The sequence below is a fragment of the Rhinoraja longicauda genome, chromosome 7 (genome assembly GCF_053455715.1).
Source record: "Rhinoraja longicauda isolate Sanriku21f chromosome 7, sRhiLon1.1, whole genome shotgun sequence".
In the NCBI taxonomy this organism is placed as follows: domain Eukaryota; kingdom Metazoa; phylum Chordata; class Chondrichthyes; order Rajiformes; family Arhynchobatidae; genus Rhinoraja; species Rhinoraja longicauda.
In genome coordinates this window covers 18,147,602-18,284,385 of record NC_135959.1, presented here as the reverse complement: position 1 = coordinate 18,284,385, position 136,784 = coordinate 18,147,602, and the positions used below count along the sequence as shown (strand labels likewise).

The 136,784-nt window shown below is 45.6% G+C and overlaps 3 protein-coding genes across 4 annotated transcripts; all 3 read right to left on the bottom strand.

The window, feature by feature from the left end:
• Positions 1 to 25,242: 25,242 nt before the first annotated feature.
• On the bottom strand, positions 25,243 to 36,649 carry LOC144595483 (putative defense protein Hdd11). 2 transcript variants are annotated; one of them, XM_078403007.1, is made up of 5 exons: positions 36,387 to 36,649; positions 33,506 to 33,618; positions 32,426 to 32,544; positions 29,839 to 29,897; positions 25,243 to 25,524 (listed from the first exon to the last, which is right to left on the bottom strand). In XM_078403007.1, exons 1-5 carry the CDS (start codon positions 36,583 to 36,585, stop codon positions 25,439 to 25,441), a joined length of 576 nt encoding a protein of 191 aa, XP_078259133.1. In that variant the 5' UTR covers positions 36,586 to 36,649; the 3' UTR covers positions 25,243 to 25,438. The 2 variants fall into 2 exon arrangements, with proteins under 2 accessions (XP_078259133.1, XP_078259134.1); XM_078403008.1 differs by lacking the exon at positions 36,387 to 36,649 and adding an exon at positions 34,212 to 34,290.
• A 13,656-nt stretch (positions 36,650 to 50,305) lies between these two features.
• cdc16 (cell division cycle 16 homolog (S. cerevisiae)) lies at positions 50,306 to 104,422 on the bottom strand. The gene is made up of 18 exons (XM_078402199.1): positions 104,294 to 104,422; positions 103,677 to 103,731; positions 101,775 to 101,872; positions 100,980 to 101,018; positions 98,184 to 98,324; positions 89,836 to 89,995; positions 86,906 to 87,000; positions 84,889 to 85,022; positions 84,395 to 84,474; positions 83,963 to 84,012; positions 83,041 to 83,114; positions 79,465 to 79,590; positions 78,173 to 78,325; positions 74,703 to 74,766; positions 64,389 to 64,450; positions 53,521 to 53,656; positions 51,706 to 51,796; positions 50,306 to 50,855 (listed from the first exon to the last, which is right to left on the bottom strand). Exons 1-18 carry the CDS (start codon positions 104,357 to 104,359, stop codon positions 50,566 to 50,568), a joined length of 1,914 nt encoding a protein of 637 aa, XP_078258325.1. The 5' UTR covers positions 104,360 to 104,422; the 3' UTR covers positions 50,306 to 50,565.
• A 13,741-nt stretch (positions 104,423 to 118,163) lies between these two features.
• On the bottom strand, positions 118,164 to 135,325 carry LOC144595123 (sperm axonemal maintenance protein CFAP97D1-like). Its single transcript, XM_078402200.1, has 5 exons — positions 135,154 to 135,325; positions 127,788 to 127,868; positions 123,234 to 123,352; positions 120,993 to 121,185; positions 118,164 to 118,609 (listed from the first exon to the last, which is right to left on the bottom strand). Exons 1-5 carry the CDS (start codon positions 135,244 to 135,246, stop codon positions 118,523 to 118,525), a joined length of 573 nt encoding a protein of 190 aa, XP_078258326.1. The 5' UTR covers positions 135,247 to 135,325; the 3' UTR covers positions 118,164 to 118,522.
• Between the last annotated feature and the right edge of the window lie 1,459 nt (positions 135,326 to 136,784).

Here is a 136,784-nt window from a genome sequence, read left to right as displayed (position 1 = left end):
GCCTAGCGGCCTGAGCAGCACTCACCAAGACCTGGGCGGGGGTTGTAGGTTAATTGCCCCTAGTGTGCAGGGTGGATGATAGTGTTGTAGGTTAATTGCATCCTGGGTGAACATCTAAAATTAGTACCTCGTTCCTACTTTTTCCTCATATCCCTTGATTCAGTTAGCCCTAAGAGCTAAATCTAACTATCTTGAGGCCTCCACTGCCTCTGGGTGAAAAAGTTTTTCTTATCTCCAGAGAAAAAGATTAGTAAAGGCAAATGTGGGTCCCTTGAAGGCAGAAACGGGTGAAATTATTATGGGAAACAAGGAAATGGCGGAAGAGTTGAACAGGTACTTCGGATCTATCTTTAGTAAGGCAGACACAAACAATCTCCCAGATGTACTAGTGGACAGAGGGAGACGGAGGAACTGAAAGAAATTAGCATTAGGCGAGAAATAAAATTGGGTAGACTGGTGGGACTGAAGGCTGATAAATCCACAGGGCCTAATGGTCTGCATCCCAGGATACTCAAGGAGGTGGCTCAAGAAATCGTGGACGCATTGGTGATCATTTTCTAATGATCTATAGATTCAAGATCATTTCCTGTGGATTGGAGGGTAGTTAATGTTATCCCACATTTCAAGAAAGGCGCAAAAGAGAAAACGGGGAATTATAGACCAGTTAGCCTGACGTTGGTGGTGGGGAAGATGCTGGAGTCAATTATTAAAGAGGTAATTACGGTGCATTTGGATAGCGGTAAAAGGATTGGTCCAAGTCAGCATGGATTTATGAAGGGGAAATCTTGACTAATCTTCGGGAATTTTTTGAGGATGTGACAAGTGAAAATGGATGGAGGAGAGCCAGTGGATGTGATGTATCTAGACTTTCAGAAAGCTTTTGATAAGGTGCCACATGGAAGGTTGGTGAGCAAAATTAGAGCACATGGTATTCGGGGTAGGGTAATGACATGGATAGAGAATTGGTTAGCAGACAGGAGGCAAAGACTAGGAATAAACGGGTCCTTTTCAGAATGGCAGGCAAGGCTCGGTGCTGGGGCCGCAACTATTTACAATATGTGTTAATGATTTGGATGATGGAATTAGAAGTAACACTAGCAAGTTTGCGGATGACACAAAGCTGGGTGACAGTGTGAACTGCAAAGAGGATGTTAGGAGGTTGCAGGGGGACTTGGACAGGTTGAATGAGTGGGCAGATGCATGGCAGATAATGTAAATAATTGTGAGGTTATCCATTTTGGCGGCAAAAATAAGGAGGCAGATTATTATTTCAATGGTGTCAGATTAGGTAAAGGGGAAGTATTGGAGTATTGTGTGCAGTTTTGATCTCCTAATTTGAGGAAGGACGACCTTGCTATTGAGGCAGTGCAGCATAGGTTCACAAGGTTAATCCCTGGGATATGCTTTATTCGCACTCACGGTCAGACCCGTAACTGGCGTCTGCAACCCCCCACCCTCCCCCAACGGCATGTGTTGAGATTTGTGTGTGAGAGAGGCGTGGGGAGAACGCGGGCAGCGAACACTCTAGCTCGAACGTGACCAGACCACAAATGACCAAGCACTGCTTTCGAAAATACGTCGAAACAGTTTGGGTGCTATCTGTGTCGTCAAATATTTTTTTAAAATATATAATTCCTTTTCCGTCTCCCAGAGAAGAGGTCAAAAGTGAGAGTTAGTTGAGGAGCCATTCAGAAAGGAAGACTAGCAGAGGCAGCAGCAGAGTGCTGCCCACCCCATCACCGTTATCCTCCTTAGACCTCAATGGCAATGAAGAACTTCCCACAGACAGGACCGATACATCTGATGCAGCAGAATAAGGTATGTCTTTGTATGGATCAATGATTTAAAAACAATTGAAGAAAAACACATTTGAGTCTTAAATTTTGTGTTTTATTCTTCAAAGTTATTAAATCTGGAACTTTGACAATCTTTTATTTCATTCAGTTCCTTGCCTATATCTATATACTAAACCTCTTGTTTGTTTATTCCTGAACTACAGCCAAATCGGTACAAGATAGCGTAACAATTTTAGACCCACCTTACTCACTGTCGTCCCTTTGGTGCTAATGGAAGAAGTTTCATTGAAATCGGTTATATTTTTTAAGTTATTCACATTTTAAAGTTTAAATCTATCTCCTAGGGAGGGGGGAGGGAGGGAGGGGGAGGAGGGAGGATAAGGGGGGTTGAGGGGGATGGAGTGGGGGAAAGGGAAGAGGAGGGGGAGGAGGAGGGGGAAGGGGAAGGGCGGAAGGAGGGGAGGAGAGGTTGCTGCACCAATACAGGAGAGGTTTGGGCCCAACGGGTCCACTTGGTCTAGTAATTATTATTTGTGTGTGAACAGTGACAGGGTGTTGGCAACTACCTGACTGAAGAGGGCAGCATTTCCATTGCGATGATGGAAACTGGAGGACTCAGAGAAAATGCACAAGATCCCAGGGAGAACGTGCAAACTCAGCACAGACAGCATCAGAGGTGAGGATTGAACCGGGGTCATTAGAGCAGTGAGATAGTGGCTTTAGAGTCATGCTGCCTGCCAGTTTACATCCTGTGTGGGAAGATGGATGATGGGGTGAAGGAAAGTTGGAAGGTAAAGGGGTAGAAAACTCCCTTCATTATTTTTTTTATGCAGTGATTAGCTATGATCTCAACCGTAACTCACTGCCCTAAGCAGTGGTGGAAATGGAGATAACCGGGTTATCAAAAGAAAATTAGATCAGCACTAGGAAGAAAGATTTGCAGAGAGACGAAGAAAGAACGGAGAAATGGGATGAGGTTACCCGACTTGAAGCAAGCAAGCACTCAATGGGCAAAATGGCCTATTTCTGCGCTGTAACACGTCTGTGAATTTGTAGGATACCAATTATGGATGTTAGCCACATTACCTAATCCAGAAGCAAAAGACTGCAATGAATGAATGAATGAATTAATTAATGAATGAATAAATAAATGAATACTTTATTATGAATGAATAATAACAGAAATGCAAAGGGACAGGGTTGGAAATGCTCAGCAGGTCGATCAGCATCTATAGAGGGAAGGACAGACTTAAAGTTTCAGGTCAATGACTCCCATTCAAATGGCACGGTGGCGCAGCGGTAGAGTTGCTGTCTTACAGCTCGGGTTCGATCCTGACTACGGGTGCTGTACTGTACGGCTTTTGTACGTTCTCCCCGTGATCTGCGTGGGTTTTCTCCGAGATCTTCGGTTTCCTCCCACACTCCAAAGACGTGCAGCTTTGTAGGTTAATTGGCTGGGCAAATGTAAAAATTGTCCCTTGTGGGTGTAGGATAGTGTTAATGTGCGGGGATCGCTGGGCGGCGCTGTCCCCGGTGGGCAAAAGGGCCTGTTTCTGCGCTGTATCTCTAAATCTAAATCTAAAAAAATCTTTAACTTTCTTTCTCTCCACATATGCTGCCCAATTTGCTGAGAACTTCCAGCATTTTCTATTTACAGTTGTGGTGTTATTTAAGCACTGCTGGTAATAATTTGAAGAGGGCACCAGATTTTGGTTAACAACTGGGCATTTCTACCAGAATCTCAGTCTCTTTATTCCAAAGTAGATAACCCGGGAAAGGGCAAGTCTGAGCAAGCAATCAATGGCACCATCTCCTGGGCCTTCTTGAAGCAACAAGTCTGCCATCGTGTACTGTATTACGAGAATGAACATTGCAAAGATGTTTAATACTTTTAGTTTAGTTCAGAGATACAGGACGGAACCAGACCCTTTGGTCCACCGGGTCTGCACCAATCAGTGATCCCCCAACACTAGCACTAAACTACACACTAGGCTCAACCATTGAAGAGCATCATAAATGCTTTAAGACCACTGATTGACCTCACTGTTCACCAATTGGAAAAGCACAATAGCCTCACAGCATTGGGGATCTAGCGCCTTTGCATATGAGTGATTTGCACTGGGAATATGAGGCAGATTTCTTTTGTACTCATTTTCATTTGTAACTAGACCAAGTGGACCTGTTGGGCCCAAACCTGTCCTGCTTTGGTGCTGCACCCTCTCCTCCCCCACTCCCCCCTTCCCCCCCACTCCATCCCCCTCAACCCCCCTTACCCTCTCACCACCTCCCTCCCTAGGAGATAGATTTAAACTTTAAAATGTGAATACCTTTAAAAATATAACACCGATTTCAATGAAATTTCTTCCATTAGCACCAAAGAGACGACGGTGAGTAAGGTGGGCCTAAAATTGTCGCGGTATCGTGTACCGTTTTGGCAGTAGTTCAGGAACAAACAAATAAACAACTGAGAGTTTTAATTTATAGATGACTGCAACCTTGTGTTGCACGACAACGATGAACTTCAGTGCCCAGTTATCCACAATATTAGGATTTACATTACAAAACAATATCATACTAAAAATCTGAATCACACTAGCAAACAAAACAAAAACTGTCTTCTTGCACAAGACCAACAAAATCTGTTCAGATTTAGCATTGGCCTGCCACACAAGGTGGCAGTCATTACAAATGAAAATGAGTACATAAGAAATTTGCCTCATATTCCCAGTGCAAATCACTCATATGCAAAGACTAGATCCTGAAGGCGATGAGGCTATTGTGCTTTTCCAATGGTGAACAATGAGGCCATTCAGTGGTCTTAAAGCATTTAGGATGCTCTTCAATGGTTGAGCATAAGATTACATTAATGTACATTTTTGGCTCTCCTTTCCCAATTAAAGTCCCCGTTTTTACCCTGCACATAGAATTGAGCAGAAGCTTCATTCTAAAATAAAGAAAAATATCGAAACTTGGCAATCTCAAAGCAGTAGGAGAAATAAGATGCACATACGAACTGCACAGAAAATGCATGTGAATTCAAACAAAATTCCCACTGGCAACCCTATATCAACCAATGAGTTGGATACTGAGCAATGCAAGTACTTGGGATAACAGTAAACAGTCGTTAACAATGTTAATTTACTCAAAGTAATTTAAAATTATAGTAATTTCACCCAATACAAGCAGTGTATTTTCACCAGAAATACGATAATACACACAGAAGTTATGCAGCTAAAAAATAATACCATGCACGGTGATTTATATATTATACATCAGTGATTTTTGTTAAAGAAAAGGTTCTTGAGGAACTCTTAAATGACTTTCTTTGATTCTGTGCAGCTGGAGGGAACCTCTTGCAGTGATCTCCAGGGCAAACTTTACATTAATAAAGTGTTCAACATGAATGCAGACAAGATGTTTCAGCTTCTCTTCACCGAATCTCACTTTCTACGGAAATTTGCAAATGCGAGAAAAATTATAGGTAACTGCAATTTTGGGTAAAGTTGGGACGGGTAACTGTTCCGACAAGTGTGAGATGATGTTTTGGGGAAGTCAAGTAGGCGTAGAACATATGCAGTGAATGTTGACAAACAGAGAGGTCCTGGGGTTCAAGTCCATAGCTCCCTTAAAGTTGCCACATTTGTTGACATGGTGGTGAAGAAGGCAGATAACATGCTTGCTATGTTGTTATTTTTAATATATAACATTAAGTTGCAACTTTACAGAATATAGACTTGTAATATTGTGTGCAGTTCTGCTTACCACACGAGAGGGAGGATTTGATTGTAGGATTTGATTGTCTCTCCAGCAGGATTTGACTGCTGGAGAGAGTGCAGAAGACATTTACCAGGATGTTGCTTGGATTGAAGAAGGGTCTCGACCCAAAATGTCACCCATTGCTTCTCCCCAGTATGCTGCCTGTCCCGCTGAATTACTCTATTGTCTATTTTTGGATTGGAAGATGTTAGTTATGGGAAGAGATTGGACTTGTTTTCCCTGAAGTGAAGGAGGCTGTGGGGTGACCTGATATTACTACATAAAATTAATATTGGCATAGATACAGTAGAGAGGTCGTTTTTTTTTCATCCCATGCGAGGGATATCAAAAACAAGAGGGCTGAGGGTTTAGGCGAGGGGAAGAAGTTTTAAAGGGGATTTAGGGTTACGTTTTTTCATTCGGAGAATGGTTGACATGTGGAATGCGATGCCAGAGAAAGTGGGAGAATCAGATAAAATCACTATATGAAATATTTAGACAGTCACAAATAGGCAAGATACTGAGGAGTGTGACCCACATGAGGCAAATGGATTGGTGTGGATAAAAAGTCAACATGGACATGGTGGGCTGAAGGGTCTGTCTCTGTGCTAAATAGGCTGAATCTATGACTAATTATATTTGGGAATCTCATTGTTAAGCATTGTGTATAGATATACGTTTTCAGTGTGGCTTTCAGGTCTGTTCACTCTGACTGTTAGGTAGCTAGATCATGTGTATGCATACTGGACATGGAATAAGCATAGATGTGCATAGTGAAGACTTGGCAAGCTGTGGGAGGTGATTAAGATTATACATGACGCTCAGCAAAAGCATAGCTCGGTAAAGAGGAATGATTCAAGAGAGCAGTGAACAAGACGGGTAATAAAAATCAGAGAATATAGAACACAACAGCACAGGATAGACACAGAATGCTGGAGTAACTTAGCAGGACAGGCAGCATCTCTAGAGAGAAAGAATGGGTGATGTTTCGGGTCGAGCACCTTCTTCTATGACTGAGCAAACGGAACAATTAAATTTTTACTTGCAGCAGCACAACAGATATGTAAATATGGTACTCCATTTGTAAATTATTAATAATGGAATAGTAGCTGAGTGACTACTTGTAATGGCAGTTTCTATACCTTCTCAAAGTCCAACTTCGATAGCCATTACTGCTCGGGGATGTGGTGGAGATATAACTTACGCACACACCGCACTCTGAGATAGCAAAAATTAATCTTTCAAACACTGTTTCTTGATTAATTGGTCATTATTAAAGTAGCACAAATCAAAAGAGTAATTCATAACATTGTTCTTATCAACTGCTTCTCTTCAAACAACACAGTCGTTACCATGTGGTCGTTACTGTGTGGTAAAAAACTGTATTCTCTCCATCCTCCGAGACCAAACTGACCCCCAATCTCTGTGACCACGCTAACCTCCTCAGATGTAGACACTCCCCATTGTAGGTGTGATTTGTATCAAATCACACCCACAAGCATGCAAAAAAAAAAAAAACTAGAAATATTAAACAAGGCCATAATATAATGACAGTAACTAATTTAAGCGTAAATGGCTCCTACACTACTAATATGAAAGAGAAACTAATCTTGTTCTCTTAGATCTTGTTGTTAGTCCAGGGGAGAAAGACATGAGTGGTTACCAGGCAAGGTCACTGAGATATGTGATAACTATCACAAACCCTCTAATCGGCAAGTTTTCAACAGCAACAGCAACTGTGAACCAGGTGCTGACAAAGGCAATGTTTTTTTATTGCACGGGTGTTGTCTGTACAACGTTCTCCCCGTGACCGCATGGGCTTTCTCCGGCTTCTCTGGTTTCCTCCCACAGTCCAAAGACGTACAGGCTTGTAGGTTAATTAGCTTCGGTAAAAGTTACAAATTGTCCATAGTGTGTAGGATAGTGCTAGTGTACGAGGATCACTGGTTGGCGCGGACTCGGTGGGCTTTCCACGCTGTATCTCTAAACTAAAGTAAACTAAGCTAAACTAAACTAAAGCCTATAGTTCAATAAATGTTTCATCAGGTGACCTTGGGTCATTCTAAGTGATAATTTTCAATACCAGTGCCTCGCAAGGCTGCATTCTCAGCCCCTTTACTATTCTACCTATAAACTCATTACGGTGTGGTCAAAATCTGCTCTCTCTCCATTTACATGTGACATCAGTATCGTAGGCATGATCTGATGAGACAGAGAACAGAAAGGAGATAAAGAATTTAGTTGCCTGGTGTCAAGTCAGCAACCGATCACTCAATGTCAGCAAAACAAAGGAGCTAATTATCGACTTCAGAAAGTGGAATGCAGTACACAACCCAGTCACTATCAATTGTGCTCAAGTTGCGAGCACAGATGCACCATAGAAAGCATTGTATCGGGTTGCATGACATCGACAGTTGGTATGGGAACTGCTCTGCCCAAGACCGCACTAAATAGCAGTGAGCTGTGACCAGTCCGTCACACAAACCAGGCTCCCTAATCCTCACCCTCCATCAACTCCCATTTATACTTCACATTGCCTTGTGAAAGCAGCAAATATATTCAAGGACCACTCACACATACCATGCCCATTCTTTCCTCTTCCCTCTCCCATCAGGCAGAAGACTCAAAATTTTGAAAGCATGTACCACCGGGGACGAGCTGTCTGTCCGTGGGCGTGGGGAAGAGAGTGGAAGTTTTGTTGCCTCCATCACAGTGAAGGAATGTTTGGAGTCACTGTGATGGATGTTTGTGTTGGGGTCATGTGTCTTGTGTTCTTTTTTTTTTTTTTTTGTGTGACTGCTGGATATGTAATTTTGTTCGGTACCTTGGTACTGAATGACAAATAAAGCTCTATTCTGTATTAAAGAACAGCTACTTCCCTGCTGTTATTAGACTCTTGGACCGACCTCTCTAATGCTAGCGATGAATTCCCAATCTTCCAATCTACTTTGTTATAGCTGTTGCATTTTTTTAATCTGCACTACCTCTAGCTATGACACTATTCTGCATTCTGTTTATTTTCTTTTACATTTTCTGATATAAGTGTGTGGTATGATTTGCCTGGATAGCGCACAAAACAAAGTTTTTTGCTATATCTCAGTATATGCAAGAACAAAAACCAATACAGCTTGCACCCCAGCGGTATATTAACTTCTCTAACTTCAAATAACGCTTGTTTTCCCTCTCTCCATCCCTCCCCCTTTCCAGTTCTCCAACCAGTCTGACTGTCCCCGATTACATTTTATCTGTTTGCTTTGTCATCTCCGAGCTATCAATTGTCTATTCTACATTTTCCTTGACTTCATCTCTTTTGATCTCTTACACTTACTTATCTCTGTAACTTCCTCTTCCCTGATGCTCAGTCTGAAGAAGTTTGTACATTCTGTCTGTACGGAGTTTGTACATTCTGTCTGTACGGAGTTTGTACATTCTGCCTGTGACCATGTGAGTTTTCTCCGGATGCTCTTGATTCCTCCCACACTCCAAAGAAGCACAGGTTTGTAGATTAATTGGCTTTGATAAAATTGTAAAAATAAAGTCCATAGTGTGTAGGACAGTGTTAGCGTATGGGGTGATCGCTGGTCGGAATGGACTCGGAGGGCCGAAGGGCCTGTTTCCACGCTGTATCTCTACAGTCTAAAGAAAAGACTGAAAAAGGGCAGTGGCACTTTTACAGAGAAAAATGGGCTGAAGAGTATAATTCCTAGTTTAGTTTATTTGTTGTCACGTGTACTGAGGTACAGTGAAAGGATTTTTGTAGCATGCTAACCAGTCAGCAGAAAGACAATCCATTTACTATGTATAGATACCTTAGTCTTAGGCCCCCTCGGTCATGGCTGACCATGGGTGATACATCCTAGTTGGCTGCTTGCTCCACAGCTTGGGTAGAGCATACACCTCGGCTATAGATACATGACAAGGGAATTTGTGGGTAAGATCAGAAGTGAAATATCATCTGGTTGTTGTAGCACAAGAGTATGTATAGTTTCCATTTTCCGTAAGTTGAATTCAAACCAACTCTTTCAGATAAAAGCCTGGCAGTATTCCGACAATTATATATCAGACCAAGCTCAGGTGGAGCTGCACACAAGCCAAGGTTGTTTTCTTATCTGAGGTTCCCCCAGAACGTCAGGCAGCATCCGCAGAAAGAGAAGAATGAATGTTTCAGGTTCAAGACTCCTCGTTCAAACCGGGAGGGCGAGAAGCGGGTCGGATTTAAAATGAAAAGTGGAGGGATCAGGGAGGACAAAGGAAATAGCTCTGAAGGGATGCAGTAGGTAGCCCAGGTGGTTCTGAAGTTTACAGAACTACCTGATTAACAGATTAGAGGGAGAAAACAAAGGGAAGTGTTACAGCTGTGAAATGCAGGTAGGAGCTGTTATAGTCAGAGTCATACAGCATAGAAACAGGCCCTTCGGTCCAACTTGCTCACACCATGCCCACATATGCCAAATGTCTTTTTGACCACCCTATTAACCTGTGATCCCACTTTCAACGATCTATGTACGTGTACTCCTAGATCCCTCTGCTCTACAAAACTCCCCATAGCCCTACCAGAGCCCTTCATGAAAGAAACCTTACGGGAATTTAAAAACTGACTGTAAAAGCTTCTTTAGATATGTGAAGAGGAAAAGATTAGTGAAGACAAACGTAGGTCCCTTACAGTCAGAAACTGGTGAATTTATAATGGGAAACAAGGAAATGTCAGACCAGTTAAACAAGTGCTTTGGTTCTGTCTTCACTAAGGAAGACACAAACAATCTCCCAGAACTACTAGGGGACCGAGGGTCTAATGGGAGGGAGGAACTGAAGGGAATCCACATTAATCAGATAATATTGTTAGATAAACTGTTGGGACTGAAGGCAGATAAATCCCCAGGGCCTGATGGTCTACACCCCAGAGTACTCAAGGAGGTGGCTCTAGAAATCGTGGATCAATGGTGATCATTTTCCAATGTTCTATAGACTCTGGATCAGTTCCTGTGGACTGGAGGGTAGCTAATGTAACCCCACTTTTTAAGAAAGGAGGGAGAGGAAAAACAGGGAATTATAGACCAGTTAGTCTTATATCAGTAGTGGGGAAGATGCTTGAGTCGATTATTAAAGATTAATAGCAGCACATTTGGAAAGCAGTGACAGGATCGGGCAAAGTCAGCATGGATTTATGAAGGGGAAATCATGCTTAACTAATCTTTTTGAGGTTATAACAAGGGAGAGCCAGTGGATGTGGTGTATCTGGACTTTCAAAAAGCTTTTGACAAGGTCTCACACAAGGAGCTAGAAATTCCATTCATCGCTTTACATTTTCAAAGTTTGTCAATAGCATAATATTCTCATCTGTGGAAATGTCAACATTCCAGTCACCTTGCTCCTTCAAGCCCACCAATAGTTTACTGACATCTCCCTCCATCTCATCTTCCTTCGCAAAAGAGACAATGAAAAGCTAATAAATCACTGCATTCCTACCTGAGTGGAGGGTCATAACTGAAAATCAATTGTTTCCGTCGTCAATATTATATATTAGTATTCAGTATTGTATATTAGTGTGCAAAATTAGAGCACATGGTATTGGAGGTCGGGTATTGACATGGATGGGGAACTGGCTGGCAGACAGGAAGCAAAGAGTAGGAATTAATGGGTCCGAGTGGGCAGATACATGGCAGGTGCAGTATAATGTGGATAAATGTGAGGTTATCCACTTTGGTGGCAAGAACAGGTAGGCAGATTATTATCTGAATGGTGTCAGATTAGGAAAAAAGGAGGTGCAACGAGACCTGGGTGTCCTTGTACATCAGTCACCAAAAGTAAGCATGCAGGTACAACAGGCAGTGAAGAAAGCTAATGGCATGTTGGCCTTCATTGCAAGAGGATTTGAGTTTTGGAGCAAGGGGTCCTACTGCTGTTGTACAGGGCCCTGGTGAGACCTGCGTCCTGGAGTATTGTGTGCAGTTTTGGTCTCCTAATTTGAGGAAGGACATTCTTGCTATTGAGGGAGTGCAGCATAGGTTCACCAGGTTAATTCCCAGGATAGCAGGACTGACATATGATGAAAGAATGGATTGACTGGGCATGAATTCACTGGAATTTAGAAGGATGAGAGGGGATCTTATAGAAACATATAAAATTCTTAAGGGATTAGACAGGCTAGATGCAGGAAAAATGTTCCCCATGTTGGGGGAGACCAGAACCAGAGGTCACAGTCTAAGAATAAGGGATAGACCATTTCTGGAAGGCGACTCCAGACTGTTAAAGCAGCCACAGCCAGACATAAAAACAGCTTTTTTTCCACGAGTGATAGTTCTACTCAATAACCAAAGTCAGTAAGTAGTCTCTTTTTTGCTCTGGTTTATTTACACCCACATGTTTAGACCGTAATATTGTATCCTTATTGTTTTGATGTGGCTATGCTTTATTCTTAATTGTTAACTGTATGTTTCTGTTGTCATTTGTGAGCGGAGCACCAAGGCACATTCCTTGTACATGCATACTTGGCCAATAAACTCATTCATTCATTCATTCATTCATTTAGAATTGTTGAGGGAAAAAGAAAACCCAGAGTTGTGAATCTGTGGAATTCTCTGCCACAGAAGGCAGTGGTGGCCAATTCACTTAATGTTTTCAAGAGAGTTAGATTTAGCTCTTGGGGCTAATGGAATCAAGGGATATGGGGCAAATATCCTGCACCTATTTTCTATATCTAAAAGCCTGCAAAGGGCAAACGTTTTATGGGGGAGTGAAAGTGAACTTGAATGAAAGTTTCTATCAACTTATCCAATACAGAACAAATGGTCTACTCCTGCACTTATCTAGAACATAGTTGGAACTTGGACACAAAATGCTGGAGTAACTCAGCAGGCCAGACAACATCTCTGGAGAAAAGGAATGGGTGAGGTTTCGGGTCAAGTTCCTTCTTTAGACAGAGTCAGGGCAGAGGGAAACTAAAGATATGAAAAGGATCAGAACAAATCAGAGCTGGCACCGATGACCAACGAAATGTGTAACCCCCAATAGACAATAGACAATAGGTGCAGGAGTAGGCCATTCAGCCCTTCGAGCCAGCACCGCCATTCAATGCGATCATGGCTGATCACTCTCAATCAGTACCCCGTTCCTGCCTTCTCCCCATACCCCCTCACTCCGCTATCCTTAAGAGCTCTATCCAGCTCTCTCTTGAAAGCATCCAACGAACTGGCCTCCACTGCCTTCTGAGGCAGAGAATTCCACACCTTCACCACCCTCTGACTGAAAAAGTTCTTCCTCATCTCCGTTCTAAATGGCCTACCCCTTATTCTTAAACTGTGGCCCCTTGTTCTGGACTCCCCCAACATTGGGAACATGTTATCTGCCTCTAATGTTGGGAGCCGCAGGACGACTAGGGGAGGAGAGGGCAGAGAGAGGGAATGCAGGAGCTACTTGAAATTAGAGAAATCAATATTCATACCACTGGGTTGTAAGCTGTTAGAGAAATCACCCTACTGGTTCCATTGTATATCCATATATCCCTCTGATATCACCTCTTCTACAGCAAACAATGGACCATTGTGGGTCCAACCTTTCCTTGGTCATTGGTGCCGGCTCTGAATTGTTCCGAATCTTTTCATACTTCTAGTTTCCCTCTCTCCTGACTCCCAGTCTGAAGAAGAGTCTCAACCCAAAACGTCACCTGTCCCTTTTCTCTGGAAATGCTGCCTGAGATGCTGAGTTACTCCAGCATTTTGTGTCTATGGTATTTGTGTCTACCAGCAGGATGACTAGGGTAGGAGAAGGCAGAGAGAGGGAATGCAGGAGCTACCTGAAATTAGAGAAATCAATATTCATACTGCTGGGTTGTCAGCTGTTAAGAGAAATCACCCTGCTGGCAGCACGTCATTTTCGGCTGCGCTGTCCTCCGCCCCCCTGGTGGAGGGGTAGACCTCACGACCCTCGACAACAGCACATTGCAGTAGCTACAGCGCCTGGAGGGCGTTACATAACTTCTGCTACCTCAAACGCAAGAAGAAGACGACCCTGCTGGTTCCACTGTTCACATCCATATATCCCTATTATCAACTCTTCCACACCCAACAATGGACCATTGTGGGTTCGATATTTCCTTGGTCATCGGTGCCGGCTCTGATTTGTTCCGAATCTTTTCACACCTCTAGTTTCCCTCTCCCCTGACTCAGTCTGAAGAAGGGTCTCGACCTAAAACGTCACCTATCCCTTTTCTCTAGAAATGCTGCCTGACATGCTGAGTTACTCCAGCATTTTGTGTCTAGCTTTGCTATAAACTAGCATCTGCAGTTCCTTCTGACACATGGTTGGACCAAATCATTTGAAACAGAACAAAGGAAAGCATGACTGGTTATCCTCGAGGTATATATAATGCGTTGAACCAGGAAGTAGACTAGAAACAAATTTAACAGATCTTGGCAGTTAGAAAAAGAAGCAATTTTACAAATCTTTCTGCAAATATATATTTGCTGTTTGCTACTCAATAGCTGGAATTGTTTCCCTGTCTTCTGTTTCTATCAGCAGAATTACCTTCAGGATGGGTCCCAGTCAATGCTAACAAGCCCTGTCAACCCTTCCCATAGGAGATGGAATATAACAGGTCTAATTATTAATGGTGCTACTTCTGTACTTGTAATGATTCTACACCTGTGTCACTTTACAATCTAGCCTGAAACTTGAGAGCAGAGGTGACCTGAGGGGCAACTTTATCTACAGAGGATGGGGGCTATGTGGAACGAGCTGCTGGCAGAAGTGGGAAGGTTGGAGAGAGGTAAACTTAATGTTTAAAAAAAAAAATACTTACATAGAAACATAGAAAATAGGTGCAGGAGTAGGCCATTCGGCCCTTCGAGCCTGCACCGCCATTCAATATGATCATGGCTGATCATCCAGCTCAGTAGCCTGTACCTGCCTTCTCTCCATACCCCCTGATCCCTTTAGCGGTCTCACCAAGGCCCTGTACAACTGCAGCAGAACCTCCCTGCTCCTAAACTCAAATCCTCTTGCTATGAATGCCAACATACCATTCACTTTCTTCCCTGCATGCTTGCTTTCAATGACTGGTGCACCATGACACCCAGGTCACGTTGCATCTCCCCTTCTCCCAATCGGTCACCATTCGGGTAATACTCTGCTTTCCTGTTCTTGCCGCCAAAGTGGATAACCTCACATTTATCCACATTATATTGCATCTGCCATGCATTTGCCCACTCGCCTAATCTATCCAAGTCACTCTGCAGCCTCCTAGCATCCTCCACGCAGCTAACACTGCCACCCAGCTTCGTGTCATCCGCAAACTTAGAGATGTTGCATTCAATTCCCTCGTCCAAATCATTAATATACACTGTAAATAACTGGGGTCCCAGCACTGAGCCTTGCGGTACCCCACTAGTCACTGCCTGCCATTCCGAAAAGGACCCGTTTATTCCTACTCTTTGCTTCCTGTCCAATTTTCTATGTTGCATTTGGACGAGTACTTGGATAAGAAAGGTTTGGAGGGAGATGGGCCAAACATAGACAAATGGGAATGGGTCAGGTTTATCTTTTGATCAGCCAGGGCAGGTATGGCCTGTGGTTGTGCTCTACCTATAATCAATTCTACCTTTGTTCTGCTTTATAGTCATACAGTGTGGCAACAGTCCCTCTGCCAACATGCCCCATTTAGACTGTCCCACCTGCGAGCATTTGGCCCATATCTCTAAAACTATCCCATGCATGGAACTGCCCTTGCTTTAAACATTCTGATGGTAAATCCACCTTTGCGATTTCACAAGGAGCAAGAGAGGCTATGTAACAAGAAATATGACAATTAACAGGAACAAAATAGGATGAACGCAAAATGTGTGGAAAGTTAATATTTCTGCTCAGTGAGCTTGCATTAGAACTAGAAAGCAATGGACCAAGTCTTTAAAAGTAGAAGCAAAAGATGGAACAGGAAAAAGTGGTTTGGAATAAAGCAGGTGTGGAGTTAATTCATTACCATTAAATTAAAAAGCAGGTGGGGAGGAAAAGCAACAATTAGGTGTAGGGTGAGAAATCTCAATCAGCACAGCACTGAAATCTGGAGGAATGGGGGCAGTAGCTACAGGGAAAGCCCCACTGTTCCAGTGAAGCCTTGGCTTGGGCAAGTGAGCAGTCAGTTTTCTTGCTTTACAACTCCTTCTACAGCCTGGGGTACACAGTCCTTCAGCCCACCAGGTTCCTGCCCACCTTGTATAGGGGCTCCCCTAGTCTGCTTCTCCATGCAGCCCTGGAACTTTCCACTCAAACCATCTCACCTCCAGGATATACCATGGGCTATTTACCTCAATGTCACACTAGTTCCTGGTGTCAATTTAAATCCAATTTAACTTTGATAATGTCTGGCCAGGAAAAGGGATTATCTACTTAATGAAAACAAAGCAGCTAAAGTATTAAATAGCCTACTTTTGTTCCTATTTGGAAACTCTGAACTGATCTGTGGTTAGTGATTTGTTAAAGGGGAACATTACAGATGATCCACAGATGAGAGTAGTGTAAGACACCACAGATTAGAAACATTTGATAGATATTGATGCAAAGTGTTTTTTCTCTTACAGCTTGATCCCAGGACTATACAGTATACTGCTTTATACTGGCCCCCATCTTTCCTAGCTTTGCTTAGAACTGTTACAGCAGTAGAGTTTCTGCCTTAAGCATCAGAGACCCGGGTTCGATCCTGACTACAGGTGCTGTCTGTACGGAATTTGTACGTTCACCCAGTGACCTGCGTGGCTTTTCTCCAGTTTCCTCCCACACTCCAAAGGTTTGCAGGTTAATTGGCTTGGTATAATTGTAAATTGTGCTAGTGTGTAGGATGGTGTTAGTGTTTGGGGATTGCTGGTCGGCGCAGACTCAGTGTGCCGAAAGGCCTGTTTAGCACAGTATCTCTAAACTAAACTCAGCTTCTAGTCCTACCAAATACACTGGGTTCAGTTTCCCTCCATGGCTGTCCCAAGAGCATTGCCAACATTTCTGTATCTACTACAATTTGCATGGCTACACATTTCCTGGTCAAAACAGAAGCTTTGGACAATGATGAAAGCTGCAGCTGCTGGGAATCTGAAATAGTAGAAAATGCCAGGAACACTAGGTCAGAGTAGAAACAGACACTTTGGCCCACTAACGATCACCCTGTAACATTAGCACTATCCTAAACACGAGGAACAATTTACAAATTTTACCGAAGCCAATTAACCTACAAATCTGTAGGTCTTTGGTGTGTGGGAGGAAATTGGAACACACAGAGAAAACCGACACGGTCACGGGGAGAACGTACAAACTCCGTAAAGAAATCACCTGTAATCAGGATGGAAACCAGGTCTCTGGCGCTGTGTGGCAGCAACTCTACTGCTGCACTACTTTGCTGCCCCAGGCGGCATCAGCCGAGACAGAAACCTTTAACGTTTCAAGTCTGAAATTTATTGCCCAGCATTTTCTCTATTATAATAGTGATTATGTTGAACTCAACCCTCTGGTTTGCTCAAGTGAACAAATGATTTTTGTTTTCTTTCAATCTCTTTTCCCGACACCCCTCCCCATTAAGAGTTTAAAGGTCTAACTGGAGCAGGATGGGCATCTAGAAATTCATTCCAGCATGTCCTTGAATGCAGTATATTTGATCAGCCACAACATTTCATAGCACATTTGAACTGCCTAGAAGCAGCAGTACAGTTACAAAAATCAATCTGCCAGATAAACTTGGCCGGTCAGGCAGTATCTGTGAGGGAAATGGCAAATTTCTTCTGCTGGCTGCTCTGAACGGCAATGTATCAATCAAACAATGGTTCATAGCAAAGAGCTTTTGTTATTAGCAAGGTACATACTGATTTAGACAATCAGTATTTACCATATAACCATATAACAACTACAGCACGGAAACAGGCCCGTTCGGCCCTTCCAGTCCACGCCGACCACTCTCCCTGACCTAGTCTCATCTACCTGCACTCAGACCATAACCCTCCAATCCCCTCCTATCCATATACCTATCCAATTTACTCTTAAATAATAAAATCGAGCCAGCCTCCACCACTTCCACCGGAAGCCCATTCCATACAGCCACCACCCTCTGAGTAAAGAAGTTACCCCTCATGTTACCCCTAAACTTTTGTCCCTCAATTCTGAAGCTATGTCCCCTTGTTGGAATCTTCCCCACTCTCAAAGGGAAAAGCCTACCCACGTCAACTCTGTCCGTCCCTCTCAAAATTTAAAAAACCTCTATCAAGTCCCCCCTCAACCTTCTACGCTCCAAAGAATAAAGACCCAACCTGTTCAACCTCTCTCTGTAGCTTAAGTGCTGAAACCCAGGCAACATTCTAGTAAATCTCCTCTGTACCCTCTCCATTTTGTCGATATCTTTCCTATAATTTGGCGACCACAACTGCACACCATACTCCAGATTCGGCCTCACCAATGCCCTGTACAATTTTAACATTACATCCCAACTTCTATACTCGATGCTCTGATTTATAAAGGCAAATATACCAAATGCCTTCTTCACCACCCTATCCACATGAGATTCCACCTTTAGGGAACAATGCACAGTTATTCCCAGATCCCTCTGTTCCACTGCATTCCTCAATTCCCTACCATTTACCCTGTACGTCCTACCAAAATGCAGCACCTCACAATACAATACAATACAATATATCTTTATTGTCATTGTACCCAGGGGTACAACGAGATTGGGAATGCGCCTCCCATACGATGCACTAATTTAGGTAATTTAGACAGCAGCAACCCAACGAAACGAACAGTTGTAACAGTTTTGGACAGGGTAAAGTGCAAGTTGATCTATGCGTTGTGGCCATCCGGCTCAGCAGGACCGGTTCATAGCAGCTATGGCCCTGGGGATGAAGCTGTTCCTGAGTCTGGAGGTGCGGGCATAGAAGGCCTTGTATCGTCTGCCCGATGGAAGGAGTTCGAACAGACTGTTGCAGGGGTGTGAAGAGTCTTTGTGGATGCTGGTGGCTTTTCTGAGGCATCGTGTGTTGTAGATGCCCTCCAAGTCTGGTAGCTGTGTTCCGATGGCCCTCTGAGCTCTATGGACTACCCGCTGTAGAGCTTTCCTTTCTGCCTCCGTGCAGCTGAGGTACCACACAGGGATTCCATGCGTTAGGATGCTCTCTATGGTGCAGCGGTAGAAGGTCGTCAGCAGCTGTTGGGGTAGACCAGACTTTTTCAGTGTTCTTAAGTAGAACAGTCTTTGTTGTGCCTTCTTGACCAGCGCAGCAGTGTTATTGGACCATGTTAGGTCCTCCGAAATGTGAGTGCCCAGAAACTTGAAGCTGGACACTCCACACTGACCCCATTGATAGAGATCGGGGCATATTCCCCGTTATGTGACCTACGGAAGTTGATGATCAGCTCCTTGGTCTTGGTGGTATTTAGGGACAGGTTGTTATCCGAGCACCAGTCCGCCAGGTTCTGCACCTCCGCTCTATAGTTTGTTTCATCCCCGTTGGTGATCAGCCCGATCACCGTTGTGTCATCTGCAAACTTGACAATGGTGTTGGTGTCGAATGCAGGAACACAGTCGTGTGTGAAGAGGGAGTAGAGCATGGGGCTCAGAACACAGCCCTGTGGTGTGCCGGTACTCAGGGTGATAGTGGAGGACAGGTGCGGGCCCATTCTCACTGCCTGCGGTCGTTCCAGCAGGAAGTCCAGGATCCAGTCACATAATGACGAGCTAAGGCCTAGCTGGTGGAGTTTGGTGATGAGCTTGGTGGGGATGACCGTGTTGAAGGCGGAGCTATAGTCTATGAATAGCATCCTCACGTACGTGCCCTGTCTCTCTAGGTGAGTCAGGACAGTGTGAAGAGCCAGAGAGATGGCGTCCTCTGTAGATCTATTTGCCCTGTATGCAAATTGATGTGGGTCCAGTGAGTCAGGGATGCTGGATTTGATGTGTGAGAGGACTAGCCTCTCAAAGCACTTCATGACAATCGGCGTTAGGGCAACCGGGCGGTAGTCGTTCAGGTTGGAGATCTTTGCTTTTTTCGGCACCGGAACTATGATAGCCGACTTCAGGCACTTGGGGACCGTAGCCAGAGATAATGACAGGTTAAAGATCCTGGTGAATACCTCAGCCAGCTGTTCAGCACAGTCCTTCAGTACCCTTCCTTGAACACCATCCGGTCCTGCAGCCTTGCGTGGGTTGACCCTTTGCAGAGCGCGTTGTACCTCCTGTGTGCTCAGTTGCAAGACCTGTCCCACCGCCTCGGCTGGGGTTCTTTCACTCAAGGTGGTTTTGCCAGTTTCAAAGCGGGCAAAGAAGGTGTTAAGCTCGTTGGTCAATGCCATATCGCTGTGGGGGCAGGCAGGGCTGCTCTTGTAGCCAGTGATGTCCCTGACACCCTGCCACATGCTTCTGGTGTCCGTGGTGTTGAAGTGGTCTTCCACCCGTTGCCTATGGGTGTCTTTGGCCCTTTTAATACCTTTGCTTAGGTGTGATCTGGCAACACTGTATGCTGAAGTGTCACCAGATTTAAAGGCATTGTTGCGTGCCCTCAGCAGGTTCTGTACCTCCTTGTTCATCCAGGGTTTCCGGTTTGGGAACATCTTTATCACCTTGTCCTCCGTGACATTCTCCACACAGCAGTTGATGTAGGAGAGCACAGTGGATGCGTATTCCTCCAAGTCTACCTCTATCTCTGAACCGTAGGTGGCCTGTTGTGCAAACAGGTCCCAGTCGGTGCGATCAAAGCAGTCCTGGAGTTGTAGGGTGGCATTCTCGGGCCATATTTTGACCGTCTTTATTGTGGGTTTGGTCTTGCGGATGAGGGGTTTGTATGCGGGCAGTAGAAACAGTGAGAGGTGATCGGATTGTCCCAGGGGTGGGCAGGGGAGAGCTCTGTAGGCGTCCTTTACATTGGTGTACACCTTGTCCAGTGTGTTTGAGCCCCTGGTAGGGCACTGCACATGCTGATGGAATTTGTGGAGCGAGGCTCGTAGGTCGACCTGATTGAAGTCCCCTGCAACAATGAAGGCACCGTTGGGGTGGGCATCCTGCTGCTTACTGATGGCCGAGTGCAGCTGTGCTAATGCTAGGTTAGCATTAGCCTGTGGGGGAATGTATACGGCCATGATGATGACCACCGTAAACTCCCGCGGCAGATAGAACGGCCTACATTTGAGCAGTAAGTACTCCAGGTCTGGGGAGCAGTAGCTCTCTATTGCAGTGTGGTTGGTGCACCAGTCATTGTTAATGTAGATGCAGAGCCCACCGCCCTTGCTCTTACCGGAGTCCTTTGTTCTATCAGCACGATGTAGTGAGCGGTTTGTTAGCTCCACAGCCCCGTCGGGGACCAGTGCGTTGAGCCACGTCTCCGTGAAGATCAGCGCGCAGCAGTTTTTCAGGGATCGCTGGGTGTTGATCCACAGCCTTACCTCATCCAGCTTGTTGGAGAGTGACCGGACATTGGCGAGAAAGATGCTTGGTAAGGATGGTCTTTGTGGGGCCCTCCTTAGCCTGGCCTGCACCCCCGCTCTCCGACCACGTTTTTGCTTCCTCTCCCTGCGCTGGCTCCGTCTCCAACTCCCCGGTGTGGTGGTCCAGGGGCCTGTTCTACCGAGCTCCGTTGGGACTTTGGTGAGGGTTTTGTGGTACTCACCAGCCAGTCTCTCGCAATCGTGTCCGATGTTGAGCAGCTCCATGCGGCTCCATGTGCGATCCGCCTTCCGGGAGCTGCGGTGCCTTGGGGGACACGCTGCTGCTGCCCTTGGACCTGAACCTGCTGCTGCTGCCGTTGGGCCTGCTGCTGTTGGACCTGGACCTGCTGCTGCCGTTGGGCCCGCTGCTGTTGGACCTGGACCTGCTGCTGCCGTTGGACCTGGACCTGCTGCTGCCGTTGGACCTGGACCTGCTGCTGCCGTTGGGCCTGCTGCTGCCGTTGGACCTGGACCTGCTGCTGCCGTTGGACCTGGACCTGCCGCTGCCGTTGGACCTGGACCTGCCGCTGCCGTTGGACCTGGACCTGCCGCTGCCGTTGGACCTGGACCTGCTGCTGCCGTTGGACCTGGACCTGCCGCTGCCGTTGGACCTGGACCTGCCGCTGCCGTTGGACCTGGACCTGCCGCTGCCGTTGGACCTGGACCTGCCGCTGCCGTTGGACCTGGACCTGCTGCTGCCGTTGGACCTGGACCTGCCGCTGCCGTTGGACCTGCCGCTGCCGTTGGACCTGGACCTGCTGCTGCCGTTGGACCTGCCGCTGCCGTTGGACCTGGACCTGCTGCTGCCGTTGGACCTGGACCTGCTGCTGCCGTTGGACCTGGACCTGCCGCTGCCGTTGGACCTGGACCTGCCGCTGCCGTTGGACCTGGACCTGCTGCTGCCGTTGGACCTGGACCTGCCGCTGCCGTTGGACCTGCCGCTGCCGTTGGACCTGCGGCTGCCGTTGGACCTGCTGCTGCCGTTGGGCCTGCTGCTGCCGTTGGGCCTGCTGCTGCCGTTGGACCTGGACCTGCCGCTGCCGTTGGACCTGGACCTGCCGCTGCCGTTGGGCCTGCTGCTGCCGTTGGGCCTGCTGCTGCCGTTGGGCCTGCTGCTGCCGTTGGGCCTGCTGCTGCCGTTGGACCTGGACCTGCTGCCGCTGCCGTTGGACCTGGACCTGCCGCTGCCGTTGGACCTGGACCTGCCGCTGCCGTTGGACCTGGACCTGCCGCTGCCGTTGGACCTGGACCTGCCGCTGCCGTTGGGTCTGTACTGACCGCCACGGGCTTCAACTGGATTCCGGTGCAGGTAGGGTTTTTCCCCCCGCTACTGGGCTGCTCCATGCGTGGTTTGCAGCGCTTTGAAGAGCGCGATGTTGCTGTGTGAGGACGTGCTGTCGCCCTGGAATTCTTCGTGGTGAAGGTAAGTACGTTGCGTTTTCTGGTTACACTTTTTCCTGTTTTCTCGCAGCCGCGTTTGGTGCTGGGCTGCTCCGGATTGCATCGAATGTGGGAGCGCAAAGCCGCTGCGTCTGGACGCGCCGCCAGCATTAAACTCCATCTGCCATCTTTCAGCCCACCCTTCCAAAAGGCCCAAGTCTCTCTGTAGACTTTGAAACTCTACTTCATTACTAACTACACCACCTATCTTAGTATCATCTGCATATTTACTAATCCAATTTGCCACACCATCATCCAGATCATTAATGTAAATGACAAACAACAGTGGACCCAACACAGATCCCTGGGGCACTCCTCTAGACACTAGCCTCCAACCTGACATACAATTGTCAACCATTACCCTCTGGTATCTCCCATTCAGCCATTGTTGAATCCATCTTGCAACCTCACTATTAATACCCAACGATTTAACCTTCTTAATCAACCTTCCATGTGGAACCTTGTCAAATGCCTTACTGAAGTCCATATAGACAACATCCACAGCCTTGCCCTTATCAATTTCCCTGGTAACCTCTTCAAAAAATTCAAGAAGATTAGTCAAACATGACCTTCCAGGCACAAATCCATGTTGACTGTTTCTAATCAGGCCTTGTTTGTCCAAATAATTATATATATTGTCCCCAAGTATCTTTTCCATTAATTTTCCCACCACAGACGTCAAACTAATAGGTCTATAATTGCTAGGTTTACTTTTAGAACCTTTTTTAAACAAAGGCACAACATGCGCAATGCGCCAATCTTCCGGCACCATCCCCGTTTCTAATGACGTTTGAAATATTTCCGTCATAGCCCCCGCTATTTCTGCACTAACTTCCCTCAATGTCCATGGGAATATCCTATCAGGACCTGGAGACTTATCCACTTTTATATTTTTCAAAAGTGTCCGTACCTCCTCTTCTTTAATCCTCATAATTTCCATCACCACTCTACTTGTTTCGCTTACCTCACATAATTCAATATCCTTCTCCTCGGTGAATACCGAAGAAAAGAAATTGTTTAATATCTCCCCCATTTCTTCCGGCTCAGCACATAGCTGTCCACTCTGACTCTCTAATGGACCAATTTTATCCCTCACTATCCTTTTGCTATTGACATATCTGTAGAACCCCTTGGGGTTTACTTTTACATTACTTGCCAAAGCAGCCTCATATCTTTTTTTCGCTTTTCTAATTTCCTTCTTAAGATTCCTTTTACATTCTTTATATTCCTCAAGAACCTTATTTACTCCCTGCCGCTTATATTTATTGTATATCTCCCTCTTTTTCCGAACCAAGTGTCCAATTTCCCTGGAAAACCACGGCTCTTTCAAATTATTATTCTTTCCTTTCCACCGAACAGGGACATAAAGACTCTGTACTCTCAAAATTTCACCTTTAAATATCCTCCATTTCTCTATTATATCCTTTTCATAAAACAAAAAGTTCCATTTCACTCCTTTTAAATCCTTTCTCATCTCCTCAAAATTAGCCTTTCTCCAATCCAAAATCTCAACCCTTGGTCCAGATTTGACCTTCTCCATAATGATATTGAAACTAATGGCATTGTGATCACTAGACCCAAAGTGCTCCTCAACACATACCTCCGTCACCTGACCCGTCTCATTTCCTAACAGGAGGTCCAACACTGCCCCTTCTCTGGTAGGCACCTCTACGTATTGCTGCAAAAAACTATCCTGCACACATTTTACAAATTTTGGAAGTCCTTTTTTTTTAAAACTCTCTTCCTAGCCCCCTAAATTCTCCTTTCAGGACCTCTTCCCTTATCCTACCTATATTGTTGGTACCTATATGTACCACGACCTCTGGCTCATCTCCCTCCCCTTTCAGGATATCCTGGACACGCTCAGACACATCCCGGACACCGGCACCAGGGAGGCAAACCACCACCCGGGTCTCCCGACTGCGTCCACAGAATCGCCTATCTGACCCCCTCACTATAGAGTCCCCTATTACTATCGCTCTCCTCTTCATTTCCCTACCCTTCTGAGCAACAGGGCCGGACTCCTTGCCAGAGGCCCGGGCACCGTCGCTGCCCCCAGGTAGGCTGTTCCCCCCAACAGTACTTAAACAGGAGTACTTATTTCCAAGGGGTACAGCCACCGGGGTACTCCCTAGTCCCTGCTCCTTGCCCCCCCTAACCGTGACCCACTTGTCTACCTCCCGTGGTCTTGGAGTGACCACCTCTCTGTAACTCCTATCTATAAACCTCCTCACTCTCCCTGACCAAACGGAGGTCATCAATCTGCCGCTCCAGGTTCCTAATACGGTCCCTTAGGAGCCCCATCTCGTCGCACCTGGCGCAGATGTGGATGTCTGGAAGACTATCAGACTCCCAGATTCCCCACATCCGACACCCAGAACAATAAACTGCCCTGGCACTCATACTCCCCAAACAAAGCCCCGTGCTCGGTTACTAAACCTACCGCCCGGCCGCTGCTCCAACCTCCCACCCAAAAGAACTGAGTGATCTCCTGGGAGAGGCGAAAAACCGGATAAAAAACCCAGGCCAATTTGGGGAAAAAAAAATCCGGGAAATTCCTCTCCGACCCCAAGCTAGGCGATCGAAACTTGTCCGGGAGGTCACACAGGTCTTACTCCTTACTATCCCCACACAATACTTCCCAAGCAACACAGCTTGGTGCGGAGAGAAAAAACAGCATGACTTTTCAAAACCCCATCTGTCATCTCTAATCAAGCGATTCTTATTTGAAGCACCCTTTTTAAACAATTACGCAGTACTTCTTCGACCAGCAATTCCATTTAAGAAAACGTCGCAAATATCACGAGAAGTTTATTTGACTAAATAATCTGAGACATTTACATAATTGTGAACCTCATTCTTTTAAACCTTCTGAATGGAGAAGCACGCGGGAGTTTAAAGTGCCGACTTTGAACTTGATAACTTGACCTTTAGCAGGTTTAAAAGTTTGATGAATGAAATCCATATCAATTACAAAACAACAATTGTTCGGTGTTTGCCACTGATCAGAATGCAGCTAGCCAGAGGAGGGTAGAGACCACAACCATGGCAAATCCCGCAAAGGTCCTCACTGCACCGGAGCAGGTCGTCACTGCAAAATAAAGAATCAGTTAATAAATATAAAAACGACATTATTCCTACAAAATGCAACTTCATTTTAGTACCACAGCAAATAAATTGGCAGCTTCCACAGCAGCTTAATACATTTGGATAGTAGTAACAGGATTGTTCCGAGTCAGCATGGATTAACGAAGGGGAAATCATGCTTGACTAATCTTCTGGAATTCTTTGAGGATGTAACTAGGAAAATTGACTGGGGAGAGCCGGTGGATGTGGTGTACCTTGACTTTCAGAAAGCCTTTGACAAGGTTCCACATAGGAGATTAGTGGCCAAAATTAGAGCACATGGTATTGGAGGTAGGGTACTGACATGGATAGAAAATTGGTCGACAGACAGAAAGCAAAGAGGGGATAAATGGGTCCCTTTCAGAATGGCAGGCAGTAACTAGTGGGGTATCGCAAGGCTCGGTGCTGGGACCGCAGCTATTTACAATATACATTAATGACTTGGATGAAGGGATTAAAAGTACCATTAGCAAATTTGCAGATGATACAAAGCTGGGTGGTAGTGTGAACTGTGAGGAAGATGCTACGAGGTTGCAGGGTGACTTGGACAGGTTGTGTGAGTGGGCGGATGCATGGCAGATGCAGTTTAATGTGGATAAGTGTGAGGTTATTCACTTTGGTGGTAAGAATACGAAGGCAGAGTATTATCTGAATGGTGTCAAGTTAGGAACAGGGGACGTACAACGAGATCTGGGTGTCCTAGTGCTTCAGTCATTGAAAGGAAGCATGCAGGTACAGCAGGCAGTGAAGAAAGCCAATGGAATGTTGGCCTTCATAACAAGAGGAGTTGAGTATAGGAGCAAAGAGGACCTTCTGCAGTTGTACAGGGCCCCAGTGAGACCGCACCTGGAGTACTGTGTGCAGTTTTGGTGTCCAAATTTGAGGAAAGATATTCTTGCTATTGAGGGCATGCAGCGTAGGTTTACTAGGTTAATTCCCGGAATGGCAGGACTATCATATGTTGAAAGACTGGAGCGACTAGGCTTGTATACACTGGAATTTAGAAGGATGAGAGGAGATCTTATCGAAACGTATAAGATTATTAAGGGGTTGGACACGTTAGAGGCGGGAAACATGTTCCCAATGTTGGGGGAGTCCAGAACAAGGGGCCACAGTTTAAGAATAAGGGGTAGGCCATTTAGAACTGAGATGAGGAAAAACCTTTTCAGTCAGAGTGAATCTGTGGAATTCTCTGCCTCAGAAGGCAGTGGAGGCCAATTCTCTGAATGCATTCAAGAGAGAGCTAGATAGAGCTCTTAAGGATAGCGGAGTCAGGGGGTATGGGGAGAAGGCAGGAACGGGGTACTGATTGAGAATGATCAGCCATGATCACATTGAATGGCAGTGCTGGCTCGAAGGGCCAAATGGCCTCCTCCTGCACCTATTGTCTATTAAAGCAACAAAGCTGCAGGGAAACAGCAGCCAATTCTACACAGGAGGGTTCCACAAAGAAAATGTATGATCGGATGTAGACACAAAATGCTGGAGTAACTTTGTGGGTCAGGCAGCATCTCGGGAGAGAAGGAATGGGTGAGGTTTCGGGTCAAGACCCTTCTGAAGAAGGGTCTTGACCCGAAATGTCACCCATTCCTTCTCTCCCGAGATGCTGCTTGATCCACTGAGTTACTACAGCATTTTGTGTCTACCTTTGATTTAAACCAGCATCTGCAGTTTTTTCCCAACACATGTGCGATCGGATAATCAATTTTAGATTTTGAGGATGATTTCCAGGAGAACTCCCTTGGTCTTCTTCCTTTAGTGGCCAAGAAAACAGAAGTGGCCTCTTTAACATCTCAGAGTGCAGCATTCTCCCAGCATTGTACTGGAGTGAAGTCTTGGCCAGATTCCACACGTGTGCTTTGATGGCAAAAATGTTTGATCTCTAGCCACAACTATCGGGCAAAGGAGGGATTTTCTATCCCAAGAGCAATGGGGAAACAATGTAAACACTTTCCAGAATTATACAGCATCTGAGGGGCAGAGCAGAGGTATTGTGGTGTAACTTCTATCCTAGTAGATTAAACAGTGGTTCTGAACACAAACAGGGCAATCAAAAGCAATCCCATGTTTATGGAGTGGTCTGCTGGAGCAGCAGCATCTCAGTGGCGGAAGGGAAGAGACTCGACAAGCTGGTCAGGAAGACCAACTCTGTCCTGGGTTGCCCCCTCGACTCAGTGCAGGTGGTGGGAGAGAGGAGGATGATGGCAAAGTTAACATCGCTGATGGCGCGCGTGTCCCTAGAGAGGGAACACGCGGTGTCCACGGGGACTCTGGAGGCCTTCCGTGGGCGCTGGTCACCGCGGGGGGTTGAGAGCATTGTAAATAATGAAGGCAACATTGTATTATAATGATTACTTGATGTTTTGTAACCTCTGAATGTGGTTTTGATGTGATGTATCATGTGTTTGTGCTGAATAAAGTCTTTGAAAAGGGAGAAAAAAAACCAAAAAAAAACATCGCTGCTGGACAACGACTCCCACCCCATGCAGGACACTGTCACTGCACTGAGTAGCTCGTTCAGTGACAGACTCCTTCACCCCAAGTGCATGTAGGAGATATAGGAGGTTCTTCCCGCTGCTGTGAGACTGCACAACCAGCACTGCACCCAGCAGACGAGTCAACAGTAACAGTTAAGGAATACACAGTAAACTGATGACAATTTATTCTTGTCTTTACTTTTATTTATAATGAATGATCTCGCTATCCACTTTGCTGCTGTAACACTAAATTTCCCCGGTGTGGGACGAATAAAGGAATATGTCAATGATTCCCCACATAGAGTGTTACAAAGAGTGCAAGATCTTCAAGAAATCTGGTTTAAAGTACCATGGAGGGCAAAAAAGTCAATGTTTCAGGCTGAAGATTTTTCAGATCTTTTAACTCCTGGTCTAGTCTCTGCAGGTGAATTCTTTAGTACTTTAAGGAACAAGGTGGACTCAGATTATCCTCTTTTCTACTCACCATTTTCACAAATTGCTTGATGTTATTTTGTGGACTATTCCATTTCAAGGAATTTGTTTCGTGAAACAAAAGTGGAAACCTAATCAAGATCACTTCTATGCAGGACAAGAGTGCAGAGTATAGAAGTTGGGAGATCATGTAGCATTTAGAAAAGACGTTGGTGAAGTCGCATTTAGAGTATTGTGTTCAGTTCTGGGCACCATGTTAGAGGAAAGATGTTGTTGAGTTGGAAAGGGCGCAGCCCGCAGAGAAGGATTACGTGGATGCTGCCAGGACAAGGATCTGAACTATAGGGAAAGGTTGAGCAGGCTGGGACTCTATTCCCTGGAGCGCAAGAGGATAAGAGGTAATCTTATAGAAGTGTATAAAATCATGAGAGGAATAGATCAAGTGGATTCACAGAGTTTCTTGCCCAGCGTGAGGGAAATTGAGAACAAAAGGGCATAGGTTTAAGATGAAGGGGGAAAGATTATATAGGAATCTGGGGTCACTTTTTCTATGCAAAAGATGGTGGATGTCGGGAATGAGCTGCCAGGGAGGTAGTTGAGGCAGGGACTATCGCAACATTTAAGAAGCAATTAGACAGGTACATGGATAGGACAGGTTTAGAGGGATACGAGAAAACTCAGGCAAATGGGACTAGTGTAGATGGGACACGTTGATCGGTGTGAGCCGATAGGCCCGTTTCCACACTGTATGACTCGAGGGCAAGTTGGGTTAAAGTAAGCCATAAAAAGCTTGTATTTCTGGATCAGATATTGAGTGAGTCTCAAACCCAGTTGGATGGAATATTACAATGACAATTGCATAAATAAATTTAAGATCCACCCAATCCACAAGAACACTGATCACCCAGGAACAGGTGGACAATAAAGATTGTTTAATTATTTCCTTCACCCCAAAAAGAGATTTTAGTAAATCTTTAGGGCGGCACAGTGGCGCAGCGGTAGAGTTGTTGCCTAACAGTGCTTGCAGCACCGGAGACCTGGGTTCGATCCTGACTACGCATGCTGTCTATATGGAGTTTGTACGTTTTCCCCGTGACCTGCTTGGGTTTTCTCCGAGATGTTTGGTATCCTCCCACACTCCAAAGACGTACAGGTTTGTAGGCTAATTGACTTGGTGAAAGTAAAAATTGTCTCTAGTGTGCAAGATAGTGTTAATATGCAGGTATCGCTGGTCAGCATGGACTCAGTGAGCTGAAGAGTCTGGGTTTTTTTTTAAACTGTTTTTCCAAACTAAAAGTGGAAATTTCTCTCACATACAAGAAATTAGGTTTGTTTTGTGTTGTGTTGAAGGATTAATAATAGATACTCACTGATTTGTCCAGACCTTAAACCAGTCCAGTACATTCCCCTGCTCTGGGCCACAGTGGCTCTGCAAAGAAAGCATCAGCTTAATTATTACAAACATTCTGCAAAAGCATTGGAGAAGAGGTTCACTAAACCAACCACTTTTTCATCATGATCACCGTATCAAGGATGAACACTGTGAAGTCATGCTATCTCTCCCAAAAATATTTCCCAGCCCAACCCTTCATAAATTTATCGGTTATTGGAGCTGAATCAGGCCATTCGGTCCATCGTCTACTCCACTATTTTTTGAACGGCTGATCTATCTTTCCCACTCAACCCCATTCTCCCCATAACCACTCCCCCAGCAGATAGTTTATCTCCCTCTTCCCGCCCCCTACTCCAAATATTACACAGGGTTACTCCGCTGCCCGTCTACTCACCCACACCCCGATCCGTGACCATATCACCCCCGTCCTTTACAAACTCCACTGGCTCCCCATCCCCCAGAGAATCCGGTACAAAATCCTCCATAACCTGGCCCCATCCTACCTGACCGACCTCCTCCACAGGCACACTCCCACCTGCACCCTCCGCTCTGCTGCTGCCAATCTCCTATCTCCCCACATCCGGACCAAACTCAGATCCTGGGGGGACAGGGCTTTCTCCATCGCTGCTCCCACCCTATGGAACTCACTACCCCAAACCGTTAGAGACTCCTCCACACTCACCACATTCAAAACATCACTGAAGTCTCACCTGTTCAGTACTGCCTTCAACCACTGAAGGTCACCTCACCTTCTGTCTCCTTTCTCTGTTCGTTTACTTATTTACTTATTTATCTATTTATTCATTTCCCTATGTTCTCTAAATCCCTGTAAAGCGTCTTTGAGTATATGAAAAGCGCTATATAAATGTAAAGCATTATTATTATTATTATAATATCACAACATGGTTTGGGAACAGCTCCATCCAAGACGGAAAGAAACTGCAGAGAATTGTGGATGTAGCCCATATCATCACACAAACCAACCTCCCTTTCATTGACTTCATTTCTACCTCTCGCTGCCTCAGCAAGGCCATCAGCATAATCAAGGACGAGGCACACCCTGGATATTCCCACCTCTTCCGTCTCAGTGTGCAGTTTTGGTCTAATTTGAATTGTGTGCAGTTTTGGTCTCCTAATTTGAATTGTGTGCAGTTTTGGTCTCCTAATTTGAGGAAGGACGTCCTTGCTATTGAGCCAGTGCAGCGTGGGTTCATGAGGTTAATCCCTGGGATGGTGGGACTGTTACATGAGGAAAGATTGGGCTTGTATTCACTTGAGTTTAGAAGGATGAGAGGGGATCTTGTAGAGACGTATAAAATTATAAAAGGACTGGACAAACTAGACACAGGAAAAATGTTCCCAATGTTTGGGGGAGTCCAGAACCAGGGGCCACAGTCTCAGAATAAAGGGGAGGCCATTTATAACTGAGGTGAGAAGAAAACTTTTCACCTAGAGATTTGTGAATTTGTGGAATTCTCTGCCACAGAAGACAGTGGAGGCTAATTCACTGGATGAATTTAAAAAGAGAGTTAGAGCTCTTAGGGCTAATGGAATCAAGGGATATGGGGAGAAGGCAAGCACAGGTTACTGATTGTAGATGATCAGCCATGATCACAATGAATGGCGGTGCTGGCTCAAAGGACCAAATGTCCTCCTCCTGCACCTATTTTCTATGTCTCCGATCAGGCAAAAGGTTTAGAACACCTCCAGATTTGGGGACAGTTTCTTCCCAGCTGTTATTATGGGAGATAATACGATATTATTTTATACATTAGACATTGTTGTTTAAGGTTTGTAACTACTTAGGCATTAGGCACATCTCTGTAACTAATTAAGGCGCTCTAGACATTCCTTACCCTTGACACGTGTCTGTAACTGCTACTCAGGAGGAGGAGAAACATTGATGGATGAACCAGGATAGAAGACAAGGGTGGCAGAATGGGAAGAGATACAGACATTCATCAATGAGTGGTGGGGTGATTACTTGAAAGTTTAATGGTGGCAGGGTGAAAGGTGACATGTGAAGAAATACAGACATTCATCAATGAGTGGGGTGATTACTTGAAAGTTTAATGGTGGCAGAGTGGAAGGCAACATGTGAAGAAATACAGACATTCATCAATGAGTGGGGTTTAATGGTGGCAGGGTAAACAGGGTGACTGCAAAGAGATGAATGACTGTAAAGAGGAGTATGAGGGCGAGATAAGGAAAAGAAGATAAGGCTGGAAGAATCTTATAAAAATAGGCTGCCCGGTGTACTAAGTGGGCAGTCAGATGGTTGACATCCTGATTGTTCCAGCCGTTGTTTGCAAATAAAGGCTTTTAACTTCTTGAAGAATTCTCCGTGTCATTATCAGTCAACTGAACCGTCCTACCAAAAACTAGAGCACAGTCCTGAACTACCATCTACCTCATTGAAGAACCTTAGACTATCTTTACGGGCTTTATCTTGCAATAAACGTTATTCATATTGTTCCTCTTATCATGTATCTGTACACTGGATAGCTTGATTGCAATCATGTATCGTCTTTGTGCAGGTTCAATCAGTTGTAAAATATACTTACACAAACTCAACATACTTGACAGAATCATTCATGGGGGGTGGATTCCAAGTGTAGACAGCATTGCCATCCTTTGCGTTAGTGTTTGCATGAGTGATTGCACTGTTTTGCCTATCGAAACACTGGTAATGGAGAGCAAGAAGTTAGACAATTCCTACATCTTTCAGCTTAAAACATTTTAAACGCAACAATAATTTGAATATAGAGCAAAAATATCATACTACAATTATACGAACTAAGGTCACACCTTGGGTACTGTAGAATTTGGGTCTCCTACCCGAAACAGGGTGCTATTTGCTGTACAGGGAATGCTGCAAACATGCCTGGTGTGGTCCCTTGTAAATTCTTAGCTTGCCCAACTCCCTATAGCTCAGGCTCTTCCTGGGAATATCCTCAAAGCTTCTCCACACTCCTTCCAGGTTTACAATATCCTTCCTACAGCAGAGTGACCAAAACTGAAACCAATACTCCAAATGTAGCCGCATCATAACTGTACAACTGTAACATAACATTCCAACTTTTATACCCAATACCGTGACTGATGAAGGCCAATGTAACAAGCCATCTTGACCAACCTATCTACCCGTGATGACACTCCTAGACCCTCTGCTCTACAAATTGCCCCAGGGCTCTGCCATTCACTGTGTTGGTTCTGCCCTGGTTTGACTTCCCAAGATTCTCATCTCATACTTAACTGCATTAAAATCTTAACTATTCCTCAGCCCACTGCCCAATGATCAAGACTCTGCTGAATTTTGACAACCATCTTCACTATCTACGATGCCACCCACAAAATTAATCATCATATCTTCTGTATTATTACCCAAATCATGGATACAAAAAAACCCAGCAATGAGCCTGGCACCGACCTCTGAGGCACACCACTATTCAGACCTCCAGTCCAAAAAAAAACAACCTTCCTTCCATGAAGCAAATCTCTATCCAGTCTGCCAGCTCTCCCTGCATCTCATACATTCTAACCTTCTGCAGCCTTGTACACGTCAAAGCAGAACAGTTTTTTTGCTTAATCTCCATTATTAATGGAGGTAAATAGATAGAATAGAGATCACAAGCAGCCCATACCGAAATGGTTTTTGTATTGGTGGGAGGAATGGTCCAGGTACCAACCGCAACATTCCCATTTGGTTCACGGCCTTGAAGTAGCAGACCACCGTAATTTGGCCCTGTTACCCGCACTGTAAAGGAATTAGATTTTTTGCATACAATTTATTTTCAATTCATAAAAACTTCAAGCAAGCAATTGGCTTTCTGCAAGTGCGTTCGGCAAGGGGTGAAGGTTGAAAGGTAAAGGTTGAAAACTCAGCAGACCAGATTCACAAATGTCATCAGATTCCTTAAGTTACCCAACCTCAGGGAAATGCAGAGACAACACTAGGAATGAAAGTCATAAAGCCAAAGCAGTCAAAGGCTACTTCACACAAGAAATAGTGGGTATCCTGACGATTAAAAAAAGGGGCTTGATAAAGGAGGTGAAGAAGCTCTTGTGGGGTTTAAGCACTAAAAGACCCAATGGGTCAAAAGCCCAATTCTGGAACATAGGTTAATTGGCTGGGTAAATGTAAAAATTGTCCCTAGTGGGTGTTGGATAGTGTTAATGTACGGGGATCGCTGGGCGGCACGGACTTGGTGGGCCGAAAAGGCCTGTTTCCGGCTGTATATATATGATATGATAGCATCTCTCACCAAGAATTCATAGAGTTAGAGTGATACAGTACATAAACAAACCCTTACGGCAACCACCACACCCATCAATACCAATCATACTTACCCTGCATTCATTCCATATCCTTTGAACGCCCTACTCATTAAAATCGGGCCTACCCCCACCAGACACTCCCCCATCCTCCTCCCCCACATCAGACCCACAACATACGTCTCACATCTCACCCCCCCCCCCACACACACACACACACACCATAACGCCACACGTCAGACCCCCTCCCCGACCAGACTACAAAACACCATACATTCCCACCATCGACACACCCTCCCACCACACCCCAGACCAGACCCACAACACACACCATTGTTGATATTCATCCCCCAACACAGAAAACCCACACCACACAGACAACCCCACCACAAATCCACAACGTACTCCCCACCAAAGATACTAGAGGAACAAGATAGACCACTCTGTCGTAAACGCCTATACTGAAGTGTTGTACGCAAAGGAGCCATTTTAGTAAGCAAAACCCGCCGTTCGCTATGCCTCTCGCAGCGTAATCAGTGTTTTGGGGGAACAGTATGTGTGATGATACCATTAAAATGCAGAATATGTCTCATCTATCAACTCAGATTTTTGTTATTTTTCTTTTTAAATATTTCTGCAAGTTTCTGCCTGCTAAAATGCCGTCATGACATACTACGGTTTTTAGGGTCGAGTGGTCTATCTTGTTCCTCTAGTATCTTTGCTTGACCCACCAGACACTCACCCCCCACCTGAATCCCTCCCCACACTTAACCCACGAACACCATACATCACTAACATTCATCCCTGCCCACAACTGATTCACGTACCATAACCCCACACCATTCACCATATAAACTCACCCCCTACACCACAAACACCTGCCATCTCCACCACAGATACTCAGTCCCACACACCCCTCCCCACACCTGAGCCACAAAATCATTGACTCTCACCCCCCCCCCACAAGACACTTATCCCCCACGCCAGACCCACAAAAGCCATACATCACTAACACTCATCCCTGCCCACAACTGTTTCACCTACCATAACCCCACACCATTCACCATCCACCATATAAACTCACCCCCTACACCCCAAACACCCACCACCACACCTGCCATCTCCACCAGATACTCAGTCCCACACACCCCTCCCCACACCTAAGCCACAAAATCATTGACTCTCACCCCCCCCACAAGACACATCCCCCACGCCAGACCCACAAACGCCATACATACCCAATGACACTCATCCCCACTCCAACCCAACTCACACCAGACCCACAACCCCTTTATTGACACTCACCCGCACACCACAACCCCTCTCTACCTGACCCACCAACAACACATACGCCCCAACACTGACACTCACTTTTCCACCACTGACATTTGCCGCTCCCCACACCATCGACACTCCCCGCCACAACCTGCCCCCACACCAGACCCTCAACAAATTCACACGACACTCACCCCCACACCACCCTCATCCCCGTCCCCGCACCTGACACTCACCCCCCGCATGACAGACACCTCCCCCCCGCATGACAGACCCCCCCCCCCGCATGACAGACATACCCCCCGCATGACAGACACCCCCCCCGCATGACAGACACCCCCCCCGCATGACAGACAGACATCCCGCATGACAGACATACCCCCGCATGACAGACACCCCCCCCCCCCTCGCACCACCCCCCTCCCCGCACCTGACACTCATCTCATCCCCCCCTCCCGGCACCACAGTGGCACAGACACCCACCCCTCTGCCCACTCTCCCCCCTCCCCACATCATCGACAATCCCCACCACCTCCCCCTACATCAGACCCTCAACAAATTCACACGACCCCCCGCACCACACACATCCCCCGCACCACACACTGATTCCCCTCCCCACACCCTTCCCCCCCTCCCCACACACTCTCCCTCCCTCCCCACACTCTCCCTCCCTCCCCACACTCTCCCTCCCCCCCTGACACACATTCCCCTCCCCACACACTCTCCCTCCCTCCCCACACACTCTCCCTCCCTCCCCACACACTCTCCCTCCCTCCCCACACACTCTCCCTCCCTCCCCACACTCTCCCTCCCCCCCCCGACACACATCCCCCTCCCCACACCAGACCCACATCATCGACACTCACTCCCCACCACAGCCCCCTCCCCACACCAGACCCTCAACAATTTCACACGACACTCTCCCCCCCTCCCCACACCTGATCCACAACAAACCACTCCCCCTCCCCCTCCCACCTTCGATGGTGCCGGTGGCGCTGATACAGATGGCAGTGATGGTGTGCGGCGAGGCGGAGGTCTGTGGGTTGACGCCGGAGTGGGAAGGCATGAGGCTGGAGCAGGCACGGAGAGGCGCGCCGCCGGGCAGCGCCAAGACCAGCGGGAGGCAGAGGGCGAACAGCGCGGGAAAAACCGCACACGACAGTGAAGCCGACATCGTGAAGCTTCAACTCGGGGTCTGAGCCCAAACCCGACCACTGCCGCTCTTATAGAGCAGGGAGGGTGCGGCCGAAGGAGGGGTGAATGGGGGCAGGCGGGGCCGAGCGGCCCATCACATGAGCAGCACTCACCAAGACCTGGGCGGGGGTTTGTAGGTTAATTGTCCCTAATGTGTGCAGGGAGTGGATGATAGTGTTGGAGGTTAATTGCCCCGAGTGTGTAGGGAGTGGATGATAGAGTTGTAGGTTAATTGCCCCTAGAGTGCGGGGTGGATGATTGTGTTGGAGGTTAGTTGCCCCTAGAGTGCGGGGTGGATGATAGTGTTGGAGGTTAGTTGCCCCTTGTGTGCGGGGAGTGGATGAGAAAGTGGGATAACATGGAATGAATGTGAAAGGGTGATCGACGGTCAGCATGGACTAGATGGGCCGAAGGGGCCTGTTGCCATGGTTTATTTGTAAACTATAAACACCCAAGCAGGTATTGCAGCTCTAATAATGAGGAACTGAGTGAGGGAACACTGAGCTGAGGGAGTGCCGCACTGTGGGAGGGGAAGTGCTGAGGGAGTGCCGCACTGCGAGAGGGACTGAACCAAGGAAGCATCGTACTTTGGAAGGGGTGGTGAAGAAGCACAACAATGTGGGGCAGACAAAATGTGTAAGGATCACACTGCGGGAGCGGCTGTACTGAGGGAGCACCATTGTGAAACGAGCAGTGCTGAGGGAGCACCGCACTGCCCTTGGAGACAGCTTCTCCTTATTTCCTGCATCAAAACCTTTATTGATTTTTCACATCTCTATTACATATACAGTCTTACCTATTTCAATCGTCATTTTGTCCAATATATTCAAATGCAGCAGTGTGAGTGTGTTGTTATGCTACTCTTTTTGACAATGCCTACAATAGTTTTGAGTATAGTGTGCATGAAAGCAGTTTTCGTGCTGCCTAAACTGTCGTATGTTCAAAGGCTGGAGCGATTGGGCTTGTATACACTGGAATTTAGAAGGATGAGGGGGGATCTTATTGAAACATATAAGATAATTAGGGGATTGGACACATTAGAGGCAGGAAACATGTTCCCAATGTTGGGGGAGTCCAGAACAAGGGGCCACAGTTTAAGAATAAGGGGTAGGCCATTTAGAACGGAGATGAGGAAGAACTTTTTCAGTCAGAGAGTGGTGAAGGTGTGGAATTCTCTGCCTCAGAAGGCAGTGGAGGCCAGTTCGTTGGATGCTTTCAAGAGAGAGCTGGATGGAGCTCTTAAGGATAGCGGAGTGAGGGGGTATGGGGAGAAGGCAGGAACGGGGTACTGATTGAGAGTGATCAGCCATGATCGCATTGAATGGCGGTGCTGGCTCGAAGGGCTGAATGGCCTACTCCTGCACCTATTGTCTATTGTCTATTGTCTAAAGTATGTACAATTAGTTCCTTCCAGACAAGGTGGGTGCTAGAAATTCCATTCATCGCTTTACATTTTCAAAGTTTGTCAATAGCATAATATTCTCATCTGTGGAAATGTCAACATTCCAGTCACCTTGCTCCTTCAAGCCCACCAGTAGTTTACTGACATCTCCCTCCATCCCATCTTCTTACGCAAAAGAGACAATGAAAAGCAAATAAATCACTGCATGAGTGGAGAGTCATAACTGAATCAATTGTTTCCATGTCGTCAATATTATATATTAGTGTTCAGTATTGTATATTAGTGTGTAAAATTAGAGCACATGGTATTGAAGGTATGGTATTGACATGGATGGGGAACTGGCTGGCAGAAAGGAATCAAAGAGTAGGAATTAAGGGTCCTTTTCAGAATGGCAGGCAGTGACTAGTGGGGTGCCGCAAGGTGTAGTGGGGGGTCCCCAATTATTTACAATATGTATTAATTATTTAGATAAAGGAATTAAATGTAACATCTCCAAGTTTGCGGATAACTCAAGCTGGGTGGCAGCATGAGCTGCGAGGAGGATGCTATGAGGCTGCAGTGTGATTTGGATATGTTGGGTGAGTGGGCAGATGTATGGCAGATGCAGTATAAATTGGATAAATGTGAGGTTATCCACTTTGGTGGCAAGAACAAGAAAGCAGATTATTATCTGAATGGTAGACCCAAAATGATGGAATAACTCAATGGGACAGGTAGCATCTCTGGAGAGAATGAATGGGTGACGTTTCGGGTTCTAGACCCTTCTTCAGACTGATGTCAGGGGAATTGGCGGGACAGAGATAGAATGTAGTAGGAGACAGTAAGTCTGATGGGAGAACTTGGAAGGGGGTGGGGATGGAGAGAGAGGGAAAGCAAGGGCTATTTGAAGTTAGAGAAGTCAATGTTCAGACCGCTGGGGTGTAAGCTACCCAAGTGAAATATGAGGTGCTGTTCCTCCAATTTGCGCTGGGCCTCACTCTGACAATGGAGGAGGCCCATGACAGAAAGGTCAGATTGGGAATGGGAAGGGGAGTTGAGCAACCGGGAGATCAGGTAGGTTAAAGCGGACTGAGCGTAGGTGTTCAGCGAAACTGATTATCTGTATGGTGTCAGATTAGAGAAAAGGGAGGTGCAATGAGACCTGGGTGTCCTTGTACATCAGTCACTGAAAGTAAGCATGCCGGTAGAGCTGGCAGTGAAGAAAGCAAATGATATGAGTATAGGAGCAAGGAGGTCCTACTACAGTTGTACAGGAGTATTGTGTGCAGTTTTGTTCTAATTTGAGGAAGGCCATTCGTGCTATTGAGGGAGTGCAGCGTAGGTTCACCAGCTTAATTCCCAGGATGGCGGGACTGACATATGATGAAAGAATGGATTGACTGTGCTTATTTTTACTGGAATTTAGATGCGAGGGGATCTTATAGAAACATATAAAATTATTAAGGGATTGGACAGGTTAGATGCAGGAAAATGTTCCCAATGTTGGGGGAGTCCAGAACCAGGGTCACAGTTTAAGGATAGGGGGTAGGCCATTTAGGGCTGAAATGAGGAAAAACGTTTTCACCTAGAGAGTTGTGAATCTATAATTCTCTGCCATAAAAGGCAGTGGAGGCCAATTCACTAGATATATTTAAGAGAGAGTTAGATATAGCTCTTAGGGCTAACGGAATCAAGAGGTATGGGACAAATCAGGAATGGGGTACTGATTTTGGATGATCAGCCATGATCATATTGAATGGCGGTGTTGGATCGAAGGGCCAAATGACCTACTCTTGCACCTATTTTCTATGTTTCTATGTTCCTAATATTCTTATAATAATAAAATAATAGTGTTGAGGGAAAATATAAAGTGTCCTGAAAATCAATATTTCAGTCCTGCGGACTCCGAAGTAAATGTTAATCTCGCAGTTTGTCAGTTCTCTTCTCATGGAGTCACCTTCATGCAAAGTATTGATCGGGGATCTAGCAGATAAGTTGGGGAGATCAACATTGGGGGAATTTGAGTCATGACTGGGCTTCAGGCTGGTAGTGTCTAAGGAGTGGGGGGATTGGGGTCATTCGTGGGTTTTGTAACTTCCTCCTGACCTACAATCATCTTTATACTCCCCCATTAGAGACCTTGCACTTTCTTAATTCCCTTCATTCAACGGTGGTGTGTGTCCTTCTGCAGTTCAGTTCCAAACTTAGAAATACCATCCACAAACCATTCCACCTCTTTCTACTCTTTAAGATGGATCAGGTTAGGGATGAAGGATTTATGAAGCAATGAGAGTGAATCCCATAAAACTGCTGGACGTTGCTGGAACTGCTGAAAATCCTGGAAGGGAAACCCTTGGGAAGCATCTGGACCTGATGGTGTGACTGGTCATGTTCTCCATAACTGCGTGGACCGAATGACTGGAGATTTGGCAGACATCTTCAACCTCTCATTACTGAGGTTTCACTTGCTTTGAAAGGTCATCAAGAAAACAGATGCCCAAGAAGAGGAAGGTGACTTGACTCAATTACTACCGACCTGTGGCACTAAAGTCCGTGGTGATAAAGTGCTTTGAGAGGTTGGCTATAGTACATATCAACTATGTTAGTAAAAACCTAGACCTACTACAATTTGCCTATCGCCAAAAAAATATCAACAGGTTATGCCATCTCACTGGCTCTTCACTCTGACTGGACCATTTGGACAATTAAAAACACACACGTCACACTGTTGGCCATCGGCCACAGATTAGTTTTCAACACCATCACCACCACTGGACACAGTTCTAATTCTATCTTTGAATTCGGTGAAGGGTCTGAATACTTATGTAAATGTGATATTTCAGGTTTTTTTAATTACTTTGCAAAAATTTCTAAACGCCTGTTTTTGCTTTTTTATTAAGGGGTATTGTATGTAGATTGATGATTAAAAAAATGAATTTAATCAATTTTAAAATACGACAATAATGCAGCAAAATGTGGAAAAAGTGAAGGGGTCTGAATACTTTCTGAATACACTAGGTATGGGCGTAGGAATAATTAAAGAGCTCCATCGAAAAAAAATCTTTGTGTTGTAACAGTAAGTGAGATTAAGTAAAATGAATAGACCTCGTTCTCTTGATGTTGGGACACCACTTCAACACTCTCATTTCACAATGAATGGGTTAGTCAATGCCTAAGTTTAATGGGTAGTTTGACTGTGTACCATCAATGGAACATTGATGGATAACAACAGAATTTATCTGATCCATTATGTAAAGAAACAGGTTGAACCCTGAGGGATAGTAACAGGCTCTGTTTATAAGTACAATGTGTTTTGTTAACTTTAACACTAATTGGCACCGGTTATATTTCCTAATTCTGAGAGACTATGTGGAGAAGGAAATGAATCAGACTGCAACATCTGTAGTTTCCTGTGTCTCGAGGCAATGAAACAAGGTGTGTCTTATTTTCTTGAGAGATAATTTCTGATTAAAATGGACTTAGAGAACCAGAAGTTATTACAGTTTACAGTTTATTGTCATGTGTAGAGAGGTACAGTGAAAATGTTTTTGTCGTGTGTTATCCAGTCAGTGGAAAGACAACACATGATTATAATCGAGCCATTTACAGTGCATAGATACAAGATGAGGAAATAACGTTTATTGCAAGGTAAAGCCAGCAAAGTCTGATCAAGGAAAGTCTGAGGGTCACCAATGAGATAGATAGTAGTTCAGGACTGGTTGTGGTAGAATGATTCAGTTGCCTGATAGCAGGTGGGAAGAACCTATCCCTGAATCTGGAGGTGTGCGTTTTCAGACTTCTGTACCTTTTGCCTGAAGGGAGAGGGGAGAAGAGGGAGATGGCCAGGGTGCGACTCATTCTTGATTATGCTGCAGGCCTTACAGAGGCAGTGTGAGGCATAAATGGAGTCAATGGAAGGGAGGTTGGTTTGTGTGATGGTCTGGGCTGTGTCCACAATTCGCTGCAATTTCTTGCGGTCTTTTAAAGGAGCTGTTCCCAAATCAAGCTGTGATGCATCCTGTAAAATGCTTTCCATGGTGCACCTGTAGAAATTGGTGAGAGTTGTAAGGGACACACCAAAGTGTCTCCACCACCACTCCAGCAGTGTTTTCCAGGCACCCACCTTAAAAAAAAAACGTACCCGCATTCATCTACTTTAAACATTCCCCTCTGACCTTACAACTATGCCCTCTAGTCTTTGTCATTTCCACCCTGGGGAAAAAGGTTCCGACTGTTTACACTAGCAACGTTTCTCATAATTTATCTACATTTCTCAACCTCCCATGCTCCATGAAAAACCAATCCTTGTTGAACCTTTCCTTCTAGCCTCTTATCCAGGCAACATTCTAATAAACCTATTCTACGCCCTCTCAAATGCCTTCACATCATTCCTGTAACAGGTCGACCAGAACTGCAGATACCCCTCCCAATGCAGCCTAAACCAAGTTTTATAAAGCTGCATCTTGACGTCTTGACTCTAATAGAAACATAGAAACATAGAAAATAGGTGCAGGAGGAGGCCATTTGGCCCTTCGAGCCTGCACCGCCATTCAATATGATCATGGCTGATCATCCAACTCAGTATCCCGTACCTGCCTTCTCTCCATACCCCCTGATCCCTTTAGCCACAAGGGCCACATCTAACTCCCTCTTAAATATAGCCAATGAACTGGCCTCAACTACCTTCTGTGGCAGAATTCCACAGATTCACCACTCTCTGTGTGAAAAAAAACGTTCTCATCTTGGTCCTAAAAGACTTCCCCCTTATCCTTAAACTGTGACCCCTTGTTCTGGACTTCCCCAACATCGGGAACAATCTTCCTGCATCTAGCCTGTCCAACCCCTTAAGAATTTTGTACATTTCTCATTTCTATAAGATCCCCCCTCAATCTTCTAAATTCCAGCGAGTACAAGCCGAGTCTGTCCAGTCTTTCTTCATATGAAAGTCCTGCCATCCCAGGAATCAATCTGGTGAACCTTCTCTGTACTCCCTCTATGGCAAGAATGTCTTTCCTCAGATTAGGAGACCAAAACTGTACGCAATACTCCAGGTGTGGTCTCACCAATGCCCTGTACAACTGCAGCAGAACCTCCCTGCTCCTATACTCAAATCCCCTCGCTATGAATGCCAACATACCATTCACTTTCTTCATTGCCTGCTGCACCTGCACGCCTACTTTCAATGACTGGTGTACCACGACACCCAGGTCTCGTTGCATCTCCCCTTCTCCTAATCGGCCACCATTCAGGTAATAGTCTGCTTTCCTGTTCTTGCCACCAAAGTGGATAACCTCACATTTATCCACATTATACTGCATCTGCCATGCATTTGCCCAGTCACCTAACCTATCCAAGTCACGTTGCAGCCTCCTAGCATCCTCCTCATGGCTAACACTGCCCCCCAGCTTCGTGTCATCCACAAACTTGGTGATGTTGCATTCAATTCCCTCGTCCAAATCATTAATATATATTGTAAATAGCTGGGGTCCCAGCACTGAGCCTTGTGGTACCCCACTAGTCACTGCCTGCCATTCTGAAAAGGACCCGTTTATTCCTACTCTTTGCTTCCTGCCTGCCAGCCAGTTCTCTATCCACATCAATACTGAACCCACAATACCGTGTGCTTTAAGTTTGCATACTAATCTCTTATGTGGGACCTTGTCGAAAGCCTTCTGGGAGTCCAGATATAACACATCCACTGGTTCTCCCTTATCCACTCTACTAGTTACATCCTCGGAAAATTCTATAAGGTTCGTCAGACATGATTTACTTTTCATAAATCCATGCTGACTTTGTCCAGTGATTTCACCACTTTCCAAATGTGCTGCTATCCCATCTTTAATAACTGACTCTAGCATTTTCCCCACTACCGATGTTAGACTAACTGGTCTGTAATTCCCCGTTTCTCTCTCCCTCCCTTTTTGAAAAGTGGGGTTACATTAGCTACCCTCCAATCCTCAGGAACTACTCCAGAATCTAAAGAGTTTTGAAAAATTATCACTAATGCATCCACTATTTCTGGGGCTACCTCCTTAAGCACTCTGGGATGCAGCCTATCTGGCCCCGGGGATTTATCGGCCTTTAATCCATTCAATTTACCTAACACCACTTCCCGACTAACCTGGATTTCACTCAGTTCCTCCATCTCATTAGACCCCCGGTCCCCTGCTATTTCCGGCAGATTATTTATGTCTTCCTTAGTGAAGACAGAACCAAAGTAGTTATTCAATTGGTCTGCCATGTCCTTGTTCCCCATGATCAATTCACCTGTTTCTGACTGCAAGGGACCTACATTTGTTTTAACTAATCTTTTTCTCTTCACATATCTATAAAAGCTTTTGCAGTCAGTTTTTAAGTTCCCTGCCAGTTTTCTTTCATAATCTATTTTCCCTTTCCTAATTAAGCCCTTTGTCCTCCTCTGCTGGACTCTGAATTTCTCCCAGTCCTCTGGTAGGCTGCTTTTTCTTGCTAATTTGTACGCTTCATCTTTTGTTTTGATACTATACCTAATCTCCCTTGTTAGCCACGGATGCACTACCTTCCCTGATTTATTCTTTTGCCAAACTGGGATGAACAATTGTTGTAGTTTATCCATGCAGTCTTTAAATGCCTTCCATTGCATATCCACCGTCAACCCTTTAAGAATCAATTGCCAGTCTATCTTGGCCAATTCACGTCTCATGCCCTCAAAGTTACCTTTCTTTAAGTTCAGAACCGTTGTTTCTGAATTAACTAAGTCACTCTCTATCCTAATGAAGAACTCAACCATATTATGGTCACTCTTGCCCAAGGGGCCACGCACATCAAGACTGCTAACTAACCCATCCTCGTTACTCAATACCCAGTCTAGAATAGCCTGCTCTCTCGTTGGTTCCTCTACATGTTAGTATAGAAACATAGAAAATAGGTGCAGGAGTAGGCCATTCGGCCCTTCGAGCCTGCACCGCCATTCAATATGATCATGGCTGATCATCCAACTCAGTATCCCGTACCTGCCTTCTCTCCATACCCCCCTGATTCCTTTAGCCACAAGGGCCACATCTAACTCCCTCTTAAATATAGCCAATGAACTGGCCTCAACTACCTTCTGTGGCAGAGAATTCCACAGATTCACCACTCTCTGTGTGAAAAAAAACTTTCTCATCTCGGTCCTAAAAGACTTCCCCCTTATCCTTAAACTGTGACCCCTTGTTCTGGACTTCCCCAACATCGGGAACAGAGCGGATTCCAAGAAATCCTCTTCCTCAGCACCTCTGCCAATTTGATGCACCCAATCTATATGTAGATTGAAGTCACCCATTATAACTGTTTTACCTTTGTTGCACGCATTTCTAATTTCCTGTTTGATGCCATCCCCAACTCGACTACTACTGTTAGGTGGCCTGTACACAACACCCACTAGCGTTTTCTGCCCCTTTGTGTTCCGCAGCTCTACCCATATCGATTCCACATCCTCCAAGCTAATGTCATTCCTTTCTATTGCGTTAATCTCCTCTCTAACCAGCAACGCTACCCCACCTCCTTTTCCTTTCTGTCTATCCCTCCTTGGTAAATCATGGCAAGCCTTCTCTACCACCCTATTTTGTGTGGGTTTTTTCCCATTTATTTTTGCTCAAGATTCCTGTATCCAGACTATTATGTCTTCACCCCTTCCTGATGCAATTGTTCCTTTAGGGCCAAGTGTAATTAGTGGTTGTTAAAGCTTCTCTTCATTCTCCAATGTATGTGACCTTGCAGCTAAACCACATTTCGCCACAGGCTGCAAATCCTGCTTGTCAGGTTTCTGGGCCACTTTGCTATAGAGCAAGAATTTATTTTGGGCTATTAGTTACACCGCACGTCACAAAACCCATTGGTGACTCTAAAGGAAACAGTTATGCTCTAGCAGCACCTGACCCAGGACTCTGGAATGGGGGTGGGGTAGGAGGGAAGATGCACTGCCCAGTGCTCTGGCAGGGAGTGGGGGGGAAACAGGAGGTGACCATTCAACCTGCGAGCAGGAGCACCATTGAGTATAATTTGCATGAAAGCAGTTTTCGTGCTGCCTAAAGCATGTACGATTAGTTCATTCCAGGCAAGGTGTGTGCTAGAAATTCCATTCATCGCTTTACATTTTCAAAGTTTGTCAATAGCATAATATTCTCATCTGTGGAAATGTCAACATTCCAAGCACCTTGCTCTGGTTCTGCTTCTGGTTCTGGTTGATTATTGTGCAAACACTTCAAGTGGTTATCTCGTGCAGGTTGGAGTGATTCAATTTTGAAGTGGGTCCTATGTGCCCACCAGCATTCTGCCATCTCCATCCCATCTTCTTATGCAAAAGAGATAATGAAAAGCAAATAAATCACTGCATTCCTATCTGAGTGGAAAGTCAGAACTGACAATCAATTGTTTCCATGTCGTCAATATTATATATTAGTATTCAGTATTGTATATTAGTGTGCAAAATTAGAGCACATGGTATTGAAGGTAGGGTATTGACATGGATGGAGAACTGGCTGGCAGAAAGGAAGCAAAGAGTAGGAATTAATGGGTCCTTTTCAGAATGGCAGGTAGTGACTAGTGGGGTGTCGCAAGGCTCAGTGCTGGGTCCCCAGTAATTTACAATACATATTAATAATTTAGACGAAGGAATGTAACATCTCCGTGTTTGTAATATCTCCAAGTTTGCGGATGACACAAAGCTGGGTTGCAGTGTGCGCTGTGAGGAGGATGCTATGAGGCTGGAGGGTGATTTGGATATGTTGGGTGAGTGGGCAGATGTATGGCAGATGCAGTAAAACGTGGATAAATGTGAGGTTATCCACTTTGGTGGCAAGAACAAGAAGGCAGATTATTATCTGAATGGTAGACGCAAAATGCTGGAGTAACTCAGCGGGACAGGCATCATCTCTGAGAGAATGAATGGGTGGCATTTCGGGTCGAGACCCTTCTTCAGACTGATGTCAGGGCAGTGGGCGGGACAGAGATAGAATGTAGACAGAGACAGCAAGACTGGTGGGAGAGAACTGGGAAGGGGGTGGGGATGGAGAGAGGGAAAGCAAGGGCTATTTGAAGTTAGAGACTTGCTTTGAAAAGGCATCAAGAAAACAGATGCCTAAGAAGAGGAAGGTGACTTGCCTCAATTACTACCGACCTGTGGCACTAACATCCATGTTGATAAAGTGCTTTGAGAGGTTGGCAACAGCGCGTATCAACTATGTTATTAAAAATTTAGACCTACTTCAATTTGCCTATCAACAAAAATATATCAAAACGGTATGCCATCTCACTGGCTCTTCACTGACTGGACCATTTGGACAATGAAAAAACACACACGTGAACAACACGTCACACTGTTGTTCATCGACCACAGATTAGCTTTGAACACCATCGCCAGCACTGGACACAGTTCTAATGCTATCTTTAAATTCGCTGATGATACCACTGTGGTTGGACGAATTACCAACTTGAATGACCAGGAACAAAGATCACAAGAAGTGGAGGACACTGCCCAGTCTATTATGGATATTGACCTCACTACCATTGAAGGGATTTATAAGAGGCACAGCCCCAAAAAGGCAGCCCGCGTCATCAAGACCCACTCCATCCTAGCCATGCTCTCATTTAATTCCTGCCATCTGGAAGAAGGTGTTGGAGTCTGAAAACCATGAACTCCCGGTTCAGGAACAACTATGAACTTCTTCCCAAAGAGAAAAAGGGGAATTATAGACCACTTAGCCTAACATCAGTGGTGGGGAAGATGCTAGAGTCAATTATTAAAGAGGTAATAACGGCACATTTGGATAGAGGTAAATGGATTGGTCCAGGTCAGGATGGATTTATGAAGGGAAATTCTGCTTGACTAATCTTCGGGAAATTTTTGACGATGTGACAAGTAAAATGGATGAAGGAGAGCCAGTGGATGTAGTGTATCTAGACTTTCAGAAAGCCCTTGATATTTTGGTGAGCAAAATTAGCGCACATGGTATTGGGGATAGAATTTAAGGTCAAGTACTGCAGGTTGTTATCAGCGGTTGTCAAAGCTTGTTCTGCAATGTATGTGACCTTTCAGCAAAGCTATGCTTCACCGCAGGCTGCAAATCCTGCTTGTCAGGTTTCGGGAACCACCTTGCTATAAAGGAAAGGAAAGATAATTAGGGGATTGGACACATTAGAGGCAGGAAACATGTTCCCAATGTTGGGGGAGTCCAGAACAAGGGGCCACAGTTTAAGAATAAGGGGTAGGCCATTTAGAACGGAGATGAGGAAGAACTTTTTCAGTCAGAGAGTGGTGAAGGTGTGGAATTCTCTGCCTCAGAAGGCAGTGGAGGCCAGTTCGTTGGATGCTTTCAAGAGAGAGCTGGATAGAGCTCTTAAGGATAGCGGAGTGAGGGGGTATGGGGAGAAGGCAGGAACGGGGTACTGATTGAGAGTGATCAGCCATGATCGCATTGAATGGCGGTGCTGGCTCAAAGGGCTGAATGGCCTACTCCTGCACCTATTGTCTATTGACTTATTTTGGACTGTTTATCTCTAAATTACACATGACGTCAGAAAACCCGTTGGTGACTCTGAAGGAAACAGTCATGCTCTAGCTGCAGCTGGAGGAGTGACCACCTGACCCAGGACTCTGGAATGGGGGTGGTGGTAGGAGGGAAGGTGACTGCACTGCCCAGTTGCTCTGGCAGGGAGTTGGAGGGGAAACAGGTGACCATTCAACCTGAGACTATGGTCAGGGGAAGATCGACTGCCCAGCCGTGTTCTTGTGTGGGAGGGGGGGATGTTTGGGGAAGTGACCATCCGACCGAGGGTTCTGGCCAGGACACTGTCCATGTGTCCATGTGCCCAGGCCCTGCTGGATGGGATCTTGCAGAGACGATAGGCGGCCTTGCCTAGCTGCGATGCTGGGTTGAGGGCAGTACAGTTGATCCACAAACTGGAGAAACTGCAGGAGTAGTCTTTACATAGCATGCAGGTCAGAACCTCAGAAAAAAAGGAAGTAGGGTAAAGGAAGAAACATCTCCCACTCTAGTCATTTGTTGAACAGCCAATTTTGAGTGGCACTGCGGCGAAGGGGTAGAGTTGCTGTCTTTCAGCACCAGAGACCCAGGTTCAATCCTGACTACGGGTGCTGTTTGTATGGAGTTTGTACATTCTCCGTGACTGCGTGGCTTTTCTCAGGGTGCTCCGGTTTCCTCCCATGTCCCTAGGACGTGCAGGTTTGCAGGTTAATTAGCCTCTGTAAATTGTCTATTTACCTCTGTAAAAGGCAAATTGTATATAGTGTGAAGGATAGAACTAGTGTACGCAGTGAACTAGTGATCTTTGGTCAGTGCAGACTCAGTGGGCCGAATTGCCTTTTTCCATACTGCATCTCTAAACTAAACTAAAATTGCAAAAAGTAATTTTCTGTAAACTTTTATTTAAAAAAAGGTCTGATCTTACTCAGCATAGATCATTTTTTCTCCCCAGTCACTTTTGTGATAAGTTTAATGAGCATGCACATTCCTTAGTCTCATATCACTATTTCCACATCTTCTGGCATTACACATTTTGCGTATAGCTTTGATTCCTCTTCTGACATCACAGACTTGGCGAACAGCAAGATCTATCTCCTTTCTTAGCTCAAACCCCCAACACAGTAACATCCTTGTGAACCTTTATGCAACAGTTTAATGATGATCTCTGATTTGAAACCAATACTTCATCTAGTGAATAATGGCCATTTGCAGTGCCCCCCACCCCATGCAAACGTTTAAAATAATGTCACTGCTAAAAGAGCAAAAGCATGGTCTATATGCTTTGGTCCTCCATTCCCATACCAAAAGGAATAGTTTTTCCTAATCCAGCTCCCCCCCCCCACCCCTCCTCCTCAGTTTGAAGAAGGGTCCTGACCCGAAACGTCACACGTCCTTTTCCTCCAGAGATGATGCCTGCCTGCTGATTAGCACTTTGTGTCTCTCATGAACCTATCCTGTAAATTCAAAGGCAATGGGGAGTGAGCATGAAGAAACAGCTGGGGAGGTCTATGTTATGTGAAAGTCAAGCAAGTACGGGTACAAATTGGGCCAGTCTTTGAATCATCAAACAAGACACACAAAGCATAGTGAAGGCATGAGTGGAAGCAGAAAGACTCAGATATTTGGTGTTGTTTTTGAGACATCTGACAAAGAACTCAGCCCAGCACTCTACACCAGCAGGGGGGTAGTCTGAAGGACCAAAATTAACACTGAAGTACAGACAGAAATAGACTAGAATAGCTTTAGAAACATTAACACCTGATATTAGTTTCAAACCAAGATCAGTGCCTTTCAAGGATGGAACAACTTGGAGCCCAAGGTTATTTGAGATTTTAATACAATGAATTGATAGATTAACATTGCAAGATATCACTTGATCAACCTTTATCTAGCAGGTGACGACAGGATCATTTGATCCCTAGTTACCCGCACATTTAGTCACTTCACTGCTGGAGTGGCTCAGTGTCTGTGGATCTTCAGCTGGGCTACATTCAGGACAAGACTGAACATTTGTATTGCTCACACCGGCCAACCCTCTCTGCAAGGAACAGTTCCAAAATTCCTGGTCAGAAGGCACTCAGTTGCTCTGGTCAGACAAGGATGTTTCCAACATCATGTCACTTTCGTTCATCTCCATGAAGAGTGGGGTGTCCTCAGGAGCAGGCCTGGGATTTGTTGCTTTACTCTGCTGAGGCGTGGTCTCCAGAGCCATGATGCCACTCTCCTCCAGAGGTGGTCTCTGAAAATCTGTATCACTTTCCCTCTCCCGCTCCTCCCACGAGCAGTAGATCATTTTCTTGATCATAGGTGCCTTCATTGCAGACAAATCGAGCTCATAGCATCCAAGTTTCTCCTTTATCTCTGTCCCTGCAACAAATGGCACATTTCCCATGTGACAATCTCAAAGTAGACTGATTGGTTGGCACAGTTGCAATGGGCCAAACATTTCATATTCAAGAAAGATTTAGTAACATCTCTGGGCGCTTCTACACAAAATGGCAGAAGGGAAGTTTTGGCAATTGTACTACTGATCTTGAGTTAACAAGTAAGGGATCATAGCTTGGCTTAGTGGTATGTCAAAAGGCAGTGATTTCAAATACCACACCGTTAGCAGATAATCCACACAAAGTTCCAGGGAAGCACTAAGGGAGTAAAGCATTGCTGGAAATGGATATTGGTTGCATAAAGTTCTGTTATTGAACCATTAACCTAGTTTGAGCAATCAAATTCAGTTATTTAAAGGAAAGTCAAAAACAAAAGTCTGATAGCTGTTTCTGCGGTTGCAAAAAGAGATTACAGGATGGTATGTTGCCTCCCTAGTGCGGGGGTCAAGCGTATTTTGGATGCCTCGGAGTGGCTGCAGGACGTTCTGAAAGGGGAGGGTAAACAGTCATTTGTGGTAATTTGGTACCAGTGACATAGATAGGAGAGAAGAGGTTCTACAACAAGAGTTTAGGGAGCAGGATCTCAAAGGTTGTGATCTCTGGATTGCTTTGCAGTCCATTTAGACTGGGACATGGATTAACTTTGCAATTCATGCAGACTGGGAATATGGATCAGCAAAGCTGTCCATGTAGACTGGGACCACGGATCAATGAGAAGTCCATGCCGATTGGAACTATGGATCTATAAAGCAGAGGCAGTTTATCAAGACCATTTTAGCACATTTCTAAGAGCCTCAATATAACATTCGAAAAGCCTGCAGAACAATGCTCACCAATATATGCATCTGCATCCCCAATGTACATCTCGATGCAATGACCAAGCATTGTAACTGAAAAGGTATCATCTCTACGGAGACCTAGGGCCTAAAGGGAAAGAAAGTCATACACAAAATATTTGCCTTCATGGGAACCAAACAAGCATTTAAAGCCACAGTAATTAAGTTGTGAAGGATGGTTTCTACATAGCTTGAGAGAGGGAGGAGAAAAAAATAATGATCGTATGAGTCCTACATTTATATACATTACTGGAGTATGATGTAAATTGTTTCATCATAGCTGGGTGGTGAAGAAATATTTACGGCAGTTTTGAAGATTCCGATGACTAATGGACAACTTAATAACTCTGAATGAGTCTGAATCAATTGCAGAGCCTGCTGCGATTCTGCCAATTTCAACATACATGCCTGTGTAGGTCTACATCGCTGTGAATGCTGGCTGACCCACTGCATTACATCAGCATTTTGTGTCCTTTTGTGTAAACCGGCTCCTTTTCGGCAGCATGTCCATGTGGTGGTGAGCAAATTATTTACTCATTGATATGCAGCAATGGGTGCAAATGTGGGCCAGCTGTTGTGGGGGAAAATCAACCCACCATACAATTACTCAATTTATTCACAAAATGCTGGAGTAACTCAGCAGGTTAGGCAGCATCTCAGGAGAGAAGGAATGGGTGACGTTTCGGGTCGAGTACATTTACAAGTACTCAATGTAAATGAAGAGCGTTTCAAGTCGCAGAAAGTGTAGAACACCTTTACTGGTGCCCCAGTCGAACGTAGAGTGCTTTCAATGCTTTCCAATGGAAACCATCGGTTGCCTGTGCTCAGTCAACTCAAAACAACTATTTGCTGGTTTGATCAGGCTGGCACAAGCTATGTCACTAGATGGGTGAGATGTGTGCTGTTTATTGCCCAAAATGATGGATGTAAGTAACTTCAGCAAACAGAGAGGGGAAGAAATGTACAGGCAAGGTACAACAGCCAACATGCGCTGACTGTAGTCATTCTTACAATTTAATGATCTAAAATCTTCATCACTCTCAAACTCCTCCACATCATTTCTCCATCCAAATTCTGAACCCTCCAGCCCTACAACCTCTATCTCAGTCCCTCAAATCCTCTGGGTATTTTCAAACCGTGCCTGTGCATTACATTGAATGGTGCTAACTCTTACCCCACTCTGCGCTCCCTGCGTAGAGCATTCCACTCCCCTCTTCTCATTCCAATGTTAAAAGCCTCCTTGTGGACTCCACTACACCCCAGCTTTTACTAGCGATCATTGGCATCAATTTGCATCTCTTCCTCCATGTTTTAATACAAAATACTTATCTCAGAAGTGAAAGGTTTTTACAATTTCATCTCAATTGAAGATAACACTTGGACAGAGTGATTAAGAATAGTTTCTGGAGCCAAATGGTGGTGACAAAGCTCCCATACGATCATTAACCAGAAAAAAGTCACAAAAATAATTGAACACCAAGTAACAGCTTCAAACATTGGCCCAGGCCAGGTGAAGCTGCCTCAATCGCCACAATATCATCTGCTAATGTCCCCCTGGTTATCATCGCCAAATTGATTGAGACAAAGCTTTACCATCACCAGACAAAAGAGACCTTCACCCCCCACCACAACCCACACATGTTAATAGTATGCCACCCAGACTGCCATTTCTGATTATCCTTGAAAGGTATAAAACGGAAACATCACATTGCACGTTTTTCTATAATGGAGTTAAGAAAATTGGGAACCAAGAGGATTTTAAAGTTAAGTGCTTTAATGTCTGAAGTATTCGCATGTAATCACGAACCATACCGTGTGAAAATAGTTGATGGCACTCTCGAAGTTGCCTTTCAAACTGAGCACATAACCTATAGCGGAATACGTGGATGCATTCTGGGGAATGAGAACCAGCGCCTGATGGTGATAGTCCAATGCTTCATCATACTTCCTAAAACAAAAACAAAGTTCTATCAATTGTCAAAAACTTCAGAGTTATGAATGGCCCTGGACATACACAACACACTGAACATACAGGTACTAAAGGTGACGAGGAATCATCTAGCATGGGTGGAAACCACACGGTCCCTCGTTCTAACAGCTCTCTGCTTAAGCCTTACTTCTCTTCCCAAAGTTCACACTGAATCCCTTCCTAGTCAGAATGTTACAAACTGTACAACAATCTCCCCTTCTCCATTCTGGCTCTGTCACCATTCAACAATTCCATGTCCTCTGTCCACAGACTTTCCTGGCCCAGGAAGCAGTTTCCCCACTTATTTTAATATCACTCCTTTATTTCCAACTCCTCCTCATTTTTCTGGTCCCTCCACCTTCAGTGAAAACCCAAACACCAAGACAAGTAGAGTAGATCATCTCTGCATCTCACCAATGCCCTGACATCCTTCCTAAACTATGGTATTCATAATCAGTCTTAATAAGCGATTGATAGAATCACTTTTATAATTCAGGTCTGCTGACAGAGCTTGTCACCAGTTGAGTGTGGAAACAGGCCTTTCGGCCCAACTTGCCCAGCATAGCCAACATGTCCCAGCTACACTAGTCCCACCTGTCTGTGCTTGGTCCACATCCTACCAAACTTGCCCTATACATGTACCTGTCTAACGTTGGGATAGTCCCAGCCTCAACTTTCTCTTCTGGCAGCTTGTTCCATACACCCTTTCTGTGAAAAAGTTACCCCTCAGATTCCTATTAAATCTTTTCGCAGACCAGAGAACCTATGTCCTCTGGTCCTCGATTCCCCTACTCCGGGCAAGAGATTTTGTGCATCTACAGGATCTATTCCTCTCTTGATTTTATAAACCTCTACAAGATTACCCCTCATTCTCCTGCCCTCCAAGGAATAGAGACCCAGCCTACTCAACCTCTCCCTATAGCTTAGACCCTCTAGTCCTGGCAACATCCTCGCAAATCTTCTCTGAATCCTATCACGCTTGACAATATCTTTCCTATAACATGGTGCCCAGAACTGAACACAATACTCTACATGCGGTCTCACCAACGTCTTATGCAACTGCAACATGACCTCCCAACTTCTATACTCAATACTCTGACTGATGAAGGCGAATGTGCTAAAAGCCTTTTTGACCACCTTATCTACCTGCGACTCGACCTTCAAGGAACCATGCACCTACACTCCTAGACCCCTCTGCTCTCCAACACTCCCCAGAGGCCTACTGTGTAGGTCATCCCTTTGTTAGATGTCCCAAAATGCAACACCTCACATTTCTCTGTATTCAATTCTATCAACCATTCCTCAGCCCACCTGGCCAATCGATCAAGATCCTGCTGCAATCTTTCACAACCATCTTCACTATCTGCAAAACCACCCACTTTTGTATCATCATCAAGCTTGCTAATCTTGCCCTGTATGTTCTAATCCAAATCATTGATGTAGATGACAAGCAGTAACATGCCCAGCACTGAACCCTGAGGCACACAACTAGTTACAGGCTGCAGTCCGAGAAGCATTCTTCCACCGTCACCCTCTGCTTCCTTCCATGAAGTCAATTTGCTATCCATTCAGCTCTCCTTGGATCCCATGCGATCTAACCTTCCAGAGCAGTTTACCATGCGGAATCTTGGTGAATGCCTTATTGAAATCCATGTACACGTTTATAGCTCTGCCCTCTGACCTTTTTGGTCACGTCTTCAAAAAACTCAGATTTGTGAGACATGACCTCCCCTGTACAAAACCATGCTGACTATCCCGAATCAGCCCTTGCCCATCCAAATATCTGTATAAGACAGTGAAGAAAGCCAATTGGAATGTTGGCCTTCATAACAAGAGGAGTTGAGTATTGGAGCAAAGAAGTCCTTCTGCAGTTGTATAGGGCCCTAGTGAGACCGCACCTGGAGCACTGTGTGCAGTTTTGGTCTCCAAATTTGAGGAAGAATATTCTTGCTATTGAGGGCGTGCAGCGTAGGTTTACTAGGTTAATTCCCGGAATGGCAGGACTGTCATATGTTGAAAGACTGGAGCGGCTAGGCTTGTATACACTGGAATTTAGAAGGATGAGAGGGGATCTTATCGAAACATATAAGATTATTAAGGGGTTGGACACGTTAGAGGCAGGAAACATGTTCCCAATGTTGGGGGAGTCCAGAACCAGGGGCCACAGTTTAAGAAAAATGGGTAGGCCATTTAGAAGAGATGAGGAAAATAAATTTTAGTCAGAGAGTTGTAAATCTGTGGAATTCACTGCCTCAGAACGCAGTGGAGGCCAATTCACTGAATGCATTCAAGAGAGAGCTAGATAGAGCTCTTAAGGATAGCGGAGTCAGGGGGTATGGGGAGAAGGCAGGAACGGGGTACTGATTGAGAATGATCAGCCATGATCACATTGAATGGTGGTGCTGGCTCGAAGTGCCGAATGGCCTACTCCTGCATCTATTGTCTATAACCTATCCCTCAGAATACTCTCTGATAACTTTCCAACTTTAGATGTTAAGCTCACCGGCCAATAGTTCCCAGCATTTTCCATGCAGCCCTTCTTGAATCGAGGCACAACATTTGCCACCCTCCAGTCTTCCAGCACCTCTCCTGTATTTAAGGATGACTCATAAATTTCAACCAGGGCTCCTGCAATTTCCACTCTAGTTTCTCACAATGTCCTCGGATATATCTGATCAGGCCCTAGAGATTTGTCTACCTTCATACATGATAGTACCTTCAGTACATCTTCGATGGTAACACTGCCTGCTCTCAAGACACTTCCATTGACTCTCCTAAGTTCCTCCGTCCTACTGTCTTTCTCCTCGGTAAATAGAGGAGAAATACTCTTTGAGGACCTTGCCCATCTCCTGTGGCTCCACACAGAGGTGGCCGCTTTGATTCCTAAGAGGCCCCACTCTCTCTAGTTACCCTTTTCCCCCTTATGTATTTATAAAATCATTTGGGATTTCCTTAATGCTACCTGCCAGAGCAATCTCCTGGCCCCTTTTTCCCTTCCGATTTCCTTTTTCATTTTATCATTAGTTCTCGAAACTCCTCCAGGGATGCACTTGACCCCAGCTGTCTATACCTATATCATGCATCCTTCTTGTTTTTGACCAATGCCTACATTTCTATCTTCAGCCAAACTTCCTTCCAGTGCCCTTAATAATATTTGGAACAAAGACCCATCATTTATTTAATTGCCTCTGTACTCCACAATTTGAGATTTGTAACACAAAAAATCACATGTGGTTAAAGTGCACATTGTCAGATTTTAATAAAGGCCATTTTTATACATTTTGGTTTCACCATGTAGAAATTACAGCTGTGTTTATACATTGTCCCTCCATTTCATGGCACTATAATGTTTGGGATACATGGCTTCACGGGTGTTTGTAATTGCCCAGGTGTGTTTAATTGCCTCCTTAATGTAGATATAAGAGAGCTCTCAGCACCAAGTCTTTCCTCCAGTCTTTCTATCACCTTTGGAAACTTTTATTGCTGTTTATCAACATGAGGACCAAAGTTGTGCCAGTGAAAGTCAAATAAGCCATTTTGAGACTGAGAAACGAATAAAACAGTTAGAGACATCAGCCAAACCTTAGGTTTACCAAAATCAACTGTTTGGAACATCATTAAGAAGAGAGCACTGGTGAGCTTACTAGTCGCAAAGGGACTGGTAGGTCAAGGAAGACCTCCACAGCTGATGACAGCAGAACTGTCTATATAATGAAGAAAAATACCTGTCCAACAGATCAGAAACACTCTTCAGAAGTCAGGTGTGGACTTGTCAATGACCACTGTCCGCAGAAGACTTCATGAACAGAAATACAGAGGCTACGCTGCAAGATGCAAACCACTGGTTAGCCACAAAAATAGGATGGCCGGGTTACAGTTTGCCAAGAAGTACTTAAAAGAGCAACCACAGTTCTGGAAAAAGGTCTTGTGGACAGATGAGATGAAAATTGACTTATATCAGAGTGATGGCAAGAGCAAAGTATGGAGGAGAGAACTGCCCAAGATCCAAAGCATACTACCTCATCTGTGAAACACTGTGGTGGGGGTGTTATGGCCTGAGCATGTATGGCTGCTGAAGGTACTGGCTCACTTATCTTCATTGATGATACAACTGCTGATGGTAGTAGCATAATGAATTCTGAAGTGTATAGATAGACACATCCTGTCTGCTCAAGTTCAAACAAATGCCTCAAAACTCATTGGCCGGCGGTTCATTCTACAGCAAGACAATGATCCCAAACATACTGCTAAAGCAACAAAGGAGTTTTTCAAAGCTATAAAATGGTCAATTCTTGAGTGGCCAAGTCAATCACCCGATCTGATCCCAAAAGAGCATTGCCTTTTATATGCTGAAGAGAAAACTGAAGGGACCTAACCCCCCAAACAAGCATAAACTAAAGATGGCTGCAATACAGGCCTAGCAGAGCATCACCAGAGAAGACACCCAGCAAATGGTGATGTCCATGAATCACAGACTTCAAACAGTCTTTGAATGCAAAGGATATGCAACAAAATACTAAACATGACTACTTTCATTTACATGACATTGCTGTGTCCCAAACATGGTGCCATGAAATGGGGGGACTATGTATGAACACAGCTGTAATTTCTACATGGTGAACCCAAAATGTATAAAAATGGCCTTTATTAAAATCAGACAATGTGCACTTTAACCACATGTAATTTTTTTTATATTACAAATCTCAAATTGTGGAGTACCGAGGCAAATAGAAAAATTGATGGGTCCTTGACCCAAACATTATGGAGGGCACTGTACGTGTGCCTGCTTTGCCCTTCACTCTAACAGGGACGAAAATATCCTGAGCTTTTGTCAGCAAACTTAAAAACATCCCACTTGCCTGATGTTCCTTTCCCCTCAAATAACCTGCTCCAGTCAACTTGAGCGAGACCTTCTGCCATGCCCTCAAAGTTGGCCTTAACCTAGTTGAGCATTTTAACACGTGGGCCCTCTCTGTCCAGATCCATAAATATCTTAAACCTAATCGACTTGTGGTCACTGGTCCCAAAAGGCTCCTCCACCAACACTTCATTAACTGATGACTACGTGTGCAGGAAGTGTGTCCAGCTGCAGCTCCTGGCAAACCGCATTGAACGGTTGGAGCTGCGGTTGGACTCATTCTGGAGCATCCACGATGCTGAGGTCGTGGATAGCACGTATAGTGAGTTGGCCACACCACAGGTAAAAGATAAGCGGACAGAAAGGAAACGGGTGGCCACTAGCCAGCGTAGCTGTAGGCAGGTAGTGCAGGAGTCCCCTGCGGTCATCTCCCTCCTAAACAGAAATGCCATTTTGGATACTGTTGGGGGAGATGGCTCATCAGGGGAAGGCAGCAGCAGCCAAGTTCATGGCACCGTGGGTGGCTCTGCGGCAAAAGAGGGGAGGAAAAAGAGTGGAAGGGCTATAGTGATAGGGGATTCAATTGTAAGGGGAATAGATAGGCGTTTCTGCGGCCGCAAACGAGACTCCAGGATGGTATGTTGCCACCCTGGTGCAAGGGTCAGGGATATCTCTGAGCGGCTGCAGGACATTCTGAAGGGGGAGGGTGAGCAGTCAGTTGTCGTGGTGCACGTTGGCACCAACGATTTAGGTAAAAAACGGGATGAGGTCCTACAAGGTGAATTTAGAGAGCTAGGAGATAAACTAAAAAGTAGGACCTCAAAGGTAATAATCTCTGGATTACTACCAGCGCCACGTGCTAGTCAGAGTAGGAATAGGAGGATATTTCAGATGAATACGTGGCTTGAAAAATGGTGCAAGGGGGAGGGATTCAAATTTTTAGGACATTGGAACCAGTTCTGGGAGAGGTGGAACCAGTACAAACAGGACGGTCTGCACCTGAGCTGGAATGGAACCAATGTCCTAGGGGGAGTGTTTGCTAGTGCTGTCGGGGAGGATTTAAACTAATGTGGCAGGGGGATGGGAGCAGGAGCAGAGAGACAGAGGGGTGTAAAATGAGGGTAGAAGCAACAGGTAGCAAGGTGAAAAGTAAAAGTGGTAGGCAGACAAATCTAGGGCAAAAATCAAAAAGGGCCACTTTTCAACATAATTGTATAAGGGGTAAGAGAGTTGTAAAAACAAGCCTGAAGGCTTTGTGTTTCAATGCAAGGAGTATACGTAATAAGGTGGATGAATTAAATATGGAGATAGTTATTAATGATTATGATATAGTTGGGATTACGGAGACATGGCTCCAGGGTGACCAAGGCTGGGAGCTCAACATCCAGGGATATTCTATATTCAGGCGGGATAGACAGAAAGGAAAAGGAGGTGGGGTAGCGTTACTGGTTAGAGAGGAGATTAAAGCAGTGGAAAGGAAGGACATTAGCTTGGAGGAAGTGGAATTGATATGGGTAGAGCTACGAAACACTAAGGGGCAGAAAACGCTAGTGGGAGTTGTGTACAGGCCACCTAACAGCAGTAGTGAGGTTGGGGATGGCATCAAGCAGGAAATGAGAAATGCATGCATTAAAGGTGCAGCAGTTATAATGGGTGACTTCAATCTGCATATAGATTGGGTGAACCAAACTGGCAGGGGTGCTGAGGAAGAGGATTTCTTGGAATGTTTGAGAGATGGTTTTCTAAACCAACATGTCGAGGAACCAACGAGAGAACAGGCCATTCTAGACTGGGTATTGAGTAATGAGGAAGGGTTAGTTAGCAGTCTTGTTGTGCGAGGCCCCTTGGGCAAGAGTGATCATAATATGGTAGAGTTCTTCATTAGGATGGAGAGTGACAAAGTCGATTCAGAAACAAGTGTTCTGAACTTAAAGAAAGGTAACTTTGAGGGTATGAGGCGTGAATTGTCCAAGATAGACTGGCGATTGATGCTGAAACGGTTGACGGTGGACATGCAATGGAAGGCATTTAAAGGTCGCATGGATGAACTACGACAAGTGTTCATCCCAGTTTGGCAAAAGAACAAACCAGGAAAGGTAGTGCATCCGTGGCTAACAAGGGAAATCAAGGATAGTATTAAAACAAAAGATGAAGCATACAGATTAGCCAGAAAAAGTAGCATACCAGAGGACTGGGAGAAATTCAGAGTCCAGCAGAGGAGGACAAAGGGCTTAATTAGGAAAGGGAAAATAGACTATGAGGGAAAACTGGCAAGGAACATAAAAACAGACTGCAAAAGCTTTTATAGATATGTCAAGAGAAAAAGATTAGTTAAGGCAAATGTAGGTCCCTTGCAGTCGGAAACAGGTGAATTGATCATAGGGAACAAGGAGATGGCAGACCAATTGAACAAATACTTTGGTTCTGTCTTCACTAAGGAAGACATAAACCGTCTGCCGGAAATAGCGGAGGACCGGTGGTCTAATGAGATGGAGGAACTGAGGGAAATCCAGGTTAGTCGGGAAGTGGTGTTAGGTAAATTAAATGGATTAAAGGCAGATAAATCCCCAGGGCCAGATAGGCTGCATCCCAGAGTGCTTAAGGAAGTAGCCTCAGAAATAGTGGATGCATTAGTGATAATTTTTCAAAACTCTTTAGATTCTGGAGTAGTTCCTGAGGACTGGAGGGTAGCTAATGTAACCCCACTTTTTAAAAAGGGAGGGAGAGAGAAAACGGGGAATTATAGACCAGTTAGCCTAACATCGGTAGTGGGGAAAATGCTAGAGTCAGTTATTAAAGATGTGATAGCATCACATTTGGAAAGTGGTGAAATCATCGGACAAAGTCAGCATGGATTTACCAAAGGCAAATCATGTCTGACGAATCTTATAGAATTTTTCGAGGATGTAACTAGTAGAGTGGATAAGGGAGAACCAGTCGATGTGTTTAATCTGGACTTTCAGAAGGCCTTCGACAAGGTCCCACATAGGAGATTGGTGTACAAACTTAAAGCACACGGTATTGAGGGTTCAGTTTTGAGGTGGATAGAAAATTGGTTGGCGGACAGGAAGCAAAGAGTAGGAATAAACGGGTCCTTTTCGGAATGGCAGGCAGTGACTAGTGGGGTACCGCAAGGCTCAGTGCTGGGATCCCAGTTATTTACAGTGTATATTAATGATTTGGACGAGGGAATTGAATGCAACATCTCTAAGTTTGCGGATGACACGAAGCTGGGTGGCAGTGTTAGCTGCGAGGAGGATGCTAGGAGGCTGCAGAGTGACTTGGATAGATTAGGCAAGTGGGCAAATGCATGGCAGATGCAATATAATGTGGATAAATGTGAGGTTATCCACTTTGGCGGCAGGAACAGGAAAGCAGAGTATTACCTGAATGGTGACCGATTGGGAGAAGGGGAGATGCAACGTGACCTGGGTGTCATGGTGCACCAGTCATTGAAAGCAAGCATGCAGGTGCAGCAGGCAGTGAAGAAAGCGAATGGTATGTTGGCATTCATAGCAAGAGGATTTGAGTTTAGGAGCAGGGAGGTTCTGCTGCAGTTGTACAGGGCCTTGGTGAGACCGCACCTGGAGTATTGTGTGCTGTTTTGGTCTCCTAACCTGAGGAAATACGTTCTTGCCTTAGAGGGAGTACAGAGAAGGTTCACCAGATTAATCCCTGGGATGGCGGGACTTGCATATGAGGAAAGACTGGATAGACTGGGCTTGTACTCGCTGGAATTTAGAAGACTGAGGGGGGATGTTATAGAAACATATAAAATTCTTAAGGGGTTGGAGAGGCTAGATGCGGGAAGATAGTTCCCGATGTTGGGGGAGTCCAGAACCAGGGGTCACAGCTTAAGGATAAGGGGGAAGTCTTTTAGGACCGAGATGAGAAAACATTTCTTCACACAGAGAGTGGTGAGTCTGTGGAATTCTCTGCCACAGAAGGTAGTTGAGGCCAGTTCATTGGCTATATTTAAGAGGGAGTTAGATGTGGCCCTTTTTGCTAAAGGGATCAGGGGGTATGGAGAGAAGGCAGGTACAGGCTACTGAGCTGGATGATCAGCCATGATCATATTGAATGGCGGTGCAGGCTCGAAGGGCCGAATGGCCTACTCCTGCATCTATGTTTCTATGTTCATTAACTTGCTCTTCCCAATTTCCCAATACTAGATCCTATGTTGCCGTCTCACGTGTGGGGGGCTCTACATATTGCTTGAGAAAACTCTCCTGAACACTTTTGAGGAATTGCACCCCATTTAAACCCTTCACACTGTGAATAATTTATACATGGTGTATGAATCTTTATTGAATCATGTCCAGTACATCATTAAGTGACCAGAAATACCCACAATAGATTGTGATCCAAAGTGTACCAGTCAACGATAATTTCCCCACTTTTTAAACTCTATCTGAAGAAGATCTTAATGCTTGTGTTTTGGTTTATTTTATGGCCTTGTTAACCTATTTCAATGAAGGGAGCAGTGGGACTTTTAGTTATCAGCATATTTATATTCCAAGATCCGTCTACTTCTCTCTCTCTCTCTCTCGTGTAGATATATGTCAAGTAATAAGCAAACTCCAAAACAGACAGCAGCTGTGGAATGAGAAACAGTTAAAAGATTCAGGTTAAACACCCTTTGTCAAAAGGAACGAAAAAACAGATTTGTTTTAAATTGCAAAGAAGATGGGGGAAGAGAGTCAGTTAGGCCAAAGATAATATCCCTGATACATTGAGGCCACCGGTGTTGCTGTGGTGTAAAAACAGTAGAAATGAGGAATTTAACATCTGCAGGTGTAAACTGCTGAGGTGATCTTAATGAAGGGACAGAGAGAGAAAACAAATAACTAGAAAATGAGCCAATTAGTGCGAAAACAAAGGATTGAGAGGGTTGTGAAATATACGGCTACAGAATATGCCTGGCTGTCCCAATAAAGAGAGAAACCGCAGAAACATATCACAGATCGAAGCCATAAGTAGCCCATTCTAACACAGAGAAAGCAAGTTACATGAACGGAGTCAGAATTCTGTAACGGTCCAAGATGAAAGAAGAGATGCTGTTTCATAAGCTCACCTTGGCCCCATTGTAACAATGCAGGAGGACACAGGCAGACATGTTAGTGGAAGTGAGGTGGAGAATTAAAGCTCCGAGTCACTCTGGCAAAGTGGACACAGATACTCCACCAGGTAGTCAACCAATCGTTGTTTGGTTTCTCCAATGCAGGAAAGTTCTGACAGTATACACTGAATGTAATAATTATGGCTTATCCACAGTTGGACGTTGGCCTATTTCCACAAAGGACATTGGTCTATTTCCATGCTGAATGGCTCTACGTCTCTAACTAAAACTAAGTCTACCCTCTCTGGGGAACATAATATATCCCAGTGCAGAATTGGAAGCAGGTATACTGTCTACTCCTGATGCCCTGGATTTCATCCTCAACCAATTTCACTGGAAATAAATCATATCATATCATATCATATCATATCATATATATACAGCCGGAAACAGGCCTTTTCGGCCCTCCAAGTCCGTGCCGCCCAGTGATCCCCGTACATTAACACTATCCTACACCCACTAGGGACAATTTATTATTATTTTTTTACATTTACCCAGCCAATTAACCTACATACCTGTATGTCTTTGGAGTGTGGGAGGAAACCGAAGATCTCGGAGAAAATCCACGCAGGTCACGGGGAGAACGTACAAACTCCTTACAGTGCAGCACCCGTAGTCAGGATCGAACCTGAGTCTCCGGCGCTGCATTCGCTGTAAAGCAGCAACTCTACCGCTGCGCTACCGTGCGGAGGACTTGGTACTGTGAGTTTCACTTGGAAGGACTTAGTACTTACTTGAGTTTCCTACATACATGTCCCAAATTGTTCATTAAAGGCTCCCATTTATCAACAGTTACCTGCAAAGAAAACAGAAACATTAAAGACATTACTCAGTTACAAGGCATCAGTTCAGTTCATTCTATTGTTCAGTCTATCGAAGGGCCGAATGGCCTCCTCCTGCACCTATTGTCTATTGTCACATGCACTAAGGTACAATGAAAAGCTTTTGTTGTATGCTAACCAGTCAGCAGAAAGACAACACGTGATTACAATCAATCTATTCACAGAGTGTATACATAATAAGGGAATAAAGTTTAGTGCAAGATAAAGTCAGTAAAGTCTGATCAAAGATAGCTTGAGGGTCACCAATGAGGTAGATAGTAGTTCTGGTCTGCTCTCTAGTTGTTGTACGATGGTTCTGTTCAGATGCGGTAGCGTGGTTCAGTTGCCTGATAACAGCTGGGAAGAAACTGTCCCTAAATCTGGAGGTGTGTGTTTTCACACTTCTATACCTTTTGCCCGATGGGAGAGGGGAGTAGAAGGAGTGGCCATGTTGCTATTATGCTGCTGGCCTTGGCGAGGCAGCGTGAGGAATAAATGGAGTAAATGGAAGGGAGGTTGGTTTGTGCGATGGTTTGGGCTGCGTCCACAATTCTCTGCAATTTCTTTCGGTCTTGGATGGAGCTGTTCCCAAACCATGGGTATGCTGGGTGCATCCCAATAAAATGCTTTCTATGGTGCATCTGCAGAAGTTGGTGAGAGTTATGTGACGACCTCTCCGAAGCCGTCTGAGGAAGTAGAAGCTTGGTTGGCACGGACGTTGGCCTGTATGGCTCTACGTCTCTAACTAAAACCCGGTCTACCCTCTCTGGGGAACATAATATATCCCAGTGCAGAACTGGAAGCAGGTATACTGTCTATTCCTAATGCCCTGGATTTCATCCTCAACCAATTTCACTGGAAACAAATGATCTTTTCATCGTGACTTTGCTGTTTGTAGAAGTAAATTGGCTTTAATTCTGTCTACAGCAAAATACCGCAGTCAATAGACAATAGGTACAGGAGTAGGCCATTCGGCTCTTCGAGCCAGCACCACCATTCAATGTGATCATGGCTGATCATTCTCAATCAGTACCCCGTTCCTGCCTTCTCCCCATACCCCCTGACTCCGCTATCCTTAAGAGCTCTATCAAGCTCTCTCTTGAATGCATTCAGCGAATTGGCCTCCACTGCCTTCTGAGGCAGAGAATTCCACAGATTTACAACTCTCTGACTGAAAAAGTTTTTCCTCATCTCCGTTCTAAATGGCCTACCCCTTACTCTTAAACTGTGGCCCCTGGTTCTGGACTCCCCCAACATTGGGAACATGTTTCCTGCCTCTAACGTGTCCAACCCCTTAATAATCTTATATGTTTCGATAAGATCCCCTCTCATCCTTCTAAATTCCAGTGTATACAAGTCTAGTCGCTCCAGTCTTTCAACATACGACAGTCCCGCCATTCCGGGAATTAACCTAGTCGCAGTTCACTGATTGACAAGATACGGTTGTTTATTTTTAAATTTAGCGTTTCATTGCTCAACATGACATTTCCCTGCAACATTACTTTAGGAAGAAAGTTGTAAAATATACCTCACTCTTTGTTAAATATATCTGGCTACGGTTCTTGTTTTACTGCAGACTTATCGCAAATTGTAGTTACATTTAATTTCAGCTCCAATTGATTGCCATTATCTTTCATTGTAATTTGTTGAATTTATTTCAAAACATTGCTTCACATTCCCAACGCCATTTCCTTACATTTCTCGAGTTGATGCCGATGGGATATTTGCTTCTGGACTGATTGAATGTTTATAATTGAAAATATGTTAATGAACAAAATGTTAATTACAACAAAAGGTTTCATTTCACTTTAGCCAATTTAGGCAATTTATCATTTAAGAATCAGGATTGTTAGTAGGGAAATAAATGGAGAAACAAATTATAAACAACAGCAAGAATTCTGGAGGAAGAGAATTCTTGGAACTGTTTCACGGTGGCAGGCAATTTCGGTAACACATAAAGGGAGTGATCAGATTTCAAATATGTGAAGATTACTGCATACATTGCATAAATCCCAGCAAATTAAATTCTACATGCAGCGCCACAAAAATAGGAAGTTTGGCAATATCTGGTGTGAAATTACCTACAGAGTATACTACTTAACTTAATGCGTCAATGACTTGCAAAAACACAACCAGGAAAAACCCTTGAAAATAGGTGTGGCAGTTTATGGGATTCTTGTGGTGTTAATGAAATGTGTACCAAGTACAGAGTTCGTACACTTGGTACAGCGAAAAATTCAAGGACTTTTCAAAGACTTTCAAGGTTCAAAAACCCCATTTTCAAGGACCGAAATCCAGAAACATTGATATTTTTTCCAGTTTTTCTCCGTACAGGTAAGAAAATATTGTTTTCAAAACTGTTAATTTGGTGTATATAATTTGGTTAGTTAGTAAAAAACTACGATGCTTCTGTCGGTTTATTTTTGCTTTATGTGGCAAGTTCCCCTCAACACTCCCCGACTCTTTAACTTGTCCCGGAGTAGTGGAACCGTGGCTGCGGCGGTGGGGATTGGAGGCAGAAGCTGTCGGCGAAGGTTCACCGGAGAGCGGATTGCCACCGACCCAGAGGCGGGACAAGGTAAGAGATCGCAGCACCCCCTCGCAAACAACAAACCCAAAGAAACTCCCCTCCTCACCGCCACCGCTCACCCCGATAATGCGGGACTTTTGAACAACAACCACAACACTTGTGTTTATTCTTATTTCGCAGCGCTCGAGGGAGACGGGGCCGTGGAAGAGAGTGGAGGTACGGCGCAGATCTCGCTGGCACTGGGAAAGAGAGAGGGGAGAGTGAGAGAGAGAGGGGGGGGATAGGGGATAGAGAGATAGGGGATAGAGAGAGAGGGGGGTAGAGAGAGAGGGGGGTAAGAGAGAGAGGGGGTAAGAGAGAGGGAGAGGGAGGGTAAGAGAGAGGGAGAGGGGGGTAAGAGAGAGATGGGGGTAAGAGAGAGAGAGGGGGGTAAGAGAGAGAGAGGGGGGTAAGAGAGAGAGAGGGGGGTAAGAGAGAGAGAGGGGGTAAGAGAGAGAGAGGGGGTAAGAGAGAGAGAGGGGGTAAGAGAGAGAGGGGGGGTGAGAGAGAGGGGGGTAAGAGAGAGAGAGGGGGTAAGAGAGAGAGAGGGGGGTAAGAGAGAGAGAGGGGGGGTAAGAGAGAGAGAGAGGGGGTAAGAGAGAGAGAGGGGGTTGAGAGAGAGAGGGGGGTGAGAGAGAGAGGGGGGTGAGAGAGAAGGGGGCGAGAGAGAGAGAGGGGGTGAGAGAGAGAGAGAGAGGGGGTGAGAGAGAGAGAGGGGGTGAGAGAGAGAGGGGGTGAGAGAGAGAGAGGGTGAGAGAGAGAGAGGTTGAGAGAGAGAGGGGGTGAGAGAGAGAGGGGGTGAGAGAGAGAGGGGGTGAGAGAGAGAGGGGGTGAGAGAGAGAGAGAGGAGGGTGGTGAGAAGAGAGAGGAGTGGGTGAGAGAGAGGGAGGTCAAGAGAGAAGGGTAAGAGAGAGAGGGGGGTAAGAGAGAGAGAGGGGGGGGTAAGAGAAAGAGAGGGGGGTAAGAGCGAGAGGAGGGGTAAGAGAGAGCCGGGGGCAGAGAGAGAGCCGGGGGCAGAGAGAGAGCCGGGGGCAGAGAGAGAGCCGGGGGCAGAGAGAGAGCCGGGGGCAGAGAGAGAGCCGGGGGCAGAGAGAGAGCCGGGGGCAGAGAGAGAGCCGGGGGTAGAGGGAGTCGGGGGTAGAGGGAGCAGCAGGTAAGAGTGGGAGCACGGGGAGGGGGAGGGCATCAGAGGGTTCGGTGAAGGAGCGCCGCCACTTGCGGGGGCTGCTCTCTCCCCTTTCTCTCTCCCAGCACCAGCAAGATCTGAGCCGCTCCTCCACTCTCTTCCCCGGCCCTGTCTCCCTTTAGCGCAACGAAATAAGAACAAACATAAGTGTTGTAGTTGTTCAGAAGCCCTGGGGTGAGCGGCGGCGGAGTGGAGGGAAAAATAGGCGACAAAGACAAACATGTCTAACAATGTTTCCCGACTTTTAATAAAAATGCTCATTATAAACAATGAAAAAACGCCACATTACTCTGCATGAATTAATGCCTTTATCATAAAAAGTGATAAGTTTCAAATTCAAGGACTTTCAAGGACCGACCGTACGAGCCTTGCAATTAGTTTTTTTCATAATTGGTATGACGTTAAGAGGGAATAATCATCTTCAAAAATATAAATGAAACAACTTTGTTAAACATGAACAAATCATAAAACTTTAGGTTTGGGTTTAAGAAAATGTGAGGATAGTTAAAAAAACCTTCAAAATTTAATTGAATGGATGGAGAAGTGACATGAAACTTAATGCAGAGAAATGCAAAGTATTCCATTTTGGTAGAAAAAATGAGAAAAGTCAAAATAAACTTGACATAATTTTGAAAAATATCCAAGACAAGACAGATCTGGGGGCATAGTTTGTGGAAAGTAGTAAGAAAGTTGAGAATGCGGTGGAAGGCAAAGAAAAATCTTATCTCCTCCTTATTGTCGTCCCTTTGGTGTGAATGGAAGAAGTTTCATTCAAATGGTGTTATATCGGTGTTATATTTTTTGTTATTCACATTTTAAAGTTTAAATCTATCTCCTCGGGAGGGAGGATAAGTGGGGTTGAGGTGGATGGAGTGGGGGGAAGGGGAAGGGAGGGGGGTGGAGGGAGGTGGGGAAGGGGGGATGGTGGGAGGGGTGGGGGAAGGGGGGAAGAGGAGGGTGCTGCACCAATGCAGGTTTGGGCCCAACGGGTCCACTTGGTCGAGTTGAATTCTATCAATTTCAGGTATCCTGATTCCAACCGCCACTGCCCCCCCCCCCCCCAACCAATCTCTCCATCCACCCAGATGCACACATACCCTTTCTTTCCACACACCCACCCTCCTCACATTCAGCTTCTTCCTCACCAACTCTGTTTTCTCGTCACCTACATACTTCTGCGGTCAAACAGTCTTCTCAAAGTATATGATCTCACAATTAGCAGCATTAAATTCAACATTGTTTAGTCTACCCGTTTGTTGTTTGCTTGAAACTAAATTACAAAAAAAACATCAGATGCAATATATCAGGGAGGTACCGAGATTGCCCAAGGCATCAGCAGATTCAAATCTTTTTACCTATTCCAAGAATATGTCTTCAGCAAAATTCTCAGCCAACTTTCGCATCATCCAGCAAACAAACACTTGCTTATAGACAATGGTGCAGGAAAAAGCAATTCGGCCCTTCGAGCCAGCACTGCCATTGAGGGTGATCATGGCTGATCATCCACAATCTGTACCCCATTCCTGCCGTCTCCCTATATCCCTTCACTCCGCGTGGCTGTGTTCTGCAGCTGCGGCTCACCGGCAGTCTCTCCGTTTTTTGGGGGGTTTTTTGTCATTGTCGTTGTTAAATGTACGTTTTGTTTTATTTTTAATTCTGTGTATGTAGGGGGGTGGTGGGGGGGGTTGGGGGAAACCTTTTTTTCAAATCTCCTCCTCAACGGAGATGCGACCTTTACCGTGTCGTATCTCCGTTCGCGCTACGGCCTAACATCGTGGAGTCGGCAGCCTCCAGCTGGGATTGACCTCAAAGACTCCGGTCGCAGGGCCTGGACTTACCATCTCGGAGGCTTCGGCCGTGGGCCCTGCAGACCGCAACATCGGGAGTTCGCAGGTCCCTGGCTGGCGACCGGCTTTTGGGAGCTCCAGCCGTAGCAGCTTCGACCGCCCTGAAGCGCGAGGTACGATCAACCCGCCCGCAGGCCCTTCATCGTCCTGCGTGGCCCGGCCGCAGCACTTTACATCGCCCGGTGGGGGCTCAGGACTTTCATCGCCCTGCGTGGCTCGGCCGCAGCACTTTCCATCGCCCGGTGGGGGCTCAGGACTTTCATCGGCCTGCTCGGCTCGGCCCTGGGACTTTCCAATCGCCCGGTGGGGGCTTCAAAAAGTTGGGAGCCTCGATCACCTCGTGGCACCACGGGAGAAGAATGAGGAGGAGATAAGACTTTGCCTTCCATCACAGTGAGGGTATGCCTAGAGCAATCACTGTGATGGCTGTTTTGTGTAAAAAATTATATCTGTGTGTCTTGTGCTTTTTAATGTCTACTGCCGGACCCTGACGTGAGAGGACGCTGGCGTTGAGTATTCGCCGCTTTTCCGTCAGGATAGTTTGTCTGTTTGTTTCTATGTTAATTGTTTTTGTAAAGCGCTTTGAGCATGTGATAAGGCGCTATATAAAATAAATGGATTATTATTATTATTATCTTTAGGAGTTCTATCTAACTCTTGAAAGCATCCAGAGAATCAGCCTCCACTGCCTTCTGAGGCAGAGAATTCCACAGATTCACAACTCTCTGGGTGAAAAAGTTTTTACTCATCTCCATTCAAAATTGGCTCCCCTTATTCTTAAACTGTGGCCCATGGTTCCGGACTCCCCCAACATTGGGAACATGTTTCCTGCCTCTAACGTGTCCAATCCCTTAATAATCTTATATGTTTCAATAAGATTCCCTCTCATCCTTCTAAATTCCTGTGTATACAAGCCCAGTCGCTCCATTCTTTCAACATATGACAGTCCCGCCATCACCGCGTGAACCTATGCTGCAGCCCTCAATAGCAAGAATGTCCTTCCTCAAATTTGGAGACCAGAACTGCACACGATACTCCAGGTGTGGTCTCACCAGGGCCCTGTTCAACTACAGAAGGACCTCTTTGCTCCCATACTCAACTCCTCTTGTTATGAAGGTCAACATGCCATTAGCGTTCTTCACTGCTTGCTGTACCTGCATGCTTACTTCCAGTGACTGGTGTACAAGGACACCCACATCTCGTTGCACTTCCCCTTTTCCTGACTTAACAACATTCAGATAATAATCTGCCCTCTTGTTCCTGCCACCAAAGTGGATAACCTCACATTTATCCACATTAAACTGCATCTGCCAGGCATCTGCCCACTCAGCCAACCTGTCCAAGTCACCCTGCATCCTCATAACATCCACCTCATAGTTCACACTGCCACCCAGCTTTGTGTCATCTGCAAATTTGCTAATGTTACTTTTAACCCCTTCATCTAAATCATTAATGTACATTGTAAATAGCTGCAGTTCCAGCACTGAGCCTTGAGGTACCCCACTAGTCACTGCCTGCCATTCTGAAAGGGACCCATTACTCCCTGCTTTTTGTTTCCTGTCTGCCAACCAATTTTCTCCTCCTGCTGAGAGATTGTTCAATCTCAAAGAAAACAAATCAATTCACCCCACAGGTGAATTATATCACAATCCAAATGCTGCAATTGCAGAGACCGAAGACAATTTTTTTCCAAAAAAAAATTGCGTATCAGAATAATGATCAATGATCAGTTCATTACATTCCTGTCAATTCAATCTGGACATTCTTTCAAAATATTATACTGCAGTCTTAAGAATGCTCTTGACCTGAAATGACACCCATTCCTTCTCTTAACAGATGCTGCCTGTCCCGCTGAGTTACTCCAGCATTTTATGTCTACCTTCGATTTAGATACATAAACAATAGGTGCAGGAGTAGGCCATTCGGCCCTTCAAGCCAGCACCACCATTCTTTGTGATCATGGCTGATCATCCACAATCAGTACCCCGTTCCTGCCTTCTCCCCATACCCCTTGATTCCACCAGCCCAAAGAACTCTATCTAACTCTCTTTTGAATGCATCCAGTGAATCAGCCTCCACTGCCTTCTGAGGCAGAGAATTCCACAAATTCACAACTCTCAGTGTGAAAAGGTTTTTCCTCATCTCTGTTCTAAACATTCAGGTACAACAGGCAGTGAAGAAAACTAATGACATGTTGGCCTTCATAATGAGAAGATTTGAGTATAGAAGCAAAGAGGTCCTTCTGCAGTTGTACAGGACCCTGGTGAGTATTGCGTGCACTTTTGGTCTCCTAATTTGAGGAAGGACATCCTTGCTATTGAGGGAGTGCAACCTAGGTTCATGAAGTTAATCCCCGGGATGGCGAGACTGTAATTTGAGGAAAGATTGGAAAGACTGGGATTGTATTTACTGGAATTTAGAAGGATGCGAGGGGATCTTATTGAAACATATAAGATTATTAAGGGATAATAGACAATAGACTATAGACAATAGGTGCAGGAGTAGGCCATTCAGCCCTTCGAGCCAGTACCACCATTCACTGTGATCGTGGTTGATCATTCACAATCAGTACCCTGTTCCTGCCTTCTCCCCATACCCCCTGACTCCGCTATCTTTAAGAGCTCTATCTAGCTCTCTCTTGAAAGCATCCAGAGAATTGGCCTCCACTGCCTTCTGAGGCAGAGAATTCCACAGATTCACAACTCTCTGAGTGAAAAGGTTTTTCCTCATCTTCGTTCTAAATGGCCTTATTCTTAAACTGTGGCCCCTGGTTCTGGACTCTCCCAACATTGGGAACATGTTTCCTGCCTCCAACGTGTCCAATCCCTTAATAATCTTATATGTTTCAATAAGATCCCCTCTCATCCTTCTAAATTCCAGTGTATACAATCCCAGTCTTTCCAGTCTTTCAACATACGGCAGTCCTGCCATTCTGGGAATTAACCTAGTGAACCTACACTGCACTCCCTCAATAGCAAGGATGTCTTCCTCAGATTAGGGGACCAAAACTGGATTGGACACGCTAGAGGCAGGAAACATGTTCCCGATGTCCAAAACCATGGGCCACAGTTTAGAATGGAGACGAGGTAAAGGTTTTTCACCCAGACAGTTATGAATTCTCTACCACAGAAGGCAGTGGAGACTAATTCACTGGATGAATTTAAAAGAGAGTTAAATGGATCTCTTGGGGCAAGCGAATCAAGGGGTATGGGAAGAAGGCAGGCAAGGGTTACTGATTGTAGATGATCAGCCATGATCACAATCAGTGGTGGCGCTGGCTTTAAGGGCAGAATGGCCTCCTCCTGCACCTATTTTCTATGTTTCTAAATGGCATATCCGTTATTCTTAACAGTGACCCCTGGTTCTGGGTTCCCCCAACATCGGGAACATGTTTCCAATTTCTTAATAATGTTATATGTTCCTATAAGATCCCCTCTCATCCTTCTAAATTCCAGATAATACAAGCCCAGTCGCTCCATTCTTTCATCATATGACAGTCCCGCCATCCCGGGAATTAACCCTGTGAACCTACGCTACACTCCCTCAATAGCAAGAATGTCCTTCCTCAAATTAGGTTTAAACCAGCATGTGCAGTTCTTTCCTACACTTACTGCAGTTTCAATCAAATTCTTCAAATACAGCATTGCAGGCACGATTCCATTAGTAAAAGGAAATAATTTGAATGAAACAAAGATTAGAAAGTAAAAGGTTAGAGCATAGGCTATTTTCAAAGGGAAGTTGCAGGACCAGCAGTAGTATGGGGCAGACATGCGAGAGACAAAACCAATTTGAACTAGCATCTAGGCAAAAACTGAATGTGAGTATGCAAAGGTCTACACACCTATAGGTTTGCCTTATCTTAGGAAAGAGGCTTACTTAAAGTATAAGCCGAAAGTGAAATAGCTTAGTGAGAAATTCAGAGCAGAAAATTAAACAGAGTGGGAAGAAAACTAGTAAGAGATCGTACGTTGAAGCACTAAAATAATTTCAATTAATTACCACCTTGTCACATCTCTCAGACATACTACATAAATTGAATTGTTTCGAAATGTGTATTTAGTTTAGTTTTGAGATACAGTGTGGAAACAGGCCCTTCGGCCCACCAAGTCCACGCTGAGCAGCAATCCCCGTACACTAACACTATCCTACACAATAAGGACAATTTCCAATTTTTATGGAAGCCAATAAACCTAGAATCTGTATGTCTTTGGAGCGTGGAAGGAAACTGGAGCACCCGGAGAAAACACCGGTTACGCGGAGAAGGTACAAACTCCGTACAGACAGTACCCGTAATCAGGACTGAACCCGGGTCTCTGGCGCTGCAAGGCAGCAACTCTATCGCTGCGCGCCATTCAGCAACTGAACATTCATCCCTGTCCAGAGGTTTGTCACTTATTCAAATAGCTGATTGTGTTGAAATACTTTGCACATTTCAAGCATTTCATTCTGACTCTCTTCAGTTATGTCAAAATCAAACACTGCAAAAGGTCTCTTGAGTAACATTCAGATGGAAATAGCACTCAATTGGACAGCACAGAGCCTCAGCACAACAAGTTATTCTACCAACACCCAGTTGACGAGTTTACACTGAAACATAGCAACGAAAGATAAAAAATAAACTTTACCTCATTTCCAATTGCCCTCACTTTTTCCAATGCATCTCGAAAATACTTCTCAGCAGTCTTCCAACTGAAACACGTGTTAAGTTAATGTCAGTAAAGAAAACGGCAGATAAATAAAATAATTTGTTGATATTAATGTTAAATCAAAGGTATTTTATCTCATTACTCAGTAATTATAGTCCCGTGCACTGAGATACAGTGAATAACTTTGTTTTGTGCACAAGCCAGCTAAACAATCCACATGTGAATATAAAATATGGTATTGCAGCTACAGAGAAAGCACAAATAAAAGAAAGCGTGCAAGGGCCACATCAAAGTAAATTGGAGAAAATCGGAACTACCTTCTTTGACTTTAGACTTGAGACAGTGTAGAAACAGGCCCTTTGGACCACCAAGTCTGCGCCGACCTGCGACGACCCCATACACACCCTGTATCCTACTCACTGTGGACAAAGTCCAAGTTACAGAAGTCAATCAACAAACCTGATTGAATGAACCTGAACGTCTTGAGTGTGGGAAGAATCCGGAGCACCCTGTGGTCACAGGAGAAAGTTCAAACTGCGTACAGACAACACCAGAAATTAGGATTGAATCCAGATCTCTGGCGCTGTAAGGAGGCAATTTTAAGCCTTTGTATCTTCTGCCCAATGGGAGAAGAGGGAATGGCTGGGGTATGAGTGGTCCTTAATTACGTTGGCTGGTTTCCCGACGAGACAGCATGAAGCAGATAGAATCAATGGGGAATTAATGGTGGGAGAGCATGGTGGCTGGTTTGCCAAGGTACTGGGCTGCGCCTTCTATTGTACTAGTATTGAGGGCTATTAATTTATTGATTTTTTTTGTATATTATATGTTATCTGCGAGTATTGTGTTTACATCTCTGCTATGCCACTGCACGCAAGGATTCTATTGTTCCGTTTTCAGAACAAACGACAGTTAATCACTCTCGACTTTTGACTCTGCAATTTATTGTGAGCTTGGGAAGAATGGTTGTCAAACCAAGCTGTGATGTATCTTGATAAGATGCTTTCTATGGTACATCTAAAAAAATTAGCAAGTCATTTGAGACCCATCAAACTTCCTCAGTCTGTTATCCGGCATCATCACGTTCAACTAACCCCTGTCCTAAACTAGGGTTGTTTTGTACATACTACAGTGTCTAGTCACACTATAAATACACAAATTGGCTAACAGACAACTCTGTTAACATACATTGTGCCTCACACACACATTCAGCCCATTTAGTTTGTGATAATAATAATATAATAATAATAAGCATTTATTTTATATAGCGCCTTTCCAGAAGCTCAAAGCGCTTTACATAAACAATCATAACATAAAAACAAACAGACAAACTATCCTAACGGAGAAGCGTGATAGGACACGGAAAGAGCGTTCAAATTATTCCCACTCTCTTGTTCAGTCTCCTGACAATTATCTTTGAGAGAATGTTTGTGTTGGGACAGTTAGCCATGTGCTTTTCTACACAAATTTAGACTCTGAAAATTTTATACTCAAAACAAAGATACTGAGCTATAGAGAGAGATTCTGAGCTATAGAAAGAGATTCAGTAGACTGGGACTCTATTCCTTGGAGCGCAGGCGGATCAGGAATGATCTTATAGAGGTGCATAAAATCATGAGAAGAATAGATTGGGTAGATGCACAGTCTCTTGCCCAGAGTAAGTGAATCAAGGACCAAAGGACATAGGTTTATGGTGAAGGGGAAAGGATTTAATAGGAATTTGAGGGGAACCTTTTTCACACAAAGGGTGTGGATGTATGGGACTATCCCAACGTTTAAGAAACAGTTAAGACAAGTACATGGATAGGACAGATTTGGAGAAATATGGACCAAATACGGGCAGGTTGGACTAGTGTAGCTGGGACATGTTGGCCAGTGTGGGTAAGTTGGGCCGAGGGCCTGTTTCCACGCTGTATCACTCTATTCAATCTGAGTTAGTTTTGAACCAGGGTATTTTAACTCTGGGGTCTGTGTATTATCTTCATGGTGGGGAGAAAATTGCTGAAAATGTCAGGCAACCTCACCACAGAACAAAGGATAAGATCCATTAATAAGGATCGGCCGCGGGGCCTTCCATCGCCCGCGGGGCCTTCCATCGCCCGGTGCGGCTCGGCCGCTGGACTTAACAGTGCCCGGTGCGGCTCGGCCGCGGGGCCTTCCATCGCCCGATATGGCCGGGGGACGGTTCAGCGCCAGGTGCGGCTCGGCTGCGGGGCCTTCCATCGCCCGGCGCGTCTCGGCCGCGGGACTTTACATCACTGGTGCGGCTCGGCCGCGGGGCCTTCCATCGCCCGGCGCGGCTCGGCCGCGGGACCTAACATCGCCCGGCGCGGCTCGGCCGCGGGACTTTACATCGCTGGTGCGGCTCGGCCGCGGGGCCTTCCATCGCCCGGCGCGGCTCGGCCGCGGGACTTAGCTGCGCACGGTACGGCCGCGGGGCCTTCCATCGCCCGGCTCGGCCGCGGGATGTTTCAGCGCCCGGTGCAGCTCGGCCGCGGGGACTTGGGCGTGGGGAAGAGAGCGGAAGTTTTGTTGCCTCCATCACAGTGAGGGGGTGTTTGGAGTCACTGTGATGGATGTTTGTGTTGGGGTTGTGTGTCTTGTGTTCTTTTTTTTTGTGTGACTGCTGGTAACGTAATCTCGTTCGGTACCTTGGTGCCGAATGACAAATAAAGCTCTGTATTACTGTATTACCTGATACCCTGTTCACTGTCCCCAAGCCTGAACAACACCTCAGTACTCAACAGTCTTGTATTTCCAGCTTGAACTGCCTCAGCACTGATAGCAGAGGCCCAGCTATGGAATGGAATGTGGCCATCACATAATTCCTCATAGATTCTCTACTTCGTAATGTATCTACTACAACATTTCTACATGTCTACTGCTGCGATACTACTTTCTCTCTAGCCCTTTCTAACATTTCTGTTCCTTTCTTATTTGCATCTCTGTAATTCTCAGGTATTTCATGTGGAAGTAGGTGACTTCTGTCATCTTCTGGACAACATCACATTGGGGTTCATCTAGCAAAATGGAACGGGAAAAATTAGACAAGCTATATAAAGGGAGAATAGGAGGCATTCCCCTCATTGAGGGAAAAGAAGAAAATTACCACAAACGGATAGGCGTGATTTTCTAATAGCCTGATCCAGCCATCATCAAATTGGTAACACACATTATAACTTGAATTCGTAGAATTACTTTGAATATACAGCATAGCAAAATGCTAGCATTTATACCTCCCCCACCCACACGTCTCCTTCCATTTCACCTCACCTCATAATCATTCCTTTCTGTTTATCCTGATTCTGTTCAATTATATCTCCTCCATTTGCCTCAATCTTTCATTTATGGATTTAAAATAATTAAACATTCTGAATTCCTGGAAGAATTCAATCGCAACAGAATGATTTGGTGCTGGTTTGTACTCTGCAAAGTTTAAATCTACTTACTCTGTATTTTGGAAAGCCACCACTCCCATCTCATGAAGAACAAATGGATCCTCAGGTGCTGTGTTCAAGGCCTGACTAAAAAACTTCTCTGCAAGTTTGGAATTGTTGGTCAGTCCGTACTCAAGGCCAATATACAACATTGGTAAATGACATCTGTGGACAACAGAATGAGTCATCTCTAACACGACAATGTTTTCCAGGGAATTTAAATAAAATGTCAATAAGAGATGTTATGAACATCACAGACAAGTGAATACATCACAAAGCAGCCAACAGCATAAAGCTTTGTGGAATTGTTAAATTTATTCACTTCTTTAAATAAATGCCAACTGCAATCAACTAGTTTAAAGGCATCACGTAGAATATTCAGAGCCAAGAAAAACATTGAAGAATTAAATCTCTAAAATCTGGTGATCACTGCATTAGTCATAGTACCAATGTGCAGTTCAGTGTTGAAAACAAGGTGACATACAGAACTGGTTTGTTTTTCCACAGAAATATTTTGACTGATTACTTTCAGCACTTCTATTTTATGCCAATGTAGGTGTCTGCCTGTTGACCCAGAATTCTGGAATTCAATGTTGTGCCCTGAGGGTCAGAGATGAATATATATATATACAGGAGTCGACGTCTGGCACAGCAGATACAGTAGATGAGATTGGAAGAGGTGCAAGTGAACCTCTGCCTCACCTGAAATGAATGTCAGCGTCTTTGGACAGAGTTGAGAGGGGAGGTATAGGGACAAGTGTTCCATCTCCTGTGGCTGCAGGGGAAAGTACCTGGGTGGTTTTGGTGGAAAGTGATGAGTTAACCATGGAGTTGCGGAGGGAACGGTCTCTGCGGAAAGGTGGGGAGTTGGGAAGTTTTGGCTGGTGGTGGAATCCCGTTGGAGGTGGTGAAAATGCGGTAGGATTAAGTGCTGTATGCGACGGCTAATGGGGTGAAAGGTGAGGACTGGGGGACACTCTGCCTCTGTGGCGATTGGGGGGGGAGGGGGGAAAGGAGAAGCAAGAGCGGAGCTGCAGGATACTGAGAAGACCCGTGTGTGGAAGAAGGGTCCCAACCCAAAAGGTCACCCCTCCATTTTCTCCAGAGACGCTGTCTGAACTGCTGAGTTACTCCAGCACTTTATGTCTATCTTTGGCATAAATCAGCATCTGCAGTTCTTTGTTTCTACAATCTGGCAATCAAGATTTCAAACCATGTACAATGTAAAAACAGATATTGACAGAAAAGCAATGATTTATCAAGTATTAAAGACATTTAATGACAGCCATGGGGGCAGCACCTACCCTTTCATTAGCTGGGCTGCAGTGAAGTAGGCAGCCATAGCCTGGTCATGCTCACCTTCCACAGCAAACGAATGGCCATAGGCGATCCAAGCCGGCCCATAGGTTCGCTCAAGGGTAGTGGCTTTACTGAGGAGATCAAACAAATTCAATGTGAAACAACTAGAACAGATGGCTTTCCATTTGCACAAGTTGTTGAATAACTCAGAAGCCAAGATCTTAAGTAAATTATTGTGGTAACTAAAGGAGCGAATTGGAAGACAACTTAAAAGTAGAGAGGAATAAGGCATCTCCTGACAGAACCAAGTTACAACAGACTGCTTCTTGCTTTCTAAAATTCTAACCAGACACAAGCTTCATTGCACATCCCACGCAACTAAGAATTAAGAATACATATCTATATACTAAAACTCTTGTTTGTTTGTTCCTGAACTACAGCCAAAACGGTACACGATAGCGTGATAATTTTAGGCCCACCATACTCACCGCCGTCCCATTGGTGCTAATGGAAGACGTTTCATTGAAATCGGTGTTATATTTTTAAAGTTTAAATCTATCTTCTAGGGAGGGCGGGGGGTGGAGGGAGGGGGGAGGATGAGGGCGATGGAGTGGGGGGGGGGGGGGAGAGGGGAAGGGGAGGGAGGAAGGGAGAGGAGAGGGAGGAGAGGGTGCTGCACCAATACAGTAGAGGTTTAGGCCCAACGGGTCCACTTGGTCTAGTATATACTAAGACTAAGAATTAAGAATAAGGGGTAGGTCATTTAGGGCTGAGATGAGGATTTTTTTTCCACACAGAAAGTTGTGAATCTGTGGAATTCTCTGCCACAGAAGGCAGTGGAGGCCAATTCATTGGATGCTTTCCAAGAGTTAGATTTAGCTCTTAGGGCGAACAGAATCAAGGAATATGGGGGGAAAGCAGGAATGGGATATTGATGATCAGCCATGATCACATTGAAAGGCAGTGCTGACTCGAAGGGCCAAATGGCTTACTCCTGCACCTATTTTCAAGGTTTCTAACTCATCCCAAGCACATTTTAGCAATTCAAAGAGCCCAACCCCCATTATATGTAAGACATTACCATTGTCCACAACCCTAATTACTCCCAGCATCATATCACATTGCTACACACACAACAGCTCTCCCCCCCACCCCCTCCCTCCTGTTCCTCTTGTTACTGTGACCCACAGATAGAACACAGGATAGCACGTGGCCATTAGCCCTGCTAATTAAGATTATGGTTATTCATGTTCTTGGTTCTTGGTCCTCCAAAATATTCCAAATGGAATTTAAACTGGAGGTAACTATGGACTTAAGCAAGAAGGGAGAAGAGCTGCCTTAAATTTAGTTACGTCTGGTTGAGTAACTATAGCAGGGTGAAGACTATTCCATGCTTTCATTGTGCGAGGGAAGAATGAATTGCTATACACATCTGTCTTGATAGCTGGTTTCTCAAATCGAATCGAATGCCCTCGTCTACTCCTGATAGGTTTGGGTTTGGTGTAGATGTGGTAATCTATGTCGAGCTGACCATTTAACATTTTGTAAAAACAGGTCAAACGGTGGGTGGGCTTTACATCTGTCTTGGAGAGTGTTCCACCCCAATGAATTTAGAAGTTCGGTAACACTCGCTTCTCTCTCATAGGTATTTGTAACAAAACGAGCTGCCTGTCTTTGGACACGTTCGATGGAAGAAATGTTTTTAATTGTGTATGGATCCCATGCTGCAACTGCTTAGTCCAAATGTGGTCTAACAAGGGTGAAGTATAACTTCTCCTTGATAGAAATTGAACAATGATAAAAGTTGCGTCTCAGAAACTTTAGGACGCCTGTTGCTTTCACCGTTGCAGGATGAGTCTGACCATTCCAACATAGATCGTTCTGTAATTTGATGCCAAGATACTTGGTCTGTTTGCATTCTTCAATGGTGGCACCAAGGATATTATATGATGTTTCACCTGGCTTCCTCCTCCTGGTGACACGCATGGTTTCACATTTGGAGGGATGGAACTGCACCCCCCATTGCTGTGACCACTCAACCATAGTATCGAGATCTTTATCATCAGCTGACTTCATTGGATGGTACAGCAAACAATCATCAGCGAATAGTCTGGTCATGCTTGTGCTTTTTCATGGATGTCATTAATGTAAAGCAAAAACAGATGAGGGCCCAGTACTATGCCCTGAGGTGTACCACGTAACACTGGATGCCAATCAGAGCTTTTTCCATTCACACACACAAGCTGAAGACGTTTTGTCAGAAAACTGGAAATCCATTGTTTCGTGTTGGAACGAACACCGTAGAAGTCAAGCTTCTGAAGCAGTCTCTGGTGTGGGATGACATCAAATGCTTTAGAAAAGTCTAGTACTACTAAATCCGTAACGACATTGCTGTCAAGGTTCTTGGCCAGGTAATTTGTCGTCAGGATAAGCTGAGACCCGCATGATCTATGCCTCCTAAATGCATGTTGGTTGTCAGCAAGTATACTGTTTGCTAAGATGTCTCATCAGATTACTATCGATTATATGCTCCAGTAGTTTGCAGCAAGTGCTTGTTAATGAAACAGGACGATAATTAGCCGGGTTGGTGGTTGAACCCTTCTTAAAGAGAGGAGTGATGTTAGCCTTCCTCCAATCCAGCGGAACATCACCTGAGTCAAGCGACTGTTGGAAAATTAACTGCAAAACAGGAGCCAGTTCTTCGGCCGCGATCTTAAGGGGTTGATTCAGCATTTGGTCAGGTACAATAGCTTTTGTTGTATTGATGTTGAGCAGTAACTTCTTATGTTGATAAGACATAGAAGCAGAATTAGTCCATTCGGCCCATTGAGTCTGCTCTGCCATTCGATCATGGCTGATCTATTTTTCCCTCTCAGCCCGTTCTCCTGCCTTTTCCTAATAATCTTTGATGCCCTAACTAATCAAGAACCTTTCAATCTCTGCTTTTAAAATACCCAATGACTTGGGCCCCACAGATTCATCATCCTCTCGCTAAAGAATTCCACAGGTTCACCACCCTCCGTATGTCCTTTTACTCTGAAGCTGTGCCCTCTGGTCCTAGACTACTAGAAATATCCTCTCCACATCCATTCTATCTAGGCCTTTCATTATTTGGTAAGTTTCAATGAGATCCTTTCTCATCCTTCTAAACTCCAGCCCGGAGGCCGGGAGCCATCATACGTGAACCCAATCATCCCTGGGATCATTCTCATAAACGTCCGCTCAACCCTCTCCAATGCCAGCATGTCCTTCCTCAGAAATGGGGCCTAATCTGTCCCATTACACAATTTGTCTAGGTTCCATAAACCCTTTGCCCAACCAAAATGCTTCAATCTCAGTTCTCAAGTTTTATAGTGAGTCTCAGCCTTTTGGTAGAGTCACAGAATTCCTTGGCTTTTGTCAAGCAAACTGTTTCCTGACATCATCGCTGGACGTGGGAGTGCACCTTTACTATAAAGCAGGACCATACGTGCATAGTCACTGAAATAAAATTAAAATCAAGGAAAAGAACCGATTTAGGCCCAAAATACAAATTTGTTGTAAATATCTCACTAACCCAGCTAACACAACTGCTGTCCCACCTGAGATATCTCCTGGCGTGTTCATTTTTGTGGCCAACCATGAGGTAGTAACATCCGACGGCAAACCAGGATACCTGGTCATCAACAGAAAGATGAAAATTAATGATCGTAACAATAGAACTACAATCTCATCATCCGGAGTGGTAGCAGCATGGATCGGAGGGGGATTCAGGTGATCAGCAAAGATACATTTAAAGGGAATCCTATGAAAAAAAACATGAAGGAAAAAGGCTCATGGAAAGATAAACAATGGTATGGCCCAATGAGCAATGCCAATTTCCATGGTCACCTGTCATAAAAGAAGCAGCTGGATTCTTAAGAGATAAGGGTATTCGATCCAAACCAAAGTGGTTCTTTAGTTCCTAATCAATATCACGTTATAGTCAATTAGGCCAACATAATAAAATAGTTCAGCAATTTTCTAACCAACATCAGTCGCATTATATCCAATTACTGTTATGGAAACACGTTATAGCAGAATTACTTGCATCTATAAACACAACCAACAGGATTATAGATAAGTCAAATTCTCTGAAGATAAGCTCCTGGAAATAGGCCATAGATTTGTTTCTTGCCCTATGGTTAGCTGGCTGATTGAAAAGTGTAAGGCTCAATCCAGCTTGAAAGTTGGAGGAGAGAAAACCATCCCACTACCTGCCAATGCGCAGAGCATACTCGATGGGGGAATCGCCTAATTCTGCTCCTTTATCCTATGGTCAATCACTTCTTAATAACTCTTGGTGGTAAAGCAGGCATCGTGGGCAAGTTATAGCTTACACGACGCCTTACACAAATGCAAACCCATTCATTCACGTGTAAGCATTGATAGTGCCATTTGAGATAAAAACTAACACCAAGACATATAAACAGAATGACAGAAATGCAAAACAGGATATGAACATTTGTGAATCAAAAAACGTACCGGATTATTGGGGTACAAATCCACCAATTTGTGTGCAAGGTAAAAGAGTTCTGAAAAATAAAGAACAATGCAAAGCAAGAAATAAATTTATGCAATTTTGATTACATCCAGAAAATAAGAGGCTATGAGAATGCAACGATTTTACAGAAAATATCAGAGTCAATCCAAAGTAAGGAAACGGTACCACATGTAAAGATGGGATCCAGGATAAAGGTATCACAGTACTTTGGGCTGAGCAGCCACGTGCACCTTTACCCGGGGTGGAACCGAGTGGGAGAGAGAACAGACCATCCCCCTGATCCAAGAGCCTGAGGAGCAGGTGACAGGTACATAATGGAGGCTGAAGCAGTACATACATCTGCCTGAAACACGGCTGGCTAAGCACAGGTTCAAGTTAAGCCAAGGCAAAAGGAAAGGTGGTTCAGTTCCTACCATTCGCTTTGTTCAGTTCCACCAATGCACCGATGTGCACTGGAAGGAGCACTGCATGATAAGGATCTTTATTCATCACCCTGTCAAGAGACACCAAAATAAGCAGCTCAGGTTATCGAATTAATCCACTTGCAAATAATTTTGAAATTATGAGCATTTTTCTGCATTGCACATGGCAGGTGTCATGTAGAACATAATGCGTGGAGTTCGAAGCCAAGGCAGGTGGCTATGGTTTAGGTTCCTCTCCAGACCTCAGACTACAGTGATGAGAGAGTGTTGTACTGTCAGAGGTGCCACCATTCAGTGAGATGTTAAACCTCTCAAACTTTTATTTATCCAGCAAACATCAATGGCAGATTATATTTTCATTATTTCATTGGATATTGTGATATAAATTAGCTGCCAAATGTCATCCATCACCACAGTAATTAAGCTTAAAAAAAATCTTTGCTGTCTGCAAATCATTCTATCGAAGATCTACAGACTTTACTTACATTGAAGTCAGTTTATAACATGTCTTGAAATCACAGTTGTAGTAATTCCTCTCTGCCACAGAAACTACAACATCCAGGTTATCCTGGAGTCCATCCACTGATTCGGGAATTAATGTTTCACTTGGCTTATTATACTGTTGGGGAAAAAGAACATAGACTCCATAGCGTTAGTAAAAACTGTCAAACATTGAAGTGAGGGTTGAAGTGAGGAAATTACAGGAGGAAAATAGTGACAAGGATTACAGTTACCCATCAAATACATTCAACTCCCTGCAGCCAATGGCAAGGCTGTGCTGATGTCCTCCTCCAAATTCCTTTATCCTTGTTCAAGTTAGAAATTACATATCAATATTATTATGAACAGCCCAGAGGTTACAAATGAGCTGGGTTTAAACTATAGTACATCAGGGGAGTGGGTTCACTGCAAAGAGGAAGAGTCTGTGGTGCGCCATTCCGGGAATTAACCTAGTAAACCTACGCTGCACGCCCTCAATAGCAAGAATATCCTTCCTCAAATTTGGAGACCAAAACTGCACACAGTACTCCAGGTACGGTCTCACTAGGGCCCTGTACAACTGCAGAAGGACCTATTTGTTCCTATACTCAACTCCCCTTGTTATGAAGGCCAACATTCCATTGGCTTTCTTCACTGCCTGCTGTACCTGCATGCTTCCTTTCAGTGACTGATGCACTAGGACACCCAGATCTCGTTGTACGTCCCCTTTTCCTAACGACACCATTCAGATAATACTCTGCCTTCCTATTCTTACCACCAAAGTGGATAACCTCACACTTATCCACATTAAACTGCATCTGCCATGCATCCGCCCACTCACACAACCTGTCCAAGTCACCCTGCAACCTCATAGCATCTTCCTCACAGTTCACACTACCACCCAGCTTTGTATCATGGGCAGTATCTATAGAAAGAGAAACAGTTAACATTTCAGGATGGTGACTGTTCATCAAAACTGAGGAAAGTTAGAAAAATGTTTGAAGTTGCAGAGAAAGGCAAGGGATGAACAGAAGTGTGCAGTAGGGCAGAGAGCAAGAGAGACTGAACGGAACGTGGTGGCTGTGTCAGCTCAGTTCATTGTCATGTGTACTGAGATACAGTGAAAAACAGATTTAGAACATCGTATACATGTCTGATCTGCATACCGAAGAATGAATACACATGATAGGGCAGTGGTAGTGACAGAGCAGGTTATGCCGCTTGCTCATGTTCTCCATGTTGGTTTTCCCCAGTCTTTAGATCTATCCGAACCCCCGAGACAATTTGATCGATAGATTAATTAGCTAATGTAAATTAACCCCTCATGTGAGTGGTAGGAGAATCATAGTGAGAGTCATGGGGAAATAAGTGGAGGAATGAAATTGATGGGATTGCTCCAAGACCAGCATGGACTCAATGGGCTGAATGGTCTCCAATTTCAAAAGGAAATATGAAAAGGAAGAGCAAAGATGCACTTTGAAGTCAGAGGGTTTGCTGTGTGCAGAGATTAGGCCAGAATGGGACTATACTATCTTGAGTTTAGTTCCATGAGAGGTGATCCCTCATATGTTCCTGGGATCTTAATGTCCAAAATGTGTTTATATTACTCCATAATCTAATCCTCTGTAATCATCAGGCTTTTAGTCTTATGGTTAGAATTAATCTTGTAAACCACCTCCCCTCATAGCCCTACAGCATTCACTCTGTTAAGATAATGCTGTATTAAAGGCAAGCTGCTATATTTACTTCCTCCTACCAGCAATGGGACTGGAGCACCACCATTAGTCAGCGTTATTGTAGATTTTTTTGCCAGCTAATTCCAGCAGAGTAAAATGCAAGATACGGACCAAATTAGATCCAAGATCTCTGATCCAATTAGACTTAAGCCTATCTTCACCTGAAAATTGTATAACATCCAGAAGATAAATTAATATTTTATGCAATATTGTATCCACAAAAACTGCAAATAATTTTCACGTGTTATTTTGCTTTACAGAAACTTGAATGGAAAAGTGCAGTTACCTTTTTCAATTTATTTTCATACAGGAAGTACAGTAATTCATGTTCATCTTCTGTGCACTGCTTACTGAAAGGTAATGAATCAAGCAGCTCTTTCTCTGAAGAGGAATTTTTTTCAAATGGAATTAACACATTGCCAAATGAACACTGATACACAGCTTAATACCACACATCCTGCTTCAGCAATGGGTAGCTTTCAGACCAACCCAGACCAACCCATTGCTTACTTTAATTTCCTACAAATTCACAACATCAATTCAGAGCTGGCATATGAAGCAGAAAATATCCGGGCTCAAGTTCTATGAAAATCCAATACCAGAGTACGCAGCCAATTCTGGTTATCACATTTACAGACCTCCCAACATTAGTTTTACAAATTCATAATTTTGATATCCAAAATTCAGAACTTGTCATAAAAATTCATAACATTATGCAACTTTTCAGGGAAAAAAGGTGCATACGCGTTGCGCTACATTCATATGTGAAAAATGACTATTATTTCCAACAGTCTGTAGTTCATGGACTACATGTACAATGTCAGTCCTATCATGAGTATATTCTGCTATTTATAGAAAGGTTATTGAACAGAGATACTTTTTACAACACAGAAAAAATGGTTTTGTTTTGTTTTTTCTATTTTGCTTGATCCTTACACATCCTAATTCTCTTGGTATTGAATAAAAGAACAATGGTCATAAAATGTATGACTAAGTTATGAAGAAAAAGTTGATATATGTGACTTGACTAAGCATATGGGAGTACTTGTTGAAGTAAATTTGCACATTAATTGATAATCAGCTCAAAAAGGTGGTAAATGGCTTTTCTGCTGTGTTTTATATTTTAACCCCGCTTTAATTAATTAATATAGTTATATAATCTTGCACTTAAATTTAATATTTACTCATTATAGTTCCACCAATGATTTTCTGGCACTCTTGGTTCCAGAGTTTATCCAACCGGCCAAGGAAGTCGGCTATGGGGAAAGATATGCTGGCTCCAGCTGGGCTGGAGTTCCAGAGCCCCGGCCGCAGGTTGCCAATTCAACTCACTGATCGGCCATGGAAGTCCCGATGAGGTCAAGATTGGCTGCCTTGCCTAGCCTGGGTGCCACATTTTCAGGGAGACTTCCAGGGCGGGGGGATTTCTCGCGGAACCCTTTGCAACCTCTAGCGGCCGAACTGACAAATTGGCCATGGAAGTCCCGATGAGGTCGAGATTGGCTGCCTTGCCCAGCCTGGGTGCCACATTTTCAGGGAGACTTCCAGGGCGTAGGGAATTTCTCGCAGTACCCCTAGCGACCTCTAGTGGCCGAATTGACAAGTTGCAAATACCGACTGTTTTGCGGAAAAATGTGAGGCGAAATAGGAATGGCAGAAATTATATAAGAAAGCAGAAACTTTCCACCAAATTCGGACGGGTTAGGAGGGGTGCGTTTAGGGAAGGATATGAAGCCCTTGAACAAGTGTAGTGATTTTTTGGAACAGTCCCAGGAATGAGAGGCTTCAACTATGATAAGAGACTGGACGAGCTGGGGTTGCCCCTCAGCAAAGCTGGTTATGGGGACAATCATAATCCCCATAATGATTATGTCCATAACCAGCTTATAATTGTGTGCACAATTAGATACATTATCTGTGTCTTAGACAATGAACCCAATTATAGATCACAATTTTTTTTTAACTCGTTAAAGCAGAGAAAAAATTAGACTTGCACCCCTCTTCCCTCACCAACCTGAGACACACAGGATTGTGCTGATCTGAAATGTACCCTCAGCAGGGAGAGTGGATTCAAATTTTAAAAGATCTCTTAAAAAGCATTTGCATGTAGCTGGAGAGATCTGCATGATTAAGGAGAAAAGTTAAGATGTTTGAGCCACACAGAAAACTATTTGCATGAGCACACACCATGTTTTGTTTAATTGAGTTTAATTTAAAGATACAGTATGGAAACAGGGTCTTCGGCCCATAGACTCCACCCAGACCACTTATCAGTCGTTCACATCATTTTTATATTATCCAACTTTCGCATCCACTCTTTACGTGGCCAATTAACCTACAAACCCACATATCTTTGGGATGTGGGAGGAGCACTCAGAGGAAATCCATAAGGTTACAGGGAGAACGTGTAAACTCCACGCAGACTGCATCTGTGGTTAAGATCAAACCCAGGTCTCTGGTGCTGCAAATCAGCAGCTCTACTAGCCGCGCCAGTGTGCCGACATGCTGCAACATTTTATCATAACCAACTAATATTAGCTGTGGTTAAGCAGCAGGAAGGGAGAGCTGGAAACATACTGCAGACTCTATCAGCCTTCAAAAGGAATGGGGAATCCTGAATCCATTTTCAATTCTGAGCCAGATTGTCAACTTTGCACAGTCTTACAAACCTACTTATTAAGTTTATTTTACGAAAGTTCAGTAAGAATCCTATCATGTGTTCTTCTTAAGTTACTGTGGAACAAATCTCAGAAGTTTGAAAACTGAAGTAAAAGCAGGTCATGGAACTCTCTATCCCTATGTATGCAGATTGTGTGCCACTTTGTCTGTTGATGTTATCACTTTTGCTCCTCACATCATCCCACCCATGGCTTCCCCTGGCACTCCCCATCCCTGTCCTCCCACCCCAACATCACCCCACCCTTGCTTCCCCAACCTACCCCCCCCCCCCCCCCCCCACACCCTCTCCCGACTCTCACTGCACTTGTTGGGAATCTTGTTGTGTTACTGCCATGTTTCCTTTGCATCAAAAGTATTTCCTTGTTTATAAAGTACGTTAATATTTCTCGGGGGTGAAAGGGAAGAATTTCTGGAAGCAGTTGTGGGGCTTTAGTCAAATCAGTCAGAGTGTATGTAGCACATCCAAAAGATCCAAGCTGGCTGCTACTCACCATGGACTACCTCAGCTTTCAGTCACCAAACAAATGTGTTACAAACCTTCCTGTGCGGTCAGCATATGGTGCGACGTCAATAAGTCGAACGCTTCAAAGCAACACACATCCAGCTTCAGAGCCTCTCTGTAGCTATTGGTGGCCAGAGGTCGATTATCCATTGCATCATAGATTTTCCCCCGTAAAAGGCAAATCGAGCTTTTAATCTGTTGCGAAACATACCAGCAGATTAAAATTTCACCAATATTATTCAATGAGGAATTTCAGTACATGCATTTTACCCCATGAAACTTTGCACAGAAAACCAAAAGAGTGAGCATTTACAGATTTTTATCTGCAACTGTTTAGTGTAAGCCTGTCATTGGCATGATTTTCAAAATTCCAAAATATATAAGTGAAGCCACTCAGTCCCTCGAGCCTCATGTGTTGTGCAAATAATCTATGACCGAGTAATTCCTCGACTCCATTTCCTCAGGTCCCAAAACATTTATACAATACAATACAATACAATATATCTTTATTGTCATTGTACCCAGGGGTACAACGAGATTGGGAATGCGCCTCCCATACGATGCAATAATTTAAGTAATTTAGACAACAGCAACCCAATGAAACGAAACAATTGTAACAGTTTTAGACAGGGTAAAGTGCAAGTTGATCTATGCGTTGTGGCCATCCGGCTCAGCAGGACCGGTTCATAGCAGCTATGGCCCTGGGGATGAAGCTGTTCCTGAGTCTGGAGGTGCGGGCGTAGAAGGCCTTGTATCGTCTGCCCGATGGAAGGAGTTCGAACAGACTGTTGCAGGGGTGTGAAGAGTCTTTGTGGATGCTGGTGGCTTTTCTGAGGCATCGTGTGTTGTAGATGCCCTCCAAGTCTGGTAGATGTGTTCCGATGGCCCTCTGAGCTCTATGGACTACCCGCTATAGAGCTTTCCTTTCTGCCTCCGTGCAGCTGAGGTACCACACAGGGATGCCATGCGTTAGGATGCTCTCTATGGTGCAGCGGTAGAAGGTCGTCAGCAGCTGTTGGGGTAGACCAGACTTTTTCAGTGTTCTTAAGTAGAACAGTCTTTGTTGTGCCTTCTTGACCAGCGCAGCAGTGTTATTGGACCATGTTAGGTCCTCCGAAATGTGAGTGCCCAGAAACTTGAAGCTGGACACTCTCTCCACACTGTCCCCGTTGATAGAGATCGGGGCATATTCCCCGTTATGTGACCTGCGGAAGTTGATGATCAGCTCCTTGGTCTTGGTAGTATTTAGGGACAGGTTGTTATCCGAGCACCAGTCCGCCAGGTTCTGCACCTCCGCTCTATAGTTTGTTTCATCCCCGTTGGTGATAAGCCCGATCACCGTTGTGTCGTCTGCAAACTTGACAATGGTGTTGGTGTCGAATGCAGGAACACAGTCGTGTGTGAAGAGGGAGTAGAGCATGGGGCTCAGAACACAGCCCTGTGGTGTGCCGGTACTCAGGGTGATAGTGAAGGACAGGTGCGGGCCCATTCTCACTGCCTGCGGTCGTTCCAGCAGGAAGTCCAGGATCCAGTCACATAATGACGAGCTGAGGCCTAGCTGGTGGAGTTTGGTGATGAGCTTGGTGGGGATGACCGTGTTGAAGGCGGAGCTATAGTCATCCTCACGTACGTGCCCTGTCTCTCTAGGTGAGTCAGGACAGTGTGAAGAGCCAGAGAGATGGCGTCCTCTGTGGATCTATTTGCCCTGTATGCAAATTGATGTGGGTCCAGTGAGTCAGGGATGCTGGATTTGATGTGTGAGAGGACCAGCCTCTCAAAGCACTTCATGACTATCGGCGTTAGGGCAACCGGGCAGTAGTCGTTCAGGTTGGAGATCTTTGCTTTTTTCGGCACCGGAACTATGATAGCCGACTTCAGGCACTTGGGGACCGTAGCTAGAGATAATGACAGGTTAAAGATCCTGGTGAATACCTCAGCCAGCTGTTCAGCACAGTCCTTCAGTACCCTTCCTTGAACATCCGGTCCTGCAGCCTTGCGTGGGTTGACCCTTTGCAGAGCGCGTTGTACCTCCTGTGTGCTCAGTTGCAAGACCTGTCCCTCCGCCTCGGCTGGGGTTCTTCCACTCAAGGTGGTTTTACCAGTTTCAAAGCGGGCAAAGAAGGTGTTAAGCTCGTTGGTCAGTGCCATATCGCTGTGGGGGCAGGCAGGGCTGCTCTTGTAGCCAGTGATGTCCCTGACACCCTGCCACATGCTTCTGGTGTCCGTGGTATTGAAGTGGTCTTCCACCCGTTGCCTATGGGTGTCTTTGGCCCTTTTAATACCTTTGTTCAGGTGTGATCTGGCAACACTGTATGCTGAAGTGTCACCAGATTTAAAGGCATTGTTGCGTGCCCTCAGCAGGTTTTGTACCTCCTTGTTCATCCAGGGTTTCCGGTTTGGGAACATCTTTATCTCCTTGTCCTCCGTGACATTCTCCACACAGCAGTGGATGCGTATTCCTCCAAGTCTACCTCTGAACCGTAGGTGGCCTGTTGTGCAAACAGGTCCCAGTCGGTGCGATCAAAGCAGTCCTGGAGTTGTAGGGTGGCATCCTCAGGCCATATTTTGACCGTCTTTATTGCAGGTTTGGTCTTGCGGATGAGGGGTTTGTGTGCGGGCAGTAGAAACAGTGAGAGGTGATCGGATTGTCCCAGGGGTGGGCAGGGGAGAGCTCTGTAGGCGTCCTTTACGTTCGTGTACACCTTATCCAGTGTGTTTGAGCCCCTGGTAGGGCATTGCACATGCTGATGGAATTTGTGGAGCGAGGCTCGTAGGTTGACCTGATTGAAGTCCCCTGCAACAATGAAGGAACCGCTGGGGTGGGCATCCTGCTGCTTACTGATGGCCGAGTGTAGCTGTGCTAGTGCTACGTTAGCATTAGCCTGTGGGGGAATGTATACGGCCATGATGATGACCACCGTAAACTCCCGCGGCAGATAGAATGGCCTAAGAAGGGAGTGCAGAAAATCAGAAAGGAGGTGGAAATGTGACAAGCTTCAAATTTCCTTCGAAATTCTGAGAAACAATCTTCTCAAATACCAGGAAGCAGTAAAGTCTGCTAGAGCACAATACTTCTCCGACCTTATTTCCAAAAACTCTCATAACTCCAAGGTCCTATTTAGAACAATTACCTCTGTCATATGTCCCGCCCCCAGTACCAGCTTAGTTGGGTCCCCTGCTAAGTGCGAAGAATTCGCTACATTTTTCACCAACAAAGTTGAGAATATTAGAATGAACATTTCCCCTCCCACCCGTGACCTAGCTGTCTCACTAGTCTGTTCATCTAAATTGGACTGCTTCCAACCCGTCACTCTATCCTCCCTTGCAAAGCTTGTCTCCGCTATGAAACCTGCAACCTGCCCCCTTGATCCAGCCCCCACTGCCCTTCTGAAGGATGTCATTGCAATAGCCGGTCCCAGCATCCTCTCTATTATCAACAGTTCTCTGGCCACTGGCACTGTTCCAACCAGTTTCAAGCACGCGGTGGTCCAGCCCCTACTGAAAAAACCTAACCTAGACCCCACCTTGCCTAGCAACTACAGACCCATTTCCAAACTGCCATTCCTGTCAAAAGTCCTTGAAAAGGCAATCCTAAACCAATTAGTGCCCTACCTGCACCAAAACACCATCCTGGAAAGTTTCCAGTCAGGTTTCAGAGCCCACCACAGCACAGAGTCTGCCTTGTTGAAGGTACACAACGACCTGCTTCTCGCCATCGACACCGGCGACTGTGCAATCCTGCTCCTTCTCGACCTCAGCGCAGCGTTCGATACAGTGGACCACACCATCCTTACTGACCGTCTCCGGTACGCGGTTGGCATTGATGGCACTGCCCTGAGCTGGTTCGCTTCGTACCTCAAAGATAGGAGTTTCGCCATCAACGTAGGCAGTTATTCCTCTGCTCCAGCTAGCCTCTCCTGCGGAGTTCCACAAGGCTCCATCCTAGGCCCCATTCTCTTCTCTCTATACATGCTCCCCCTTGGCCAAATCATTCAAAGGCACGGCATTTCTTTCCACTGCTATGCCGATGACACTCAGCTTTACCTCCCCCTGAAACCCAACAACCAGTCAAATTTAAACAGCCTCTCACACTGCCTTGAGGACATAAAATGTTGGATGGCACAGAACCTCCTCCAATTAAATGAGAGCAAGTCTGAGGTCATCCTATTCCCCCCCCCCCCCCCCCCCCCCGACTCTATCAAATTGATAACAGGCAGTCTTGGAAGCCTATCCTGCCTAGTCAAACCGCATGTCAAAAACCTCGGCATGATATTTGACTCTGCATTAAAATTTGATAAGCAAGTCAACGCTGTGGTAAAAGCCAGCTTCTTCCAACTTCGAACCATAGCTAAAATCAAACCTTTCCTCCAATTCGACGACACAGAAAAAATCATTCACGCTTTCATTTCCTCCCGCCTAGACTACTGCAACTCCCTATACACTGGGATCAGCCAATCTTCCCTGTCCCGCCTGCAACTGGTCCAAAACGCCGCAGCGAGACTCCTGACGGGTACCCGTAAAAGGGACCACATCACCCCGATTCTGGCCTCTCTCCACTGGCTCCCTGTACGGTACAGAATCAACCTCAAGCTCCTCCTATTCACGTATAAAGCCCTAAATGGACACTCCCCCCCCCCTACATCAAAAATCTTCTAACCCCGCTCTCTAACTCCAGGTCCCTCAGATCGGCCGACTTGGGGCTATTCACTATCCCGCGGTCTAGGCTTAAACTCAGGGGTGACCGCGCTTTTGCGGTTGCAGCTCCTAGACTGTGGAACAGCATCCCTCTCCCCATCAGAACTGCCCCCTCCATCGACTCCTTTAAGTCCAGGCTCAAAACATATTTCTACTCCCTAGCGTTTGAGGCTCATTGAGGAGGCGCTGTGAACTGTTTGCGTGCTACTGTATGTTTTCATTTTTTTTCTATTGGAACCTAATCAAATGTACAGCACTTTGGTCAACGTGGGTTGTTTTTAAATGTGCTATACAAATAAAATTGACGTGACTTGACTTGACATTTGAGCAGTAAGTACTCCAGGTCTGGGGAGCAGTAGCTCTCTATTGCGGAGTGGTTGGTGCACCAGTCATTGTTGATGTAGATGCAGAGCCCACCGCCCTTGCTCTTACCGGAGTCCTTTGTTCTATCAGCACGATGTAGCGAGCGGTTTGTTAGCTCCACAGCCCCGTCGGGGACCAGCGCGTTGAGCCACGTCTCCGTGAAGATCAGCGCGCAGCAGTCTTTCAGGGATCGCTGGGTGTTGATCCACAGCCTTACCTCATCCAGCTTGTTGGAGAGTGACCGGACATTGGCGAGAAAGATGCTTGGTAAGGATGGTCTTTGTGGGGCCCTCCTTAGCCTGGCCTGCACCCCCGCTCTCCGCCACGTTTTTGCTTCCTCTCCCTGCGCTGGCTCCGTCTCCAACCCCCCGGTGTGGTGGTCCAGGGGCCTGTTCTACCGAGCTCCGTCGGAACTTTGGTGAGGGTTTTGTGGTACTCACCAGCCAGTCTCTCGCAGCCGTGTCCGATGTTGAGCAGCTCCATGCGGCTCCATGTGCGATCCGCCTTCCGGGAGCTGCGGTGCCTTGGGGGACACACTGCTGCTGCCTTTGGACCTGGACCTGCTGCTGCTGCCGTTGGACCTGCCGCTGCCGTTGGACCTGGACCTGCCGCTGCCGTTGGACCTGGACCTGCTGCTGCCGTTGGGTCTGTACTCACCGCCACGGGCTTCGACTGGATTCCGGTGCAGGTAGGGTTTTTCCCACCGCTACTGGGCTGCTCCGTGCGTGGTTCGCAGCGCTTTGGAGAGCGCGATGTTGCTGTGTGAGGACGTGCTACCGCCCTGGAATTCTTCGTGGTGAAGGTAAGTACGTTACGTTTTCTGGTTGTACTTTTTCCTGTACGTTTTTCCTATGACTCACCATACAGAATATTGCAATAATCTCTCACATCCATAGCATTTTAGATGAATGATATTAGACAATAGACAATAGGTGCAGGAGTAGGCCATTCAGCCCTTCGAGCCAGCACCTCCATTCAATGCGATCATGGCTGATATCATCTTGTGGAAAACACTTCCAATTTCCCTTAGTGGCTGGAATCCGCACTCAATTACTACTAATCCTAGTGTGGTTTAAGGATTGTGAAGTAGTATCAAATTACTTAATGCATCATCAAATGGACTGGGAACCATAAACAGACGACGAATAGATTACTGTCTGAATCCCACCTAGACTTAGGCACCTTTGCTTAATTTAATGTTCATACTATTAACGGTTAAAGCGGTTAAATGTCAATCCACCAACCACCACAAACGTAAACCAATTTTCTCCAAGCTTCTAATGAAAAGCCAAATCGATCACGGGCAAATTGTTTGTTTGTTTTTATACGGATGTATGGGTGTGTGTGCTTGTATGTATATATTGTGGCAGTCCCTGGGTATTAGGCCACTCATAGGGTCAGTCCCCTTGGCACTTGACGGACAGGGACGAGGGACTGCCCACAGGCCACGGGGTTTCTACTCAGGGGTTTTGGGGGAGTGTTTCATCCCTTCGGTGGAACTCGCGTGAGTGGATGCTCACAACCTTCATTAAAGAACATTGGAAACCCACCTGGCATCTTGCCTATTTCTGGCCGCATCCAGGTCACTACAATATATTTTATATATATATATATATATATACACACACACAACTTTTTTTTCTCATTTATTATATTTGCATACAGAGTACTTTGTTTATATATTCTACTGTGCTTCTGCAAGTAAGAGTTTAATTGTTCTGTCTGAGACATATGACAAAAAAACACTTGAATTTCCAGCAGTGGAGAACTAATGACCAGCGGAGTTCCGCAGGGGTTGGTGCTGGGGCTGCTATATTTCACGTTGTATATTAATGATTTGGACGAGGGGATTGAAGGCTTTGTGGCCAAGTTTGCGGATGATATGAGAATAGGTGGAAGAGCAGGTATTGTAGAGAAAGCAGGGACTCTGCAGAAAGACGGACAGGTTGGGAGAGTGGGCAGATAAGTGGCAGATGGAATATAGCGTTGCAAAGTGTGGAGTCATGCATTTTGGTAGTAGGAATAAAGGTGTAGACTATTTTCTAAATGGGAAGATAATCCAGAAATCAGAGGTGCAAAGGGACTTTGGGGTGCTGGTGCAGATTCCCAAAAAGTTAATATGCAAGTCGAATCAGCAGAAAAGAAAGAAAACTCAATGTGAGCATTTATTTCAAGAGGGCTTGAATATGAAAACAGGGATGTAATGCTGAGGCCCTATAAGGTACTGGTAAGGCCACATTTGGAATATTGTGAGCAATTTTGGGCAGCATATCTGAGGAAGGATGTGCTGGCTCTGGAAAGGGTCCAGAGGAGGTTTACAAAAATGATCCCAAGAATGAACATTTGTCGGCACTTGGCATGTACTCGCTGGAGTTCAGAAGAATGAGGGGGGACCTAATTGAAACATACAGAATAGTGAAAGGCTTGGGTAGAGTTGATGTGGAGAGGATGTTTCCATTAATGGGAGTCTAGGACTAGTCATAGCCTCCAGAATTAAAGGAAGTTCTTTCAGGAAGGATATATTTATTTAGTCAGATTGATTAGTCGGACTGGCTATTACAATCCCTAAAATTTTGCACTACAATTGACTGGTGTTGTTCTTGGGGATGACCACTAGGTGATGTTGCTATCATTCAGACACATCTTCAGTTGTGTATCTCAATGTCACTGGGTGTTTCGGCCTTTTATCACAAGACACCCTCAGTCGAGGCAGGCCCACCGCAGGGTGATCAGACCTGGGTTTGTCTTATGGTTAGCCTCTAGACGGTCATGTGGCAGCCCAGACAGCATCTCTTCTTTGAGGGTGGTGAATCTATGAACTTCTTTATCACAGAAGGCTGTGGAGGCCAAGTCAGTGGATATTTTTAAGGCAGAGATAGATAGATTTTTGATTAGTACAGGTATCAGAGGTTATAGGGGAGGAGAATGGGGTTAGGAGCGAGAGATTGAATGGCGGAGTAGACTTGATGGGCCTAATTCTACGCCAATCATTTACGACCTTATGATCAGCTTCTTCTGATATCCCTGCACTTACCATGGGAAACACCACTGCTGAACCTGCACCTGCACCTACTTCAACCTGGCACTAATGCAGCAACTCCATTCAAGCTACAAGTAATTTACATTAAAATATGTCTTTTGAATGAATTGTTTTAAATTTGATTTAAATATTTGTACAGTCCCTTTGAGCGTTTTAATTACTCTTAAAAATGTGATAGCCTATTAAACTTTTAATAGGTCTGCAAAGGTTTTGAATATCTTGTGACCACTAGAAGACACCGTCCTGATGGAGCAGCAGAAACCACGGCAGAACCATCCTACTCACCGCAGCTGGAGACAGCCCCCAGTCAATTGAAACTTCTTTAACTTTGTTATCATCTTTGGAACTTTTCTCCAGGATTATCTTATTGATTGGTTCCTGCATATCCAGAATGTCGAGGGCTTGCTGATATTCCTTGGCTGCATACTTTGTGACCAAAACAAAAGGTAAAATTAGCACAGTGGTTAGTATGGGAGAGGCACAGATCCACCAGAATTCAATTGAAAGGTCGAGTAGGTACAAGGAGCTAATGGCCTTTTTTTTGCTTTAAAACTTCCAATAAAGTAGAAAGAGTTATTAATGATGAAAATATTGCAACGCAAATTGTTAATGAATCATTTAAATTCTTTCCGAGGACAGAGACTGTCCCAATGAGACCCTAATCCGAAGGTTTCAATTTCACCTGTTCTCTGAAGTGGGACTCAAATCCTCAGTCACTAACTCAAAGACAAGCACAATAACCAGTAGGCCATGGCTAATATAAGCATTGGAGAAAATAGTAAGACTAAAGATAAATGCTGTAATAGTCAGCCAGTATTTGTAACTTGAAACTAATTTTTTTTAAATTTTTACCAAATTTGCAAATGGAAGCCAAGGCACTGAAAATTTTATACAAAAACATATCAGGTTTAAACTTGTCGCATTGTCGCTAAATCTTTTTTTGGTCGGGGAGAAACTGGTGAAAAGTATTCTGCTTGACTTTAAGACATCTAATTGCAGGTGGTTACAATGTACACAGTAGCTGCCCTTCAAGACAGGGTGATCAATCTCAGTCAGATTTGGGGTACCCAGCATTCTGTGAATCAGTCTCATTACGACTTAAGGTCACTCCAAAAACAGACACAATTTGCTGGAGTAACTCAGTGGGACAGGCAGCATCTCTGGTGAGGAGGAATGGGTGACGTTTCAGGTTGAGACGTCCAGAGATGCTGCCTGTCCCGCGGAGTTACTCCACCATCTATCTTCGGTGTAAACCAACATCTGCAGTTCCTTCCAACACTTAAGATCACTCCTTGCAGGCTCTGGTCCCAGGTTGTGGCAAACAGTTGAATCCTACTTTCATCCCTTCCTACCCTTTCCATTCTCCATCAATGAAACTGCTTAACATTGGCATTTTGGCCCATGTCAGACCAATTTCAGCCAACTCCATCCCATGGAAACTGGCCTATTGGTTGTCATTGTATCACCTTCTTTCTGCCATTTTAACATGGTGGTTATCGGTACTGAGCCAGTGAAGTGCATAGGATTGTGAACCAATTACTCCTAATAGTTCATACAAACATCCCATTCTAGTTATGGGCCTGTTAGACTCGTGGCCAGATCGTATCGTGGAAATATTTTTCCACCTTAACTTACTTATGCTTTTGGTTATCTCTGTTGACATGGAACAGATGAAGGTTTAGTTTGTGCCAGGAATACTGCAAAGTCAACGGATTGCCCTTATCTTATCAGATCCGTTCAAATGGCTCCAGTTATTTGCAATTTTAATTGTCAGGAGGGCCTCTTCAACACAATTCCGAATTCGAGATTCCATGATGAACGAATTCTCCCAAGTTGAATATCTGCCTGTTATCTTCATATGCCTTTCGCATTCACAGAGAATTTTATAAACCATGAACCGTATATCGGTAGCCATCTCCAGGTGAGGCTGTAGATACTGTTCATTATTTTATTTGAAGACAGTTGTCACCCTCTAACTACACATATGCAGCTACAGGATGCTGGCTAAGGTTACATTCAGGTGGTTTAGCATACCTGGCCACACATCTCAACATGTGAGCATACTCAACTACTTGCCCACACTCATTCTCATACTGAAGACCTACTTCAACTCTATTTACTTTCTTCAGATTAAATGTGCAGCCATAGGAACTCACATGGGCCCAAACCACTCACATCTTTTTGTGGGATTTATGGAACAGTCCATATTTCAGTTCTATCCACATCCCCTCTCTCAACTCCTTTTCTGGTACATTGATGAATGCATTGTTGCTCCTTCGTTCACTCATGGAATACCAATTTTATTTTCTTTAGCTGCCAATTTTCATTCTGCTCTACCTTTGAATATCCATTGAAATTTGCACGGCCCATGTTTGACTCCTCCATTCCTGGATCTTGAGATTTCCATTGCTTGAGATATCAGGCTCAGGTAAAAGGTCAGTAGCAAACATCCATTACAAGCTCCTACATTGCCTCTTGAAAGACTATTCCATTCGCCCTGTTCCTCTATATCTACTCCATCGAGGTAACTCTTCCTTAACATTTGCCATTGCTGTCTTGATGAACTATTTCCTACATCTCTGCTCGCACCCCTTCTCTTCCCAGAGAGAGCAAGGATAGAGCTCTCCTTATCCTCATTTTCCACCTCACTAGCCTCCAGGTTCTATGGACCATTGTACGAGCTAAAATTCCACCACCAGACACAATTTTGTCTCCCACCTCAGCATTCCAAATGGCCAATTCTTAGGGACCATTCCCGTTGCAACTAAAACTCAGGGGCTAGGCAGCATTTCTGGAGGACATCCATAGGCAGTGTTTATGGTCGGGATCTTTCGTCTGCAGTTTAGTTTTGTGCTCCGATTTCGAGTATGGATGGTGGAAACTGAAGCTTCTGCTCGAGGCAAGGACAAACAGCTACATCCCAATGTTATCCTGCACCTTTAGAATTCTGAAATCTGATTAGTGTTCAAACATCCCTTCTTGAAACATGCTTATTGGCAGATTCAATGGAAATTGTACAAAGGCACACCAGCAAATCTGACTTTTATGTGGAATATATGACACAAAATATACTGTACTCACGTGACATTGAGCAGCAAAATATCGACAGGCTCCATATAACTGAGGAAAAAGGAAGAGATTTGTAATGCTAGTCAATGCATATTTCTTCACCAATTTCTGTGAAAATTAAAATTGCCCACTGTCATCAATTTAAGCGCAATTGGGCTTTTGAAAGAAAAAATAGTCAATACAATGCTGATGTGGTTACTGATAGTAAAAACATTCAGCATTAAGTCCCTGAAGTAAATTATATGAAATTAATTACATCCTAGTCCAGTCTGAGTAAAACCCTATGGACAGCATGTCCAACAGATGTCTGGGGCTAGACACAAAATGCTGAATTAACTCAGTGGGACAGATGCTAACGGTTGTGGGGAGAAGGCAGGAGAATGGGGTTAGGAGGGAGAGATAAATCAGCCATGGCAGAGTAGACTTGATGGGCCGAATGGCCTAATTCTATTCCTATCACTTATGACCTTAAGACAGGCAGCATCTCTGGAGAGAAGGAATGGGTGACGTTTCGGGTCGAGAAAGAAGAAGCGTAAATCAACTTCTGCAGTTCCCTCCGACACAGTTTTCTGGGGCTGTTAGATTTAAAGAATAGGGTGACAAAGACAAAATCTGAAAGCATGCTGCTCTTGTGAAGCATAGAAAGGATCATCAGCCGTCTTGAGTAAGCATGAATGGTAATGTTGCTAAGTTTTTCTATTCTTTAAATAACCTTCACTAGTTAGAGATAAATGTGCTGGTGCACAATTGCATAATTTGAAACAGCTGAAATTAGAACCAAATAGATGTTGCAGAAAAAAAGCCTACCTTGTCAAGCTTGCGGGATCGAATAGCATGGGCAGCTCTGTGGTACTGGGCAGTGAGATAGAGACACTGGGACAGCCAGTAGATATCCTGGGGTTCCTCTACAATCCAATCGGACAAAATGCAACACATTATAAGTTATCACAAAAGTGGAAACACTCCTAAAGAAAAAAGCTACACACCAAGCAACCCTGAAAAAGCAAGTTGAGAGCCTCCTGCAGAATGGCAAGCAAAAAAATACTCTGTCAGTTAACATTGCCAATGCTTAAATAGCATATGAATGAATGAATACGTTTCTTGGCCAAGTATGTGCATATACAAGGAATGTGCCTTGTTGCTCTGCTCACAAATGACAACACAAACATACAGTTAACAATTAAGAATAAAGCATAAACACATCAAAACAATAAGCATACAACATTACGGTCTAAACATGTGGGTGAAAATAAACTAGAGCCAAAAAGAAACTAAAATATATCTACACCACGAGGTAATACTGCAACTAAAACACTTCAAATACAAGGAATTATAATCTATACTGAAACAGTATTTCTATCCTTTACCTCTTACTCCATTTCCATCAAGTGAACTTTATTGTTACTTCATCTCAAAATAATTGAAACACCAGAACGCACAATTACAGCACATGTACACCAAACAATATTTGCATTATCTAACTTTAAGAGGGCAGAGGTAGCAAATGGGAATCAGAATGGACAATTGTGTTTAGTTGGCTCAATGGCACGGCTGGTGGGGCTGCTGCCTCACAGCACCAGACACTCAGGTTTGATCCTGAGTTCGGGCGCTGTTTGTTTGGAGTTTCCTGTGGCCACGTGGATTTCCATGGAACACTCCAGTTTCCTCTCACATGCAGAAGTGCAGATTTGTAGGTTAATTAGCCTCAGCAGCATTGGCACATGTGTAGGTAGTGGATGTGAAAGTGATAACACAGAACTAGTGGGAACGGGTGATCAATGGTTGGCGTGGACTCGGTGGGCTGAAGGGCACACTTCCATGCTGTGTCTGTAAATTAAACTAAAGCTGAAAGTTATAGTGATTAAATTATTGAAATAGCAAATCAGAATCCAAGAATACTGATCTGACAATCAAATCTTATCGAGCATAGCATGGAATTAGAAATGATTATATTTTGAAATTAAGTGCTTCATGAAATCCCATCCAGTTCACTAATTCTCTTCTGGTGTGCAAACCTGGCCTGGCTTTTATAACTCCAGAACAAGTGCTCGAGTCTTAATTGTCCCCCGAGATGGCCAAACAAGCAACTCAGTGCAGAGATGTTAAATGTCAACCTTGCAAACATTACCAAAAACCCACGAGTGACAAAGGTAGAAGGGTTGACAGAAGATGATCTAAAAGGAATGTAGAAACAAGGAACTCCAAGTGCCGATTTACAAAACAAGACACAAAGTGCAGGAGTAATTTAGCAGGTCAGACTGCATGCCAGGAGAACATGGATAGGTGACATTCCAGGTCAGCACCCTTCGTCAGACTCAATTGATAAGGTTGGATGCTTTGGAGGGGAGATCGCTATAGGTTTTAAGATCAGAGTCTGGGAGATGACGATGGCCTGGTGTTCATCCGTGGGGTCATGGCCAAGGTGAGGTGTCCAAGAGCTGGAGCCTGGCCTCAGCATGGTCGAGATCAGCCTGCCAGAGTACAAAGGACTTCCCTTGTTGACAGGTTTAATAACAGAGTCAGGATTGTTGCTGAGTGAGTAGAGGGCTGTGTCTTCAGAGGGGTTGCGATTGGAGTGAATAAGGGAGTGAGAAAATCAAGATGGTTGATGTTGATGCTGAAGTTGGAAACGTAGTCCTGGCAGTCTGAACAGAACCAGGTTAGGCACTGACCTCAACATATAACTTGAAGGAAGGGAAATGGGCTCACCATGCGAGAGAGAGGCGACCTTGTCAGCCCAGAAGAGAGCACTTTGGTATTGTTGCTGCAGGAAGCCAAACAGTTAAACTTGTTATCAATTGTGTAGGATCACGAGGTCAAGATGCAAAAAGAGGGGGGGGGGGGGGGGGGTGCCGCCGGAGGGATGGCCATAGGAAAGGGGGCCCCGAAGGATCGTCGTAGGAGGGTGCGCCGCGCCACAAGATAAGGAAGCATGGAGGGATCGCACCTGCGTGAGATAACCACTAAGGAGGTGTCTGTGCAGTAATCAACCAGAACCAGGAGAGGGGAGCACCGCAGAGGGATCGCTGCAGGAGAGGGGAAGCAGCGCCGGAGGGAGCGCAGCAGGAGGGATCGCCGCACCACAGCGCCGAGAGATCACTGGAGGGGAGCGCCGCGCCACAAGGGAAGGATGTACCGAGGGATCGCCGCAGAAGAGGGGGAGCGCCGCTGGAGGGATCGCCGCAAGAGAGGGAGAGCGCTGACTGAGGGAGCACCGCCAGAGGAAGCGCCGAGGGGTCGCTGCAGTAGAGGGGAGGTGCCGGATAGGGGAGCGCCGCGCCGTGCCGCGCCGCCGGCCTGAGCCCCCCCGGGCCCATCGGCCGCACCTGGTCCAGGTAGAGCCGCACCCGCCGCCGCAGCCGCTCCCGGTCACCGCGCTGTTTCTGGCTCATTGTCTCCGCTCCGGCGCCACTTCCGCCCGTCGCACAGCCACTTCCCCCCGGAACGCCGCGCTCCGGACAAAAGGTCCGACCCTGCAGCAAGCCCACAGCCTCGGAGCGACGGCCCTGCCACGGTAAAGTCCGGGGATGCGTTGGAGGGAAGGGGTGTGTTTTACAAGTGACTGGCGTCTGTAACGCCGGGTAGAATCTGATCGAGCCTCATGTTTAACCTTCCAAAATAATCAGAGCAATACCTTGAGGTAAGAGGTGAACAGGCTTACTCAGTTGCCAGGGCAACGGCGCTTCAGAGCAGGCCTCAGCGAAACTGAACTTTCTTTTTTTATGTTGAATGCGTGATCAGTTCCTGGCAGCGTGTGGAGCCAAGGTGGAGCAAGGCCAGGGACAAATGTGAGGCAAGTATCGGGCAAGTGTGGGGAAAAAGTCTTGGCTTAAACCTGGGGCAAGTATTGGGGACCCCAAGGTCAGGGGAAAGTTCTATCATATCATATCATATTATATACAGCCGGAAACAGGCCTTTTCGGCCCACCAAGTCCGTGCCGCCCAACGATCCCCGTACATTAACACTATCCTACACCCACTAGGGACAATTTTTACATTTACCCAGCCAATTAACCTACATACCTGTACGTCTTTGGAGTGTGGGAGGAAACCGAAGATCTCGGAGTATGCTATATGTCTTTACCATCCTATTGCATCTATTGGATCCTTTGCATCTATCTGAAAGAGTTTACGGTGTCTGGTTCAACCTCTTGCATTGGTCAAAAACAAGAAGGTGTGGCGGGCCGAGCCACTTTGGTCTTGAACCGTCGTTCGTCGAGCTCGCGCACTTGTGTGGACCTGGCATGATCTGGGCCGACCTGGGAGGTCTGCTGGTGGTGTGCAGCGGATGACGGAGCTAGTCTTCACCTCACAGTCAACACGTTAACACACACCTTGCCCTCTTGTACTAATTGTTGAGCTGTATCATTTAAATATTAAACTGAGTGTTTATACAACACGTGAACCTCTGACGATCCAAAGCAGCTTCTTTTGGATTTCACCATGCCTGGAGGAGGCAAACCAGATCAGGCCACTACCAGGCGCCTGATTGATTATCTTCGCCAGCCACCAGCCGACAACAAGTGCGAAATGATCAGAACGCTCCTCAAGGACACTTTCGCTCTCAGCCGCCGCGACAGGGCGGCAAAACTCCTGCACATAGATGGCCTAGGCAACCACAAACCATCCGTACTGATGAACGAAATGCTCGCCCCGATGGATGGACACAAGACCTACCTCTTTTTCGAGCAGGTCTTCCTCGAGCAGATGCCTAAGGCCATCCGTCTGCTCCTCACGGATAATGATCTCACCGACCCCCGACGGCTGGCACCCCGTGCGGACGTGCTGTGGCAGGCCAAACAATAGGGTGGAGCCACCATCAGTTGGGTGGTGGCGGGGCCTCGGCAGGACATACGGGCGATCCCAGCCTCCACGGAAGGAGCGGCAGTGACGTCGGCCACGAACAGCGCCAGCAAGGACAAGTGATGCTACTACCACCAAAGGTGGGGCTCCGAGACCTGCCCGCATCTGTGAAACGCCTCGGCCGGCCGTCGGTAGTAGCAACTGCGGCTGGCCAAAAACATCGCCTCCTCTACACCTGGGATCGTCATTTGGGGCAGCATTTTCGCATTGACACAGAAGCGGAGGTCAGTGTTTTGCCCCCCTCGGGCACCAACACTCGTTCTGGAAAGAAGGGGCCTCCATCTGACCGCTGCCAACAGCAGCAACATCAGAAGATACGGGGTCCGCACGATCCTATTCAACTTCAACTCCTGTCGCCTCAAGTGGATCTTTATCATCACCAACGTCTCACAACCGCTATTGGGCGCCGACTTATTCCGGGCGCACTCCCTGCTGGTCGACGTGAAAGGACAACGTCTCGTTAATTCTGAGACGTTCGAGTCGATCGCCTTGCGCCACGCCGAATTGACTGCGCCCTACCTCGGCTCAGTGACCTTCTCCGATAACGAGTACACCAGGATCTTGGCCGATTTCCCTGACATCATAACTCCCCAGTTCACAACGGCCAGCCCGAAGCATGGGGTGACGCATCATATCCCCACCACCGGACCGCCACTCCATGCACATGCACGCAGGCTGCCCCCAACACGCTCTATCTGTCCAAAGAGGAGTTCTGCTAAATGGAGGAAATGGGCATCGTGCATCGCTCAGACAGCCCATGGGCATCCCTGCATCACATGGTCCCCAAAGCGTCTGGGGACTGGAGACCCTGTGGGAGCTACCGCCGTCTCAACAAGGTCAGAACAGCCGACCGGTACCCTGTCCCTCACATCTAGGACTTCACGGCAAACCTGAACGGTAACAAGGTTTTTTCCAAGATCAACCTGGTACGCGGCTACCATCCGATTCCGGTCCACCCAGACGACGTCCCCAAGACGGCCCTCTTCACCCCGTTCGGGCTCTTTGAGTTCCTGCGCATGCCTTTCGGCCTCAAGAACTCTGCCAAAATTTTCCAACGGCTCATGAACACAGTGGGCCGCGGGCTGGACTTCGTGTTCATCTACCTCGACGACATCCTCGTCGCCAGCTGCTCTCGTCAGGAACACCGCGCACACTTCCGGCGGCTCTGCCAGAGGCTCAATGAGCATGGCCTGGCCATCAACCTTGCCAAGTGTCAGTTTGGCCTCACTTCCATCAGCTTCCTCGGCCACCACATCAACCAGCACGGAGCGGTCCTGCTCCTGATCAAGGTCGAGACCATTTGCATGTTTGCCAAACCCTCTGCTGTGAAGGGACTCCAAGAATTTGTCGGCATGTTCAACATCTACCACCATTTCGTGCCAGCAGCCGCCAGGATCATGCAATCGCTGTTCAAGGCCCTGGCCAACAAGCCGAAAGAGCTTGTTTGGGACGGTGCGGCCACGACCGCGTTCAACAATGCCAAGGGGGCGCAGGCAAAGATGCTGGTACATCCATGGGCCAATGCACCAACGCTAGCTGAAATTTACAAGTCGTCCTTAAATGCAGGAGAGGTGCCGGAAGATTGGAGGGTGGCAAATGTTCCCCCACTTTTCATGAAGGGCTGCAAGGAAAATGCTGGGAATTATAGGCCGGTGAGCTGAACATCTGTAGTTAGAAAGTTACTAGAGAGTATTGAGGGATAGGTTTTACAGGCACTTGGATGGGCAAGGGCTGATTAGGGATAAGCAGCATGGTTTTGTACATGGGAGGTCGTGTCTCACAAATCTAATTGATTTTTTTGAAGACATGACCAAAAAGGTAGATGTTCTGTACATGGATTTCAGTAAGGCATTTGACTAGGTTCCCCTTGGTAGGCTGCTCTGGAAGGTTAGATTGCATGGGATCCAAGGAGAGATAGCTGAATGGATAGCAAATTGGCTCCATGGAAGGAAGCAGAGGGTGATGGTGGATGCTTGCTTCTCGGACTCGAGGCCTGTGACTAGTGGTGTGCCTCAGAGTTCGGTGCTGGGCCCATTTCTGTTTGTCATCTACATCAATGATTTGGATGAGAACATACAGGGCAAGATTAGCAAGGTTATTGATGATACAAAAGTGAGTGGTTTTGCAAAAAGTGAAGATGGTTGTGAAAGATTGCAACAGGATCTGGATTGATTGGCCAGGTGGGCAGAGGAATGGTTGGTGGAATTTACTACAGAGAAGTGTGAGGTATTGCATTTTGGGATGTCGAACAAGGGCAGGACCTGCACAGTAAATGGTAGGCCTCTGGGTAGTATAAAGCAGAGGGATCTAGGAGTACATGGTTCCTTGAAGGTCGAGTAACAGGTAGATAGGGTGGTCAAAAAGGCTTTTGGCACTTTGGCCTTAATTAGTCAGAGTATTGAGTATAGAAGTTGGGAGGTCATGTTGCAGTTGTATAAGATGTTGGTTAGACTGCATTTAGAGTATTGTGTTCAGTGCTGGGCACCATGTTATAGGAAAGATATTGTCAAGCTTGAAAGGGTTCAGAAAAGATTTACGTGGATGTTGCCAGGACTAGGGGGTGTGAACTGCAGGGAGAGGTTGAGGAGGCTGGGTCTCTATTCCATGGAGCGCAGGAAGATGAGGGGGGATCTTATAGAGGTGTACAAAATCATAAGAGGAATGGATCGGGTAGATGCACAGAGTCTCTTGCCCAGAGTAGGGAAATCGAGAACCAGAGGACATGGGTTCAAGGTGAAGGGGAAATGATTTAATAGGAATCCGAGGGGTAACTTTTTCACACAAAGGTTGGTGGGTGTATAGAACATGCTGCCAGAGGAAATAGTTGAGGCTGGGAATATCCCATCGTTTAAGGAACAGTTAGACAGGTAAATGGATAGGACAGGTTTGGAGGGATATGGAAGCACAGGCAAGTGGGAATAGTGTAGCTGGGACATTGTTGGCCGGTGTGGGCATGTTGGGCCAAACGGCCTGCTTCCACACAATATCACTCTATGACTCTTGCTCAAAAGAAAGCATTTTTGACAGCAAATCAAAAACATTGCGGATGCTGGATATCTGATATGAAAACAGTAAATGCCAGAAACACCTTGACTGACCAGTTGTGGACCGTGAAGGGCATAATGTCACCATCCTTATCTGTTGCTGATAGACCCATTATAATTGATCTTCACAGTCACACAACATGTAGCATCATTGAATCTTTAAGTTGTTGTGCCTGAGCAAGCAATCCCACTCCCACTGCTTTCTTCCCCCATCCCTGCAAATGATAGCTTTCCATGAATCTGCCCATTAACCTTTTGGAAGCTGCTGTTGACTCTGCTCCCATTCCATTTATATGCTCTGACTGTTCACACTTCATAAGTTTCATAAGTGATAGGAGAAGAATTAGGCCATTCGGCCCATCAAGTCTATCATGGCTGATCTATCTTTCCCTCTCAACCCCATTCTCCTGCCTTCTCCCCATAACCCCTGGCACCCTTACTAATCAACTTGCCTTTCAGAAGGAAGCCACTACACACAGTTACCACATCATAGAGTTATATAGCATGAAATAGGCCGTTTGGACCAGCGAACTAACACTTGCTCTGTTCTGAGGCACGTTTTTTTTGAAGGGATGGAGTATTGTTGTTGAGGAAGAAGATTCTTGTAGAATAGTGAAGCAGGCTGAAGGGGCTCTACACCTTGGCTCTGTCCTAACATCTCAGATCCAATTCCTCTGCCACCACAACTTTAAAGGAAACTTCATTAAAGCCCGTAACCATCGGTAGATGGAATTTTATCCTGTTAAGTGCATGATAAAGAATTTGGGAGCGTTGATGAGGGTAGAACACACAAAAGTTGTTTTTTTTAAACTGGAGTGCTGGACATCTTAAGTTTTAAAAAAAACAGAAAATGCTGGAAACAGCTAGCTGGGGGTTGTAGGCAGATGATCAGATTGGAGATGGAATGATAAATTAAAGTGACAGGGGAAGCTTAGCACCACCCCTGAGAACTGAATGCAGTTGTTCTCCAAAGCGATCATCCAACCTGTGTTTGATTTCTCCAGTGTAGAGGAGACCATGAAGTGAATACCAAATGCAGTGCACTAGGTTGGAAGATGTGCCAGTGAATTGCTGCCTCACCTGGAGAGACTGTTCATGTCCCGGATGGTGGAGAGAGGTGAAAAGAACTGTTGTACCTCCTGTGGTTTATGAGAAAGTGTCATAACAGTTCAACAGAGCTTTATTTGTCATTCGGTACCAAGGTACCGAACGAAATTACATAGCAGTCATACACAAAAAAGAACACAAGACACATGACCCCAACACAAATGTCCATCACAGTGACTCCAAACCCCCTCACTGTGATGGAGGCAACAAAACTTCCACTCTCTTCCCCACGCCCACGGACAGACAGCTCGTCCCCGACCGACCCGCACAGTCCCCGCAAGGGGATGGAAGTCCCTGCGGCCGAGCCGCACCGGGCGCTGAAACATCCCGCGGCTGAGCCGGGCGACGGAAGGACCCGCGGCCGAGCCGTGCGCAGCTAAGTCCCGCGGCCGAGCCGCGCCGTGCGATGTTAGGCCCCGCGGCCGAGCCGCACCGGGCACCGCTAAGTCCAGCGGCCGAGCCGCACCAGCGATGTTAGTCCCCGCGGCCAAGCCGCGCCGTGCGATGTTAGGCCCCGCGGCCGAGCCGCACCGGGCACTGTTAAGTCCAGCGGCCGAGCCGCACCAGCGATGTTAGGCCCCGCGGCCGAGCCGCACCGGGCACTGTTAAGTCCAGCGGCCAAGCCGCACCAGCGATGTTAGGCCCCGCGGCCGAGCCGCGCCGGGCGATGTTAAGTCCAGCGGCCAAGCCGCACCGGGCGATGTTAGGCCCCGCGGCCGAGCCGCGCCGGGCGATGTTGCGCCCCGCGGCCGAGCCGCACTGGGCACTGTTAAGTCCAGCGGCCGAGCTGCACCGGACGATGTTAAGTCCAGCGGCCAAGCCGCACCGGACGATGTTAAGTCCATCGGCTGAGCCGCACCGGGCAATGGAAGGCCCCGCGGCCGAGCCGCACCCCGTGCCGTGAGGAAGAGACCTAAAAGAGAAAGGTTTCCCCCACCCACACCACCACCCCCCACACATACACAACCAAAAAAAAAAAAAAACCATCCCAACACCGACACACAACAAAAAAAAAAGGTAAAAAGACGAACAGACTGCTAGCGAGCCGCAGCCGTTAGGCGCCATCGGCCGATGGACTTAACATCGAACGGTCAGTGAGGACAAAAGAGCAGACTGGGAGTTGTGAACAGTCTGATACAAAACACACAAAGGGGCGAGGAGTATGTGTCTGCTAGTGGAATCTTGTTGAAGCTGGCAGAAATTGCAATGGATTGTGTGCTTTGATAAGGTTTTGAGAATGGGATGAAGCCACATCCTGCACTACCAATTCTTTACATTGGATGGCAGTGTTACCTAAAGTTACTTGGGAAGTATGAAATAAGTGCACTGATCTAAACACTTCATCCTTGGCTATACAATCTCTTCCAAACACGAACCTTCCCAATAAGCCCATCCCTTCAAATGCAAACTACCCCATTGAACTCGCACACCAAACACAAACTCCCATTGAACTTGCCCCTCCAAACACAAACTCTCCCAATGACCATGTTCCTTCAAACACTGGAACATGTCCCTCTAAAATAAATTCTCCCAATGCGCCTATCATCCAAACACAAACTCTCCAAATGGTTAATCGCTCAGGTTATCGTGGACTTGATTTTGCCAACTGGGGTTCTGCCACAGACCCAGTGTAGGAAACAACAGCGGATTGGAGGTAGAGATCTGATAAGTGGGTGGGCATACTCGGATACACCTGTAATGCTACTATCTGAAGACAGGGCTCAAATAGATAGATGTGTGGTCCCCGGGAGCTATATTCCCATCAGAAGATGGTCAGGCTGTAAGGGAAGAGCTTTCAGTGGAGTCTGCAAATCCATGCAAACATTTTTTTAATTGACTTTATCAGACCAATTGAGGTCAGTCAAGAACACGATTCCACCATCTTCCACTGTTGCTGATAGACCCACTACATTCAATTTTTACAGGCATATGACTCATGGCATCATTGAATCTGCAGGTCTTTATGTCTGAGTCAAAAGTCCCACTCCGTCTGCTTTTTTCCCCCACTGCTGCAAATAATTGCTTCCCAAGTATGTGTCCATTTGCCTTTTGGAAGTTATTATTGACTTTGCACCCATTACCCCTCATGCTCTCTGACTGTCCGCATTTACATTTCAGAAGAAAACCTCCGCACACACTAAAATTATATAGCATGGAAACAACCCTTCAGTCCAGCTCATACAAGCTGACCTAATACTCACCCTGCTATGGGGGCCACTGGTCTTTTTTTTATAGATTTAAAGATACAGCAGGGTTCTATGTTATCCCCCTTCGTATCAATCCCTACATACTATTTCTGGTGCCATGTGTTAGTGAGAGTAGGAATAGGAAATTAGGGGCGATGTATGTATGGCCGAGGAGCTGGTGCGTGGGGCAAGGATTCAGGTTCTTGGATCATTGGGATCTATAATGGGGCAGAGGTGACCTGTACACGAGGAATGGGTTCTACCTAAACTGGAGGAGGACCAATATCATGGCTGGTACATTTGCAGGAGCGTTTAAACTAGTCTGGCTGGGGGTTGGGACTCAAAGTAGTAGTGTGCCAGTTCCCTGTCCTGTCGAGTGAACTTGCTCTCTTTAACTTCTGTATTTCCTGTGGCAAATACAGAAGTTAAAGAGTGCAAGTTCAGTAGACTGTCCAAGCAGAAGCTTGGCAGAGAGCAAGGGAAGATTGAAATTGCATTTCAATGCAAGAGGCCTGATGGGTAAGGCAGATTAACTCAAGCCATTGATAGATTCCATAGGACTGGGATATTATAAATATTACATAAATATGGCAGAGGGAGGAACAGGACTGGTAACTCAATGTTCTGTAGATATGACACAGAAAGGATAGAGGAGGAAGTAAGAGAGGAGGGTGTTTTGAATAGGGAGACTATCACGGTTGTACTTAGAGAGGCTATTCTTGGGGATCTTCCAGTGAGGCTATACTGGTGTAATTGAGAAATAAGAAGAGGGTGATCACTTTGATGGGATTGTGTTCAGTTCTGGACACCATGTTATAGGAATGATGTTGTCAAGTTGGAAAGGGTACAGAGATTTAAGAGGATGTTGCAGAAACTCAAGGGTCTGAGCTATAGGGAGAGGTTAAGCAGGCTGGGACTTATTCCTTGGAGTGCAGGAGGATGAGGGGTGATCTTAAAGAGGTGTATAAAATCATGAGTGGAAAAGATGTAGAAGCACCGTCTCTTGCCCAGAGTAATGGAACCGAGAACGAGAGGACATTGGCTTAAAGTGAATGGAGAAAGATTTAATAGCAATCTGAGGGGTATCTGGTGGGTGTATGGAACTATCTGCCAGAGGAACTACAAGAGGCAGGGACTATTGGAGGGTTTAAGAAACAATTAGACGGATACATGGATAGGACAGGTTTAGTCAAGACAAGTCAATTTTATTTGTATAGCACATATAAAAACAACCTACGTTGACCAAAGTGCTGTACATCATTTCAGGTACTAAGAATGAACACACAATGGCACACAAACATAACAGCACATACATAAACAGTTCACAGCGCCCCCTCAGAGGGCCTCAAATGCTAGGGAGTAGAAATAGATTTTGAGCCTGGACTTAAAGGAGTCGATGGAGGGGGCAGTTCTGATGGGGAGTGGGATGCTGTTCCACAGTCTAGGAGCTGCAACCGCAAAAGCGTGGTCACCCCCGAGCTTAAGCCTAGACCGCGGGATAATCAGTAGCCCCAAGTCGGCCGACCTGAGGGACCTGGAGATAGAGTGGTGGGTTAGAAGATTTTTGATATGGGGGGGGCAAGCCCGTTCAGGGCTTTGTATGTCAATAGGAGGAGCTTGAAGTTGATTCTGTACTGTATTGGGAGCCAGTGGAGAGAGGCCAGAATCGGGCTGATGTGGTCCCTTTTACGGGTACCCGTCAGGAGTCTCGCTGCGGCGTTTTGGACCAATTGCAGGCGGGACAGGGATGATTCACTGATCCCAGTGTATAGGGAGTTGCAGTAGTCTAGGCGGGAGGAAATTAATGCATGGATGATTTTTTCAGTGTCGTCAAATTGGAGGAAAGGTTTGATTTTAGCAATGGTACGAAGCTGGAAGAAACTGGCTTTTACCACAGCATTGACTTGCTTGTCAAACTTTAATGCAGAGTCAAATATCACGCCATGGTTTTTGACATGCGGTTTTACTAGGGAGGATAGGCTTCCAAGGCTGCCTGTTATCGTTTTGATGGAGTCGGGGGGGGGGCTGAATAGGATGACCTCAGACTTTCTCTCGTTTAGTTGAAGGAAGTTCTGTGCCATCCAACATTTTATGTCCTCAAGGCAGTGCATGAGGCTGATTAAATTTAGGGGGATATATGGGCCAAATGCAGGCAGTTGGGACTAGTGTACATGGGACATGTTGGTCGGTATGGGCATGTTGAGCCGAAGGGCCTGTTTCCACACTCTATAGGTCTGTGACTCTAAGAATGTAGAGATTCTACAAGTATATTAAAGGCAAATGAATAATTAGAGAGAGAATAAGGCCCCATAAAAACTAACACGTTCATCTATGTGTGAAGCCGCAACAAATGGGCGAGGTGTTAAATTAATATTTGAAAAATAAGAAGAGGGTGATCACTTTGATGGGATTGTGTTCAGTTCTTAGCACCTGTTCTAGGAAAGATGACAAGTTGGAAAGGGTACAGAGAAGATTTAAGAAGATTTTGCCAGGACTCGACGGTCTGAGAAAGATATGGATGTTAGGGAACTCGGGGAACTTAATTGTGATGTCATATGACAGTTGGATGTCTTGAAATGCAAGGTAGATAAATCCCAGGGATTTGATCAAGTGGATCCTAGAGGTATATAAAATCATCAACTTAGATAAGTTGAATAGCCAGCCTTTTCACCAAGGTAGAGGAGTTTAAACTATGAAGCATAGATTTAAGGGGAAGGATTTAAAGGGGAAAGATTTAAAGGGGGTCTGTGGTACAAAATGGAGGTGCTTACATGGAATGAGCTGCCAGAGGAAGTGGTAGTGGTGGCGGTGGGAACAATTACGACATTTCAAAGGCACTTGGAAAAAGATACATGGAAAGTAAAGATATGCTGCTATATTGCTGAGATGCAGGCAAGTGGGTCTAGCTCGACTTGGCACTTGATTGGCATGGACTGTTGGCCCGAAGGACTGTTTCCTGATGTACTCTGACCATGTTCCCTGGATCCAGATATCTCCATTGAGCATTTCTCAACATCCACCCCTTTAAATATTTCAATAAGATCACCTCTCATTCTTGTAAACTCCAGTGAGTGTTGTGGCCTTTGAAGTATATTTGTAAGCATTCTCACTCTTATAAGGTTGAAAACTTCTTAGCAATATTGCCAGCAAACACATACCTTAAATAAAATGATAGCTAACCACGGTACAGGACGGGTGGGGTTGTTTTTCAGTGTGGAGGTGCAACTGCATCCGAGGTGTGCACTTGCTGTGAATTACTTTCAGAAATAAAAAGCCACAAGTTGTTATCTGTTGTTTGATCAGTTCCTGTGAAGTGTGGTTCACAGTGGCTGGGGATGGAGAGGGTGGAGTTGGGTTGGTGGAGTAAACTCAAAATAAAAACATGTTCTTTTGCACTAGTGCTAGAGTTCAACTGGTGGAGGAGCACAGTTGCCTGTGCAGCAAATCATCAGCAGACAGCAGATAACGGTAAATGGGCAATTTTCCCTCCTGCTGAATGTGCGATCTCACACACTGAAGTTCACTGAACCATGCACATTAGAAATGTTCCTTCAAACCTATTAAGAATTAACGGTCGCAAGAAGGGAGTTTACACCCAAAGCACTCCACATCAAATAGAAACGTAGAAACATAGGAAAATGGATGTAGGGGTAGGCCATTCGGCCCTTCGAGCCAGCAGCTGATCATCTAAAATCAGTAGCCCGTTCCTGCTTTTTCCCCATTGATTCCTTTAGCTATAAGAGCTAAATCTAACTCTTGAAAATTTAAGTGATTTGGTAGAACTTTGATGGAGAAAATATAATCATTTTGATATCAAGGAAAATAACTGCAGATGTTGGTTCAAATTGAAGGTAGACACAAAATGCTGGAGTAACTCAGCGGGTCAGGCAGCATCTCAGGAGAGAAGGAATGGGTCACAAAATGCTGGAGTACCTCAGCGGGTCACAAAATGCTGGAGTTACCCGCTGAGTTACTCCAGCATTTTGTGACCCATTCCTTCTCTCCTGAGAAGCTGCCTGACCCGCTGACTTACTCCAGCATTTTGTGACCCATTCCTTCTTTCCTTCTCTCCTGAGATGCTGCCTGACCCGCTGAGTTACTCCAGCATTTTGTGTCTATAATTATTTTGATAATCATTTTGAATCTTGGCCAGATAATCAGCTTTTTCTCAGTGATGTTACTTAAGGGATGATTATTGCCATGACACCTGAGGTATTTCACCAGTTTCTCTTCAACACTGGCATTGAATCATCTGAATCCATTTGAGACACCAGACAAGGCCACACCCCTGACAGTGTGCATTTCCTCAGTCCCGCTCTGGCGCAGCGGTAGAGTTGCTGCCTTACAGCGAATGCAGCGCTGGAGACTCAGGTTCGACCCTGACTACGGGCGCTGTCTGTACGGAGTTTGTACATTCTCCCCGTGACCTGCGTGGGTTTTCTCCGAGATCTTCGGCTTCCTCCCACACTCCAAAGACGTACAGGTTTGTAGGTTAATTGACTGGGTAAATGTTTTAAAAATTGTCCCTAGTGTACGTAGGATAGTGTTAATGTGCGGGGATCGCTGGGCGGCGCGGACTCGGTGGACCGAGGGCCTGTTTCCGCGCTGTATCTCTAAATCTAAAAATAAAATAAAAAATCTAGACCTGGGTTAGATCGTGACTACGGGTGCTGTCTGTGTGGAGTTTGTACGTTCTCCCTGTGACTGCGTGGGTTTTCTCTGGATTCCTCCCAAATTCCAAAGACGTGCAGGTTTGTAGGTTAATTGGATTCTGTAAATTGCCCAGAGTGCATAGGATGTAAAGCTGTGAAAACATAGAACTAGTGTATGGGTGATCATTGGTCAGCGCAGACTTGATGGGCCGAAGGGCCTGTTTCCACACTGTATGTCTAAAATCCCTTAAAATCGCTGGAGCATTAACCTGGAATTTTGTGCTTAAATCTCTGGAGTGGCTTTAAAATTGTGGTTGCCTGAAAAAGGTGAGAATTCTGCCCATTGATCCAAAATAAATATCAGTGCCTCTACTTTCTTAGAAGTTTAAAGAGATTGGTACATCTCCACATACTCCAACAAACTTTTGCAGATGTACTGTAGAAAGTATTCTAATTGCTTGCATTATGGCCTGATACGGCAATAGCAACATGCAGGAATGCAAGAGGCTGCATAGACTGCTGGTGGAATCAGCCCGATCAATTATGGACACAACCCTCCCCTCCGTTGAAATCATATACATGAGGTGCTGCCTCAAAGGCAAATCCTCATCATCCGGGTCATGCACTCTTCTCACTGCCACCATCGTGTAGGGGGTACAGAAGCCTTAAGTCTAAGGTTCGGAACAGCTACTTTCTTACATAGTTTAGTTTAGTTTAGAGATATAGTGTGGAAACAGGCCCTTCTGCCTACCGAGTCCTTGCCGATTAGCGATCCTCGCACACTAACGCTATCCTACACACACTGAGGCCAATTCACAATTTTTTACCAAGCCAATTAGCCTACAAGCCTGCAAGTTTTTGGAGTGTGGGAGGAAATGGAGCACCCGGAGAAAACCCATGTGGTCATAGGGAGAACATATAAACTCTGTACAGACAGCACCCATAGTCAGGTTTGAACCCGGGTCTTTGACACTGTAAGGCTGCAACTCCACTGCTGCACCACCATGCCGCTGTAGTTCTAAACTAAACTGTACTAAACTTTCCTACAACTATCAGATTCTTGAGCCAATTTACTCAACCCTGATCCTACTTTGACAACAGAAGACTACTGCACACAGCTTGCACTACTGTGGGGTTTTTTCCCTAATTATATGTTTTTTGTTGTTTCTCTTTTAGAATGTTATGTGCATTGTATAGATTTTACGTATAACTGTTTTTGTGTGTTTGTCTATGTACCTGTGCTACTGCAGTGAGATATCACTGTACCTGTATATCATCATACTCATGCATATAACAATAAATTTGCACTTTAACTTGAACAGTTTTCAATTTCATGGCTCTGAATCATAAAAAGCAACAACTTTATTTCACTACAGCTTCCTATAAACACATGGACATACATTGCATTGACACCATTTTTTTCAAACCCAGCACTCTTGCTCTGAGGATATGCATCAATATCAATGGAAATTAGAGAAAGCATGAATGAGGTGTGGCTGATCTCAGTTATCTGTTACTGAAACCAGCCCACACAAAGTAGCGACAGATGCATTTATGATCTAAATAATCTGCTGAAAGGAAGTTTGTGGTTGATGAGAAGACTGATGTTTATGCAAAATCAATTAATAAGAGACAAAACTGGTACTGAGTTTCATGTTGAGCCGGTTCAGAAGACTGAATATTGCCCCTTGCCCTGCTGTCCTTCACGTTGATCTTCTCACTTGTACGTTCTCGTTCTTGCTCTTTTCAGATTTTTTTGCTGATTTAACCTTCCTAGCTTTTGATTTGGGCTGGCAAATTGGAAAATGAGGATTAGAAAATAACTCATGAACGAGAATTCAAACCATCACAAAAACCTAACCCAATTCACCTCGAAAGATGGACAAACACACTTATCCTGTTGCAAACTAAACATGAATTTCAGCACGTTCATTAAAAGGAGAGCATTCATTTCTCTAGCAACCTTGTCCTAAAGCTTTTTCAGGCCAATGGAGCCTTTTTGAAGTGTTTGTGTTAAATGTGATATCGGAGTTAATCTGGGAACACAAAGATTTCAGAAACATTGAAACAATGTCAAGATAAAGAGATCACTTGGGATAACTTCCCCATTTTTCAGAAACTCCACTTTGGATCATGTTGCAACTTGACAAAACTTCGATTGGGCCACATTTGGAGTATTGTTTGCAATTCTGGTCATACCATTACAGGAATGATGTGGAGGGTTTGAAGAGGATCACCAGGATGCTGCCTGGATTAGAGGTTATCAACTGTAAGGAAATAATGGACAAACTTGCATTGTTTACTCTGAAGTGTTGGAGGCTGAAGGGTAACCTGATAGAAGTGTATACAATTATCTGAGGCGTAGACAGGGCTGATATTCCCAGGGTGAAAATGACAAGTACTAGAGAGCACCACTTTAAGATGAGAGGGAAGAAAATTTAAAGGAGGTTTGCTAGGCAGGTTTTATTACACAGAAAGTGGAGTGGTGGTGGGGGGGGGGGGGGCATTGGGGGGGGGGGGGAGGAGGAGGAGGAGGAGGAGGTGATGTCTGAACCTCACTGTGAGGGGATATTGTGAAAGCAGCTACCATAGCAATGTTTAAGATGAATAGTCTCATGAATAGGCAGGGACTAGAGGGATATGGATGTGCAGGTAGATTAGTTTAGTTAATTTAGTTTATTGTCACGTGCACAGTGGCACAGTGAAAAGCTTTTGTTGCATACTATCCAGTCAGCAGAAAGACAATACATGATTACAATCGAGCCATTTGCGATACGATAGAACTTTATTTATCCCAGGAGGGAAATTGATCTACCAACAGTCATAAAACACAAGATACATCTATATACTAAAACTCTCGTTTGTTTGTTCCTGAACTACAGCCTAAACGGTACACGATAGCACGACAATTTTAGGCCCACCTTACTCACCGTCGTCCCTTTGGTGCTAATGGAAGAAGTTTCATTGAAATTGGTGTTATATTTTTTAAGTTATTCACATTTTAAAGGTTAAATCTATCTAGGGAAGGAGGGGGGAGGGAGGAGGGAGGGAGGAAGGAGTGATGGGGGGGAGGGAGGGTAAGGGGGGTTGAGGGGGATGGAGTGGGTGGAGGGGAAGGGGGGGAGGGGTTGGGGGAGGGGGGAGGAGAGGGTGCTGCACCAATACAGGAGAGGTTTGGGCCCAACGGGTCCACTTGGTCTAGTAAAACATGAAATTAAAGTGACGACTGGAAAGGGATGTACAAAGATTGGAGGGGGGGGGGGGGAGGGGAAGGGGAGTCAGTTTACCCCACGACAGAAGGGGAGGAGTTGTACAGTTTGATAGCTACAGGGAAGAAAGATATCCTGTGGCATTCTGTGCTGCATCTTTGTATATACAGTGTATAGATAAGATTAGATTGGTGTCACGGTCGGCAAATTGACCAATTTCCCTTCTGGGATAAATAAAGTTTTTAGATTTATTTGTTTTTTAGATTTAGAGATACAGCGCGGAAACAGGCCCTTCGGCCCACCGGGTCCGCGCCGCCCAGCGATCCCCGCACATTAACACTATCCTACACACACTAGGGACAATTTTTACATTTACCCAGTCAATTAACCTACATACCTGTACGTCTTTGGAGTGTGGGAGGAAACCGAAGATCTCGGAGAAAACCCACGCAGGTCACGGGGAAAACGTACAAACTCCGTACAGATGGCGCCCGTAGAAATCGAACCTGAGTCTCCAGCGCTGCATTCGTTGTAAGGCAGCAACTCTACCGCTGCACCACCGTGCCGCCCATGAAGTTCTATCGTATCGTATCGCAAATGGCTCGATAAATAAAGTTCTTATCGAATCAAATAGGTGTGGTGGGCAGAAAGGGCAGCTTGTTCAATGCTGTACTTTCTATCTTCTAAGTAGGCAGCTGAAAGCATGGCTGCCAGCAACAGGAATCCAGGAACATAAGGGACCAGGAACAACATTGCAGATTGCAGATTTGTCAGGGTATTGCAGCCTCAGGATATAAGAATTTTTGGACAGTTTAACGTGGATTAAACCGGCCTGTTGATATGCGGATATCAAGTGGAGATGGAAGGCAGGCTCCAGTGCCGTGACAGTGCGGCAGGCCTGATGTTGTGTCACACAGGGCAGCTGGGAGCAATGCTGGTGTTCCTTTAGGACTGAGGGTGTTACCTGTAGTCTCTGCACAGTGTACCAGCCACGGGGATAGCGAGTAATGTTGTTCTCGTATTTCTCCGATTTATACCAGTCCTCAAGCCATTTGAGGTGGTTGTACTGTGGCTCGACCTGCTTGAGGCGCTCCTGCATAGCCTGGTTCTCACGAGTGACTCTTTGCATCTCCCGTTGCCGCTTTTCCCTGTTCAAACTAATTCCAAAAGGAGTTCAGCAGTTTAAGAAACTTTGCATTCAACCAGATCACTGTGCCCACCCTCAGGTCATCCATCATCCATAATTCCTATTGGAAATATTTTGTCTCCCTTCTTAAAAGCAGGTTAACTATCAGCCAATTAAATGTGTGCAGCAATGCCCAGGGTTTACACAACATATTTCCAGACAATTACTACATGAGCAACCACAACACCAAGTTGCACACAATAAACCCCAATGAGATGAACAACCAGCAGAGGAAATGTACACGGGGCATTGGAGAAAGCCTCGATCTTATTTTAAAATAGTCTGATAGCCTCGTGGGGCGACCCACGATGTGGCGGTCGATGAGGTTGCGGGGGGAACTGCCGTGAGGAGGGGGAGAACAAAGGACTCGCTTTGGGGGGAGGGGGAAGACAAAGGACCTCATGGGGGAGCCGCCGTGGGGGAGGGGGCAAAGGAGGACCCAATGTTGGGAGACCACCATGAGGGGGGGGGGAGGGGAAGAACAAAAGAGGACCTGGCTTGGGGGAGGGAGGGAGGGAGGGGGGGGGAAACAAAGGAGGAGCCCGCGTGGGATACATTGTAACTTTGTCAGCACCGTTTAAGTGGTGACTATTTGCATACCTTGGCTATGCAAGCAAAAAATTTCACTGTGCCTTGTGACATGTGACAATAAAGTATTCCATTCCAAAATGTTTTACCCTCACTGCCCCTCTAGCAGCAGTGCTCACTGCATAAAGACTCTCTGACAGTTTAGTGCTACCTCGGAACAACCCCTACATTTAAAGGTTCAAAGGTCAGTTTATTGTCACGCGTGCCAATGAAGGTACAGTGAGACCCGAATTACCATACAGCCATACTAAAAAAATCAACAAGACACACAACATAAAAGTTAACATAAACATCCACCGCAGCTGATTCCCCACATTTGTCACTGTGATGGAAGACAATAAAGCCTAATCTACTTCCTTTTTATTCTCCCGTGGTCGGGGCAGTCGAACCACCCGCAGTTGGGGCGATCGAAGCTCCCGCTGCATGGAGCTCCCGAAGTTGGTCTCTAACCAGGGACTGTGAGCTCCACGATGTTAAAGTGCACAGGCTGCTGCGGTTGGAGCTCCAAGTTCGATCCCCGACAGGGGTCACCAGCTCCCGCAGTTGGAGCACCCGTAGTCTGTCTCCAGCAGAGGCCACCAGTTCCACGATGTTAGGCCGCAGTGCAGACAGAGATACGATATGGAAAAAAATCGCATCTCCTTTGAGGTAAGAGATTAAAAAAGGTTTCCCCCAACCCCCCACATAAAACAATCTAAAGAATACAATAGACAATAGGTGCAGGAGGAGGTCATTCGGCCCTTTGAGCCAGCACCGCCATTCAATGTGATGATGGCTGATCATTCTCAATCAGTAACCCGTTCCTGCCTTCTCCCCATACCCCCTATCCTTAAGAGCTCTATCTAGCTCTCTCTTGAATGCATTCAGAGCATTCAGAGAACACTAAAACATAAATTTAACACATACTAAAAAACAACAAAGAAGGAAGAGACGAGACAGGCTGTTGGCAAGGCGGGCATTGCAGGCACCACCCAGTGTTTTTTTAGTGCTTATTAGCAGTGCTTATTTCATACTGTCTCCCACATTGCATTCGGCCTTTAGTCCACAGTGCAGCACTCTCTCAGAACTATCCTTCCCACTATGTGGTGCTCCTTCAGTAATTTTGCGAGGATGGATGCTGAACCTGTATAAATCTCTGATCTAACAACTGGATCACCAGGCACTGTTCCGAATGCATTGCCTTTGGAAAGATATTGCAGCCTGGGAAAGAGTGTGGAGAAGGTTTACTGGAATGGTCCCAGAGTGTGGGACTTGTTCCACACAGAGACTGGAAAAGCTAGAATATCACTCTGTGGAATAGGGCATTAATGGAGCAGTACAACAATTTCCCAGCGCAAGGACTGAGGATGAAACAGGAAAAACTGCAGGCACTAACTTGTATTTGAATAATCATTTTGAATGTCAGACCACACAGGCCAGATGGAAACACACCTTTTTGGCTTGTGTGCATTTTTGTTGTCAACTCGCCCAGTGGTCCTCATGATTGTTGACATCTTTTCCATCAGCTTCTTGTTATTTCGTTCTATGTTGGAGAGATGCTCATCCTCAAGCTGTGATTAAATGCAAAACAGTAATCAACACACTTAACCAAATTGCCAGGTCTGAATACACAAACATTAATGCAACAAGATACAATTGCCTGCCAGGAAGCAGCTGAAGCTTGTGGGAGCTTGTTGAAAAAGGGGAGATCCCCCTCCCTCCCCCCTTCCCCCCTCCCTCCCACATCCCTCCACCTTCCCCCCTCCCCCCCCTTCCCTCCGCTCCTCCCTCCACACCTCCCTCCCCCCCTCCCTCCCCGCCTCCCGGTTACAATGGAAACCCTACGAGGACGGGCCCAACGGGGAAAGAGGGGTACTGGGAAAACGGGTGGTCCCCCTCCCTCCCCCCTTCCCCCTCCCTCCCCCCTACCCCCTCCCTCCCCCTTCCCCCTCCCCCCTCCACACCTCCCTCCTCCCTTCCCTCCCCCCCACTCCCCTCCGGGTTACAATGGAAACCCTACGAGGACGGGCCCAACGGGGAAAGAGGGGTACTGGGAAAAGGGGACGTCCCCCTCCCTCCCCTCTCCCTTCCCCCCTCATCATATCATCATATATATACAGCCGGAAACAGGCCTTTTCGGCCCTCCAAGTCCGTGCCGCCCAGCGATCCCCGTACATTAACACTATCCTATACCCACTAGGGACAATTTTTTTTTTAACATTTTACCCAGCCAATTAACCTACATACCTGTACGTCTTTGGAGTGTGGGAGGAAACCGAAGATCTCGGAGAAAACCCACGCAGGTCACGGGGAGAACGTACAAACTCCTTACAGTGCAGCACCCGTAGTCAGGATCGAACCTGAGTCTCCGGCGCTGCATTCGCTGTAAAGCAGCAACTCTACCGCTGCGCTACCGTGCCCCCCCCCCTTCCCCCTCACAAAACCAAAGAAAATGGCATCAAAGTTGATTCGCACGTTTCAGGGCCTCAAGCCCTACAATGGGTTTACTTACAGCGACTGACAGAGAAAGGCAGTCCTGGGGAGAGCTGCACTGTTGGAGAGGCAATACTGAGGGAGTGTCGCAATCATGATCATAAGTGATGGGAGTAGAATTAGGCCATTTGGCCCATCAAGTCTACTCCTTCATTCAATCATATCTGATCTATCTCTCCCCATTCATGCCTTCTCCCCACAACCTCTGACACCCACACTAATCAAGAATCTTATCTATCTCTGCCTTAAATATATCCACTGAATTTGCCTCTACAGCCTGCTGTGGCAAAGAATTCCACAGATTCATGACCACAATGTGGGAGTGGCAGTGCTGAGGGTACACCACACTATAGGAAGGGTAATACTTAGGGAGTGCTGCACTGCGGGAGGGGAGTACGGAGGGATTACTGCACTGTGCGAGGAACAGTGCTGAGGAGGGAGCATCAGACTGGATGAAGGACCCCCGCAATACGGGAGGGGAAGTACTGAGGGAGTGCTGCATTGTAGGAGGGACAGTGCTGTGGGAGTAGCACACCGTGGGAGGGGCAGTACTGAGGAAGTGCTGCACGAGAGAAGTACTAAGGTGTGCCGAACTGTGGGAGGGTTAGTGCTGACGGAGCATTGCACTGTGGGAGGGACAATCCGAGGCAGCATCGTACTTTGGAAGGATGGCACTCAGGGAATGGTGTACTATGGGAGAAGCCGTAGTGAGGAGGTGATGTACTGTGGAAGAAGTAGTACTAAGGGAGTGCTGCACTGTGGGAGGGGCAGCATTGAGGGAGTGTCGGCGGGAGGGGAAGTACTGAGGATGTGCCACATGTTGGAGGGGCAGAGCTGGGGGAAGAGCCACACAGCGAAAAGCATAGAAGTGCTGAGGAGGTGCTTCTTTGTCGGAGGCACCTTCTTTAGGCAAAAAATGTTCTTATGAAAGGTCATTGACTTTTATCGTTCACAAATCGTAAGAAAATCACATTGCTGCCTTTAGTTGTGCACAAATTAACAGTTTGGTTTGCTTCATCATAATAACAACTGTACTTCAAGCATCCCCTTGGCTGCAAACACAAAGGACTTTCTGAAGAGGGGGTGGACTACATTTTGCCCAGAGGAAGACACCTGACCCGAAGCTTGGACTGTCCATTTCCAGTCAATGGGTCATGCAGATGCTGAGTGTCTGAGGTTCTCCAGCAGATTGTTTGTTGCTCCAGATTACAGCATCTGCAGTCTCTTGTTTCTCCCACCTTTCATTAATCACTGTTGGAGGGAACGATTCAACAGCACGTTTCCCCTATGGCCAGTTCAACTTTAGAATTTGCTTCAGGGAAAAAGTTCAGCTGAACCCATTGCTGTTATGGTGGAAGTTGAAATAATTTCTATCCATTTGCCAGTAAGACATCCCCTCTGACCATGCACCACTGTTTGAGTGCTGCACTCCGTTTCAGCCTCGAGTCAGTCTAACCCACTGCACACCCCAACATTCCTTGTTTCTCCTCAACCTGCCCCACCAGTTGGCTTTTCAGCTGAGGTAATGAGGTGCCAGCGGATGAGTTTCTGCCTTACAGTACCAGAGACCCAGGTTCGATCCTGACTACAGGTGCTGTCTGTATGGAGTTTGTACCGTCTCCCCGTGACCACGTGGGTTTTCCTTTGGAGCTCTGGTTTCCTACTACACTCCAAAGACGTACAGGGTTGTAAGTTAATTGGCTTCGGTAAAAATTGTAAATTGTTCCTACTGCGCAGTGTGTGCTCGTGTGACAGGGATCGCTGGTTGGCATGGATTCGGTGGGCAAAAGGACCTGTTTCCACATTGTTTCTCTAAACTAAACTAGACTAAACTGAAATAAAATTGGAGCATTCCATTCGGTCATAAGGCCATTTGGCCCATTAAGTCTACTCCGCCATTCAATCGTGTCTGATCTATCTTTCTCTCCTCATCTCATTCTTCTGCTTTCTCCCCACAACCTCTGACACCTATACTAATGAAAAATGCAGATTCATTTTTTTGGGAATCCTGCACGACCACTCCCAGGTCCCTTTGCACCTCCGATTTCTGAATTTTCACCCCATTTCGAAAATTGTCGACGCCTTTACTCCTACTACCAAAAATGCACGACTCTACGTTTTGCTACACCAAATTCCATATTTCCTATTTCTGAAGTAAACAGGACTCCCTGCATTTTAAGAACAATAAATGAAGGCAACACAGTATGGCAGCAATAGAGCAGCTGTCTCACAGCTCGAGAGATCCGGGTTCGATCCTAACTGCAGGTACAGAATTTGTACGTCCTCCATGTGGCCGTGTGAGTTTTCTCCCAAATGCTCTGGATTAGTTTAGTTTAGTTTATTATTAATTTTAATTAAAAGCTTTTTTGTTGCACACTATCCAGTCAAAGAAAAGACTATACATAATTACAATCAAGCCGTGCAAAGTATACAGATTTCCTCCCACATTCCAAAGATATGCAGATTTGTAGCGTCTGTATAGGTTGCGACAGTGAGCTGACATGGACCTAGTGTGCGGGTGAACAATTTCATGGACTCAGTGGGACGAGTTTGCACTCTATCTCTAAACTAAACGAAAAGACATTTTTAACATTTTCCATTCCATATTTACACGCACATCACAGTAATTTCCAAACAACATTTCACTCATGCCTGCCATTGTAGCGATAAACAGCAGCGTGATATAATATGGACCTGGCCTCTGAGATAACTGGGGGTTTGTTGGTATCAGTTCTGCACCATTTCCCAGTGTCACTCAATGTCATTATGGTTTTTCTTAACACAGGCAGACTAGAAATCAGCTGGGACAGTACTTCCGGCAGACATCGTGAGCCGGGGCAACAACAGTGGAGACACAAGGCACGCGGCAAATGTGACGATAACACTTCTGTACATAAATAAATAGACTTTGCAACTCATAAACAATACAATTAATTTACTCTCTGCTAGCGTTTCTGCCTCACATCAACCTCCTTCCATCCGTCCCCTGCCCCCCCTACTATGTACATCCACACTCCTCCGAAACCCTCTGCTCTTTACTGCCGTCCTCCCGGAGGGTGGGGAGGGGGAATTCGACATTTTTCCTGCTGCCCCAGGAATAAATGTCCTTCTGAAGTCCCAGTTGGATTTATCAAAGGCTGCCAGTGTTCATTCTCTCCTCCTTATTACCCCAGGCCAATCATTCCAGCTGGTGGCTTCAGGTAATTATTTTAGCACGGGAGTAACCTCCTGCCCGCTTCATCCCCATTTTGCATATTTCCCTGGGTTTCTGTTAAGGTATTTTTCATTGCAATTACCCTGGGAGATGCCCTGACACGGAGACATAGAAAACTGCACGATCCTGGGTATGGGGAGAAGGCAGGAACGAGGTACTGATTGTGAATGATCAGCCATGATCACATTGAATGGCGGTGCTGGCTCGAAGGGACGAATGGCCTACTCCTGCACCTATTGTCTATAAAATAACCAAACCATGGAGAAGACAAGAAACTGACATGGCAAGGAAAACGTTACCTTAAGCTTCTTAAATTTCAGTTGAAGATGCGAGAAGGTTTCAGGAGCATTGTTGTCAACTGATGGTTTGGCAGCTTGTACCTATGAGAGAATTTGACTGATAAATTGTCGAGAATATTTTAGCAATGAGTAGAACTAATATTTAAAATCAGGAAGACACTTATATTTAAAAAAATTAAATATAAATATTTACTCCGAGCACTATTCATTTCCCTTGAAGCTGCCAGATATTCAGTGGGATCCGGGCAGATTGATTACTTAACCTCTCTTATCCACCTTGATGCTGTGACCCTAACATTCTTATCCAACAAAGGTGAATCTGTCTCGGTTTTGTAATATTAATGTAACCTTCTCCATCATGTTTTGCTTCGGGATGCTGTTGCTGTAGAGCAGATGGCCTAAGGTTCTGTTTCAGTGCAGTGGTTTTGATATTATTCCATGCAAGTTTAGTTTAGGTTAGTTTATTGTCACATGTTCTGAGGTACAGTGCAAATCTTTTTTGTTGCGTGCTTTCCAGTCAGCGGAAAGATTATACGTGATTATAATCAAGTTCACAGCTTACAGATATAGGATAAAGGGAATAACGTTTATTGTAAGATAACGTCCAGTAAAATCCAATTAAAGGGTCTCCAGTGAGATAGATGGCAGCTCAGGACTGCTCGCTAACTGGTGATAGGGTGGTTTAGTTGCCTGATAACAGCTGAGAATAAACGGTATCTGAATCTGGAGGTATGCGCGTTCGCACTTCTGTACCTCTTGCCTCTGAGGGGAGAAGAGGGAGTGGCCGGGGTTAGACTGGTGAGTTGATTATGCTAGTGGTCTTGCCGAGGTAGCGTGTGGATTACGTGCATTAACTAACAACTCAACGATGATTACGATGGTCTCACTCAACAGGTCAGTGGATTCACTGTTGGTTGCACGGGAGCCTCTGTGAGAGTAGTAGAGCTGCACACTGCTACATCCCCAATGGATCTAACTGTGCTGTACTGATGCACCCCTGCTAACACTGGCCTCCTGAACATGTCATGCAAGTGTGCTGCACCTCGGGCTTTCTTCACGCTCCCGTCCAAGGCTGCGAGATGCCGTACCTGATTTGCTGCTTTGTAAAATAGATCTTCTGGAGTCAGTATCAGCCCAGGCCCTACAGCATCAATTACATACAGCACCAATGGCCATTTGTCAATCTGTTTGAAAACTCTCTAATTAGTTCCATTCCCTCGCTCTTTCTTCATACCTTGCAGCGTTTCCTTCTAATTCATATTCAATTCCCTTTCACGACAAATCTCTCTCTCCAAACTCCTGTCATAGTATTATACAGCATAGAACAGTCTCCATCCCACTGAGTCTGTGCCAACCATTATTCATTCACGCTTCCCCACATTTCCAACAACTCCCCCGAGATTCTGTCACTCGCTTACACACAAGGGGCAATTTACCGCAGCCAACTAACCTATCAACCTGCATGTCCTTGGGATGTAGGAGGAAGCTAGAGTTTCCATGGGAAATCCATGCAAGCTCCACACAGACAGCACCAGTAGTCGGGGTTGCTGTAGCTGAGAGGCAGTACCTTTCCCAACTGCGTCACTGAATCACTTCATTTCCCCGTTGGTTCTTTCGGGTCACCTTTGCTCCGTGGACATTGATCATCAGTGCTTCAATGCATGCAAACATTTTGTATTGTGTGCTCCCATCTCAAATCTCCTCTGGAGATGATAAGATCATAAGTGATATGAGGAGAATTAGGCCATTCGGCCCATCAAGTCTACTCCGCCATTCAATCATGACTGATTTATCTCTCCCTCCTAACCTCGGAGGAAAACGCTGAAACCGGAGGATTGGAAACGACTGAATCTACCAATGTTGGATACTGTTGAATCTGCCCCAACCCAGATCTTGGGATTAGTTGCTGTCAACTAACTTTGGATCTTTGAGAATTAGAGTGAACAGGAAGTAAACTGCATATATCGATGTTCCATTGTTACTCCACGAACACAAAGCTTGACCAAACAGACTTGAGCGATGTAATCAATATCAAGAGACTGTTGTCATGGAGTTTTCACCTTGAGACTAATCTAATCCTTCAGATTACAGCAATAATTATATGGTCCAATACACACTGTATTTAGTGGCACCCCAGTTATCCTGAGTCCCTTAACAATATTGTCACAGATCCCAAAGCATTTGCTATCCCAACAATCTTGTTGTGAATGCTCATAAAAGAACGTAACGTGTGGCTTTGTATCCTACTCCTTAAAATATTAAATGTCCTGGTGTTTTCAATGTCACTGGCTTCTGCTTTGCAGGACCCAATCACTCATCCAGGTGCACTGATCTACATATGTCCTCAGCCTAATAAATCCTACAACCCCCCCCCCCCCCCCCTCCTTTTCCATATTTGTTTAATCCAGCACCATGATCCCCCAAGATCTCTACCGTTCTCCGATTCTGCCTTTTGGACATCTCTGACTGCCATTAGTCAACCACAGGCAGCGGTGCCTTCATGTGTGTGAGTTCTAAACACTACAATTCCCCCCAAATGAACATTCTCCATCTCTCTACCCATCTCCCCTCCTTTTAAGACAGTCCACACACCCAGGGGACTGCCCAAAGGAGAAGGGTACACTCAGATCATTGAATGAGCATTATCCAGCATCTCCTTAAATGTCAAAAAAGAGAGACACAAAATAATGGCGTAACTCAGCAGGACAGGCAGCATTTCTGGAGAGAAGGAATAGGTGACATTTCGCGTCGAGACCCTTATTCTAGTCTGAAGAAGAATCTTGACCCGAAACATCAGCCATTCTTTCCTTCCAGAGATGCTGCCTGTCCCGCTGAATTACTCTAGCATTTTGTGTCTATCTTTGGTTTAACCCAGCATCTGCAATTCCTTCCTATTCCTTAATTGCCAAGTTGGGAATTGCTTCTCTGATGGAACGAGGTGCATTAAAGAGAGTATATAAACACGTTGTTATTGTAAGGATCCTTTTGAGGCTCTCATCCTTTGCTGCATGATTTCCGAGCTCAACCATGTGTGATTCAAGGAAAGAAACAAGGAAATTCCTCCGATCTGACTAACTGGGCCGCTGCAACACATTCATTTCATGAAATGGTCAGATTCTTCCAGACGTTTCTTTCACATAAATAAAGCAAAGAATTGGAGGTGATTCTTTGATGCAAGCATCCACTATAAACAATTAAAAGAGCACATCCACCTCTTCAAGCAGACAGAGGGAGAGGCTGGAGCTCATGGACATATCATGAAACTGAAGCTCTTAACTTGTTAATTGCACTCATGTTCTGCCAATGTTTACATGGGCTGTGAACCATACCATCAACCTGATTCAACAATTACACAGCTTTCCACCAACATATGGACTTCATTTAATGTCCCAATATATGTAGCACTCCACAAGAAATGCCGTTATTCATCTTACCCTATCTATTCCCAAACACTTCATGGTTCCGTGAAACATCCTGCTGGTTCCATAAATAGTGTTACCTTCACTTGTCATCTGTCCAACAAGGACATGAAGTGCAAAATCACAAGTTTTGTCACTGGAAATCAGCACCTCAAACTAAAACTGCAGCACAAAATCAGTCCCAGAACCATATTTCCAGGCATCGTTGAGTTTCCAATAAATCCCAACACCTGTTTCCTACACCAGGCCTGGAAAATTCTTCATTTGCTATATTTCTCCAGCCCTTTTGAAACTTTCTGCTGAATGTGGTTCCAATGCCATTATAAGCAGTGCGTCTGAGATCACAGCAACTCACTGCAAAAAAAAATTCTTATCTTCCCTTTTGGCTCTCGTCTAAACATGTAAATTCCGTGCCCCTCTGAACTTAAAGCCATCTTCCACTGGAAATAGTTTATTGGGTAAAATTGGTTAATGAGCATCTAGGAGTAATTTTTCCAGTAGTTGGAGTCATTCTTTACACAAAGGAAGATGGTTGTGCTTGTTGAGGGTCAATCAACCCAGACCAAGGATGTTGCTGCAGGAATTCCTCAGGACAGTGTCCGAGGCCCAACCATCTTCTGATGCTTCATCAGTCACAAAGTCAGTATGACGAACCTTTGCTGTTTATTGCTGAATGTTCAATTCCACTCACAACTCCTCAGCTAATGGTTGCAGGTGCTGGACCTGGAGCAGCTTATGCCTGAATGCAGCTGATCTAGACAATGTTCTTCAAAGTGGTGATCATGGGATATTTCTCATCCACTGGAGATTAGTGGAGCTTTTGCCTCGTATCACCCAAATGATGGCATCCCTAATAGTGTGGTAGTTTTCCCTTGTTACACTGGAAGTATTGTCCTGTCTGACAGCATCAGTCTGCTCGTGTTACACTGGATGTACAGGCCTTTCTGACAGAGTAGCCGCATTGCCGCACATTGCTGCACTGGTGGGTAAGGCAAGGCAGCGCCTTTACCACCTTAGACAGTTGAGGAAATTCAGAGTGTCTCTGCGGATCCTTCAATGCTTCTACTCTGGGGCTGTAGAGAGCATCCTGTCCGGCAACATCACAATCTGGTTTGGGAACAGCTCTGCCTAGGATAGGAAGGCCCTGCAGAGAGTAGTGCTTTCGGCAGAACGCACCATGGCAACTACATTCGCCCCCCTGCAGGACCTATACATCAGGAGGTGCAGATCAAGAGCAAACAAAATTACGAGGGTCCCCTGCTACCCCAGCAACAGACTGTCCCAGCTGCCACGGTCAGGCAAACACCTCCGCTGTCATGCTGTGAAAATGGAGAGGATGAGACGGGGTTTCTTCCCACAGGCCATCAGGACTGTTAACTATTATAACTCCAGGGACTAAATTTTATTTTCTGTATTAATTTTAATTTATATGCTGTAATTGTAAAAAAAAATTGCACAATCCGCAGGCATTGCCACTTTCATTTTACTGCACATCGTGTATGTGTATGTGCCAAATAAACTTGACTTGACTTGACTTGACTTGATCCCAGTGTTACACTGGATGTACAGACTTGTTTGACAGAGCAGCGCTAACCCAGTTACACTGGATGTACAGGCCTTTCAAAACAGAGCAGCAGTGATCCCAGTGAATTTCTTTGACAGACTGGAAGTGTAGGATCCCAGTGTTACACTAGATGTACATCATTGTCTAACAGTCTAGCAGTCCCCCAGTCTTACACTGGATGTACTGGCCTGTATGACAGTAGCACTATCACAGTGTAACACTGGATGTATAGGACTGTCTGACAGAGCAGCATTATCCCAGTGTTCCACTGGAAGTACAGACCTAATTCCAAGCTTGGGTCTCTTGAATAGGATTTGAATCCACGACTTTCCATGAAATGTAGTCAAGTCAAGTCAAGTCAATTTTATTTGTATAGCACATTTAAAAACAACCCACGTTGACCAAAGTGCTGTACATCTGATTAGGTACTAAGGAAAAAAAATGAAACATACAGTAGCATGCAGACAGTTCACAGCGCCTCCTCAATGAGCCTCAAACGCTAGGGAGTAGAAATAGGTTTTGAGCCTGGACTTAAAGGAGTCGATGGAGGGGGCAGTTCTGATGGGGAGAGGGATGCTGTTCCACAGTCTAGGAGCTGCAACCGCAAAAGCGTAGTCACCCCTGAGCTTAAGACTCCCCCCCTCCCGGCCCCCCTCCTGCCCGCTACACTTGGACTATTTATGTGAAAGTGAGGAACAAAAATTCTAACTATTTTTATCTGAGCACAAAAGGTGGTGGAAAAATATCTCAGGGAGTCCTCCCTGACTGGGGGACATAAGCCTCACATGGCCTTAAAGGAAGCTCGATGCTCTGTTACACATTTATCAATTGCTCTAGTAGGGACTGTCTCCTTAATATCTCTGCAGCCAATTTTTTTAGTGAAGTTATTCATTAGCTTGGGTCTATTGTCGAATAATTACATGATAAGCAGTGCAATGTTAATTATATTATGATGAATTGAACAATTGTCCCATTAACCAAAGCATCAAAGGGAAACAGGTTATTGAAAAGTTATTTAAGATAGTTATTGAATGAAGTAACTATTAGCACCAGTTCCAACTGTGTCATGAAGTAATCTGATTGATAGATTGACCTTAAAACCACTGGCTTCTGGCTTAAAACCAGTTCCTTCAATAAAAGAGAAGCAAAGACGGACCTACTAACCAGGTAAAACACAAAAGCTGGAGGAACTCAGTGGATCAGGCAAAATCTGTGGAGGGAATGGACAGGTGATGTTTCAGATTGGGACCCTTCTTCAGATTAACCAAGAATCATTCGCAACCTCACCATATTCCAAAGCATTTCAAGTACTTTTGATGTGCAGGTACTGTTGTAATGCAGAAACCAGTATATTTAATTCCATCGTTAGATGCCGGGAATGTTGCCTGGGCTATCGGTCATTCAAGGACCGATCATCATCTTCTGTTGATGCTGATGCGGAAAGACGTGTGGAGTGGGCGGGATTCCGGAGGAGATCAGGCTGGCAATAGGCAACAACTCATCAATGCTCAGCTCTTCACTCCTGCATCTCTCTCCCACTTCCACCTCTGTCCTCGGCCTCCTCTTGATTTCACAGTCACCTCAAGGAGCAGCACCTCATCCTTCCATTGACGCATTACAACCTCTGCACATTTACAAACCCCCCCCCCATTGTTTCTTCCCCCACAGGCTGAATGACCTGCAGTGTATTTTCGGGCAGTTTCGATTGTTTTCTTATTTTCTCACAACCAGCCTCTGATCATTTTTTTCACTCCAGCTCTCCACTCTGTTACACACATTCCCCTTTGTTCTCTCCTTCTCCCTCCACCCCGACCCCCTCCCCCAGCCCCCCCCCCCATTTATCTGTAACTCTGAATTTACCTGACCTCTTAACATTTCCCCAGTTCTGCCTGAAGATAAGTTGGAAACCTTTCTCCTCCCCTCGACATGCTGAGTATTCCAGAATTTTGCTCCTATTTTAGATTTCCAATATTATTGAGACACAAGGAACTGCAGGTGCTGGAATCTCCAGTAAAAAACACAAAGTGTTGGAGTAACTCGGCGGGCCAGGCAGGGTCTGTGGACGAAATGGGCAGACGAGGTTGGCAGTGTGAATGGTCCCAACCCGAAGCGTTGCCTAGCCATTCCCTCCGCAGATGCTGCCTGTCCCGCTGAGTTACTCCAGCTTGTGTCTACCCTCCGCAGATGCTGCCTGTCCCCGCTGAGTTCCCCTAGCACTTTGCGTTTTATTCCAGTATTATTATTATTATTGCGCTGTTATTTCACTGTTACTTGCTCAGTGAAATGAACAGATTTCTTCAGGCATCAGGAGAAAGTTGGCAAGGTTTCACCAGGGGGGGCGGGTCAGCGTTGATGCCCTTGTGTCCCTCTCTCCTTGCCCTACCTTGCGCCGATGCTCCAGGTAACTGGCGTGGTCCCACTTCTGCTGCAGGTACTTGTTCCCACAGGGGAGGACGGGCTGGTAGGAGCGGTGCATGACAGGGGGCGCGCTGCAGGCAGGCGCTGGATGGATGCTCTCTGCAGGCTTCGGATGCTGAGCTCCTGTGTGCCCGGGCTCAGTGTTTGCACCGGATCATGTGCCAGTTGCTATGACAAGGAGCCCGATCGCTGCAACAAGAAGTCTTTTGTTCCACAGAGCCTGAGACAACAGTGCTCCTACATCGCGTTCAGCCATCGGCCTTCTCTTAATTCACGACATGACCTTCTTGCACGAGTGCGGGAGCGCCGAGGCTGGAGAATTCATCGGTGCAGGCTCTGATTTATTTTGAACATTTTCAGCCCCTCTAGTTTCCCTCTCCCCTGACTCTCTGGCTGAAGAAGGGTCTCGACCCGAAACGTCACATATTTATTTTCTCCAGAGATGCTACCGACCCGCTGAGTTACTCCAACATTTTGAGTCTATCTTCGATGTAAAGCAGCATCTGCAGTTCCTTCCTAGACATTTTCACAAGTTATAGGAGTAGAATTAGGCCATTTGGTCCATCGAGTCTACTCCGCCATTCAATCATGGCTGATCTCTGCCTCCTAATCCTATTTTCCTGCCTTCTCCCTATAACCCTTGACACCCGTTCTAATCAAGAATTTGTCTATCTCTGCCTTAAAAATATCCACTGACTTGGCCTCCACAGCCCTCTCTGGCAATGAGTTCCACAGATTAACTACCCTCTGATTAAAGAAGTTCCTCCTTGCCTCCTTTCTCAAAGAGCGCCCTTAATTCTGAGGCTTTGGCCTCTCGACCTAGACACTCCCACCAGTGGAAACATCCTTTCCCTTTATGCTTTTTATTATTCTGTAAGTTTCAATGGGGTCCCCCCGCAACCTTCTAAACTCCAGTGAGTAGAGGCCCAGTGCTGTCAAATGCTCATTACATGCTAACCCACTGATTCCTGGAATCATTCTTGAAAAACCTCCTCTGGACCCTCTCCATACCCAGCACATTCTTCCTCGGATATGGGGCATTACATCTCTGTTTTTGTATTCCAGTCCTCTTGATATAAATGCTTGCATTGAATTTGCCTTCCTTACTACCATTTCGACTTGCAAATTAACTTTTTGGGAGTCCTGCACCAGTTTTCCCAAGTCTCTTTACACCTCCGTTTTCTAGATTCTCTCCCCATTTAGAAAATAATCTACGCCTTTATTCTTATTACCAAAATGCATGACTCCACACTTTGCTATACTGAATTTCATCTGCCACTTCTCTGCGCACTCTCCTAACCTATCCAAGTCCTTCTGCAGAGTCCTTGCTTCCTCTACACTGCCTGTCCCTTCACCTATCTGAGCATCATCTGCAAACATGACCACAAAGCCTTCAATCCCCTTATCCAAATCATGAAATATACGTGAAATATAGCAGCCCCAGCACCGACCCTTGCGGAACTCCACTAGTCACTGGCAGCCAACCTGAAAAAGCGCCTTTTATTGCAACTCTTTGCCTTCTGCCATCCAGCCAACCCGCTATCTGTGCTGATATCTTCCCTTTAATACCATGGTCTCTCATCTTCCCTCGCAGCC

Excerpts from the sequence above, each read along its gene's own strand:
- LOC144595483 (XM_078403007.1), bottom strand. The coding sequence starts at position 36,585 with ATGTCGGCTTCACTGTCGTGTGCGGTTTTTCCCGCGCTGTTCGCCCTC. Across the intron at positions 32,545-33,505 it reads CCAATACAAAAACCATTTCG|TGTTTCGATAGGCAAAACAG; the intron begins GTATGGGCTGCT and ends CTCCATTACCAG. Across the intron at positions 29,898-32,425 it reads GTCAAGTATGTTGAGTTTGT|AGCCACTGTGGCCCAGAGCA; the intron begins GTAAGTATATTT and ends CTTTCTTTGCAG.
- cdc16 (XM_078402199.1), bottom strand. The coding sequence starts at position 104,359 with ATGAGCCAGAAACAGCGCGGTGACCGGGAGCGGCTGCGGCGGCGGGTG. Across the intron at positions 87,001-89,835 it reads TATGCTGACCGCACAGGAAG|AGAAAGAGCTGCTTGATTCA; the intron begins GTTTGTAACACA and ends ATTCCTCTTCAG. Across the intron at positions 78,326-79,464 it reads GCAGCCCAGCTAATGAAAGG|ATGTCATTTACCAATGTTGT; the intron begins GTAGGTGCTGCC and ends TGTTGTCCACAG.
- LOC144595123 (XM_078402200.1), bottom strand. The coding sequence starts at position 135,246 with ATGCACCGCTCCTACCAGCCCGTCCTCCCCTGTGGGAACAAGTACCTG. Across the intron at positions 127,869-135,153 it reads ACCTGGAGCATCGGCGCAAG|GTACAAGCTGCCAAACCATC; the intron begins GTAGGGCAAGGA and ends ATTCTCTCATAG. Across the intron at positions 121,186-123,233 it reads AATGCACACAAGCCAAAAAG|TTTGAACAGGGAAAAGCGGC; the intron begins GTGTGTTTCCAT and ends TTTTGGAATTAG.